Here is a 144,179-nt window from a genome sequence, read left to right on the forward strand (position 1 = left end):
TCCTTGATCGATCAAATGATGAGGTGTGGTGTATTGTGGGTGATCGTCGACGGCTAGTTCTCAAGGTACCCGTGCGCGAGGTTTACCGTGAGTAGAGCCGTCGATCGGCAGCGCGTCGATATATAGAACTTGATGAGCGTCACGATACGAACGCGAGCATATTATTATTGGAAAGTGCCATGGAACATGCAGCTAACAAGACAAAATAAAATAAGTTATCAAACACGAATTTATTACCAACATCTGCTCAGATTCGATATAAAAAAGCAAATAATACTTAGAATTTACTCATGATATGATATAAGAAGAAAAAAAAAATCACAAAAATTTGTTCTTACATCATTATAATCAAGGATATCTTTACCCGTCCGGCGCGCGTCCGGAATCATGATGTAATTTGTCGCGCACGAAAATAATTGTTTTTCGTGGAGGGGTATGCGGCAAGTGCGATGCAAAGAAAATGGTTGGTAAATATAAAATAATTTTATCATATTAATAATTTTCATAATATTTGGAATAGCAAGTGCGAATTTTTCTTGATTGTATTTCCTCTAGTTGTCATTTTTAAAGCACTGAAATAAAGGTGTCCGGCAATAGGATACACTGCCATACTGTTATTGTTTGACATTCTGATTTTTTTTTTCTTTTTTAATTTTGCGGTTTGAAGTTTCGGGAACACTGGGACCGATTGCACGAAAGGGTCTTTCCAAGGACCGTCTTTCGTGTCGCCCATCTTTTATGATACGCCATGTGAAACGCATTTCAAATAAATTATCTGCAAATATATTTTATTTGTCTGTTAAAATAAACAAAATATTTGTTTATAAAATGATGTGATATCTCATGAAATTGTATAAAATTTGATTTAAAAGCAAGCTTACGAATTTTATTTGCTTATCATAAATTTCAGAAACACCCCGCTTATAGCGCATCATAAAAGATGGGCGACACGAAAGACGGTCCTTGGAAAGACCCTTTCGTGCAATCGGCCCCTGTATAATAATCACCTGCGATCGGAATCAAGAAAATGGCATCACTCACTTGCGGATTCAGGTTGGGAATTCATTTATCGAGAGCTGTAACGAATTTATCCAATACCTTTCGGTGTATCGATTTGGGCTCATTTAGCTGGAAATTCAGGAGGCTCGGCCAGGAGACTAGATATTCACCGTGTTTTCCATTGTGAGTAGAATTCTTTAATAACTTTTTCACGGCTGGCGTTAGGTTCAGTCCCATTCGAAGGTATCGGGGTTTGTACGTTCACAAGGCATGCTAATTGCTAGGCTTAAATTAGAATGCATTGTTTTGTTTGTTCACTAAATTAGAAAAAAAAATAGAATGTGGTCTGCAGTCGCCGCACGCAGCTGCTGAGGCGCAGGCCGCAGAGGCATTAGTATTTTTGTACATTGTTGCATGTTGTTCTTTGACTTCTTTCACATTATTTTGATTTTTGAGAGAGTGCATTCAGCATCACTCCTACCAGTAGAGGCGCACGGCCAATATTGGAGACTGTCTCCAATGTGGGAGATTATCTCCAATATCAGAGACTTTTGTAAAGAATTTGGGTATCCAATTTCAGAGACAGTCTCCAGTTTTGGAGATCAATTTCCTTTGTTTACATTTGCTGCAAAAGGATTACCTTGGCGGCAAATAAAAATGTGATAAGCAGATTCCTCATGAAAAATTATCCCTTTTCACCGTCTACTTTAAAAATTCACCGTCTACTTTTGTTTTGATAAGGATTTTTTTTGTCAATCACACACATAACAAATGGGCTTCTGACCTCAGTGAGACAAAATTTTGGGTGGAAAAAATCATGTTTTTGTTGGTGTTGTTTCTTTTGTCCTTTTGCAAAGCAAGTCTCCAATGTGGGAGATTGTCTCCCCTATTGGAGAGAGTCTCCCATATTGGCCGTGCGCCTCTACTGCCTACTCCTAGTCTACTAGTACCAATGAGGTCCAAACATTAGCATGTATGGACCTCATAGGCGACAATGCGTTAAAAACAGGTTAGAACTTCTAACCGTACTGTTTCCTGCACCCAAGTATGATATTACTCCCAAAATATGAGTTTTGTCCTCGTTTGTTTATCATTTATTAAAAGATTGCCCATTAAATATATTCCTATTCCTAATTTGAATTTAATAAAATAAAGGGAAACTTACATTTGAGTCATTTTTCGATCTTTTTTTGGCAGTCAGTCCGGTCACCGTCGAGTGCGATCAAAGCGGTATGAAGCTGATTTTCAGATCACGTGATACGTGTGGTCATCACCTGATCAATCGACTATCCTTTTTTAAAGACCGCAACAATTATAAATTTTATTATAAAATATATATAGAATAAAATATTGCATAATATTATGTATATTTCTACAATTAAAAAATATTTTGTGATATAAATTTAATATTTGACGTAAAAATCGCTATTGAACAAAATATTTATTAAAAAATAAAAAATCAAACAAAATAAAAAAAGCCTTGGACACAGTGCAAAAAACCTAACGATTTGGCCGCGTTGTTAACTATCGTAAGGGGCGCTTTATTTATAAATAAAAAAGAATATGCAGCTGTCTATGGCGACGTGGTTTGTCGCGAGATTTGAGACAAATCCGTGGGAATTCTTGAGAAAATACATCAAAAGAACCGGTGAGTACCGATTAAACATTATTAAAGTTGTAAATAGATTATACATACCTTGTAGATTTAGTTTTTAAGGTGATATTAGTGCTTAGTTCTAAGCTAGGGAGGCCCAAACGCGCGTGAGCGGAGTCCCACTTTATTAACACGGGTAAGTATTGCGGTGTCGCCTAGAGTGTTCAGCATTGGCTTCTAAAATTTTGAAAATATAAGTGGTGTTCAATCACTCTAAGCACCAAGGCTATTAATTCCTGTGTTAAAATAAAAAAGTGAGTGCACGCAAATTAAATGTTGGACTTAAATTACTAGATCTTACCATGGAGCTCCATGACGAAATCTATTCTTAAATTAGACTCTAGATAGGGGGCCTATTACTCAATTGAAAAAAAATGTATAAATAGTACTCGCCTGGTCTTTTCTTGGGGTATTGAAGCCTTTTTGTCCAGAACTTGCTCAACTTTTGCGGCAAATTTTGTCGCCATAGGGTTGTGCACATTCTCGTTTAATACTGGTTGTCACGTGACACGGCAATGTCGTTAGGCTGTTTGGCCTGTATTCAAGGCGTTCTATCCGTTATGATTTTATATTGAATGAAGCAAATTCCATCAGGTATAGGCCCCTATCAAGTCAAAATCGATACAGGGATCGAGAGGGGGGGGGGGGGTGGAGCCAAAAATTTCCCAGTCACATGGTATGAAAATGATATTTTTTATGATTGTCCACGATCATTAGGGCAAACCCGTGTGTAGACAGGAATAACCGTCGTTTCTGGGGATTTATTCAACAATTTCTGACATTTTACTGTAATCCCCATTTACCGACGGTAGGGTGTACGTGTGGGCTCGCATGTGTTCTCATTCCCTCCCTTTTGTCAATTCACAGTCCAAAGTTTGATGTAATTTTACACATCGAATTTACAATCTAAGGATGTATAAACAACAAACTTTTAAAACTTGATATTTTAATGTTTAAATACTTTAAACGATATAGATGAAAAAGGCATGAAAAATATACTTTACCGATGTTTAATTGGGTTGAACACGATAAAAATGGTCAAAATGGCAGCCAAACTATAAAATATTTACAAACGAACGTCAACAATCACGAATGTGATATCGATATTGCTTTCGATATTATACGATCTGCTCCATATGCGAACGAAACCGAAGATAAACGATACTAGTTATACTAGTACTAGTACTAGTTATAATCGCGATATATCGATTCGAGACATTAAGTTAATAACGATAATGACGTCATTCAAGATGGCAACTTGCAAGAAAAACCGTCAGGTCAGGTGAAAATGTCTTAGATGACAGATTTCTCAATCATCCAGAGGATTTTTTTTCAATAACTCCGGTCCAAGGTATGCAATTACTTAAGTTATTTATATTTCCCTGATAATGGAAACCATGAAACTTTCAATTTTGCTTAAAAAACAGTTTTAAATCGCGATCTATAAAACGCTAGTTCACTATACGTTGGCTGTAGGTACGGGGCCCCATCCCCTTCAGTCTATGTATGGTGAGTGGAGCCAACGTAGTTCAGCGGAACAACCAAAATACAGAGACTGAAGCTTTTGGTCTAACCCGTGTGTGGCAGTACGGTAGCGTGATGAGTAAAAAAAAATAAAATAAAAGAAAGAAAGAGGGCCAATGTAGGCATACATGGCGCGTGGGAATAAAGTTGCTTTATATGTTCCAAGCGAGTGAAGCAAGCGAGAAAAAAACTTTTCGTGCAAATCTAAATTTGAGATAGATATCTTAACTTACACTTTTCCTTTTCTTTTCATTAATTCACTTCATTTCTTTTTTATCTTGGTTGTAGAACTTTCGGGGGCCCCTAGGCCTAACCCTTCCATCGTGTACCCCCAGTGCAATATCAGCAGGTGGGTCTCGATAACTCTGGATATTTAGCAATTAGACCTATTTATAGAAAAACATAACGTTAATGTTTTGACCCCTTCCCCCCAAAAAAAGGAAAAACAATTATAAACTAAGTTATATACATCCCCCTTTTCTCATTTCGCTTTTTATTTTCTCTATTCCCTCCTTATTTTTTTTTGGGGGGAGGGACCTTTTCGGGGAGCACCGCCCCTAGCTACGCGCCTACCAGATGAAGAGGCGAGCGAGCAAAACCTTTGTCACTTTTATTACAAATATCAATTTTGCAATAGATTTTGACATAACATTCAGAATTATTCTCGCATGCATTTTTCTTTCCTTTTGCTTTTTTATGGCCTTTTATTTCTCTTCCCTTTCTCTTTCTGTCTTTCTTTCTTTCTTTCTTTTCCTTCCTTCATTCCTTTTCTCTTATCCCGTTTTTTTTTTGGTGAAATCCACTGGACCGGGGATCAAGGGCCAGCCTGCATGCCCCCGGCGGTTTACGCCTCTGCCGTGGATGTAAGCTATATATACGCATGCTTAATCTTCATTATGATTCAAACTATATAGAGGCGCATCCAAGATTTTCCAAATTACATGTAAGTAGGGGGGGGGGCGGGGTGAATTTTCTCAAGTAAAATTTGACAACTCCCAAAAAAGGTTCTTACTAAAAAAAAAAAAACGGTCATTGTCTCGCGTAAAGTTTGACAAGTTAAAAAAAAATGGTCACTCAAAATGAAAGTCATTTTGTCCGCGTAATATTCGGCAAGCCCCCCCCCCCCACAAAAATAAGAAAAGGGAAAGTCATTTTGTCCACGTGATATTTGGCAACCCCCCCCCCCAAAAAAAAAAAAAAAAAAAAAAAAAAAAGGTTTTAACTATAGCAATGATCGAAGGTCATTTTGTCTCGCGTAAAATTTGACAATTTTTTTATAAAGTTGTCACTAAAAAGAAGGTCATTTTTTCCACCATTGATTATATTTGGCAAGCCCCCAACCCCCACCCCCATAAAAAGTTTGTCCCTAAAAGTGATGTATAGAAAGTCATATTGTTAATTTGTTCCCAGTAAAATTTTGAATTTGGCAACAAAAAAAAAAGGCCAAAAAGAGAAAAGAATATGAACAAAATATCCCCATTACAAATAATGCTGTACGTGATTCTCATGAGGGGGGGGGGCACATAACTAGTATTAACAACATATTTAATTCCAAAATGTTTACTATAAATCTCAAAAGGGGGAACGGGCAGAAATGCTCACCCCAACCCCCCCCCCTCCCCCCCCCCCCCGCCACTGATTCCAATCAATAATGACTTTTCTCTGCAATACTAATGCTTTGAAATCAAGATACTGAAGATTGATACGCTTAACATAAATTATGAACGTCTGACAAAAAGATAACCAACCGATCACCTGACCGATCAGCTGACCAGTACGCGTATCACTTCGGAGTTGATCACTCGTCGCAGGTGTGTGGAACGCTCACCGAAAATCAACAAAAAGGGCCTGAAATGTAAGTTTAACAATAATCCATTTTAATTTCAACTATTTTTAGAACTTACTCAATTAAATGCGACCAAATAAAAGTTATATCTTAACACTGCAACTTGTATTAATGCGTACATTTACCAAAGTCTTGGGTTGGAAATCAGAACAGCATTGTCCAACCCATAATTTGGGTAATGTCGCCTATGAGGTCCATACATGTTAATGTTTGGACCTCATTGGTACTAGGAGTGTGTTCAATGTATGGCTAGCCAGGCGGCTTCTTGAGAGTAAAAATCATTTACTAACGTAGGCTTACTCTCAATGAAGCCAAGGAGTCCTTCGTATTCATTCATTCACGCTCGCGTCCGTAACGTTGGGGAAGTACAATAGGAAACAAGATGGCGGCGTAAACATCGGGCAAGTCTCTTCCGTCTTTTCACAATATTTTTTCATTTTTTAAAATGAATTCTTGTTTAAAAATAACAACGAGAGTGGAGAAATGTCGGAAATGAAGTTTTATCCCATGTACATGATTAAGAGCTAGATCTTTTAGAAGGAAAGTAAAAATCTCGGGGGCGAAAGTTTCAGGGTTTTTTGCGGTACACGCAGATGAATAGGAAGGACTCCCTGGCTTCGTTTAGAGTAAGCCTACGTTATTAAAAATATTAAATGATTTTTACTCTCAAGAAGCCGCCTGGCTAACGGCACTTGCAATAAGTTTGTCTATTTTGTTAAAATTAGAAATAGATACCTATTTAAAATGAGATAAGCTTTGGATATGAAACTTACCAAACGATATGATCAGCGACCGATCGCATGCGATGTTTTGAAATCGGCCGTGAATAATACGTGTGAGGAAAAAGATACTGGCCCAAAATCACCAATTTTGAGGATAACCGGAGGATGGACACGGAGTGAAATACGGGTGTAGAGTAAGATATTATGTCATTCATATCCCTTGTCATATTTTTTTTCTTTAATTTTTACGATAACCATGATTGCCATCCCACCTTTGTGACTCGGTATATCCGAAATGATTCACGGTCCCGATGTTCGGGTAGGTGGAGCGTAGTGTAGCGGTAGTGAAGTGGAGTGGAGCCTGCACGAACATCGCCTGAGGTAGGCCAGGCATAATACTTAAAGTATACATCCGAAGAATCAAAAGTATTTTATAATGACTTTATGTGGTCATCATTGTAAAGGGGAAGTATTACTAATCAGATATATAACTTCACTTTTCAAAATAGTGATCAGAGATTGCAGAAATCAGCTCTCAAAAATGATTTATTTTCATGCCATATTTCTGCCTTCCACCGGTCCTCTTGCGAGCTCCAGCTGAGTGACGTCACACAATGAGCAGTGAGCAGCTGAGCTGACAGCAGCCCATTGGAGACGATCTTTCCAATCAGCGTTTTTTGCTCTTAGAATTGTTTATTCCTCTTAAGATTGGTCTTGTTATATAGATAAAAGTTTGAATTTACTGAACGGTGATAAAAAGTGCACATTTAACGTATTTTGGTAACCGATATTTAGCTTAAAATTTTTGTTTTTTTCAAGAAATATATGTGGATAAACAAAGCATATTTTCACGTAGAAATCACACTTGCGTCACATTAATGTTATAATCAATATAAAGCATAGACATTCTTCTTTATGACTGAACAAAAATTATGAAATTTCATTAAGTAGCAAAGTCAGGAACCACACAAAAAACACGGCAATATCCATCGCGAAATGACTGAAATTGCAGTTGAATTGCCGAAGCATTATTAGGAAACAGCGGCGAGCGGACTTTTTTTCATATACATGTATCTTAAAAATGCCTTCCCGATAGGGCGATGGTCTGTGGCTAAATGCGTTGGCTTTTGTTTTGTCATGTGCGAGGACCCTGGTTCGAAACTCAGATTTTTTTTCTGGGTATTTTTTTTTATTCCTTCCCCGTCCCTACCCATCTTTTTTTCTCTTTTTATTTTCTTGTGAAATTCTATTCAGACCTGTATTTATCAAATCTTGCTTCTTAATTGCTGCTTTTGATTTTCAAGTTCTTGATTAGATTATTTCTACTCTTATTTGGGATGGGAGGGGTAGAGTTAAAAGTCAAGTCCACATCAACTAAAAATTATTTGAATAGAGTAATTTCCCTTGTTGTTTTTACTCAAAACAGTCATATACACAAAACAATGATATGCAAATTAGAGTTGTCACTCACATCACATTCGTTTCTATTTTTTGTGGCATTTTGTTTTTTATTCTTTGCAGATTTGACGATAGGAAACTCTTCATCTGATCACAATAGGTTATATTTACGGAACTGTTAAAATAGTAATTATATAAATTTGAATCAAAGTTTTTATGAAATTTCCTGCAATATCTTGTTATTTTTCTTTAAATTCAAATTAATTTTTGATTGCGTGGACTTCTCCTTTACTCTTAATGTATGGAATGCATAGCAAAATTTATCCAGAAACAAATTTGTCTTAGAATATGCAAATCAGTAATTGGACACATGTTCACTTTTCTTTCATCCAGGCCACTTCCTCACATCCACCAGGCTTTCAGTCTTATAACAAAAATGATGAACCATCACACAACAGCACACAACATTCACAGTGCTTCACAATAAATATTTCACTTCTGTTCATACATGCAATAAATATTGTGGAAAACAAATAAAAGGCGTACCCATATTCAAATACCGTTTAAAAGGACAAATATATTATACCTTTCGAGAAAAATCAGCACGTTAAATATCTGATAACAAAACATAATTATGGGGCGCTGCAAGAAACTTATGTTCAATTGCAAATCAAGCGTAAGTCTTAAATTCAAATTCAAGCGTAATAAGGTCGAGTTGCAATCGCAATTCAACTACATGTTTAATCAAAGGACTTACCCTTGATTTGGGACGCGTGATTGAGTATAACATTTCTCGCAAAATGCCCTAGTAACATTAAAATTGTTCTTTCGTTTAAATTGTGTGTTATTATTTTTTACAAGCTGTATTCCTGTCCAAGTCAAATTTCTTAGTTCTCTCCAAAACTGTGCTCAAAATTGTTTCCAAGATTGATGAAGAAAAATTTTCTTTTGTATCATTATCAGTCCACAACTTGCAAACCGTAGGTCCTGGAAAGAGTGAAGAAAAAAATGGCTATATCCAAATCATAGTAAAAGGACATGATGGAATCTCCCAGATTGAGGTAGCAAGCAGAGACCAGAAGTCACCAGAGTCAGCAAGTGTGCAGATCTGTGTGTAGAAGAGAGAAAAAAAGAAATAGTTTAAATAATCAAATCAAAGTATGAATTTAATTATCGTGATGATTGATGACGTGCGGTGGCATGTAATTCCCGGTCAACAACAAATGATAGTAGGTTTAGACACCTAAAAAGTTCCACTCAGAACACTGGTGCTCTACCTCAAGTGATGTTTGTGTAGGCCCCACTCCACTTCACTACCGCTACACTACCGTACATGTATGCCACACCTACCCGGGTAGGTGTGTAGCGTAGTGTAGGCTGTAGCAGTAGTGAAGTGGAGACTACACGAACATCACTTGAGTTACGGTGCTCTCTGAGTCTCTGTGTCATTACAAATATTGCATTTATCTTCATTGTTGAAGGCATTACGCATACATATATGCAGCAACACTCTAATCAGAAAGAAACACCAGACTCTAATTTTGGCCCACCCAAGGGTTCATTACATGCCGCCGCGCACAGAAAATTCAAGCCATAGAAGTCGTGGACCCAAGAAGTGAGATCCCAGCACGCGCGACCCACTAGTTAGAAATCCACTGCCAAACGCGGTTCGTGGTGCGAGGTTAGTATACTAATACTAACCTCGCAATACGTGTGAGTGATTTTGGCCAGGAATCAGGGTAATCACTGCTGAAAATTTGTCTGGCTTCATGACATCGGCATGCATCATGGTGATATAATTCTGTGTATAATAAAAACTAAAACATTCCTCTGAAACAGCAGATTTTCAGCCATGGTCCATACCAGTGCTCCTAAATAATTTAATCGCCTGCCTGAGTCCTGACCAGTTTTAGAAATCTGAAGAAAAAATCTGCTGGAATTGTGCAAAAACATTATTTCTAAAATAAAAACTTTTTAATTTTAATAGTAGTTATGCCAAAATGCATGATTCTAAACTTATATCAGATCTGTATCTGTCATCTGACCTGAATGCATCGTCAGAACAAGTACAGTTTCCAAACATGCTTACCTTGACTTTTGACTGGATCAAACAGCGTAGCCTGCAACATGCATCGGGAGCAAGTGAATGGGACCATGCAGCTTGGAGTTTTTCAATAGTTAGTAGAGCAACACAACGAAGACTGTCGAGTGGACAAAATCGATCTTTCCAGTTCACAATTCAATAAAAAAACGGGCAAAATAACACAGTTCTGGTTCCCTTATAGTCTGAAGTTGTCGAAAACAGAATTCAGATATCACAATACATGAAGAAAACGGTAAATTCGAAGAAAAATAGAGACCAGGAAGGTGAATCAGCTATCAGTGTACTGCTGGCTTGCACAGAGTGAGTCGATCATGTGACGTCATTATTCTCGACTGTTTTTGATCGCGTGACTGTCTGTCTGGGGGCGGCTGGGGGGCTGAGAAGGGTCTCTAATAATTTCATTTCTTGCATTTCCACGACATCAAAAAGACTTTTTAGTGACATATTTGTGTATAAAAAGACAAGACCTTTCCATTCATATATAATTTGTCTATAATCATCACTTTCGTGAATTTTCTTTGGATGTATACTTTAAGAAAGTTTAGGCTAGAATTTATGGTTTATGATAAAAACATCACGGTAACAAAAAAAGAGGGGAAAAATAGGTGAAGAAAGGGGATTCTAAATCTACTGGCAGGCCACCCATGGGTTCATTTCATCTTGCGTGCGAAGGAATATCATGCATATATATGCACGCGACACATGCAAATATATCTGGGCTTTTGCACTTGTTCACTGCAACCATCCTGCCTGTGGGGAATCTACAGGTAGGACTATGGTATGCCAATGCTGTACACAGCACACACTTTAACAAATCATTAAAATGTCACTTTTGTGACCAAAATTACTAATTTCCATACAGTTGCAATTTATTTGTAATTAGTAACCAGGGAAAAAATTTTGTATTCACCAGAGCGCTTAAAAACTTAAAACTTAAAAAAAGCAAAATCGCTTACCTCGGCCTGGAAAGTGGCTTCGCATATCTCTTCCACGGAAATAAAGGAAGCTAGATGGAGGCGCTAATACAATTCACATCCTTAATTCAGCTGGTCAGTATTTTATCTAAATTCATTGTATACGCAATTTCTATGATTGTTTGATAAAATATGGACACCAATAAATGCAATAACTTAACGGACAAGTCCACCCCAACAAAAAGTTGATTTGAATAAAAAGAGAAAAATCCTGCAAACATAACACTGAAAATTTCATCTAAATAGGATGTAAAAAAAGAAGAAAGTTATGACATTTTAAAGTTTTGCTTAATTTCACAAAACAGTTATATACACATCCTGGTGGGTAAGCAAATGAGGAGACTGATGACGTCATCCACTCACTATTTCTTTTGTATTCTATTATATGAAATAGGGAATATTTCTTTTTTTCTCAAGTTGTCAAGTGAGACAACGATTAATTCCTCCCTGAACATATGGAATGAGCATTGTTTTATACTACATGTATATGATTCAGTCAAGTTGGTCCTTATTGTCAAATCTATAAAAAATGATATTGTATAATTCAAACAATAAAAAACAAAAGAAATAGTGAGTGAGGGACATTATCGACTTTCTCATCATAAGTTGTGCATATCACTGTTTTGTGAACTTTAAAGTGTCAACTTTCTTATTTTACATCCGATTTTGATGAAATTTTTAGCGTTTTGCCAGTTTGATTTTTCTCAATTTATTCAAATTAACAATTTTCTGGGGTGGACTTGACCTTTAATAAAAAAACATTTAGATTTTTATTGTTGACGATAAAATTTTGTTGGTAAACATTCAAAGTGATGACACATGAAACAAAAAAATAGAAAATTCTACGTGCCTCGAAGCCAGCAGTGCGAGCTACCGTTCATTTGTCAACAAATTATATTCTTTCTAATACTCAATATGGCTTCCGAGAAAAGAGTAGCACTACTCATGCAATACTTTCTTTAGTTCAAAAGGTAGCTAAAGAAAGTGACCAGTCTTCTAATACGGTTGGTTTGTTCATAGATTTTTCTAAAGCATTTGATACTGTTGATCACGACATCCTTCTTTTCAAACTTTCTCATTACGGCATTCGGGGAAAACCATTGATATGGTTTAGGAATTATCTTAAAGGGCGCTCCCAGTTCGTTTCACTTAATGACAATTTCTCTGAACACAAGCCTGTCCTTTGCGGAGTTCCGCAGGGCAGTATTCTGGGTCCACTTTTGTTTATAATTTATATAAATGACATTGAAAAGTCGTCTAGGTTACTTCAATTCATTCTTTTTGCTGATGATTCAAATATATTTTTCTCACATCATGATCCAAAACAATTGACGCAAATGTTAAATAAAGAACTTAAAAACGTTGCAAATTGGATAAAAGCAAACAAATTATCACTAAACCTTGATAAAACTAGTTATATGCTGTTTAGTAATAAATTTGAAGCTTTACCAAATGATGTAATTTTTGATGGTACTGTCATCCAAAGGGTCCGATCAACTAGATTCCTTGGGCTAATCATAGATGACAAGCTTTCCTGGAAACCGCACGTTGACAATGTCTGCAAAATCATTGCTCGAAATACTGGGATCCTTGGTAAATTAAAACAATTCTTACCACACACTATTATGTTATCCTTGTATTCTACATTAATCCTCCCTTACTTAAATTATGGACTTATTGCTTGGGGTAATGCAACAATTTGGCTGATCGATAGACTATTTATATTGCAAAAAAGAGCTATTCGTGTAATAAATAATGCAGATTTCCGGGCACATACAAATAATCTATTCTTGAAAAATAAAATTCTGAAAATTAAAGAACTGTACACTTTTCAACTTGGACAGTTTATGTTCAAGCTTAATACTAAACAACTACCTATGCCTCTAATTGATATGTTTTTTAAAAATAGTTCGATTCATAGTCACTTCACACGCCAAGCAAACTCTTTTCATTTACCACTGAACAGAACATCATTTGCTCAAAAAACGTTTATTTTTATGGGTCCTAAGCTATGGAATTCTTTTACAATTGATATAAAACAAAGCAATTCTATACAAATGTTCAAAAAACGACTTAAATCATTTCTCCTGAATTATTACTAAATATTTAATTCATCAATTACAAATTAAGCCTTCAGTGCTAAGAAGGAAACCTTTAATAATTTGTATACACTATGAGTGATTCATATATTTTTTAATATGATGCATATGATTTGTATAATAATGTATATATTACATAATGTAAATATTGTTATTTGTTTGTTTGTTTGTTTTTACAAAAGAGCAATTCAGTTGCTATAAACACGTAATTACAACATTAGGGGGGCCTACATTATACAAGCTCTGCTTATCAGTTGGCCCTCCCTCCCTTTTAATTATTTATATTTCGATTTGATAATTGTCTATTGTAATTTTATAATGTTATCAATTTTTTTGTATGTACTTCAAATGTGATTATATGTTACTATGTCAATTGTATCAAAAATTGTAAATATGAAATTGAAAGTGGAAAATAAAATGATTGAATTGAATTGAAAAAAAAAAAAAAACGTTCCACCAAAGTCTATACAATAAAAAGATTGGACACTTTGCCGACTTCGGGTAACGCTTTGCATCGATTTACGTGTAAAAAAAATTTTAGTGCCTAGTCTTTCCCTTGTAGTGTCTTTGATATGAATATGAATTGCGTGCCCTCTTTAGACGAAATTTTGGAAATGCGAGTAAACTCCATAGTTGTTCAACAAGAAGAGAAATCAGCGCTTAAATGGAGTATTTTAGGAATATTAGCGGAAATTTTATTCATATCGTTCGGTAAGTTTCGTAGAATAATGTTATTCTAGTCAAAATCTAAGAAATCTATATTCTTAAATTCACGCAATCCCATGTAAGTGTTGCATGCGCCGTGCCTGCGATTTTCCTGTGAATGGCGGCATGTAATACACCCATGGGTGATATTTAATATTAACGCAAAAGAGATAATCAAGACGTAAAATATAAGATAATTGCGACGCCATATTTTTAAACAGACCAATCCCAAACCAGCTCTTCCTTAAATGGTGAAAATGTTATGAAATTGAAGAAAATAATCAACTCTTGGATTTTCTCCAATGCTATGTTTGAGGAAATACACAATTATTATTCATTACACAATATCATACATGTAGTTGTCAAACTTGTCATAAGCTGCCATCCCTTCTCTCGATAGTGTAGTTCTTGACTCTATTACCAAATTTTTCACTTGCCTTATTATGAACAGAGAGAGTCAATTTTTCGGCAGCTAGTACATGTAAGACCGAAAAATAGGTCTATTTCTGCCAGGGATATGCTCCGCTGAGACCTCGTCTGGCTTTGTGGTATCACCTCCGTCAATAGACCGATGACGGCCATTGGGCTCGTAATGGTGGAGATTGGACTGACGCTTAACTACAGTATCTATGGAGAAAACATAGTAAGAGGAACGTGATTGGCTGGCACGTTCTGAAAATGGTACCACGAACGGGAGTGGCTGGTGCCTTTGTACGCTCAGCTGTGTTACAAACATGACGCCGAGTGGTCCAAGAAGAACCTGATCCTGAATGTTTGTCATAAAAATTCAGTATTTTCAAGCATATATTTGGGAAAGGTAGTATTAAAGCTGAATATTTTCACTATTCTTTTCTTATTAATAATTGCGCCTCTTTTCGCCCATCAAAAGGAGGAATTATGAAGTAATCGAGCTGTAGTTAAACGTCGGTCGAACCTCCACCATTACAAGCCCAATGACAGACATCCGTGTGTGTAGGAGGACCAAAAAAAAATCAGAAAATGTTATGTTTTAAAAACTCCTCTGAAACAGCGGATATATCAGTTTAGTAAAGGGAATATAAAATGATAATCAGTTACCTATTTTAGTAAAGAAGGATGGATATCTATCTTTCTTCATGATGAAGCAAAAAATGAAGCAAAAGAAAAGCAATTTGTGATTTCAGTCTACATTTAACTGTTTCCTTTAAAGCCAACAGATCTTGTCGTCTCGGAAGAATCACCCGCAGCACTCGTTTCTTGCAGCCCAACCGTTCCTGGTTGCATCCTTCCATTCAACCACCGCAATCAGAGGACTTGAGGAGTTCTTTGATGACCCAAAGAATTGGGGACAACCTGCTGTCAAGGCTGGTAAGTTGGATTAATGGAGCAGTTCTGTACTGCTAAATGCAGGCCTCTCAACCATTCTGAATTCGGAGGAAAGAATATGAATTTTTGACCATTCTAAGCTCTTGTTTCGATATATTTGTCCTATTTTTCTTGATAACTTCACTGCTAAATCCTCTGGGAAATACCTGCTTTTTCCTATTTTTGAGCAAATCATCCCAATTTTTCAGTTACATGGGTTGGAAGGTCTGTGAATGCATTGAAGGCCAGGACCTCCTTTTTAGTCTGCAGGCATAAAACCTTGGGCTTTTGCGTAGTTAGTGGATAAAGCGTCTAAAGAGTCTGAAGTAGTGAGACTAGATTCAGTCATGTGACTGCTTCTTTTTTGACACAAACATCAGGTTTATAGTATAGTCTTCATCCTAGACATCATATTATTTGTCAAATCTCATTCTGATCCTGCAGACTAGCTTTAGTTTCTCTTCGTCCACCGTACAGTATCACTGAGTCACAATTCTTTGAATCACTAAATACCTGTTTCAACCAGAGAACTATAGAATCAGTCCACTGAATCTATTACACTTTGGGGTTGTCCGTTCGTCTGTGCTGTTCGTCACAGTAACTGAACAACTTTTTGAACTGGGAAATCCTTGGAACCAGTTGACAAGTATATCTATTGGTACCACAGAAATCTGGGCTCCCATCTTACAGTGAGTTGTGATTGATGTGATCAACCACAACTATATAAAGCCAGCAATGTTGACATCTAAAATGCAGGTTTATAAAAATTCAAAATTCTAGATATGATGTATACCCATAAATTCACCATTGACTTGACAATTCAGCCTGCTCTTATTTGTTTACAATAAACATTGTGCAAAATTCCCATGGGAAAATTATGACAATGATGGATAATAGTTGCAGTTGATCAGATTGGTTTACTGAAGATAAATTAGACTTGGAAGAGGTACTTGTATATAACACGCAATCTAGTCTAGACAGTTGCTTTGCCTTGGGCGAATATTTGACTCATAAAAAGTTGACTTATGCATGTTTTGTTACACTTTGAATTGCAGGTAGAGCATGGAGTAAAGATGAGTTGAGACTGAAGGACTATGTCACATTACATAAGCTCTGGTATGTCTTGTTGAAAGAGAAGAACATGCTCTTGACCATGCTGACTGAGGCTGACAGGCAAGAAAAATTCCTTCCAAGTCCTGAGAGGATTAACAAGGTCTGTTTTGAGTGGTTACACTTGGCCTACAATCAGTTGTTTTACTTCTAGGGTAGTGGCTGTGCCTATATGATCTACTATCACTTTGATTGGTCATTGGTCTTCCAAGCTTCAACAGGACTCAAAACTCTATGTCGAATCTCATTGATGTTCTGAATTAGTTCTTTGCAAAATTCTTTGACAGTTTTCAAGACATGTCCTCATATATAGGATTATATTCACTAGGTCTACCAGCAGTTGGTCTACTTTGCAGGTAGTCTAAACCCATTAGATATACTATCAATTCAATCTACTCTAAATCATGTTTTGGTTCCCAGTGTATTCATTCTAATGTAATTTTCATTTAATCTAATGCCCACTTTGTCTAAATATTACTTTTTACCTTGAATATAAAATGTATATGTGGTTCATCTAGCCTTGTAGGCCTGTATTCTGAAGTCAGGTTTAAATTAGACCATGGTCAACTCTGTGCTAAAGTAATGGGAAGCCAAAAGTGTCAAAAATTTTATCAAGTTGTATGTTTCTTATGTTTACTGTGCTCATTCCTGATTCATCGATGGTTAAGACAATCAGCTATTTCTACTTCCTAGACAATTATGAATGATTTGAGAGCAAAATGAGCTGAAATATGATATCTCTACTGTTAGTGATTTATGTAACAATTGGCTATCCATACTTAAACCACAACTTTAAACCTGAGTTTAAGTTAAACCCGACTTCAGAATACGGGCTGTAGACTACAAAGTGGTATTAGACCTAGTGGGTTATGGACAAAATGGGTATAGCCAGTGATATAGCTTCAGTGGTTATCAGTGGTTGGTCTAACCAGCACAGAAGACTTTTGACCACCACTCATTATTTCATAAAGTAGACTATTTCCGACCACCAGTAATTTCAAATGAAAAGTGTTTCAAACATGCCTTCTTGCAAAGAAGAATTTTATTTCCATCTTTAATCTTGTTTTATTTACATATTTTACAATAATCAGTATTATATTTGATAAATATTAGCTTATTTTCAGAGACTTGTTAATGTTAGGATGTCATTACATGATATTCATTCGCTTTCTGCTTTAAGACCACCAACTCTGCCTAAAAAAACTTTGTATTGCTGTGATATTGCAACCACCATTAAAAGGCTCTAGCTAGAACAGTGGGTATAGCCTATTATAGTTGAAATTAATAAAGTGATAAATGGGCTAAATGGTAATTAGACCAAAGTGTTAGTAGACAAAATAGTTGTAGATGAAGTAGGATTAGACCATATGGGATGAAACAGAACATAATTTAGATGAAGCTATCCCCTGGATGCCCTGCCCAAATGACATTCATTCTATTTGTTGTTGATTTAGGTGGAAGTCTCTATGAAAAACCTCAAGGTTATTCTGAAGGAGAGACAAGAAGCTTTGACGGAACTAAAGACGGGCCACAAAGAAGAGCACCCAGGGGAATGGCAGTATACTCCTTTTGGCTACAAGAGATACATCAAACCAAAGGAGTACAAGGTGCCAAAGTACATGAACAAAATGGTAAGTTCCTAATAAAAATATAACTGTCAAAAAAAGCAAACAATAAATTTTATGGTGATACTTTTCAAGCTCTGCCCCACGTCATTGGAATTCTCTTCGAGCTTCCCATTGTTCTATGAATCTCATGAAAAGCGCTATTTAAGACTAAGGTATAACTATTATTATTATTACATTGTAGGTCAGGGGGGTCCTCAGTTAGTGGTGTGCATGCCACATTTGGCACAGCATTCCTTGCGAAGTGATACATGCAAGCTGCTTTTCAAAGAAAATTAAATGAATACAATTTCACCTTTCTTTGAACTGTGTTGAATTTTTACTCCCTTTTTATGTTGTTTACATGGACCTAATAAAATGCTTCATATTAAAAAACTTCCAACCTCCTAAGGGGCTCCTTGACCCCATGCTGTGTAATTTCACTCGCTTCTCTCGCTATGCATGTCGGATAGTAGCGCAGCACAGATCTCCGAGAGCTCATGTGGCACTTTAACAAAACTAATCTAAAACCCCTGGTCTAGGACAATGCTCAATCAAACACAAAATGGAAATATTCAGAATAGATTTATATTCTGTAATTGTTAGGTTTAAATATTATTTGATACCTCCAAGTATTGTACACAGAAAGCCTGCTTGAGATTACAGGATTCTTTCTAAAAGAATTTCCATACTAAGCTTACCAAAAACATAATCAAATTGTAAGTATTTCATTTGTGTATTGAAATACCGGTAGAGTTTTTAAATTAAGTTTCCACGTTGATCAATCATTTTGGTTGAAATATATTGCTAACAATGATCCATACTTTTTCTCTTGTCGTTATCCGCAGTGGTCAACGAAAAGAAAGTGGTACGATCCTTTCTTCGGGCGTTATCTATCCCGCTTCTATGAACAGGAGATAAAGCGTGGCGGTAGGGAGAGGAGAAAGAGGAGGAGTCACATTTTAAAACTAAAGCAGAGATTCCCTGATTCCGAAGTCTGGGAGAATAAGTGAACAGTTTGAATTTGTTGCTATGGAAACCTGCTGGCACCCAGCCATATTGGACGATCCAGCTATTGACAAGTTATGATGCTGTGGACCATTGCCTGGGTGTCTACAAGCAGCTGGTATAAGACTTCTCAGATAGTCTCAACCCAATTCATCAATTTTGGTCTAATTATTATTTGATCTAGAGCCCCCGTTGTGTCATGATTTTTATTTGGGTCAGGAAGAGATGATTAAAAAGAATATTTATACCTTCTGGCCCGTATTCTGAACCCAGGTTTAATTTAAACTCTGGATTTAAAATGTGGTTTAACTATGGAAAGCCAGTTGTTACATAAATCTCTAACAGTAGAGGTTCAATGTATCAGCTCATTTGGCTCCCAAAACATTAACTGCCTGGGAAGGACAAGTATGACAGCTCTCTTCACCATTAAATGATTAGTATAGAGCACAGTAAAAATGAGAAGCACTCACTGTAAACAAAATTTTGAAACGTTTGGCTTCCCATAATTTTAGCACAGAGTTAGACCATGGTCTAAGTTAAACCCGACTTCAGAATACGGGCCTCTGAGTCTCAGTTCTCATTTAGTCTAACACCCAGATGGTCTTAGTAGAATTTTTGCTTTTTGTCAAATTGGAATTTGATTCATAATCAGATTAGACTGAGTGGTGCTAGACCAAGTTATATCACAAGCTATATCACAAAATGGATATAGCTTGACTGGAAGTTTAACAAAATGGTAAATGGGTTAAATTGCAATTAGACTAAACATTAAATAGATGAACTGGTTGTTGACGCAATATTATTAGACCATAATGGATGAGACAGATTGCCAATGGAAACTAGATGAAGCGGGTGAAGACCAATTGACAATTGATACATTGCCTTTTCCTTCGGTGAAGTTGATGACATCTTATTTTTGTAATAGTGATGGGCTGAAATCTATCACATGACTTGTCCATGGCCATACGCAACAGGGTAGGGGGGGGGGTAGGGACTGTCCCCCCCCCCCCACAAAAGTTTTTGAAAACTTGCAAATTTTTACTGAAAATTTTGACACAATTTACCAAAAGTGTGAACAAAATCTTTCGATTTCATTTTAGAAAATGAAAAAGCACCCAAATGAATGAAAAGCTTGGTCACTTTGCTCCCTTACTTTCGAATTTCTACAATTTTTTTTGTATGTCTTGCCCCCAAGGAAAAAAATTCTGTGTACGGCTATGGACCAGTTATATTATTTTTGCTAACATAAAAAAAAAATGCTTATGAGCGTCACTAATGACTACATGTGCATGTAGTTCTATTGACATGGTTTTAAGATGAGAATTGTTTATCAAATAACAAGGATCTACATCGCTATTGGATAACATATGATACCCATCATTTTGAATGGGAATTTTAATAATTATATGTATATGCAATTGTTACCTTTGAAACAGTCTTCACCCTTGGATGTAAGAACTTTTCCAATGATACATTGTGGGAGTAATATATTATTTATATATTAAGGCTCTGTAACCCAAACCCTATGGGAGTTTTAGTATCAAAATAAATATTGCTTAAATTATTGACTCTCAATGAATTTTTGTAGCAATCATTCTTTCTTTGGCAGAAATCTTATTCCCAAACCATGTACATGACTGTGTAGGAGAGAACAGAGATTCAAATATTCATACATAGAAAGGCACAAGACAAGAAATATTTCTATTCCAGATCAATTTCATTTTAATTTTGATATATTATCTCTCAGTTCCCATATCAAACATAATTACAACAAATAAATGACATGATTATGCACACACAAAAAAGTAAACATCCATACAAGGACAAGTACATACATGTATATCAGAACAAGTAGGCTCTGTCACATTGTTCCGTGCATGCCTTGCCTGTGACTTGTGGGTGAATATTTTTGAAACCTGCAGGTAAGGATTGACAGTATCTCACATGCAGTTGCCCGCAGATGCGCACGCAAGTCTGATTTGCATGCACAAAAGTTTTGAACATGGTCAAAGCTTTGTTGCAGGTGAGTTGCAGGCTTGCACAGAATGATGTGAAAGGGCCTTAACAGAGAGAGAAAGGCATGGGGGTGGGGAGGGAGAGAGAGTTATGAAGAGAGAAGGTGGGAATGTAGAGACTGGAGAGAGAGAGAATGAGTGTGCAAGAGAGGGAGAGTCAGGTGGAAAGAGTAGGGGGGGGGGAGAGAGGGGAAAGGGTGTAGAAAGAAGGGGGTGTGGAGACAATAAAGGCTATCGGTGTGAAGGGAAAGAGGAAGAATGAGAGAAGGTGCGGACACTTATAGGAAAGGAAGAGGGAGAGAAAGTGGAGAAAGAAGGGGTATAGAAAAGAGCCTATTGAGAGAGAACGTGAGTGAAAGAAAGAACGGGGAGAAGGTTGGTAAGGGGAGGATGGATAAGAGAACAAGGAGGAGTTGGGTAAAATCAAAGGGATATGTGAGAAAGGGCAGTAAAGAAGAATAGTTTAATGGGAAGTGTTGGTGATGAGACTAAGCATCAAGAAAATATCAAAGGAAATATAAAAGGAAAGGATATTACAAATAGGAAGTAAAGTATATATACTATTCAAGAACAAATGCTATGTACATGTGCACCTTTAAATGTAAAAAAATAATCAAATTTCATGACTATCATAGCACTTTACCTAACCAGTAACTTCTTCAAGTATACAATTATATTCAACACTGTTGAAATATAAATTTTGAGCATAATACCAACTGGTGAGACTTTAAAAGCAAAAGGCATGTTGAAAATACACTTATATAGAAGAAAATAAAATGTGAAAAACACAAAAAGAGTAACAAAAAAGGTCCTTAACTCCACTATTACAGAAACATGTGACAAACATGTACATGTATTACATTTCACATTCAAGAGAAAATATCAGTACATCTAAATGTACATATATAACATGTACATTTACAATTGTACCATCCATTCTTTTTCTTTTATTGTATATGTTATGTAGTTTCCACATCAACATAAAAAAACACAGTATTTGATGGTACTACTATTAAAACAATGTATACCTGTGTGTAGGATACACACTTGAGCAAGTCATACCCATAATTATCTATTAGAGCAAAAAAGTAATAACATTCTTGACTATGAATACTACATAAGTGCTATTTGTGTACCCGTAGGAAACAACTGTCATTGTGGTTGGTTTAGTAGCAAGTGAGCACCTAACAGGCTGCTAGAAAAGCTATGAATCCAGCGACCAAGTAATAATAATTTTGAACCACTTTGAGCAGTCGTAGATTGATATTGTGCTATGTAAATAGTCAATTATTATTATCATAAAGAATTGATCTTTCATACATGTATGAATATGAAGCATTATGTCCATGAATGTGCATGTTACCCACCCTCTAAACAAAATTAACCTACACTTACATGTATACCTTACTTGTACTTTTCTTTCCAAGATTCAAACGAAAGGTATTTAAGCAGCATACATCTGTTTTGAAAATGGAAGCCCTGCTTTGTAAACATTACAACAAACCATTAAAAAACATGCATTAACCTAATGCACATGTGCATAAAAATATACATTTGTTCTTGTGCACTGCTAAAGCAAGAGTAATTACATGTATGCTACATGTGCATTATTGTCGGGTATTTGAAAATGTAACACTGATTTTTTATTTGTGTGCACTCCATTTAGCAATTCATTTTAAACCAAACATATACACTTGTTGAGATGCATGAAAAAAATAATAAATACATGTATAATCGGTAAGATAACCCGCGATACTATCAAGCATCAATAAATTTTATATGAAACCTATTCACTTTAATACTCCCACAAAGTTTCTCATGATAAGTACTGTAATACTACACATAGTTTTAAAGTGACCCTGTCGGTCCACATTTTAAGTATCTAGTGGAATCATCTTGGTAACAATTTTTTTAAGGTCAGAAAGATATTTTAAAATTGTTGTGGAAAAACGGTAAAAATGTATATTTCTATGGATGTTTGGAAAAAATAAGATCACTACAAAGTCTGCAAGTATCTCAAACTGACATTTTCAATGATGGCACTTATAATCATTAACCCTAAACTGACCGGGGGGGTTGAATCAACCCCCCCCTCAACATTTTCTGCGATCATTTCGCCGCGCGAAATTTTTTTACCGCACCACTCACAGAGTTTATACTTTTAAGTCTCACGCATCTTTTCAGACCAAATTTGCGACGCCCGGGTACGCGGTTCCGAAATTACGCAACATTTTGTAAGTGCATGTCTGACCAAAAATTGTTCCAAAACGTGATTTTGTGTACAAAGTCAATGCAAATTGAGTTTTCTCATCTTCTTCATAAAGATATGATTATTTTTGCTTTTAATAGCTGAAATCAATTGATTTTAGCATAATTATGCTTCAAAAAGGTTGTGCAATAAATCTAGTGAAAAAAAAACAAAGAAAAACAAAAGGTTGAAAAACAATGAAATACATAAGAAATTCATAAAACAATAAAATACATAGGAAATTGATTTCCAAACCAAGTTTTTTCGATTGCGATTGTTAAGAATGCTACAAAGAATATTGTTACCAAAAATTAGCATTCTAGGAGCTTTATTTAGTGAATTAGAGCAAAAAGTATGATTTATGCATAAATTAGCATAATTAATTCACATAAAATAAAATCTCATTATTTTGGAAAATTTTACCATACAGCCTTTTAGATCACATCGCACACTACCAGCGTGAAAATTTTTTGCGGCGCTCGCGCGATCGGCGGCCGAGATCTCAGGGGGGGGTTGAATCAACCCCCCCCCCCCCCCCCAGCCACAGAACAGCCAAAAAAGCCCGGCCTAGTTAGGGTTAAAAAGTAGAGAAATAATCTAAAATGGACCTTATTGTGTCTCCACAGTGTTCTTTGGCCTATGGTAAAAAAAAAAAATTACTATCAGAAAAGAGACACCCTGATTATTTTCTCTATTTGGATATCTAGAGGGGTTCTGCATCTTATGTCAAATGGTATGCGGCCAAGTTTAAAACCTAAAACAACACTTTGTGTGATATGTTTGCAACACAAAAATCTCACACCAGGGTGCTTTATCAATTTCCTGGTTTCGAAAAAACATAATTTCATAGATCTATAGTACATGTTATCATGTAAAAATCCAATTCAAATTAATGTATTTTAAAGCTAACATCTGTAAATGTATGATTGTTTGGATTTTACCAGTACTTCTAAGAATCTTGTTTTCTTCATGATCAGAGAAGTGTCACCAACAAATTTCATTTTTATAGAAACTGAAAAAAGGTATAAATAGAATTTTAACTGAGGGTGATTGATACCCCTCCCATATACCATTACCATGGCAACCGTTTCCAACACATGGACAAAATATGTCTTGCATAGTTTTACCCGAAGACCAATTTGTGAGCTAAAAATCATGAGATTCGGTTAAAACAGATGGAGTACAATGTAGTTCAAACTGCAAGATTTTTGCCTAATTTTTGACATATACATTGTAACCATGGTAACATGATTTCTGACACACAACATTATATCTTGCACATCTTTACCTCAAGACCAATGTGTGCCAAATTTTATGAGAATTGGTTAAAAACTGAGGAAGTATAGTTTGAATTTCAAGATTTTTACCTTATTTTTGCCATAATTACCATGGCAAGACAATTTCCAACCCATATAAAAAATGTGTCTTGCACATCCTTACCCCAACACCGATATGTGTGCCACGTTTCATGAGAATTGGTTAAAAACCTGAGGAAGTAGTTCGAAGCGGACCGACCGCCCTGTCGTACACTGATTTCTAAACATGCCCTTCAAACTTTGTTTGGCAGGGGAAAAAAAAAACATTGTAAGGAACATTTAAAAAATATATGTCAAATATCAATTTTTAATGCTTATTTGTCAGGGATACTACAAAACAATTGAGACAAACTTTAAGAGTACTCTAAGCTCCCCCCAATGATTTATTGCAAAAAAAAAAAAAAAAAATTAAACATAAATGAGCATAATTTAACACCCAATAATATAAAAATAATTTTGGAAAAATTAACAATGCAGTTTTTAATATAGAAAACATTACAAGCGACATGCATATTGTACTGCTCTTTGCAGTATAGAAGGTTAATATTGGACATTATCAAATAATCAAAAGCAATAAAAATAATGATAATTGCACCAAAGCTTTCTTGTACATGTACAACATATGTACATGTAGCTGGAAAAGGATTGGCAAGATAAAAAAATTATAACATTAACTCATGAATATCATCACACTTCCATTTACAGGTAGAGTAATACTGTCAACTATACAATGCATGCTTTAAAGATTATTCCAAGAGCATGCACAAGTCATTTCAGGTCAATGATCATTCTCGATTCGATGCTAGATACCAACAACATTAATTAAGCAATGGTATATATACTGTATATTATACAGTGTATGAAATACATGTACATGACCAATAAAGGCTCTACTGGATTTCCATAGTCAAAATTAAATACAAATGAATGTAGATGCAGTACCGTAAACAATGAGAAAGTATGTAAACCCAAGTTTAATTGTCACTATTTCATCCTAGATCTAGATCAGGGTCACGTAATAAACACAAAAAAAAGATTAGTGATTAATTGTACGCTTGATTTTCACGATTGATAGTACACTGTAGTCAATGCAATCAATCATAGAAAAATGTTCTGCTAAGCTTTGTGTTACGGGACCCTGGCAGAGTTAACTAAACGGAACTTTGTGAAATCTTGAAATCAAAGCTGAAAAACAATGACAATGAAGATTGCCAACACAGATGTTGGAGAGTGTATTATTATTGCTTGGACAAGGACACAGCATCTAGCAGGGATGCCATGCTTATTTTTCAGCAATTAAACATTTCTTCCAGAATAATTTTTTATTTATTTATGCATACTGTTACAGACATTTGGGTGGTCATTGTTTTGGATAGTCATTTTAAAATCATTACCAAAACTGGCATTGATCTTTAATTTGTTATCTATACATACATGTATCTCTCAATAGTCAATGAAATTATGTTAGAGATATTACAAATCAAGACTTAATCAGTTATTTGGACTGAATCAATCGCATTCTTGATTGTACATTGACTCTCAAATTACTAAGGAATAAAGAGTATGCTACAGATGACCAATCAAGGCTTCATTGGCTTTCCATAGTTATGATTAATCAAAATCAACGGCACCCTTGATTACACATCGTCTCGCAAGAGCTATGGAATACAGTTTACTGTATGCTATAGATGACCAATCAAGGCTTCATTGGCTTTCCATAGTTGTACATCGACTGTCAAGAGCTAAGGAATAATGGGTATGCTATAGATGACCAATCAAGGCTTCATTGTCTTTCCATACTTATGATTAATCCCAATCAATCACATCCTTGATTACACATCGTCTCTCGAGAGCTAAGGAATACAGTGTACTGTATGCTATAGATGACCCATCAATTACGCTTCATTGGCTTTCCATAGCTGAAATTCATCTGAATCAATCACTCTTCCTGAAGGCAATGTAAAATTCTCCAAAACGTGCATGCAGTGGAGACGATCGACCCAATAGCGCAATAGTTGATTAGAACCACCAGTTAAGTGTTGGAATTGATGACCTTACACAGTCTGCATGGATGCAATCATAGCATTCACAGCAATGTCGCCAATCATGGATCAACCTTTTGAAGGATGTTCCATGTTCTGAAAAGGAAAAAATTGTAAGATTCTCCAATTCAATTCATAAGTCATGTCATATGATATACCAGCTGAGGAAACGATAAGAATTCAAAGGTTTATTAAAAGGTATTTTCCGAGTGTAATTAAGTTAAGTGTTAACTATTAACAAATAATACCAAGTGATAAAAGTACTAAATCATAAATCAAGTTGATGAACATATTGATGAATGTAATATTAATAGAGTGAAACCTGTCGATGTCTATAATGACCACTGAACATAGATGAAAAAAGTTGTTTTTTAGAGCAGGTGTTTTGCTATACTAAACAAGTTCATGTAGAACATCTTTCAATGGGGACATCTATTAAAGGGAAACCAAATTTGTAGCCTACTGTACATAGACACTCCTTCTATACATGGGGTAACTAAACAACCGTGAAATAATAATTACATAAAATTCACAAATTATTGCAATCAAATCACCTACATGTTGTACATGTAAATGTCTTTTCTACAACATTTGTCACACTTCTCACAAATTCTGCTAAAAACTTAATGCATTATTACAGGCTTGTTTCTCTTGATATGGATTGTTACCATTTGATATACATGCAAATTTCCATTTACAGACATATAAATAAATGCTTATATTGATAAATAAATGTTTACCTGAGGTAAATGGATGCACTTGAGGATATTGCTCCAGTCACTTTGAAACACTGAATTCATTATTGAGCAGATCTAGATCGTGTCTGTCGGCAGCATCGTATAACTGTACCTTGCCCATGAGTGATACAGCCATACGTAGTGTACTCCAGATATTCTCTGACATCTGGGACTTTTGGCCCTGTGGTCCGTGGCCGCTGCGCTGAAGGTTCAACGCTTGGAGGAAGTGCTCAACAGCTTGTCTGGAAGAAAATAATAAAGATTGGTTGTTTGTCATGCTCCTCGGAAAATTGTAAGTACCCCTATACCGTTTTGGATGTCTGTATCTTACAGCTTAAAGAGACAACGATTATAACAATTTTACAAGTTTTTATTAAAGCCAAGTACAGGTGACGAAATTATTAATAGTGCATCCCTTAGTTCTTCTAAGAAAAAAAATCGTTATCTCAAATCACACGCTTCATATCTCCTAAAATTGAATATTTATGATAATGTACCCCCTTAAAATTACCATTATAGGCCTAATTACTTTCTCTTTTGGCCTTTGGTGGCTTGCTCTTTATCTTCTCTTTCTTATACTCAGTTTGTTTCCTCTTGTGCTGTTGTATATTCTGCTCCATTATTATTTTGAGCATTCCTAATCTGGCAAATATTAGTTCAATTTCATTTGTTGAAGGGGCCACAAACTAAAAGCATTTACTTTTTATTTGATCTGTCTATTACCACAGACATTTATATTGTATGATAATTACTATTAAATATTTTGCTATGTTTACTCGTGAAGAAAACTATTATTATGTGTGTGTATACATATATAAGTATATACATACAGACATTCATACAACACTAATTATGTTATCAAGTAGCAAAAAAAGTACTCTCCTCTCAAAAACAGTTTAGTTTCTCAGTATGAATGAAATTGCAGGCTAATTCATTCTCTGTATTATTAATGGTCATCTCAAAATATAATTTTTTTAGACTATTTACTTATAACTCACAGTCAACGAGAAACCAAACAAAATGTCCCTCTTTAATTACAAACATTTTTGCGACACCCTACCCAGTCCTCAACTGTCCACTCACTTGTGTGCACCGAGGTTGACACAGCTGATACCGAGATTATATCTTGATCGGACAAACCCAGGGGCAATTTCCAGAGCTCTATGGTAGGCATCTACAGCCTCCTCGCTCCGCCCACTGTTGGCGAGCGTTGCTCCGAGACGATTCCATAGCAAGGCATCCTGAATACGGAGGGAAGCACATAAGGAGGATCATGATGTAAACGTGGGTAGTCAAATTAATTTTGAGTAAATGTTTTATCAAGGCAAATTAATTATTTCTTTATGTTTTTAATCTAGTTGAGATAAACATAGACGACAGATGGGAGATGGAAGATGAATGATAGATCATATGTATACAAGCAAAAAGGTGTTTTAATAATAAACAGAGAAAAAAAATAAAAAGCAGGTCTATGTAGCCTATTGGTGATTTCAATACATGTAGGTACAATGTACTCATACATGCTTTATTGTTTGTTCAATTTCCAAACTTAGACCTTTCTGCTTCACTCATTTTAATTCTTCTTAAAAAAATTCCATCTGGGTTGACTTAGAACCCCTACAAGTAAACTTTTAACATTGTTTTATGGGGTTTCCTTTTTCTACAAGCATTGGCTAATACATGCATATCAATTCTTGCAACATGTCCACACATACAAGAATTATTAGATGGCGACAATTTTGTAAATTAAGTACCACTGTCCTATCTATTGACTTTACGGTACATGATTTGAGGAAGTGGGCAGTATCCACCTCCCTTTTATCCCAAAATTACGACCATATTTGAATTCAGAAGAAAATAATGCAACAACTTGAACATTTATTTACCAAAAGCTCACAAATAGTGTATATGGGACTATATATATGGCACGTGAAGGCATGTACAATTCCCTACATGTGTAAGACCATCTAGAAGTGACATTTCTTTGTTTTGTAGTTAATATTACGCATACGTTTTATGCTCTCAAATAAAAATGGCTTTGGAAAATTATGAAGTGAAGTAAGAATTAAACAAGAGTGTTGCTAAGGCGAGCGCATAATACGCCCGCCTGTAACACAGAAAATGGAGTTATTGGTCAAGGAAGAAAAATGGAAGGTGGCCACTTCACCTCTGATCTTCGGACCTCAAAATCAATAGAATTCCTGGGATCTACTGTATGCTAGTATCATACATACCAAATTATATGACCCTCGGTTAAGTTAAACTGAAGTTATCACGTTTACAAGGACTTCAGAAGGGTAAGATGAAAACATGTCAGTGTGACCTTGACCTTTGGACCTAAAAATTAATAGGCTTCCTTGGATCCATGCTAGTATCATACACACTAAATTATATGAGCCTAGGTTACTGAAGTTATTGCGTGTACAAGGACTGCAGAAGGGTAAGATGAAAACATGTCACTGTGAACTTGACCTTTGAACCTCAAAATCAATAAGCTTCCTGGGATCCATGCTAGTATTCATTAAACACACCAAAAAGAAAAGTGGACGGACACCGAGCATGATACCATCATACCCCCCGTCTAGGACGGGCGTATAAAAATGGGGAATTTAATATATAATGGAATTCTCCTGGTGAATGCGGACCTACCTCAGGTCTGGCAGAGAGAGCAGATTTAAAGCAGTCAACGGCTTTGTCATACTCCTGAGAAAGATTGAAGAGTACCCCTAAACCATTCTGGATGTCTGCATCTACAGCTTCCGGTGACTTCCTAGCAGCCTCTATATACATATCTTGAACACTTTTATGTAGTGACCTACATGAGGAATTATGATAATAATAATTACAATAACAATAATAGTAATAATAATAAAAATGGAGAAGTCTCACCTGCATTACGCGATTCAATATAGCAGCAGCGCTGACTTTCAAAATGACTATAAAATAATTATTAAAAAACACCATTTATACAATACTATGCTACTACGCTCATTGACCCTAAATGACATTTGACCTTGATCAAGTGACCTACGACTTGTGCAAGATGAGCAATGATACTGGATTACCCCTATGTCCACATTTCATTAACTACATCCATAAACTTTCAATTATGATGGTAATACAACAAATACCCCCGATATGACCAAAGTTCATTGACCCTAAATGACCTTTGACCATGGTCATATGACATGAAACTCGCACAGGATGTTCAGCGATACTTGATTACTCTTATGTCCTAGTTTTATGAACGAGATCCATAAACATTCAAAGTTATAATAGTAATCCAACAAATACCCCAACATGCCCAAAGTTTGATACTACGATTGCTTATTTCTTCTACTCAATTTTTCACCACCATGAAACTCTTACACATCATGCCCAAAGTTCATTGACTCAAAATGACCTTTGACCTTGGTCATGTGACCTGGAACTTAGATGTTTATCAATACTTTATTAACCTTATGTGTAAGTTTCATGAACTAGGTCCATATACTTTCTAAGTTATGATGACATTTCAAAACTTAACCTTAGGTAAAGATTTCGATATTGAGTCCCCCAACATGGTCTAAGTTCATTGACCCTAAATGACCTTTGAGCTTGGTCATGTGACCTGGAACCAAGGCAGGATGTTCAGTAATACTTGATTTCCCTTATGTCCATGTTTCATGAACTAGGTTCATATCCTTTTCTAAGTCATTTCAAAAACTTAACCTTAATAGGTTAAGTTGAGTCAACTCACAAGGACATCATTGGTGATGTCAACTCATGTCGAGCAGCTGTTGCACCATCTGGATCACCTCCCTCCGGTTTGACAAGACCTGAATACTTGGAATTTGAAGAGATCCACTGTTTTAAAATGTCTAATGCTTTATTGTGCATAGCCTCATTGGTGTAGCTCACTGCTAGGGCCATCAGTGCTGAAGGATTGGCTGGACTCAATTCTAAGCATCTGTAAAAATCAAAAGGAATCCATATGTTGTCAACGTGTTTCATCATCAAAACCTGTGTACAGTTTGGTAGAAAGAATATCAATAATGTGAATTATACTGGAGTAAGGTTCCTTCAGTCATGTGGATCCCTTGATGGCTTTGCACACAGTCCAAGGATAACCCTATGGTCTAACCACCTTGAGTCTGTGATGCACGAGCACTCCTGTGGACCTAGTGAATCACTCTCCCCAGGTTCAAGTGAGGAATAACCAACCAGGGGGGTGTTTCACAAAGATTTAAGTATGACATAGAGTCGCAATTAAATGTCTAGTTGCGTGCGGTATAAAAGTCATGACCGCATTGGTCAGATCATGCCAAGAGGACGTGCACTACTGCGTATTGATCAATAAGATTTCATATCGTGTATGCGTAGGCATTTAAGTGTGGCACTAATTAGCCATACTCTTTGTGAAACAACCCCCTGGTCATGTCTTAATCGCCTACGGTCTAGAACATGACGGCACAAAGTCCTTACATGGAAATTGGGCTGCAGTAGGAATGGAGACACTACATATGGGGAGGATCTGACGATGCATCACCTTTTGGTCTGCCCCCGACTACAAGCAATGTACTTCCAGATATCTAGAGTCTTTCAACCGCAATGCCAGATCTTGCATCAACATAGGACAGGAAGGACTTGTGTAGTGACCCAAAGACCTTCCAATCTAACAACAGTGAGGTAGACTTTGAATCTTTGTCTGCTTTTCATTCTTTGTGAAAATTGTAATTTTTTTTAGGTTTCTCCTACCTCTATGTACCACCCTGTCTCAGTAATAACTTCATTTTTCCTTGAAAATGATATGACATTTTCAGCTAATTCTGTTTGTGAACTGGTTTTATAAAAAAACAGAAAATCAAAACATAGATATTTTATTTGATAGGGAACCCAATCAAAATACAAAGTATACATGCAATATCTTAGTCATTTTTTATCCGCCAAAAAGTTTTATTTTCACTTTTTTTACTACTTTAATTCAATACCCCTTGAAAGGTAGGGAGCTAGACCTCAGGAAATGTTTCATAAATTACATTGTTAGAGAAATCACTATTTTTTTTTGGAGCGAATTGGAAGCAAGGATTACACTAGCTTATAACAGTGAAAATCACTGACTACCAGTACTTATTTTGTGAAATGCTTCCCTGAATTCTGAACTAAAGCTTAACTATAGTCTAAACTAGTTTATCTATGGTAAGCTAAATGTGGCATGATGAGTATCAGTTCTTTACAACAATACATCTTGCACTGAAACCATGAATTGCTGAATTGGAATGACAAAGGATATAATTTTCTTTACCGACATAAAGAAAGACTACTGTTAACATTTATAAGAAACATACAGTGAAAACAAAGTTTGTATATTGTTAGCCTCTTGTTATTTTAGGAGAGACCTAAAGCATGGCTCAACTCAAGTCAGACTTCAGAATAAGCGATTCATGTCTTACTTTCTTAAGGCCGATATTGCTGCTTGTTCCTGCTCATTTTCTGCTTGAGTTGTTCCGAGATACTGCCATGCCTGAAGAGAAATAGGTAAATAAATAAATAAATATATATATAAATTAATAAATCAATAAATAAATTAATTAATTACACAAAAATAAATGAAAAAAAAAATCAATAAATAAATTGATTCATTAATTGATTCATTTAATTTAACATATGCGCAGCTTCCCACATCAAATATGTTCAGTTAGTCCGGGTTATAATTGAGCAAGGTGCCACACGGCAAAGGAGAAATTTTCATATAGTGCCTCTAGACCAATTTTTTACGCTGAATATGAATATATGAGGTAACCAGGCTGTATCCTGAAAATTAACCTGTGAGGGTGCTTTTTTCAAAATGGCCGCCAAATTTTCAGAACATTTGAATTTTCGTTCATAGATTTTGACATAAACATTCCATTGTCACAAAATTAGTGTCATATGAAAGACAAATAAATTTCCTACAATTTGGTACCATTTATAGGGGATAAGTAAGTCATTTGGCTGAGATTTTAAGTAGAAAACTGCATTTTTTGTCATCTTTTTCCAAAAATTGAAAATTTTGCAAATACATGATTTTATATAATTCTAAGAAAAATGAATCAATTATCTTGAAATGTTCCAAAAAACTTTATTGATATACTATTATCATGTGGATGAAATTCCAACTCTATATCATTCTTCTTATCAAATTTATAAGGTATCAAACTTGAATACTTCAATTTCAGATATGTCGCTTTTTGTATGCATTTCCATAGACTAATACGTATAACATGTATAATATGTATAATGTATAGTTACAAATTAAATGCAATTATCTCTGCTCGTTAATCACTTAGATAGTTAAAAGTAGGCTTTTCTCTATCAGCTACATAAAACAAAATGTTGGCACATCAAGGCCTAACACTCTCATGGGGTGGGGGTGTCGAAGCCCCCCCCCCCCCCCTTGGCTATATCATGTTGTTGTATATTGCCTATTTGTTGAAAAAAATCACTGTTTTTTGGAGCACCCATTGAAGCAAAAACAGACATTTCTACTATACAGTACAGCCACTTTGATTGCTTTGAAACCACTTGGATAGGAAAGAGTAGGCTTTGTTCTACCAGCTACATCCAAAGAAGTGGAACATCGAAGCCTACCCCTCTCGGGGGGGGGGGGGGGGGCTTTTGCTTAATATTGCATATTTATTTGAAAATTCACAAATTTTGACCCAACATTGAGGCCAAAGAGCATTTGTGCTTTGTTGTACACCCCATTTTATTGATTTGAAACCACTTAGGAAAGAGTATAGTTTGTTCTACCAGCTACATATAAATAAGCACTGGCACATCGAACCCTAGCCCTCTCAGGGGCTGTCTAAGTCACCCCCCCCCCCCTCTATATCAAGTATATTGCCGATTTATTGGATATTTCACCATTTTAGATCACCCATTGAGGCAAAAGCGCGTTCCTACTATATAGTACAGCCAATTTTATTTTCTTGCAATGACTTTGAGAAGAAAGAGTAGGCTTTGCTCTATCAGCTACATAAGTGTTGGCAAATCGAAGCCTAAATCCTTCAGGCGGCTTTAAGAAGTTACCCCACTAATTTTCGGTATTTGGCTATTTGTTGAAAAGTCACCATTTTGGAGCCCCCATTGAAGCAAAAAGGTGTCTCTGATATATAGTTCTGCCACTTTTATTGCCTTGAAACCATTTAGAGAGGAAAGAATAGGCTTTGCTCTATCAGCTGCATAATTTTGTGCTGGCAAATAAAAGCCTACCCCTTCCGGGGGCTGTCGAAATCAGCCCCCTCACCCCTTTGCGTTATTGCCTATTTATTGGAAATTCACAATTTTTGAGCCCCCATTGAGGTAAAGAGGCATCACCATTTTGGATCACTTTCACCATTTTGGATCACCCAGGGTGATCCAAAATGGTGAAATTTTATATAAGTAGGCAATATACATGATATAGAGGAGGGGGTGACTTTGACAGCCCCTGAGAGGGCTAGGGTTCGATGTGCTAGCGCTTATTTATGTAGTTGGTAGAACTAATTCTACTCTCACAAAGCAATAAAATACTATAAAGCACAAACACTTTTTTACCTCAATGTTGGGTCCAAAATGGTGAATTTCCAAATAAATTGGCAATTAGCAAAAGGGGGAGGGGTGACAAAAAGCGACATATCTGACATTGAAGTATTCAAGTTTGATACCTTATAAATTTGCTAAGAAGAATGATACAGAGTTGGAATTTCATCCATATGATAATAGTATATCAATAAAGTTTTCTGGAACATTTCAAGGTAATTGATTCATTTTTCTTAGAAATATGTAAAATCATGTATGACAATGACAAAAAATGCAGTTTTCTACTTAAAATCTCAGCCAAATAACCTACTTATCCCCTATAAATGGTACCAAATTGTAGGAAATTTATTTGTCTTTCATATGAAACTAATTTTGTGGCAATGGAATGTTTATGTCGAAATCTATGTACGAAAATTCAAATGTTCTGAAAATTTGGCGGCCATTTTGAAAAAAGCGCCCTCATGGGTTAATTTTCAGGATACAGCCTGGTTACCTCATATATTCATATTCAGCGTGAAAAACTGGTCTAGAAGCACTATATGAAAATTTCTCCTTTTCCATGTGGCACCTTGCTCAATTATAACCCGGACTAAGTGTTTCGTAAAATCTAACTAAGCTAATCATGTTTCAAAACATACATGTACATGTACCGGTACCTTTTTCGGCGTTCGAATTTCCCTCTGTCTCGAGACCTGAATGACATTTATATTTACGACCGGAAATAGGGGCATTGAACACACCCTTTGTTTGTCATTGAATCTGCACTTTGATATTGCCATTTGATTAATTGTTAATGTTGCTGTTTGAAGGTGAAAATCTGCATTGAGCAGGTCCTTAGCATCTCAAAGGTAGTTTTGTTTCTATAAACAAGGCAAGAACAGGCTAACAAAATAAAACTTTGTGAGGCTTCATTTAAATTTTTAGGCTAAAAATGTAATCATATATGTTGTTTTTCTTTAACTTTACCAAGGTAAGAACAGGTTAACAAAAAAAAAACTTTGTGAGGCTTCATTTAAACTTTTAGGCTAAAAATGTAATCATATATGTTGTTTTTCTTTAAATGGTGGCAAACAACTTTCTATGGCTTCATTTAATTAATTAACACTGATAATGAGCCCTTTTATAGTTTTGATTAATATCCCCAAAGTTCATACGAATGGATATGCCATAAAGAAGTGGTGAGGCGAAAGATATGAAATAAATAAAAAAATAAATTCAATTATTAAAACCCCCAAAAGACTGGGGGTGGGGCTTATCAACCCCTATCCACATTTTTGTAATGCATGTATTAATGTAGAAAATTTGCACCGCATTTTTCCTTTCCCTTCTCAAACAAACTTTTACACCAAAAATTGTGATGCCCGGGCACGCAAGCCCAAAACTATGCAACATTAAGTTGTATGTTAGACCCAAAATTGCTGAAAAGTTCATGTACAAATAAAATTAAATTCTATTTCTTGCCAAAATTAATAACAATATCATTACTTTTACCTTTTCTAATAAAAATCCAATGATTTCATGTTGTTTATGATAAATGAAAAGGAGCCTCCAAAATACCCTACTCTTATTACAGATAGCATGAAAATTTATTTTGATAGGGTGCTTGACAAAAGCATCTGGGTATTTTTTTCTTCATAATATCGATAGTATTAATCTGTATTGATTGTGTATACAGCGGGAGACTTGCAATATTTGCTTATACATGTATACAGTGCGTCCCAGAAAAAACGAAACCGAGATTAAGCGATGATTTATCATAACTTAATCACAAACACAATAGACAAATGACCTACCAATGTAAAGCTTAGAATCTCCTCTTTCATCTGATATTACTTAGATTATTCCTCGTTCACCCATGAGTGAGCAAAAACAATTTTAAGAAAGGATACCAAAAACTCATTTGGCGGGGGGTATCTGAATTTCAAAAGGAAAACCACATTTTTAAAAAGTTCAATATCTGCTCTTTAATTTGATACCTCAATTACAGAAAATGGTCAAGAAATAACAAAGTTCTGGTTAATATTTGAAATAAGGCTTGAATTTCAATAATTTCATAAAATGAAGAGGCTAGCGTTCAAACTCAGTCGACACTCCTTTTTGTCTACGATCAGCCATGCATCAAGTCTTTTGTTAACGATGCGATAGCTTCTGTGGGAAACCGGTGAAAACAGTTTATTTAATTAAATTATGGAAATTCAAGCCTTATTTCAAATAACCAGAACTTTGTTATTTCTTGACCATTTTCTGTAATTGAGGTATCAAATTGAAGAGCAGATATTGAACTTTTAAGACATGTGATTTTCTTGTTGAAATTCAGATACCCCCCGCCAAATGAGTTTTTGGTATCCTTTCTTCAAATTGTTTTTGCTCACTCATGCATGAAGGAGAAATAATATAAGTAATACCAGATGAAAGAGGAGATTCTAAGCTTTACATTGGTAGGTCATTTGTCTATTTTATTTGTGATTAAGTTATGATAAATCATCGCTAAATCTCGGTTTCGTTTTTTCTGGGACGCACTGTATAGTATTTCTCAAACAAACAGAAGAGACTTACTTCAACATGAGAAGGATTTTTCTGGACTTCTGCTTCGAAGAGAAGGACAGCATTCGCAAGATCTCCTTCTTTTAATTTCTTGAGACCTTCTTCAAAAGGTGAAGGATGATCAAAAAGATGGTTTTCACTCTCAAATGAATATGGCTAAAGGAAATCACAAAAATATAAATAGCAATTAATTAATATCGTGTAAAGAATAAAATGCTAACTGGAGGTTAGAAACCTCTCACGCAGTAACCGATTATTGTGCCTTAATTAAACCTATAATTACTTCGATCTATTTTTACAAGACACATGTACATGCGCATGCATATCCCTCATGCCGCTGGCAGTAGACTTTCATCCCTCAGGAAGCCGAGAAGTGAGAAAAGTTGGGAGGATGTTTGTTCTTCTCTCCGCTTGCTTGACAGGAACTGTTCAGGTTTTTGGGTGGCTTGAATAAAAAACAAACACTAGCCTAGAATGCAGCTTCGTACTACATGTAGACCAGGGCCCCGTCTTACAAAGAGTTACGATTGATCCAATCAATTGTAGCTCTATGGAAATCCATCAGTGTCATATTTTTTTTATGCAGGAAAATTTGCACAATGTCTTTTGTAAACAAAGAGAAGCACAGCAAATTTTCAAGAAAACAATGAATGCATAAATATACATCATAGTAAGAAAATATATTGAATAAACATGCATAATAGATGTTGATGTTCCTGGCTTTCCATAGTTGCGATTGATTGGATCAATCGCAACTCTTTGTAAGACGGGCCCCTGGTAGGTGTTTCTAAAACTGTGTAAAGTACAGTACCAGTAATTTCAAAGAAAGGATCACCAGTCGTTCATTACTTATGAAAAGCTTTACGAAACACCCTCCCAACCTTCCAAGTTTGGGGTGAGAAAAGCAGGTATTTTCTTAGCCTAGTTAATGCAGAGAATTTGAGACATGATAAAAGGTGATTTAGTACGAGGTTTAGAAATCTTTCATGAAAAAAAAATCTTAAAGCTAATATGGATTACCAAAGGGTGACATCGTAATTTTTTTTTAAATATGCATTTCAACATTTCCATGACGATATCTCTATCGAGCAGGATGAAAAATCTTCATCCAACAAATTTGACAAGGATCAATATATGGTGGCAAAAGATGTGGCTAATTGAATTCCTTATAGGCCCCACTGATATAAATGCAATTTGGCCTATCTCAACTCAACACAGATTAGGACAGGGCCAATTTTCACTGATTTCAATTGGGCTTGCTAGGTATTGGGCCAAGATGAACCGATTCCCTGCAAATTTGGGTTGTGAAGAATGTTCATCGTGGTCCACTGAGATATGGTATCAAAAACGCTGAAATACATGAAAAGTTTTTGGAGATGTCATCGCTTTGGCGCTCTTTAAACTCTTGTACCTGGTCACCAGTTTGATCAGCATGAAACTCATCCAGCCACGGGTGTTCTTCCCTTGATTCTTTCATACCCATATCCTCCCATTCCTTCTGCAATCTATCCCAGAATTCCTGGTCCGCGGGTACCGTCTTCTCCTGGTCAAAGTCCCGAGCCCACTCCTCGGCTGTGTACTCCTGATATAATAGAAATATTATACATGTACCTTGTAAAACAAACTTCTCAGTTAATCAACGCGCTGCTACACATTTGTAAAATAATTTGCGTAGGAGCAACATCCTTAACCCATTGCCTACTGGAGCTGGTGGTCCATGTACAAAACGTGTGTGGATCATAGAATTCAATAGCAAATGGGTTAAATAAATGAATGATAACTAATATAGTAATCATGTTGATACATGTAGGGCAATGAGATACATGTGCAACTATTATTAGTAAATAGACCTGAGCTGGTGGGTGTTTCATAAAGCTGTTCGTAAAGTTACGAACGACTTTACGCAAGACTGGAACATGTTCTTAGGTCATAACTCAATAGGGATATCACATACATGTAGCACAAGAAAGGATCACCAATCGTGCGTAAAGTCATTCGTATCTTACGAACAGCTTTATGAAACACCCACCTGAACTGGTAGGTCTATCGGTGCCTGAACAATACTGTCAGTCACTGGCCTTTACAGCACATCAATAAGGAAATTATATAGGGGTAAAAAATTCAGAGTCACAGACTCTGACATATGAAGCATGTTTATGAGCACAAGTGGGGAATACAAAAGCGTAAAGCACATGGAGAAAGCCTTTATGACATTGGGAAATTTCTTTCCTAGTACTAGTATAGTTTGATACCCTTCATCGCACATGACCAGACATATTAATAGTACGTTAAATATTGTGCAACAATTGAGCCGAAAGTACGCCCAATTAGGGCATGGGTTCAAATCCCTGGCATGGTGTAATTTATTTCAAGAAAGTGATCCACATTTTGTATCCGACCACGATGAGTTAAATGGGTACCCGGTACGATTTGATTCCTTGAATGAACCAAGCGATGTTGATAAAGTTGTAGCTGAGCTCAAGCAGTTGAGCTGAAGCTGGGGTTAGTTGCGAATTGTATTCTTTGGCAAAAATTGCATTTATAAATCCAGCTATTATTATTATTATTATGAGAGAGTACTGAACACACCTGCTGATTTGCAAATTCAGAAGACCACGATTCCGCGGTAGCATCGGTGGATGACCCGTCTTTATTCCGAACCTCATTCCCTTCTACCGTTATGTCACCATCACTCAACTTCTTGATAAATTTCATAAACTGAAAAGAGGATTTAGAAGTATAAAATGGGGTTGTACAGTACTGTTTATTTTCCATTTTTGGAATGCTCATTAAAACACTTTTGGGTACTAGTACTTTGTGCGGTAGAACTACAGTGTAATTAATAATTCAAGCAAACCTAATATCCTTTTATATCTTTCATTAGACTTATAAATCGAAAATAAAACTGAGGTCATTGAAGCATTTTTAATTTTTATCAATTGAACACAGACGGCCCTTTCAAAAAGGCAGTATTAGTGTGGAGTGGTGGAATAAACAAAATCCAGGAAGGGGGCGGGGGATATGCTACTATTCCAAAAAATCCCTTGTCTCCAAGCTGAACAGGGCCCTCCTAACTTGCTAGTTATTTTTTTTTTTCAATGAATGAGAACAGCCCCCAAATACAATGTCTTCATTATCATGTTGTACTATTAAGTACAACATGATAATGAATATTATTAAATAGATGAATAACTGATGTGCAGATGTAGAAATAATGATAAGAGAGCATGAAGCTGCAAGTCAAGACAAGTGAATTTGCAATTTAATTGAAAAGATGGATTACAAATGAAGGATAATGGAGCAATGTTTCACAAAGTTATTCGAAAGTTACATACACTGTACATGTACAACCTTAAGATTTAATTATGGCAGGCCAAATAGGGCAAAGTATTTTCCTGCTTTTGTTCAAATAAAATATTTGAAAGACAGTGACAGTTTTGTTTTTATAACCAATACATTTTAGCACCTCATATGCAAATCTTTTAGTATATGGAGAGCTCAGAAAAGACATTTCTGGTCTTAATGGCAAGATGATATGGATTGGAATAGAAATACATGTACGAATGGAAAGCAACTACTTCATGCGTGATATCATTCAAATTTTTGCCAAAAAATAGCATATTTACATGACGCATGTAATAAAACAATGTATGGGAATAGCATGGATTTATCAAGCTACATGTATTAAAAGAACTGTAGTTGCAGCAAAGAAAGAGTTCATGATCAAATCTTCAAATTCAAGATTAGTTGCTACAATATACTGTACTTATAGGTCTAGATTCGGTACAGTACACTAGCATGAACCTGACTTTGCAAAATCATGAAAATCTCAGCTGGAAACGATCAAAATAAAGATCAGCATATCAGATAAGATAAACACTTGTGGGACAGTGTCTTGCTTGCAAAAAGACCCAGGACCTGGCTGGAATGTCAGGTATATTTCTCAAAAATTCATACCAGAATCATTTCACACTTATTTTCATTCAAAGAAACACTTTGGTGGTCATTTTATTGGATTCTGCTCAAATTCTTTTTTAGATTGTTACCACAACAGGGGGGTGTTTCATCAACATTTTTGTCCAACATGTTGTCAGATCTGACAACTTTTCTGGATTTTGATTGGCTAAGAAACACTGTTACTATGTTAACTGTTGGATTAAATGGGACTTGTCGGATAAAATGTCCTTTCATGAAACGCTCTCCAGGTATTTGACACTTTCTTTCATTCATAGAAATACTTTGGTGGTCATTTTATTGGATTCTATTCAAGCTCTTTTTTTAGATTGTCTTTAGATTGTTACCACAACAGCACAAGTCCCATTTTATGCAACGGTTACCATAGTAACAGTGCTTCTTAGCCAATCAAAAACACCACCCTACATCTTTCTTTTATCTTTCGTTTGAAGGGCTTTATTGGGGGGAGGGCGGGATACAGATTACATGGAATCTCACCTCTGAACTCTGGAACTTGGGATCATCCATGGAGCCGAGGAGCTGAGTAGCTGTTTGTGCAAGTTCATCTTGTGATTGTTGCTCTCCTTTGAACTCGTCAATCCTATTTTTACAAAAACATACATGTGAGAATATCACTGTTGGAAATCTACAATGTAGACAAGCAATGTCATGCACAATGGTAGCAGTCAAACTAGCAGTGTACTAGAAATACATGTATGATGGAACGGAGAGGAGGAGGAATACATCTTCAAAGAACTCTGTCACAACTTCCAGCTTCCTGTACCAAGATTTGTGAAGCACACAATCACATCCGCGATCCAGTTGGCTAAGACAAACTTTATTACTTGCAGGTGTTGGCCATCCCCTTGCTTAACATTTGTAATAATATAATGCATTCATACATTTATTTCTTTTTACCAAAGTTTCTAAAAAGCATTGAAATAATTCAAAACCAAAAAAGAGAAAGGAAAAGCTTACCACCTAGCATCTTCAGTCTGGCTATTGAATTCATCAGTCCTGTTGAATAAAATCAATATTATAATAGCTTAATAAAGGCATCAGTAGACATCTATAAATAACATTGCAATTTTTTTACTAACATGTCTCCCTCTAAGCCATCACCCTTCTTCCATTGGTATGACGTCACATGGGTTTCACCCGTCATTGGATCCCGGCTTTGCCCATGATAGTGTATGCACTTTCTAAACTCCCTGGGGAGCATTGAATAAAGAGTTTCCAGACTCACTTGCTCACCACGGAGGACACTTTGAAAGGTGCCATGACATTTGCTCCGCCGACAATTGCTCCGATGGAATATCTGCACACAAAGCCAAACGTAAAATCTAACCTACAAAACTACATGTTAATAAACCCAAATCCTTATCTTTACATAATTCTGAACCAAAAACTCTACTACGATCCTACCTATGCCCTCTGAGATATTAAGACCAAAACAAATGTCACAGGAGCAATAGCCATGTCACACTCTGCAAAAGTCTAAACGTGCAAGTTCCACCACAATTGATTAAACAGATATCGCTTGTGCCTGCTATAGCAAAAAACATGCCTTGTGACATAAAACTAGCACATCAATGATGTGGAGCTCATCCGGCATCTCGCAACGAAATTTAACACAATTTTAATTTCAGCCCAGTTGACACTGTAGAGAATGATATTGGTGATATAAATTGAGGATATAGAATTGAAATTGATGAAGAAATGACATAGAAGCATTTTTTGTGATCTATTAATAAATTTCATATAAATCAGCATAAATAATTTTCTAGTCAAAATTTCTTAACTCTTGTGTAGAACCTTGATGAACCTCATGTAGCTCTGATATGGAACAAAAATAATCAAAATCAATCAACAAATAAAGAAGTATTTTTTGTGAGTTTTGAAAATATATGAATAAATTAGCATATTAATGAGTTTCAAAATTCTGTGTTGAAATTTTGTATCACCACCTAGAGCTATCATATAAAGCAAACAAAATTGAAACTGATCAACAAATGAAGGAGAAAAATCATTTTTTGTGATTTATGAATAAATTTTGCATAAATTAGCATTAATAATTTTCTAGACAAAATTTCAAAATTTTGTGTACAAGTTTGGTGTTCCCCATGCAGCTCTACCAGATGGAAGAAAAAAAATCAAAATTGGTCAACAAATAAAGAAGCATTTTATATGAATTTTTAAATAATACATGGGCAGGTCCAAGCTATTGTCCCCTCTGAAGCCAAAATTAAATCTTTGCCTAAATCTAACATATTGTATGTCATTTTAAAGCTTATACTCAGAAGTTTTTTGCCCTATATTTTTTTTCTTCAGAAAACGTAAAGTTAATGAATGCCAAGGTCACGATTCCAAGAAAATCGTTAATTAGCGTGACGTATGGGACATCACATTTTTTGATCTGTAGATAATGCAAATTATATATTTGAAATATTTCTGTAGGGACTTGTTGTGCTAAGTTCATGCAAACATTTGAGAAAAAAAACGATTTTGAAAATTAATTACTTAAGTTAATTATCTGGTGTCCAACAGGCAGTGTCCCGTACGTCACAATTTAGCATATGTTTTTTTAGATTCTAATTAAGAAAAAGTTGAACAGTTTTCTTCACACTTTGGAGAGTTCTAATTTATATTACTATACATCCAAAAGTTAAATTGAATTTACTAAATTAATTTCATGTTTAATTATATCAGTTTTGTGACGTACGGGACAAATGTGTGACGTACGGGACACACCATAGGATTTCTATGTAATTCTAATTAGGGTTATTTTTCAATAAGGAGCAAAGATATTGTAAATTGGGATAAATAATATTATATCAGTGGTTGAATATTGGTAAAAGGCTGATAATAAAGTTATCATTTGTAATAAATAACATTAATTATTATTAATTAATTAAGTTATTAATAAATCTTTCATAATTATAAGGTCATAAAGTTTTTTTATGTTTTGTTTAATCATATACTATAATAGAAATATATATCAATCATAATAATCCATGTAAAATTTACTTACTTTGGTTTACATCCAGTTAATTATAAATTTTAATGAAATTTCATTTTCCCCATTCGTTTAACACATGGAATTATTTGCAAGACATCTTTCATAATATTTAGAAGGTCGTAAAGTGTTTGCTAACATGTTTTGTTTCAGTGTATGATATTAAAGAAATATATATCAATCATGATAATCCATGTAAAACTTAACTTACTTTGGTTTACATGAAGTTAATTTATAATTTTGATGAAATTTCATTTTCCCCATTCGTTTTACTCATGGACAAATGTCCCGTACGTCACAGCGCGGATGTTTATATTTTGAGCTATTACATAATAACATCAATGAGTTCTATCATTTCATTCAAATAATGAAACTTGATAAGATACAAGATGAAAACATGAAAATGAGAGATTTCCAGCTTATTCCAATTCACAGAGTTTTAATGAAAACTTTTTTTCAAAAAAATCAGCTTTTGTCTGGTCCCGTACGTCACAGCGCATATTAATTAAAATACATGTATTACATCATTAATGGAATTGTAGATCACTAATTTTTTTAATGAATAAAGAGGGCACGACTGGCCTTCCAAAATTCATAAAAGATTCTCTGTTATGCATTCATTTTTTATGTTACACAACTTTAAAGCCTCTAAATGTCCCGTACGTCACAAGTCAAATAGCTTGGACCTGCCCACATATAAATTAGCATAAAAAATTTTCTAGTCAAAAGTTCAAAATTCTGTGTAGAAGCTTGGTGAACCTCATGACGCTCTTCCGGATGGAAGAAAAAAATCAAAATCGGTCAACAAATTCAGAAGAAGCATTTTATGTGAATTTTTAAAAATATGCATAAATTAATTTCACATAAATTAGCATAACAATTGGTCTACTCAAAATTTCGAAATTCTGTGTAGAATTTTGGTGAACCTCATGAAGCTCTACCAGATGGAAGCAAAACATTCAAAATCGGTCAACAAATAAAGAAGCATTTTTTGTGAATTTTGAAAAATGCGCATAAATTAGCATATTTAATGAGTTCCAAAATTCTGTGTAGAAGTTTTGAATCCCCCACCTAATGCTATCAGAAAAAGCAAACAGAATTGAAAACAGACTTAAAATGACGAAGAAGAAGCATTTTGAAATTCAGTCAACAAGTAAAGAGGCATTTTCTGTGATTTATGAATTTTGCATAAATTAGCATAAATAATTTTCTACTCAAAATTTTAAAATTCTGTGTAGAAGTTTGGTGAACCTCATGAAGCTCTACCAGATGGAAGCAAAAAAATCAAAATCGGTCAACAAATAAAGAAGAAGAAGCATTTTTTGTGAATTTTGAAAAATGCGCATAAATTAGCATATTTAATGAGTTTCAAAATTCTGTGTAGAAGTTTTGAATCCCCCACCTAGTGCTATCATATAAAGCAAACAGAATTGAAATCGGACTTGAAATGGCGAGGAAGAAGCATTTTGAAATTATGGACAGACGACGGACGCCACGCCACGGCATAAGCTCATCTTGACCTTCGGGCCGGATGAGCTAAAAATGACAGGAAGACATTCAAGACACAGACAAAACCTTAATGCAATTTCATCGATGTAGGGTAGAAAGCTAATTAAATGATTTTACCAAATATCAGAAGACTGTAATGCTCTCTGTGAAACTCAGTTTTCGATCATCGAGCAAGCTAGGATACTGTGTATAGTGGACATGTACACATACATGTAGATCTTGTGTCTACTGGTTATTCATTTTGCCAATTATGTAATAATAATAGTGAATCGTGTTTATAAAGATCACACAAGGGAAACAAGAATAGTGGTCTAATGAGCAGGTGGTCTTTACAGACAAGTACTTCAGTCATGTCAGTAGGTGATCTGATGAACAAAAGGACAAGTCCACCTCAATAAAAAGTTGATTTGGGTAAAAAGAAAAAAATCCAACAAGCATAACACTGCAAATTTCATGGATGTAAAATATTAAAGAAAGATATTACATTTTGAAGTTTTGCTAAATTTCACAGAAACAGTTACATGCTCATCCTGGTCGGTATGCAAATGAGGAGACTGATGACATCATCCAATATTTCTTTTGTATTTTGTTATATGAAATATGAAATATTCTTATTTTCTCCTCATTGTCAAGTGAAAAAAAAACAGATTAATTCCGCTCTGAACATGTGGAATTAGCATTTTCAATACAGTTCAGTCAAGTTGGTCCTTATTGTCAAATCTGTAAAGAATAAAATATTGTACATATAATTCAAACAATAAAAAAAACGAAAGAAATAGTGAGGGACATTATCGACTGTCTAATTTGCACTTCACTGAGTTGTGCATATCACTCTTTTGTGAAATACAAGCGAAACTTTAAAATGTCATATATTTCTCATTTTACATCAGATTTTGATGAAATTTTCAGCATTATGCTAGATTGATATTTCTCTATAAATTCAGACCAACATTTTTCTTGGGTGGACTTGACCTTTAAGGAAAACATTGAGTGTGTTCTTTATAGGCAGGTGGTCGCTAAAGCATGTCCGACTGTAATTTCATGATACCGTTGATGATCATGTGACCCTACCTACTATCATGTCAGTTTTAATAGTAATGTAGGGACAGTGATTTTCCGTTTTACCGGTAAATAAAACAGAAATTCTGTTTGTTATACTTTTCATGTAAAAATTCATGGAATTCAGGTTTTTGCTGTGTACATTTTCAGTGACCAAATAGAATTTCCATTTTCAGATCAAGTTGAAACAGAATTGCATACTTTCAGAAACGGCAAAGACCATTTTTTGAAATGGAAAATCACATTATTAATGTGTCCTTTTTTTATGCATACAGCCTGTGCTAGTGCCTAGGTCAAATATAAAGCCTTCATGTACATACTGTACAATGTAGATTGCATTCCTGCCATCCTTGACAACAAAGAAATGTAGGGAAAAATTACTGAGAAATTTCCAGAAATATGAACATTAAGAATTTCTATTGAATACTACAGAAAATGTTTCACAAAAATAGGACCAAATGGTTTTAAAAATTTGACAATTTTATTTTCTCAAAGGAGTATACATGTATCAAATAATATGGACACTCAACATATACATGTACATGTAGATACCATTTGTCATGCCTTGTTAACCGTGAATAGATTATGGTATCATAACAGACTTTCAGAACAATAGGCCTGGAAGGATAATTAATATCCAGAAAATGTGTATGATTGGCATCATGCTACAGGGAAATTTTCAGCCATGCTACCATAGCTATTCTCACCATGGTTTTCAATACACAAACTGACAATTGTGACATCCAATGATCAGTTGAGAAAGTTAGGTCTCGGGGCTGTGTCTACATGTGGCTTCAATGGCTGTGTATGGTTTCAATGGGAGTGTATGGCATCAGTAGTTTGAATGGCACGTAGACTTTCACATCCCTAGGCCTACGACATTCTTAGATTTGTCTCTGTAGATATTACCACCCCCATTCAAAAAGAGGTTAAACTCTGGATCTACTTTAACTATCCATGTATAATGACACTTATCTTTCATCAACACTGTTCAATTATTTCTCCATGTTTTGAAGTACCGTATTTTCCGGTATATAAACCGCGGCCTTGTATAAACCGCACCCCCAATTTTTGACTCTTGGAAAAAAAAGAAAAAAAAAAATTGAGGAAATCGGAAATAGTGAAATCTGTGTAATATTCTATATATTTGAAGGAATATCTTCATGCATTCTCCGTGATACTGAAGCAATAAAATATACGAAAAGATATTATTGTTCGATGCAAAGTGTTTTCACTTCGACAATTTTGACGCAATTATCTCGCTCATGCAATACACAGCGATAATGCCTGTACCGTACCGGTACGTGGTGCTGAGTCTAAGGGCAGCTGCCGGCTGCCCCGAGCTCTGCCTCTGGTACGTCCAAAGTGATACGTCCTGACGTATGAATTTTGCATAAATACTCATAAAACAGACTTATTACCTGTTGACGACGAATTGGGATTGTGTTTACTTAAGCAACTCAACACCATCACATGACCAAATAATTTGAGAACGGACTGTTGGCCGAGCGAGACGAGCAGTCACGTCGGCTTTTAACTTTTTTTTCTGTGCATACATGGAGGGAGCGCATGCGCGTTGCTCGTGAGTCGCCGCAGCCAGGGGGGGGGGGATGGGAGGGACGATCGGGCATTGCATCTTGCATTGATATTAAGTATTTTTAAAAAATGAGAAAAATGATGTGATGTGATGTGGATGTGGATGAAATACTTTTTTTTTTAAATTGTTTTGTTGTCTTCTTGATATAGTTTTGTTAATGATATCGTATATTATTATTTTGTAATGATATCGTATATCATATTAAGGGAACATTGAATATTTATTTCATATGGGGTATTAAGATTATTCTTTCTTGCACGAAGAAAATATAAATCTTATCAACTGCAGATAAGGCCTAAAATCATTGCTTCCTTGACTTAATTGGCGACGTTCTCCATTGCTGCAAAAGCAATCAATACCGGTAGATGGCGCTTCAACACGTACAGTCTTCAAGTTTAGTTAGCTGCACATTAGAAAGGCCTCGAGCAAGATTTCTGTTTCTTTCTGGGATTTTTCTTATTTTTGGTTTGGAAAAGCGATAGTAGGCAGCTTGAAAATTTAGTGCCCTACTGTTCAGTATTAGAGGTATGACATTAGCTGTCAATTACACTAGCAGATCGGTCAAACAGAAGAGGGTAAAATCTTAACTACGTCTACGGTACTGCGCGACGCTCCGCCTTCAGTTTCCCTGTCGCTAGGCTGCGACGCGCCCAGCGCCGGCCAGCCATGCCAGCAGGCACTGGCAGGCGCTACCGAGGAGCGCTCACCGAACATGGATTGGCCGTCCCGCGAACGCCACGACAAAAATCATTAAATTATGAAAAGAGAAAGACAGAGATGATGTAAAGTGAGTTTTATTTCATTCTTTTTACAAATCCACGTTTCAAACATGTCACACATTCATTATATATGCTAAATTTTCGTCAAGTCAATCAAGTTTCTGAGGTCGGATTTCTCTGTGTTCGTGTATAAACCGCACCCCCCATTTTCGAGGTTTTCCCCGACGGAAAAAGGTGCGGTTAATACACCGGAAAATACGGTAGTTTCCTTCCTTCAATGTGCCATTAAATATGGGAAAAATGTCAACCATAACTCTATTAACTGGTAATCCCCAAAACAAAAGAAATAGGGGGAGGAATAAAAAAAGAAGAAACAACGACAGAAAAAGAGAAAGAGCAAGCATATATGAAGAGTACAACATAACAAAGAAAGAAGACGCCAGAGAAGACCTAGCCTATAATCTAGACCGGAGGCTACAGTTATTGTCTTTACTGTTATGCTGAATGCAAGCGATACTTCTGATCTGGCAAAGACCACGCATTGTGGCTGCGTTAGCAGCCACCGCCTATACACTCCCGTCTGCCTAATCAATATTCATGTATTCATCTCGTCATTTGACATGTTGTGGTACCGGGACCGTACCGGTACCTGTATTGCTGTCTTGTGCCAACAATTTGAGATCATAAAAGCAAAGACATTATTGTTACACAGAGGGATTGCCTGGTAGATTTCGCTTTTTCCACATCCCTCCCGTCGTCAATAATGATATGAATGGCAGATTCTTAGAGGTCTCGGAATTTTCCACTAGGAATGCCAAGTTTATTGGCAGAATAATCCAAACTCTCGCAGAAGTTTCTCGCGTGTACTCGTACTCGCCATTTTGGATGAAGAAAGTGATGTCATGTCACGTGACTTATATGCATTACCTTCTTCTTTCCAACGTATTTGTGATTGGTCCGATTTATTTCTTCTTCATACATATGCATGAGAATTTTTCGTACAAAAAACTGGTGTCCTTTCATAGTCGATAATAAAAAAACAACATCCAAAGCAAGACGGGAGTGTATAGGCGGTGGCTGCTAACGCAGCCACAATGCGTAGTCTTCGCCAGATCAGACGTATTACTTACGTTTAACAAACAGCAAAGACAATTATATAGCTGCAACCTCCGCCTAGATTATAGGCTAGAGAAGACCATGAAGGTGGCAAAGAATCAGAAAGTCAAAAAAGAGAAGTGGAGTGGAAGAGTAAGAGGACAGGAAAGAAAGGAGGAACAATACAAAGGGAAGGGAGGAAGAAGAAGGTGGGCAGGAGGGAGAGAGAGAAAAAAAATAAAGAGATGTGGAAGCAGAGACAGAAGGAAGGAGAAAAATAGAAGAGAGAAAGAGGAGGAGAAAGAAGAGAAATGGGGAGGGTGAGACATAGGAGGAAGAGAATGGGAAAGAGGAAGAGAAGAAGAAAGGGAGGAGGGGGAAAAGAGGAAGGAGGGAGAGAATGAAGGAGACAAACAAGAAAGGCAAATCTTTGAGGAAGAGGGGTGACAACAAGAAGAGATGGTAGAGAAAAGAAAGAGGAGGAAAAGGAGGAGGAAAAAGAGAAAGAGGAAATAGAAGAGGGTGAAGAAGAGGGAGACGATGAAGACAACGTAGAAAACGAAGAAGAAGACGACAACAGCAGCAACAACGATGACGAAGAAGAAAACCACAAAAAAAAAATACCTTGCATAAGGAAAAAAAAAAACAGAAGGCAGGATCTTGATAGAATGGATAAAACAATAAGCTGAGAACTTGTATGATATGCTGAAGAAAGAAAAAATAAAGAAACATTAATATTTACCATAGTTTATCCTCTGTCTGTTCCAGATATTCTTCTGCCCATTTTGTATCAGTTGTGGGTATGATATCTGGTCCCACTATAATAAAAACAAAATGAGCAGTTATTTGTATAAATTAAGACTAGAAACTTGTATTGATTATATTGTTAAACTTACTAGTATAACAAGTCCAATACAACTTTCATTTTATCTCGTATGAAATCTTTTAGAATATATTTCAAACAAAAATACATACCATGTACATATACTGTACATATACATTTATGGAACCCAGGACACACCAATACATTTGTGACCTGCCATCACAAATCCAACAATAAGTTGAGCAATATGAATTTAGATTTTTTTTTAACTTGAAAAAGCACATCCTAAGCTTTAAACTTTATAAATTGATCACCAATAACTATTAAAGTCGCATAGTAGATCAATGTATGCAGGGGAAATTCAATGACAGCTTCAAAGAATGAGAAAACAAGGTTTGAAGTTCAGGGTTCATTCAAGCATGACATGTGCACACTATGCTATCTCAAGGCAATATCAGTGAAGCAGAGCACAAAAAATGGTAGCAAAGAAACTCATTCCTTTCGGTTTATTTCCAATTGGTCTAATGCCAATTCGTCCAATGACAAACCTGTCTACTATCATTTGGTCTAACATCAGTTCGTCCACTATTCACATGATCTAATTGCCATTTCGTCCACTTACCATTTTGTCTTATAACCAGTTGGTCCAATAGCCATTTTGTCTTATAACCAGTTGGTCCAATAGCCATTTTGTCATTATACCATTTAGTCTAATTGGAGTATGTGTTAATTGGGTGAAATGAATGAAAATAAAATGGATATTAGACCAACTGGTTATGAGACGAAATGGTCAGAGACAAACTTTTGATTAGATGAAGTGATGATTGGACCAATTGTTGATTGGACCAAATGGTTGTTAGATGAAATGTTGGATGGAATGGCATTAGACTAAATGAAGGTAGACCATATGGTGAGTGGAGGAGTTGGCAGTAGAAGAATTGGCAATTTATCCTCTTCAAATCTTGTCTTTTATCTAATTTTATAACTTAAAATTTGACTGTATGAAGAGGAATTCCACTTTCAAATTGTCTGATTTTTACTTTTTTGAGGACCAACTTTTTTTTTGCTATTTCAAAAGAACCTTCCCTGGCAAGATATTACATTTTGAGATGACTGGTCACATTTATTTTTTCACTTTATGTATCCAAGGTTGAAAGTTATTTTTTATTGAATATTTTTTTTTGCTAAACTGTAACTTTTATGATCACACACCATGGCATTCTGGAGCCTGCGTGAAATCAGATGGAAGAGCATTTTTTTATAGTGGAGCGTTGTGGCCCAGTGGATTAGTCTTCGGACTTTGAAACAGAGGGTCGTGGGTTCGAATCCCAGCCATGGCGTAATTTCCTTCGGCAAGAAACTTATCCACATTGTGCTGCACTCGACCCAGGTGAGGTAAATGGGTACCCGGCAGGATTAATTCCTTGAATGCTTGAGCGCCTAGGCAGCCCAGCTAAAGCCGGGGTAATAATAGCAGGGCCCGCTGGGAGAACAGTTTTCGGAACTGAAGCGGCTACCCTGGGTAAATATACCGCTATTATTATTATTATTATTATACCAAAGTTATTAATTAGCAACACAATTAATTCTTTTTAATTTATTTTATGATACATTCTTTGAGATTTGTATTTAATTATTATCTGTTTTTGTACCATGTTTACTTTTAGAAATATAATCTAGATGTATACATTGGGTCTGGAAAGGGAACATTTTGTGCAGTATCACCAAATATTTTAGATGATTTGCATAATATCAAAATTCTCTCTAGAAAAATTGGCTATGAATAATGAAGTTGAAAGTTTACCACTGACCTCAACTTTCTTTTGATTCTGATTTTTTAATGGCGGTTAGAATATGAGTACAGTTAGTAAAATATTGAATGACTGCATGATTATTATTTTAGGCGATAACAGCAATATCTACATGTTATCCATACAGAGATTCATTTGAATGGCAGAACTCAAAAGAACAAATTTTCATCTTTCCACAATCAATTTTGTTTTTACATTGTGAGCTTTCGCCTACTGATTCTGCAGGCTTCTTCAGACCAGTGCTGACTCGCTGTAGCTGGAGGATTAAATCTATAATCCCATGGATTATGAAGTACGGCAGCGAGAGGCAGCGCGCACAGGGGGAACTGCGAGAGTGGATGTGAGTTCAACTGTCCTTTAATTATCGCAGCTAGCTGCCGCTGGCTGATGCTATTATCCCGTCTTGAGTGTGCAGGCGTAAGGTCGCGGCAGATGGATGCTAGTGATAATATGGATGTGCTGCTTAAAACTTGACCTATACTTACACCTGTATGTGTGACTATTTTAGGCACTACTATATTAAAGGAAAAACATTGACCTTCAATGTACGTGATTGCATTGAGGTTGACGAAAGAATACATACAAAGAACACCCCCATTCATTAACGGAAGCCGAAAGTGATTCAGCTCACAAACAAAAAACCACAAAAATATATTTCCTTATTCTGCGAATTTTTTGCCAATCAATATTTCTGAATTGTCAGTATTCTGAGATATTTATAGCATGTTTGCCAATTATTTCTTTCCTTCTAATATAAATGATAATAAGCTTTTCAAAGTATTATTGTTACAAATAATCTATTCCGACCTGCAGTTTTATTAATAGCCACGGCTTTAACTTGAGCTTCCGTTTTCCAGAGCTAAACATTCAAGGAATTCATTTAAGCCGGGTTAACCATTCACCTCACCTGGGTTGAGTGCAGCACAGTGTGGATAATTTTTTTTGCTGAAGAAAATTAAGCCATGGCTGGGATTTGAAGTTATTAACCCTTTTTTCAAAGTCTAAAGACTAATCACATTGCCCATGACTTGAAAAATAACTTCCATCAATTGTTTTTAATACTGCCTTCTATCAAGAAAAGCAGCAGTCACTAACATCATCCACAGTATGAATCATCATACAGTGCTTCCTATGAAAAAAAAATGCTTGGCGTTTGTACCAAGTTTGTCTCTTAGCATGCACGCTGTATGGTCTAATACTCAATTATCTACAGAGGCGGCTCAATGTATGTCCCAGTATCCAGCATTGTCCCATCTTGATTGACATTATGACATACATTGTTGTATGCGTATCTCTTTCTACACGTCCTGAGATGCCCAAATGTGAGACCAGGGAAAATACAAAGACATATTTTGCGTCATCTCTGCATGCAAACTCAGTACGCACAGAGAGACCAAGGAAAATACAAATAATATACCTATCCCTTCCTGATGTTCATGAAATCTCGGACAATACGATTGTCTAAATTACCAGCTTAAGACTGAGCTCAAAGGCCGGTCAATAAATTTCCAATTGTTTATCTACTGACCCAAATTATTGCCTGCTCAGGAAAGTCAATGAGAAAATGCGTGGAAATGTAGCGGGCAATATAAAGGCAGAGTTGACATCCCGGTATTCTATGCGTCCTATTGAACCAGCAGTAACGAAATACATCATAACGTTAATCAAGATGAGACAACGCTGAATACTGCATCCCCAGGCCAGGGACGCAACATTTCAATTACGTCACAATGGTGAAGTTCAGAGGCCCAGTCTGCTCAACATGACAAAATAGATTCCCATTCTTTAAGGGTAAAATATCTAAATTTTCATGATATTTGCTCTAGATTTCTGATCTGGATAATAATAAAAAATATTGACTGGCTTTTCTTTCAGGCAACGTAAAATATATTGTCCTCGTCTTAAGACTCGGGCCAATGTGATTCTGTTGCGGGCAATATACTTGATGTTCCCCAAAAGGCCAGTCAGTAGTATTATATAATTATTGACCAAATGGCCCATATTCTGAAGTCAGGTTTAACTTAGACCATGGTCTAAACCTGTGCTAAAATTATGGGAAGCCAAAAGTGTCAAAATTTTTATTAAGTTGTATGTTTCTTATGTTTACTGTGCTCTTTCCTGATTCATCGATGGTGAAGACAGTCATCTATTTATACTTCCTAGACAATTATGAATGGTTTGAAAGCCAAATGAGCTGAAATAAGATATCTCTACAGTTACAGATTTACCGTAAGTGACGGACTAAACCGCACCCGTGGATTAACCGCACCCCCAACTTTGGACTAAAAAAAAAAAAAAAAAAAATCCTCACATTATATTTGAGGTACGAAAGAAACAAAAACTAAGTTAAAGATTTCAAAGAATCCAAAGAGATTACCGGTATGCGGAAATCTGCTGTTCTTGATCAATTCATCTACAAATGTTTGCAAGAAAGAAATGTCCCGACAATATTGGCCACTTACACAATCACAGTGTACACACACACAGCACTGCCGTTCTTGTACATTGCAAACTACGATACGGTACCAGTACATCTAATCAAATAATGATCTGTGTCTTTCCCGCCATAGGAGGAAGAAACATTCACATTTCTTGCATCACAAACTCACAATTACTTTCAGAATTTGTCTAGCATTCGATGTCTTAGCATGAATTTTGGATACGGGATTACAGGAAGGTTCAAGAAACAAAGAAATTTGCATTTTTTACAGATGTTTTGACGGCTTCGTTCAGTCTCTCTCGTTGCGTGGTGTACATGGTATCTTATGAAAAGCAAACGGGGAAGAAAAAATAAGCTGGCGCGAAACGGGACTTTGGAGGGGATCGAGGGTTAAAATGAATAGCGCCAGCTTAAGTCGCACTATAACCACAATACCGTATATACAACGCAAGCTAGCTCAGCCAACTCAACTCTCGCGCTCGCTCAGCTGTGACAAAATATTACCGAGTATGCTTGGCTTCTCTTTGAACTTAGCCAGGGAACTTCGCTGCTTTGAACCGAGAATAAAGTCGAAATTAGTGTCATGAAGGTGCGTGCGTTTGTTATAATCGCTTATCATTACCCGCAGCTCATACCCCTCTAAACGACATTGCCCTGGGCGGCTACGCCCGGCCACTCGATGTGTTGTGAACTGGCAGAGGGGTTACGACGGGTTGGCTCAGCCTCAGACCCGTCACCGTGGATAAACTGCACCCCCGACTTTTGCTTCTATCCCGCCGAGAAAAAGGTGCGGTTAATAGACCGTTACTTACGGTATGTAACAATTGGCTTTCCATACTTAAACCACAACTTTAAACCTGAGTTTAAGTTAAACCCGACTTCAGAATACAGGCCATGGGTTTAGCCGATATAGTATTTGACTATCTGAGAAGTAGACATGTAGAGTGAATATAATCCAAGGGGTCTGCTATGTTGTTTGCAAACTTGAACAGGAGGACCTCACCTGGGTCCCGTAACACAAAGGTTAGCAATTGATCGTACGCTTGATTTTTACGATTGATTGTACATTATAGTCAATGGAATCAATCATAGAAATCAATAGAAAAATGTTCTACGATCATTGCTAAGTTTTGTGTTACGGGCCCCAGACCTGCCAACCTCTGGGAATGAAATATTGTATTCTGTGATAAAAAAAACTGTATTTCATAATAAAAGGCGTGGCGCGCACGCTCATCGCGGTGCTCAAGATGCATGCAAGCTAAAATGCGCACTGCTCTTGCAGATGAAAAAAAAAACCATTGAAATATGTGTATACATGTATCTCACCCTGGTTTTAACAAAATGATTGAAAAGAAAAAACAAGTTACATGAAATTACACTGATCCAATAACCATATTTGTGTACTAAGTTTTATGAAAGAGACATATAGAGATGATTTTTTTCTCAATAAATTACGATTTATTTTGTAATTAGTATGATTTTGTACTGTCATATTTTGTACTGTTGTATTTTGGTTGCAAAAACGTACTAAATACGCCAAAAACGTACTGGTTGGCAGCTCTGCCTCACCTGATTCTCTTTGCGAGTCCAAGAAATCTTTTGTCCAGTTGAGATCAGTGTCATCAACAATTTCCTCTGCCCTCTTCTGTTCTGCCTCAAGAAATTCTGCAGCCCAGTCTGCCCTGGAGGCAAGGTCTGCTACCCCTGGGGCTGAGATGAAAATGAGATAGATTTTTTTTTTCTTGACCTGTCCCAATAATTTTTTTTTTCTGTTTTCACCATACAGAAACATATGCATACATGTTAATTGTACTTGTATTCTTTATTCGACTTGTTATTGATCTCCTATTTTCATTCCTTTCCGTACTTCTTATTCCCTTTCTTGCAATAAAGGCATTTAATCTCTAATATTTGTATTTCTTGCAATTGAAGCTTTTAATCTAGATTTATTCTCAAATGCTCGCTGTCAAAATCTACATCAAGGATATACTATATACACACCCAATATTATATATATGTAATCATCTCTGTGACCTCTGACCATATCTGCACACGCTCAGTAAAGTACGCGAGGTGACTTATTCACACAAATACTCAGACTATATTTACGAGCTACATTGTAAGAGAGAATTTTCTTTATTTTCATGTTTTGTTTAAACTATCTCTATTAAATATAGTATATATCTACGCATGCTCAGATTAAACATGTCATTCAGACAGGAGACAATTGTCTTTATTTTCAAGAACTTTGTTCAAACTTTGTTTCTACAAAGGCTCAGATTTTATCCATAAACTGGCTCATTCAGACAGGATAAGTTTTCCTTATATTCAAGTTAGTCTTAAAATGACCCATATTTCCACATGCTCAGATGTCATCTATGAACTGGCCATTCAGACAGGACAAGTTTTCTTATTTTCAAGTTATTGTTAAATAAATGTAACCCTGATCTGCACATACTCAGATTATATCTATTACCCTTTTTACACAGGATTTTCTTAACCCCGGACTATCGCTAACCCCGTACTATCCTTAACCCCGTACTATTTTTTTTCCTTTTTACACATGCCAAATTGTTATTGCTAACCCCGGATAAGGAATGCTTGCTTTTCACACACGAAACTCGCTAACCCCGGACTAGTGGTTTTTGTCGATCATTCGTAGTACAAGTACTTCACTCGTACCATTTTACACACGCTACAATTTCCTTAACCCCGTACTATAGGTGGGGCCAAATTGCCATTTAGCCCCACCTATAGTACGGGGTTAAGCTTAGCCCACTTTCGTTTTACACTAGCGATCTTAACCCCGTACTATCGCTCTTAGCACCGCAATTGCTGGGATAACCCTGCTTTTTTGCAGGGCCAAATAATCCCGTACTAAAGGTGGGGTTAGCCCACTTTGCAAAAATGCTGTGTAAAAAGAAAGTGGGCTAAGCTTAACCCCGTACTATAGGTGGGGCTAAATGGCAATTTAGCCCCACCTATAGTACGGGGTTAAGGAAATTTTAGCGTGTGTAAAAAGGGTATATGACATGATTCATTCAGACAGGACATATTTTCTTAATTTTCAATTCATTGTTCAAATGAACCTTATGCCCAGATTAGAACTACATGTATCAACAAAATGGATCATTCAGACAAGAAAAGTCTTGCATGATCAACTATCAGGTCACCCATTCATACCTTGGGCTAGGGCTTGGCGGTGATGCAAGCCTTCAATCTCCTGCATTTCTTGAAGAAGGGCATCCATACGGAACGTCTGAGGTGGACCGGCATGGCGATGCTGATCAGACAGGAACTCATTGACCAACTGAACATCAAATATGAAGATTTTATATTAGAATTAGTGTTTGACAGAAGGACCATTAGCATTGGTTTTCTGGAGGGGGGGGGGGGGGGTTGTAGTCGATGTTTTTTTCTCTCTCCTTTTTTCACACTTCTTTAAAGCCCTTATGCAAAATAGAGGAAAGGTTAGACAAAGTTCATCCACAGTGGATGTACATGTAAAACAGGTGAGGGCTATGAAATAATTTTTAGAAATACAATTTGCAAAACCATTTCAATGCACATGTGTGCACTCAAAATTAAAAAATACAACTTATACCTATCAATTTTAATACCTAGGAAGGTTGACATAAAATACATGTAGATAATGGTATTGTACTGTATAAATACATCAGCATGCACTGCTTTTTAAGTCCACGGCCGTTTCATAAAGTTGTTATAAATTTCGGAACAACCAAAATCATTCAATTTGATTGGCTGATATTAGTTTTCATTATTACAAAAAGTATTTATGGAACATGATCCAGTGCCAGCAAAATAATTAAATCTTTATTTTCTGGGGCTACTTTTCACAACTTATCCCCTAAATCTGTAACATTGGCTAATAAGCTTTAACATTGCAATAAATGGGGAATTTCCAGGGTGCTTTTTGAGCATTTCAGGGCAAAATCACCCCCTGCCTGTGTATTTTTTCCCCCTGGGACCCAGGTGTGAATAGCCACTTACCTCTTGGTCAGGAGCTTCAAGGAAGGGTCTTGCCTCCTGCACAAACCCACCTGGCCCTGGGAGATGCTGGAGACCCTCCTGATGCAGAGACTTGTCTTGGGTGAAGTGAGACGTTAAACGCATCAAGGGGTTGGCCGTACCACATTCCCCGTCAACAAGATCTCTCATTGCCATGTTGACAGATGAGTTTCTTACTGTGGAGGAAAGTACAATGAATTACTATTCATCACTGGTGTATAGATGGAGGATTTTGAGGTCCGCCCCCCCCCAAAAAAAAAAAGCTCCACAAACAAGAAAATGAAGAATAGAAAGAAAATGAAAGGGGATATGGCAATTTTTTTTTCTAAAATTATATAAAAATCCATTCAAAATAATAGATTTTGATTCTAAAAAGTTCAGGTTTTGAAATCGGCAGCAAATTATTTATACGTGTGAGGAACTTCATGTTGGCTCTAAATCACCAATTTTGAGACTGATAGAAGCATGGAAAAGAAGTGAAACTTTGTGTAAAGTACGAATATTAGTTTTATTTGTTTTTAAAGATCGTGATGTTGCATGAATTTTATATTTCCCCCCATAAAATCCCACCTTTGTCACTCGGAATATCAGATCGAGTTCACGGTCTCGAAGTTCGGGTAGGTGAAGCGTAGACCGTAGTGTAGCGGTAGTGAAGTGGAGCCTGCACGAACTTCGCTCGAGGTAGCCTACGTACAGTTGATACTTTTTTACTCTCCAGAAGCCTCCAGGCCCTAGGCTACCTACATACCACTACCAGGTATGATGGGGTGACCATAATTTGCGCACATTTTAACAATTATCATTTGATTTTCAATCAAAAATTTCTCACACTGTCACACAAAATTAATCCAAATCCAAATACCAAATGGAAGGCATGATCCCAAAGTCAAATTCACTTGACGGAATTATAATGTAAGTCCATGGTTTCGCTCATATAGTGTTCTCAAAATTCCATGGCGATCGACTAGTGCGCGCTCGGCTGAAAAGTGTCATAAAAAGGTGTGACCTTAATTTGCACACGATCGTTTTGCAAAGCTTTAGAAAAGAAATAAAGCAGACAAAGATAAGATAATTAAATTATATCAGATGGAGGTTAAAATGCCATAAATTCGGTTGGTATCACATTTTACTTACTTATTTGGAGACCTCTGCTTGCAAACTGGCGATTTCTTGATGCTTGTCGAGAATATCAGATTTTCTCGGAACGGACGCAAAAGGTAACAATAAACAAAATTTGCTGATGTTTTGCCAATATTTTCACAATTTGAGACCTTACCTTAAAAAAAATTACCATACTAAGTAATTTTGGGTCGCTCTTTCTGTTGGTGATATCAGTTTTTCAAGATACTAATTAGATAATGAGATATTTGACCGTGCGCAAAATTAGGTTACGCGCGAATTAGGTCACACTCACATCACCATACCACTCACACAACTAACTTACATTACAGACACCGATATATTCGTGTGGGACAATAGTGCAGCTACATAGATAGGCCTAGATTGAAGATTCTACGGCTACGCCATAATACGCAAAAATCCGTCTTGCATCAATGATCAACATGATCAAGCCAGGTCGGTCAGACAAAAAAGTCGACGTCAAAAACCTCGAAATTGTTAATCCACGTTAAAAAAAAGCTACGGATTGCTTACCGATAAATGATAGGAATAATGTGACGAAGCCGAAGGCTGTCCTCTGAGTTTCATCAAAAGTTAATCCAAGTCTCCGTTACGCAATTGCCGAATGGATGTCGGATCCGGATCGGATCGGGCGCCGCGGCCATACATTGTAGATCGAGAAGGGAGGTGCCGTGGCCGTGGCCGAGTGGTCTAAGGAGCCTGGCTGTACATGGAAAGTCCGGGGTTCGATCCCCGGCCGCGGCACCTATGCCCGTGAGCAAGGCATTTAATATACAATGCTCTTTTATCCTGCTTTCAAATAAATGGAAATGCTACCGTATATGCAATATTGGTAACTCGGTGTGCACTAATTGTTTTAAAAATAAAACAAAAATAGATCGAGAAGGGGTGTACGTCGCTGCGGCCCGAAGGGTTCAGGGCCGATCAGGGCCCTGTCTAGAATATTTATCCCGATGCGTGGCCCATAATATACAGTGGCGTAGCTAGCTTTTTTTTTCCTGGGGGGACATTGCTTTTTAATGAGGGGGGGGGGGGGCTGGGATGGCGACAACCACAGGGGCAGATCCAGTTTTCGCGCCAGTAGGGGATTAGGCCCGAAATTATTTTCACCCAATATTTTCCGATCAGCCGCTCGAAATTGATTTTTTTTTGCAGGTGCAGTCCACTTCTTTATTATAAAACAACATAAATATAAAATAATCAGGCACTATAAAATTTTCGATCTCTCGATCGCACTGCATGATGTTTGATGAAATAATAACATTCTTGCTGATAGGCTGATATGGAGCTTAAAATATCAAGTTTTGAAGTATTTCAGCTCCGACATTGAGCTTTCATTATTTTGTTTGATTTTCAGTATCTACCATATGTATCAACATTTTGAGCTCACGCGCAGCGCTTGCATTATTTGATTTGTAAAGTACCTTATCTCTTCGTGTTTTCCATAAAGTTCTCAAAAATATATTTTCAGGTTTGATTGTCAAAACCTATCAGCCAGCGTTGCGCGCTCACATTTTGATTGGTAAGTAATGTATAACTCTACTTCAGAGGCGTCGATCCTGGGGGGGGGGGGGGTAGGGGGGCGATCGCCCCACCAATGAAAATATTGGGGGGCAAACATATATTGTTTTGCCCCCCCCCCCCAATAATTCCTCATGTGCAAAAATAAAATAAGAGTGTAATGTTACACAGAAATCAGCAAGCAAGATTGAAATACACAACTCGTTCCTTATTTAAAATCGTGCTCAAAATGTCTGCTTTTCAGCTCGCGCTTCGCGCTCGCATCATTTCTGTAGCAAAAACCCATACTTTTCATGATTAAATAGGTGAACAGAATGTCCCGTTTTCAGTTCTAAACCTCAAAAGAACCCCCGCTTCGATTTGCAATAATCTTTTGTTGGGTATATATATCTTGTTTTTTTTATCAAAAACGTCCATTAAACTGTCAATTTTTTCAGATCGAAATATCAAATTTTTCAGCTTGCGTTTCGCGCTCGTATCTATTGTTATTTGAGACACCAATCTTAATCGTACCAAAATGCTTAGAATATCAAGCTTTCAGGTCAGAATATAAAAAAAAATTCAGCTCGCTCTCGGCACGCGCATTATCTGTGTAGTAAGATCCTCCTCATGATTTACTACAAACAATCCTAAACGGGTACCTTTTTCCTGTTTTCAGTTCAGTATACTAAAAAAATTCAGCTCGCGCTTCGCGCTCGCATTAATTTGTTGGTGAGATATGTGTCTCTTTCTCACGAGTCATATATATGTATGTATATATATATATATAAACATATATATATATATATATGTATATATATATACATGCCTATGTGTGTGTGTTTGTGTGTAGGTGAGTTTGTTTGTTTTGTGTGATCGAGCGCCTTTGAAAAGTTGAGTCATGATTTTGCCACCCCAATCTGAAAAATGGATCGACGCCCCTGCTCTACATGCACCCTATTCATAATTAAAAAGTGCTTGAAATGTCCAGTTTTTAGGCCTTAATATCAACAAATATCGAGCTGTCATTAGGCTTATTAGATTAATAAACAAAATAAAAAATTTCATGAATTCCTAATAATCAAATTGTCCTTCTTTCAGAATGGAATATCTTGCGCTAAGGTAGAGAAAAGGGAAGACAGTCATCATTTTCATATGATGACAATATGTCCTCAGAATGTTCCGGTCCTAGGTCAAAATGATAATGAAAATATAGCTTACGCTCAGCGCTCGCATCATTTATTTAGTGCGATCCATAATTATCCACTTCACAGTTTTCTTACTGTGCTTGAATTAGTGCTTAAAGACCATTTTCAGATCGGAATATCAAATATTTTCAGCTCGCGCTTCGCGCTTCGCGCTCGCATTATTGATTTTGATGATAAAAAATATATTTAGAATGCCCAGATACTAGGTATAAATCTTAAACACACGCACGCATGTTTATTGAGATACGCAGCTTGTTCTTTATTTAAAACATGCTTGAATTATCCAGTTTCATGTTAGAATAGACCTTATCAAAAAACTTCTGCTCACATTATTAGTGTATGATACCCAATTACCCATCCTTTTCATGATTTACAAAACATCATGAATAGAGTGACCCGTTTGAAGGTCTAAACTTTTTCCGCTCGCATTGTTTAGTTATATACCTATCCTGTTCATGATTACAAAAACTGCTTAGAATGTTCATTTTTTAGGTCGAAATGTCAAAGATTTTCAGCTCGCGCTTCGCACTCGCTTTATTTCACAGTTGAAATATGTATTGTCTTTATGGCTAACTACAAACAGTCCTTAACAGGTCATTTTTTCGATCAGTTACATACGCATCTTGTTCGGGATTACAAAAATTTCCAAGAATGTTCAATTTTCAGGACAAAATACATTAAATTTCCCCAAAACAAATTGTTTTATAAGAAGTGACTGTTACGAATACCACTTCAAAGAAACAAACAAAAGTCGATTTTGAGCGGCAGATCGAGGAAAATATGGGTGATTTTTTTAGCCCTCCCCCAGTGGCGTACCTAGGATTTTCCAAAGGGGGGGGGGGCAAATTCGTCCGCCAAAAAATTTGACAAGCAAAAAAAAAAAGTCTTCACCCGCAAGTAAAGGACATTTCGCACCAGAAAAAAAATTGACAAGCAAAAAAAAAAGGTCTTCAACCACAAGTAAAGGACATTTATTTAGCACCAGTCAGGGACTAACTCATCAGGGGGGCAGGGATACGTTCCTTGCAAGTGTTGTGACTCGTCAGGGGGGCAGTCTGCCGCCCCCCCCCCTTAGGTACGCTAATGCCTCCCCCTATTGGCAAAAGCTGGATCCGCCCCTGAATTTAGGCTTACTTCAGCACCCCCAGCCAAAAAAATCTTTCCCAGGGCACTCTCCTGCAACCTCTTTCTTACTCTCCCTTTCCAGACCTATCCATCTCTCTAGATCGTCAGAATCCGGCTGACCCATTTTTCGAAAAACATCTTCACAAACAAACAGTCCACAAAACTGATTTACTGCTGAATAACACCGTTGAGTGATAAACCTTGATGAACTCCTATAATTCTCCTCCCTCGTGTAATTATTATTGTTGTTGCAGTGATTCAACGATTATCATGTCGGTCGTGTGAGCTTTTTAACGCTACAATCACACCAATAAAACCGACTCCAAACCGACCAATAGTAATAACGTTTATCGATCAGGATTCCGTTTCATCTGTGTGACTGTAGCATAACACACGAACCAATTAAAACTTTTGTATCATTCTAAAAGAAAGGACCAGCATCCCCCCCAAAAAAAACCGATCTGGATAAAAAGGAGAAAGATCTAACAAGTAAAAGGGTGACAAGTGCATGTTAAAGGTAGGAAATAAAGATAAGCATCTGTACGTGCAAACCATCCGGGAACGCTTTGCATGTCATAAATCTGTGAATATTTGTCCCAATGATGAAAAAGCTATTTTCTTTTGTTTTAAAACGTTAGTAACTTTATGATGTGGCATGTGCCTTAATCCCAGGTATGACTGTGGGGAAGTGCAGTCGACTGTTCGAGGTTCGAATCCTGGGTCCCGTAACACAAAGGTTAGCGATTAATCGTACACTCAATTTTTACAATTGATTGTACATTGTAGTCAATGGAATTAATCGTAGAAAATGTTCTACGATCATTGCTAAGTTTTGTGTTACGGGCCCATGTTCACATCTTTTGGAAAGGCAATTAATCATATCTTTTTGGAATTGGATCTAATTTATCTAAACTATCTAACCAAAGTCTACCTACCAAATATGTAATGACCCAATCACTCAATTCAGACAAATTCATTGCAAATTTTATAAGTAATTATATTGATGTGACATTAAACATTAAACATTAAATATATATATATATACGGTATATTTCATATACTATAGAATAAATCAAATAAAATGCAAATATGTCGGTTCGGTGTAAAACTGGCAGAGGTAAAAATAGCAGGAGTAGTAATGGTAGAGGTATAAATGGCAGAGGAAACAATGGCCGGTCTTAAACCCCCATGCAATATAAATGTAAAAGTGAATACCCCACATGTATATAGCTTAGATAAGAAAGGTACTTAAAAGAGATTTGAAATTATAATATTATGGAAAGCGTTATTTTTGTAATTTGTATCGTATTTTCCCCCTGGACTTACGGATTTCTCACGTCGGCTCGCTCTACCTGGTTTGAATCACACTTTAGATCCCAAGTATATTCAGGGGCGGCAGAGCGAAGTTGAAAGTGTGGGGGGGGGGGCATAATGAAAAAGGGCACCTTTTCTTTCGAAAGGGCACTATCTCAAAACAAAGGGGGACAATGACTTATCTACAGTGGCGCAATGAGCCGAAAATTTTGAGGGGGCTAGATATGTCGCATCACATAGTATCTATAAGTTGCGAGCGAGCGAAACGAGCAAGAAATTTTTCTCTTTACATTTTTATAACAATCCAATTTTGTGATAGATTTTGACATAATAAGGGGGGGGGGCAAAGTCCCAAGCCCACTTCCATTTGTGCGCTACTGCTTATCTACCCCCACTCACATGACTCATGAAATTTAAGGCACGTAGGATTATCCTTACTAGTGTTATTCTTCAAATAACATATGGAAATGAGAATATTGTTTTCTTATTTCATAGGGGCACTCGTTTACCATGAAACTGGCCCTTCTCAGGCAAAAGGGACACAGAACACGTTCATAAGCGGCACTTTTCTTGGGTAAAAAGGGGCACTGATACGAGAAAGGGCACCAATAAGAAGGCAACAGGGCACTTGCTAACGGCATAAAATGGGTCCTCAGGTATGAAAGGGGCACAGAACACATTAGGGAGGGGCATTTTCTGGGTAAAGAGGGGCACTGATTAGAAAAGGGCACTTACAACTTTACAAGAGAGCAAGGGGCACTTTCTCACACTTAAAACGGGTCCTCAGGTGAAAGGGGCATAGAAACTGTACGCGGTGGGCACTTTTCATGGGTAAAAAGGGGCACTGATACAAGAAAGGCACCTATAAGAAGGCAAATGGGGTACTTGCTAACGACATAACGGGTCATTCTCATACGACATAATTATAACTGGTCATTCTCAAAGGGGCACAAAACACGTTTGTGAGGAGGCATTTTGTTTATAAAAATTGGCACTGATACGAGAAATGGCACTCCATAACACCTCTTCCTCAGGTTAAAGGGGCACAAGTTCGTGAGGGGCATTTTTCTTGCGCAAAAAGTGTGTGCGGGGGGGGGGCGGCTGTGCCCCCGGCCCCAAGGATTGCCGCCCCTGCCAATTAAGTATTGCACTTAATTTATTAAAGGGGAAATTCACCCTGGCATAAAGTTTATTGTAAAAAATAGCAGAAAAAAATAATTAAACAAATAATGGTGAAGGTTTGAGGAAATCCATAAAAGATTAACAAAAGTTCTTAGAGTTTTATTTTTAATGGTGACGTCGTATGCAAACAGCTTTCCCATACATCGCGTATTAGAAAATAATAATGGAATGTCATTTTCTTCATTAAAAAGATAGAAAATGGTTTTTATTATACCGTCAGTATATCAACAGATAAATCATTTCACATCCGCTCACTCCTGAAAGAATAAATTTGTTCAGCCATCATGAACCATCAAAAAAATTGAAAAGTATACATTTTATCTTATAGTGCATACAATATGGGCCAGCTGCTCGTACATGTATATGAAATTACAGATCAAAAACTTAAAATTTCAATAATTTTCTCTATCTTTGATGGATTTTCCTCAAAACTTCACCAATATATATTTTTTCTGTTATTTTCTCTTTTTACAATATTTGTCAGGGTGAACTTCCCCTTCAGAACAGGTTGATTGAATGGTACCTAGGAAAGAAGCACTCGTAAATTAAAATCCCTAATTCGCTACACATTTCCAAATTCATGCGGCAACCATAGAAACTAGTTTGGGAACCTGACATTCACTTGAACTTTTTAGCTGCAACGAGGGTTTGCTATAAAAAGCTAAACAATGATTGCTATAATAGCATCATTTAAAACTATACGTGTCAAATCAATATCTATTCGGATCCATTATGTTGTGAAAATAAAGAAAATTCGTTTTATTACAAAATGTTTTCTTATTTTTTTGTTATCCATGATCATGCATACTTAAAAAAATACAACCTCTGCCCTTTTGGGTTACATTCGTAATTCCGAAGGTTCATTATTCCGAAGGTTCGTTATTCCGAAGGTTCGAATGTTCCGAAGGTTCGTTATTCCGAAGGTTCGTAATTCCGAAGTTTCTTTAATCCGAAAACGAAATAAGGTTCATTATTCCGAAGGTTCGTTAGTCCGAAAACGCAATAAGATTCGTAATTGGACGAGATGGTAATTGGACCTATTGTTGATTGAACCAAGGTGATTGGACCCATGGCAACGATATCAAATGATTGTTAGCCGAAATGGATTTAGACAAACTGAAAGTGGATCAACTGCAGCTAGACCAAATGGAACATGGACGAAATGAAAGTAGACCAAGTGGTTATTAGACCAGTTTGCTATTAGACCAAAAGGTAATAGACCTACTGATATTGGACAAAGTGGCTATTGGACCAATTGGCAAAAATGCTATTAGACCAAATTATAATAAAATTGCTATAATACCAACTGGCTATAAGACGAAATGGTGATTGGACGAAATGGTAATTGGACTATGTTTATATTTGACTAACTGATGGTAGACGAAATGATATTAGACCATGTGATAGTGGACGAAAATGGCAGTAGACGAAATGGAAAATAAACCGATAAATATCAATATAAAGTGTTATCCTGATTTCCAAATCTCTTAATTCTCTTTCTCGTGTCTCAACCGAAAGAGTGAGAGAAAGAGAGTGGTAAGGTAAACAAATGTGAAAACTAAATACATAAGGGACAGGGAAGAAATATATGATAAAGAAATAAGAGGAAGAAGAAAATAAACAAATGAAACGCCTCTGGCAGTCTCGCCTGCATTACGCAATTCGATATAGCAGCAGTGCTGCTTTTGAAAACAGCTAATGAATAATTATTGACAGAAGAAAACACTATTAAAATATACTGATTTATGTTTTGATTCATCCAGGAAAAGTCAAATTACGATGGAAAAAATAAATCTATTTATCTGGACTTACTTGTTGAAGCAGAGGACAGTTTCACGTCCGATCCGGGACGCTTCTTCAGCTCTTCTAAACTGGCGGGAAATCGTCGTTGCCGATTGGCGCCGAAGCACCGTCGATGTTATTGTCTTGGAGACGTCGAGGAATTTTTCGGATTACAGGATTGTAAATCCGAGAGAGGTTATGTCGTAATCCTCCTCCTTTGTTGAGAGATGGGTTTTCTGCGTTGACGTAGACCGCCTCACGGACCCCCCTCTCAAACCACCTAGGTTCCTTGTCTAGACGGTGCTTCGGCGCCAATCGGCAACGACGATTCCCCGCCAGTTTAGAAGAGCTGAAGAAGCGTCCCGGATCGGACGTGAAACTGTCCTCTGCTTCAACAAGTAAGTCCAGATGAATAGATTTATTTTTTCCATCGTAACTATTAAAATATGATAATAAAATATTATGTCCATTGACCCAAAATGACCTTTGACCATGATCATGTGACCTAAGACATGTGCAAAACAATCATTCATACTTGATTACCCTTATATCGATGTTTTATGAGCTACATCCATAAACTTTCTAAGTTATGATGCCAACTCAACACATACTCCCAACACAGCCAGAGTTCATTGACCTTTAAATGACCTTTGATCTTGACCATGCTCCTGAAACACACTCAGCGTATTCAGGGATACATTGCTGCTCTTCTGTTCAAGTTTCATGAACGAGATCCATAAACTTTTGAATTTATGATGACAATTCCACAAATATCCCCAACATTACCAAAGTTGGTTGACCCTAAATGACCTTTGACCTAGGTCATGTGACATGAAACTCGCACATGATGTTTAAGGATACTTGATTGCTTTTATGTCCAAGTTTCATGAACTAGATCTATGAACTTTCAAAGTTATGATGATATTTCCTCAAATACCGCCATAATGGCCAAAGTTTGTTGACCCTAAGTGACCTTTGACCTTGGTCATGTGACCTGAAACTCGCACATGATATTTATTGATTCATGGTTGCTCTTATGTCCAAGTTTCATGAACTAGATTAATAAACTTTCAAAGTTATGATGATATTTCCTCAAATACCGCCATAATGGCCAAAGTTCGTTGACCCTAAGTGACCTTTGACCTTGGTCATGTGACCTGAAACTCGCACATGATATTTATTGATACATGGTTGCTCTTATGTCCAAGTTTCATGAACTAGATCCATAAACTTTTAAAGTTATGATGATATTTCCTCTAATACCGCCATAATGGCCAAAGTTTGTTGACCCTAAGTGACCTTTGACCTTGATCATGTGACCTAAAACTCGCACATTATATTTATTGATACATGGTTGCTCTTATGTTCAAGTTTCATGAACTAGATCTATAAACTTTCAAAGTTATGATGATATTTCCTCAAATACCGCTATTCATTCCCTCAACATGGTCTAAGTTCATAGACCTTAAATGACATTTGACCTTGGTCATGTGACCTGAAACTCGAGCAGGATGTTTAGTAATACTTGATTACCCTTATGTCTAAGTTTCATGAACTAGGTTTATATGCTTTCTAAATTATGATGACATTTAAAAAAACTTAACTTGGTTAATATTTCAATAATGACGACGCCGCCGCCGCCGCCGTTGGAAAAGCGGCGCCTATAGTCTCACTCTGCTATGCAGGCGAGACAAAAAGGTCGAAAGTGCATTGACTCACAAAAAGCTAGACCTGTTTCTTCTAGCATTAAAACAGGGGTCGTGAATTACCCCGCAAAGCTTTAAATCTGGGAGCCGAAAGACCATCGATGCACCCCCCCCCCCTCACACACAAATGAATATAGTTGGAAGGGAAATGGAAAGAAGAGAGAACGAAAATTATATTGAGAGAGAAAGAAAAGTGAAGGGTTTCGATGAACGCTATATATTAAAGAGGAGAGTGGGTGAAAGGCCAGTGCCCCTAAGAAGGATAGATTAAAAAAGAAGATGTTCAGGGAAATCTGGAAATATGCCAGATCTTTGGATACTTTGGATAGTTTTTGAAAACATCAAGCATTAGCATTAGCATTAGCAATAGCATTAGCTTGACCGATGAATTTCATGCACATTGTTCAGTAATATCCTATTGTCAGACAGGAATTGCCATTGTAACCCCCCCCCCCAACAGCTAAGTAGAGCCATTCAATTTTTTTACGTGCTTCCCAACCCCCGGGAAATTTGCGGTTTAAAAATGATTGTTCCTACGATACAAATTCCGATTAACAATATGAAATACAATTTTTTTATTAAAACGTCGTTAACAACGATAAAAATAGTTAAATTTGTATTTGAAATCGTCTTTAAAACACCATCAATAGGTACTTCACTCTCTCGCAAAATAAGTAAAAAATACATATTATCCCCTCCCCCTCCTCCTAATGATAAATTCGATACTGAGCCCACTCCCCTGTACCCGCGCCTGCCCCAACACACAAAATAAGAAAACTTTAACAAAATACTGAGTGAAAACACATTTTCTTATCTGTAACTCGAGTCCTGAAGCATATACCGCTGTGACATTATGCGTTGCGACGTGTGACGTTATGTGTTAGAAATATGCTGCGACATTATGCGTTGCGACATGTGACGTTATGCGTTAGAAAAACTACGACATTATGCGTTGACTGCGACATTTACGTCAGCTCCGAAACTTAGTACGAAACTGCTGTTCCGGTACCGATTTTAGACAAAGCCCTCGCAGCTGCTCTTTATCACTTTACATGTATTTTCAATACATTTGCTGTATTCTTAAATCCGTCCCTGCTGCAGTTACGAACACTTTTTATTTTCACCCACAACTGGCTGGCCCAGGTCCGTGAAACAGAACAGTTTCACATTAGGTATTCACAGTTTATTCACACAACTGGCTGGCCCAGGTCCATGAAACAGAACAGTTTCACATAAGGTATTCACAGTTTGTTCACACAACTGGCTGGCCCAGGTCCATGAAACAGAACAGTTTCACATAAGACGTTCACAGTGTGTTCACACAACTGGCTGGCCCAGGTCCGTGAAACATCACAGTTTCACAAAAGATGTTCACAGTGTGTTCACACAACTGGCTGGCCCAGGTCCGTGAAACAGAACAGTGTGTTCACATAGATGACTACGTGAAATGTGGTCCGCATTGAAATAACAGTGTAAAGATAATTTCACACTGTGGACACATCTACAGTGCGAATGTTCGCAGAGGATTCGCACTGTTTACACGCCAAAATCTAACATTGTGATTCTACATGGTGTTTCACACTGTGAACACGCTATCGACACCTCTTCATTGTGAATATTCACATTAGTGCTTTTCAACTAGTGGATTCACACTGTTAATACGCCCAATATTTAACATTGTGAAGATAATTTCACACAGTGCACACATCTTCTGTGTGACTGTTCGCAGTGTTTTTTTCAACAAGTGGATTCGCACTGTTAATACGCCAGAATTTAACATTGTGAAGATGATTCTACATTATGTTCTAAATTGTAAACACACTCTGGACACCTCTACATTGTGAATGTTCATAGCGTTTGTCAAATTATAGTGGATTCACACTGTTAATACGCCCAAATTTAACAGTGTAAACATTACTCTACATTGTGTTTCACACTGCAAACACCATGTGAGACACTGTGTCTTCTGCAACATGCAGGGCTGCTCGGAAGTTTTTGATCAGTGATATAGGTACGGAGGGTTCAAGAAAAAATAAACAATTGCCATGTCATATGCGTGGTAAGTTTTACTTAACCAATTGCGATGATTTCATATATATATATACAGTGCGTCTCAGAAAAAACGAAACCGAGATTAAGCGATGATTTATCATAACTTAATCTCAAATACAATAGACAAATTACCTACCAATGTAAAGCTTAGAATCTCCTCTTTCATCTGATATTACTTAGATTATTCCTTATTCACGCATGAGTGAACAAAACAAATTGAAGAAAGGATGCCAAAAACTAATTTGGCGGGGGGTATCTGAATTTCAAAAAGAAAATCACATGCCTAAAAAGTTCAATATCTGCTCTTTTATTTGATACCTTAATCACACAAAATGGTCAAGAAGTAAAAAAGTTAGGTTCCCTCGAAACAATGCTTGTATTTCCATAATTTCATTAAATAAACGTGTTTTCACCGATTTCCCACAGAAGCTATCACATGGTTAAAGGACAAGTCCACCCCGACAAAATGTTGATTTGAATAAAAAGAGAAAAATCCAACAATCATAACACTGAAAATTTCATCAAAATCGGATGTAAAATAAGAAAGTTATGACATTTTAAAATTTCGCTTAATTTCACACAACAGTTATATGCACATCCTGGCCAGTATGCAAATGAGGGGACTGATGACATCACACACTCACTATTTCTTTTGTATTTTATTATCTGAAATATGAAATATTATGATTTTCTCATCCATGTCATTTGAAATCGAGCTTTATTCCTCCCTGAACTTGTGGAATTAACATTGTTTAACATTATGTAGTTCAGTCAAGTTTTATATTATTGTCAATTCTGTATGAATTGAAATATTGTATAATTCAAACAATAAAAAACAAAAGAAATAGTGAGTGATGGACATCATAGACTCTCGCATTTGCATATCAATGAGTTGTGCATATAACTGTTTTGAGAAAAATATGCAAAACTTTAAAATGTCATAACTTTCTTATTTTACATCCGATTTTGATGAAGTTTTCAGTGTTTTGCTTGTTAGATTTTTCTCTATTTATTCAAATCAACATTTTTCTGGGGTGAACTTGACCTTTAACAAAAGACTTAATGCATGGCTGATCGTCAACAAAACGGAGTGTCAAGTGAGTTTGAACGCTAGCCTGTAGAACCTCTTTATTTTATGAAATTATTTAAATTCGAGCCTTATTTCAAATAACCAGAACTTTGTTATTTCTTGACCATTTTGTGTAATTGAGGTATCAAATTAAAGAGCAGACATTGAACGTTTTAAAAATTGAAGAGCTCACTTGCAAAAGGGGTTAGGTCCATTTTTCATCAAATTTGATTTTTGTTTTTGTCTCAATGTATATATTTCTAGTAGCTTTATAAGATGATACCAAAGAAAAGTTGAAATTCCCATTAAAAAGTGATCTAAAATGGCAAAGAAAAATCACTTTTTTTTTCAAAAGGGGTTAGGTCCATTTCAGTTTAGTTGCAAAAGGGGTTAGGTCCACACATATTTTTTTGGAAAAGAATATTTTAAAAAATATGAAGACAGGTGGATTTCTTTTATACCCAATTTTATGTTCTCATGGTAGGGTATCATGAAAATTTAGTTTCGCATAAGAATATTGCAATATAGGAGAATAAAAAAATGATTTTCTTGGAGTGGACCTATAACCCCTTTTGCAAACAAACTCTTCTGAAGAGCCCATTTGTCAAAAGGGGTTAGGTCCATTGTTCATAAATTTTATTGTTTTCTGTCTCAAAACCTCTAAATTTTTAGTCGCTCCGATGAAAACAAAGACAATTCGAAATTCACATGAAAACGTGAACTAGCACATCAATGATGTGGAGCTCATCCGGCATCTCGCAACGAAATTTAACACAATTTTTATTTCAGCCCAGTTGACACTGTAGTGAATTATATTGGTGACATAAATTGATAATATAGAATTGAAATTGATGAAGAAAGGACATAGAAGCATTTTTTGTGATCTATGAATAAATTTCATATAAATTAAGCATAAATAACTTTCTAGTCAAATTTCTTAAATCTGTGTAGAACCTTGGTGAACCTCATGTAGCTCTCAGATGGAACAAAAAAAAATCAAAATCAATCAACAAATAAATAAGTAATTTTTGTGAGTTTTGAAAATATATGAATAAATTAGCATATTTAATGAATTTCAAAATTCTGTGTTGAAATTTTGTATCACCACCTCGAGCTATCATATAAAGCAAACAAAATTGAAATTGATCAACAAATGAAGAAAAAACATTTTTTGTGATTTATGAATAAATTTTGCATAAATTAGCATAAATAATTTTCCAGACAAAATTTCAAAAATTTTGGGTACAGGTTTGGTGAACCTCATGCAGCTCTCCCAGATGGAAGAAAAAATCAAAATCGGTTAACAAATAAAGGAGAAGAAGCATTTTATGTGAATTTTAAAAAATGTGCATAAATCAATTTCGCATAAATTGGTATAAAACTTGTTCTGGTCAAAATTTCAAAATTCTGTGTAGAAGTTTGGTTAACCTCATGAAGCTCTAACAGATGGAAGCAAAAAATTCAAAATCGGTCAACAAATAAAGAAGAAGAAGCATTTTTGGTGAATTTTAAAAAATGCGCATAAATTAGTTTCTCATAAGAATATTGCAGTCAGTGAGAATAAAAAACATGTTTTTTCTCGGAATAGTCCAAACCCCTTTTGCAACTAAACTCTTCATAATATATAAATTTATATCACTACGATGAACTTGAATATATTTTGGACCGATTTTCAAGAAACCTCAATATGTTTCCTTTACCTATTTTATTTATATCAATTTTATGGCAATATGTTGAGCGTGAACATTGTTTCATTAACAACCATTTCAGAACTTATCTATAGAGAGAAATATAAAATCAAATTAATTGTGTTCACTTAAGGACGTTCCACAGTTATGTTTGTGCACATTATGATCTGAGCATATTTTACACTCTGCGCACTGACGTCACAATGGATGAACAGGTGATTAATTAGCTGTTGGTATGAGTTGATTTTTCTCATCATCTGCACTCTAACTGCAGATCCGATGCGTTTAAAAAATTGAATTATTCCATGGACCATTTTTAAAATATCTCTACAATTTCAAAATACTTTACTCTGCAGTGCTGCCAAGAATCACGAATATGACCCCGAGTTTGAATAAATGGTAGAGAGGTTTTGATTTTTTCTTCACATATAGATACAAAGCATTTGGCGCATTTTTGGTGTTTTTAAAAACACATTTGCTCTAATAAAAATGCTGATAGTTTGAAAACAAGCACATGAACACCTATTTTTTAATGTTTGCACCTCTTAGGTATACTTTCCTCTACAACTTTGCAAATTTTGGTGAAAATGACATGGATTTTGAATAAAGTGCAGCATTTATTGTACTTTTGTAGTTTGTTATTGAAATGTAACATTTTTGATATTGGGTTTTTGTTATCTTTTACGCCATTTTTAAGAACTGACAGTGCTGTTAGACTTAAAATTGCTAAACAATAGCACTGTAAAGAGATTCTCCATTCTAACGATACAATTACTAACTCTTTTGCGAAATTTGATGTCTTTTTCATGTATTTTGACTGAGAAATTGAGGTTTAAACTCATTGTAGTGATCTTGCGAGGTCTAAAAATGCCAAATTCTTTTGGATGCGCAATTCTTAAGAACATCCAGTTGGGTGAACTTTGAAGCTCTATAGCAAAAAATCAAGCACATGGACCTATGTTATTTCTTACATATTTCGAATATTCAGGTTCTAAAATATCTATGTGCAAAGTTTGGTGAAAATGACATAGATTTTACTTTAACTGTGGAACGTCCTTAATATAACTGGGCTTACTCATAATGGTCTCTAAGAGTATAAAGAGAGTGTTGGCAAATATCTTTTAATTTTCAATTAACATTCTAATTCAAGCATTGTTGTTATGAACATTTTCTTTAAAACTTAAACTATACCTGCTCAGCTGATTGAGTAAATAATGTTTTATTAAGGGTTTTTACTTTGTGTAACAAGAAAATATTCATCGGATAATATGGTAAGAAAACTGTGGTTCTGTATTTTATATGAAAGATTCTATTTAGAAACGTTACTTGAGACGTGGGTTAATTTGGAAATACACCTTTTTAGTTCGGGTATACAAGATTCAGAAGACCTCTATCTAAGATATTGATCTTTTAATGTACGTTCATATTTTATGACTTCTTTCCTATGGCGCGTGATTACTGATATGTTCGTTTATTTTAGCATACAAAGAATTCAAACTTTTAAAACTAAATGCAGGCTTCACGCTCGATATTATTGGTTCGCTCTATAATTATCTATTCGTGGTACATGGCAGACTTTAAGATTTGATGATTATGATAAAAACGTGGAAAAGATTATCGCCTTATAAAGCACGATCTTCACATCACTGGGGGAAACGGCATCAGGAGGAATAGGATCGGACATGGTAAAATACTATCTTGTCACTTATAGTGAGTGATTGTGAAGACGAAGTGCTACCGTTTACGTCATAATCAACAAATCTGACATTCTTAACATTCAAAGTGAAAGGTTTAGCAAAAAAACTTGTAATATCAAGATTTTGCTTTTGCCGATTGTTAAAATTTCTCTAAAAGAAAACAATTGTCAGAAATAATAAAAAGTTATGTGCCCTTTAATCTTTTACAGGTCGTGAGGTATATTAAAGGATACGATTACCGTCGTAATCAAAACTCGTAAAAGATTGCACCTCGCGAAAGTTGACTAACACTCGCCCAATCAATGAGCAGAGTTGATTCAAGGGGAAATCGTTAACAAACTTTGTTAACGATTTCCCCTTGAATCAACTCTGAGGAGGAAAATTATCAAAATCTATAAGATTAAGAAATTATAGCATTAATGTCAAAATTGTATTTAACAAAACATGACTCTTGCACAAGATCCCCGGAGGAGGGGGGGGGGTGGCAATCAAATCAATCTCCAAAAAGTGGGAGAACGCATCCCCCCCCCCCCCATTCCCACGAAAAAAGAGAAAAGGATAGCAAATAGACAGAAACAAAATAATGAACACAAAATGAAAATGAAAATAAAACCCCCATTACATTAAAATTTGTGACGAGTGACATATCTTACCGACTTTTCGTCGCGTGCTTAGACATACTGAACATCCTAATTTACATACAACATGTTGCATTCAATATTAATGATTATTGCTTTCTGAAGTAGGTGCAGGAAACTTTACTGTGAAAAGGCCGAAGTCATAGTTAAGCGAGTAAGACCGCATCATATTCGCTTGGCGTGATCTTAATTGCCTCAGGAATTAAACATATTTTGCAGGGGCCGCAGGACCGAGGGGGGAGAGGTAGGGGTTGGGGGTTGTTTGTGCTTCAGCCCCCCCAACTTTCAAAAACGTTCCGCGGCCCCTGATTTAAGCGCGTGCGCGGGCACGCGCGAGGGTGTGCGTTGGTGTGTGTGTGTGGGGAGTTTACAGGAAACTTATACAAGTATTATGTTTTTTTTTAAATGGATGATACTTTATTTTATGCAAGTTATTCGCACATTTTGAGTAACCTGCACGGGCCGAACCCAGCGTTGTGTTTGGGTGAGGGGTTGCTACCGCCCACCCCACAAACAAAAATGCAGTGCCCTGGCGATAACCTCGGCCGCTTCATAGACTCAGTTTGAAATTTCTTCGGGGCCAATGGTCCATGCAAAAATTGAATAAACTATCATAAAATTGAAGCATGCTCTATGATAATTATGAGGAAAAGGGAAAATGATACTTCGTAAGATTTTTATCCATGTCAACATGTCTCTCGATATCGCAATTCAATCTCTTCTCCCGCTCCCTGTCATCCATTATCTCTCCATCTCGTCTCTCCTTTTGGCCCCCCTCCCCTCTCTCTCCCACTCTTCCTATTTCCCCTCTTTAATTTGGCAGTTCGCATAATTCATCAAGTAACAAGATTCCACTTCTCAAAACCACTCCTTGACTCATTAAACTGGCTTTGTTTTCAGCAGACACCTCAATATTTTGTTTGATATATCCCTTGCAGGTGTGTATGAGCCTCCAATGACCCACTCCGTCTTATCATGGACCTATTGTTGTAATATGTCCATGGTCTTATCATTACATGGAAACTGGCTGGAGATCTGCACCATAACCGCTTCCAACAGGTTGGAAGTGGTTACCCCCGACTCTCAAGCAAACAGCACCTGTCTCTTCATTTCTATTCTCCACACCAGGTTCCCGTTTCATAAAGACTTGTTATAATCATGATAATAACAAAATAAGATTTCTATAACAAATTTACTATCGGTCAATCAGATTGAATGATTTCAGTGGCTTGTAACTGTTATGTAAACTTATTATTGTAACAAGATTTATGAAACGGACCCCAGATCGAAGGATTGTAAGGCTTCAGTTTTATTTTTGTAACATTTTCCATATCTTGTTGTAGGCCTTGTCCATTCTGGAAAAGCGCAGTACATGAGTAATAATAACAATTTTTCAAGTCTCCATAAGGGAGTATAGGAGCGCGCGCTCTGCCCCCCCCCCCATCTCCCTCTTCCCCTCTCTCTCTTCCTCACTCTCTTCTCTTACTATATTTATCCCAATACCGATCCTATCCAGAGTAAATGCCTTTTCATTGTTATTGTTCACTTAGCAAGTGCCGCACACACACCCTCACGCACACATCCCCCAAACATGCACACATCCTCACACGTGCTTGGGCCATTTAGAACAGAAGTTAATCACTTCTCTACCAATAATTCATCCTAATAGCCCATTGGCTAATAAAACCCTCCAATAACACCAAAGCCATACCATCGTCCTCAAATATAAAGTATCACTCGATTTCAGGAAGTGCACACTTTGAAAGACATAAAAGCGGATATACAAAGCGATTAGTATTCTAACACAAAAGTTGTAGACCTATATTATATCTTTGCATCTTCCTCTCTAACCAACCCTCCTCCGCCTCTCCTACAGTTTTCTCGATCCACTCTTCCTGTTTATCGTGAGACGTGGGAATTTATTACAAGAATTCTTATAAGAAGGTGCGAGCAGTAGAAGAAGTTCACTTGATGACTCTCCTATGAGAAGCAACACTTAAATCCTCGCGATTTTGGGGTTAACTACTTCTTTTTTGGAAAAAAAAAAGAATAAAAGAATAAAGAAAGTAAAACACTAAACGCTACTATCAAGTGTTAGCGACGAGAAAATAGAGACAAAATATAGTACAGCAAGATAACTTGAGTAGTCATCCGCTCGAAGAATCTATCATTCGAGGGCTTTTTTTCGACAAGCGGGCTTGGGGAAAACACGGTGAAGAGATGGCGCCTTTTTGGTTAAACGCAGCCGTGTTCGTTGTTTGCTATTGTGCCATCGTAGTTTCAGCATCCAGACCGCTTCCATTTGATAGATTCCACAGCTCAGAAGAAGAATTATTAGAAATTCAGGATCCGGTAAGTACATGTACCAATTACAATCAGCATAACTTGACTTTGGTGAACGTAAGGAGTTTAGGAAAGAAGCTCCAATTATCTGGTGGAAATATTTAACAGGATATTGCATTCAATTGAATTATATGTGAGAGCGAAGCTCGAGCTGAGATTATCTTGATATTCTGACCTGAAAACTTGACATTCTAAGCACTGTGTGATGAACAGAGTGTGCGTTTGATGTAAAAAGCGCGAGGTGTAAACTTTATAACATTCCGACCCCGAAACTGGACAGTTTTAGCACATTTTCAATAATAAAGTATACGAGCGGAAAGCTTGAGTTGAAATGTTTTCGCGATTCAGACTAAAAAAACCCCGGAAAATGCTAAACACTTTTGGTAATTTTCTTTAAGAGGATAGCGGTATCTTATTAATATGTGAAAGTACAATGTGGTGCAAAGCGCGAGGTGAAGAAATTACATTCCGATCCGAAAAATGATCAGTTTAAACACCATCTTAATAAAGACCTTGCTGTGTTCAATAAGCAACTACTGCGAGCGAACGTACACACCCACACAAGTATATATATACAAGTGTGTGTGTGTATTAAGATTTCGACCTAAGAATGGGACATTCTCTCCATTTTGATGTAATGAAAAGGATTGGCATCTTGCTGAAATGATGCGAGCACGAAAGCCGGCTAGCTACATTTTTTTTGTCCAGTTCTGAAATTTCGACATTTTAAGCACGTTTTTCAATAAAGAAAGAGCTGTGTATCTTAAATCTTCAAATCAATGCGAGCGTGAAGAACAGCTTGAACATGTTAATCACCGTTTACCATATAAGTCCATTATGGAGAGGACGATTGTCGTTATTACAAATTATGCGAGCGCGAAGCGCGAGCTAAGCTAATTTTGCGGGGAATTTAGATCTAAACAGGACGTTCCAAGCACCCTCTGACATCATGAACACGATGAGTATCTAACCAAACTGCGAATGCACAGCGCTGAAAATGTTGGATATACAATAAGGATACTTGACAGAAAAGTTTACAGATCAAAGACTGTTGTGGGAATCCAGAAATGGGATATATCACTAATCAAGTAATCCCAGCTGAATTTTTTTTTACATTCAGCAATTTTTGTAATCATAGGCATGATGCGTATCTCACAGAAACAAAGTGATAAAACTAGAATTGTGGGCTGAATAATAATATGCATAATTTGATTAACTTAAGTCAAGGCCGAGCATTTTTTTTTCAATAAAGACTTGCAATTTTAGGGGATTTTCCAATATTTTGTTACATTCCATTTCTTATCATTTCCTTATTTTTTCCATTTCCTTCACTTTTCCTTGTTTTTAAACTTATTTTGTCATCCCTTCCTTTTTTCTCCCCCTTTCTTGTTGTTGACAAGCGGCGGGGCTCCGCGGAACCCAGGGTCCGGGGACAACCCCCCCCCCCCTGGTTACAGGCCTTGAATCCCATGATTGACAGTAAGATACAGTCTATATCTGCATATTAACAAGGTTAATCTCGGATGATATTCCAAGGCGTATAATTTTTAATAATGTCTTTAAATTGTGGAACTGAACAATAATAATGTCATACTACTGGTGCTCTGTACTCTGCAGGCTTTCTAGGGAGCGTTTCATGAAAGGACTTGTCGGAGGTTTTATCCGAAAAATCCCATTATATCCGACAGTTACCAAAGCAACAGTGCTTTTCAGCCAATCAAAATCAAGACAAGTCAGATCCCACAACTTGTTGGACAAACATGTTGATAAAACACTCCCCTTGTCGTTAGAATGAGGTGGGATCGCATAATGTGCGGTGGGCTTTACGGTATCTACGATTTTGCTTTAGTTAGAATTTTTTTTTTAAAGTTTCATAAACCTATAGCCCGCAGCCTGTGACCTGTCGAAAATTGCGTTGCAACATCACGGTACGTATAGGCCTACCAGCGTAGGGGGCTGCGACAATCGTAGAGTGATCGAACGATTTCGAGTACACAATGGGTCAAGAACGAATCGTATGGATTTCGCCTCATCACCGCACAATCTCCTCGCAGCCTTTGTGCGGTGATCGTGCGATCCCATTACGGTATCGTTGATAACTGAGATCTTTGTGTATTGACCGAGAAGACATCATGGTAATGTCATTAAGATAACATGGCTCCCGTACGCATGTACACACTCCGATTCTTACCGAATCAAAAGAAAACAAATCATTTTTATTAAAACAAATCTTACAACATGTGAGGAAAATGTGAACAGTAATGGCGAAGACCGTAGCCATTCGCGATACCACTAAATCGGAAGTCAAATCGCAACTAAATTGCGGCATTCACATTATATTACATTACATTATTACAGTCAAAGTTTTTTAGTGTCGAGTTTGAGACCAACTAAGCGTCGTGGTTCTAGGGAGAGGGGTCGACGACGCCAGTAAACGGAAAACAAGGCCAAAAAAAAAGGAGAAAAGAAAGTTAAAAAGTTTACTAAACCACCAAAAAAGCAGCATGTCGCAACAATATTTTGCGCAGGGTTAAATGTTTGAAGGGGCACAATTGCATCGGGTACCGATATTTCTAGATACACCAGTCGTGTGGCGCAAGGGTAATTGATGAATGTGATGAAAAAATAAATGATCAAAACCCGGTCCTAACAAGGGGCCTTTTTATTTTATTTCATTTTATTAATCTTAATCTTATTTGTGCCCTCCAAAGGCTTCCACTGATGTCCATTATTACTTGAACATGCCCATGTTAAACCGAATACACACAATACATATTTCAAACGTATAGTCGTTTAAAACGAGTATAACGAAACCGTGGCTGAAATGTATCCGCAGTGCTATAATCTGATATAGGGGGATTCGAATACTGTAGTGAATGTGATTGGATGATGCGCTGCCTGACATGCACGACGAAGCGTGATTTGCATTACAGCGAAACGTGATACGTTAATTGCACGAGGAACTGGGGTTGATGTTTTCGGACTACCTAACACATTTGCGAGGGCACGCAACATAATTGTATCGAAACTTCATTGTGAAATGACTGGGATGGAATAACACTTGTCATAAGAGCCTTGCACGTAAACTTTAATAATGTTGACCTGAAAATGACCTTTGACCTTACCATGTAACCTCCGACTTTAGCATAACATGCAGGTCCCCCAAGTCCATCTACCATTCAAATTTGGTTGAAAAGTGACTGACGGTTGCGGAGTTAGGTGTCATAAGAGAGTCTTGCATGTAAACTTTAACGTTGACCTGAAAATGACCTTTGACCTTACCATGTGACCTCCGACTGCAGCATAACATGCAAGTCCCCCAAGTCCATCTACCATTCAAATTTGGTTGAAAAGTGACTGACGGTTGCGGAGTTAGGTGTCATAAGAGAGTCTTGCATGTAAACTTTAACGTTGACCTGAAAATGACCTTTGACCTTACCATGTGACCTCCGACTGCAGCATAACATGCAAGTCCCCCAAGTCCATCTACCATTCAAATTTGGTTGAAAAGTGACTGACGGTTGCGGAGTTAGGTGTCATAAGAGAGTCTTGCATGTAAACTTTAACGTTGACCTGAAAATGACCTTTGACCTTACCATGTGACCTCCGACTGCAGCATAACATGCAAGTCCCCAAAGTCCATCTACCATCCAAGTTTGGTTGAAAAGCGACTTACGGTTGTGGAGTTATGTGTCATAAGGTTTGTGACGGACGGACGACGGACGGACGACATTTGGATCCCTAAATCTCGCCTTCACCTCTGGTGGGCGAGACAAAAAGACAAGACAACAATAGAACATTCGAAGGCGATGGAAATCGAACTGATGGGGGGGGGGGGGGAACTATGATTAGATGGCAACATCAAGGAACATGAAGGACAGTGCATTGTTATTTATGTTTTTTATATTAACAATTTATACGATAATATTAACAAAATAGTGGGTTTATGAATATTAAAGGTACAAGATCTTAAAGGGAACTTTAAATATTGTTTCACATTCATTATAAGCCGGATCAGCAGTGCAGATAGGCCACAACACTAAGAACAAAATAATTGTATTGCCTATTGTTCGTCACAACAAAGAACAACAACGAATTCTTTATCGAAAATTAGTGAACCGGAACACAATTTAGTCTTTGATTCGGGACAAACAAATATTTTTGCATTTTTTCATCAGCTCTGAAAATAGGACGAAATTGCTGTTCCGTATCACCCGTTTTCGACGATTTTGATTTACATTCAAATTGCAAACATGTCTCAGATCGGCGACACGACATTTGCTCCTGCGACAATTGCTCCGGTCTTAAAACCTCAGAAAAACCTCAAAGCATAAAATTAGAGTTAGGATTGTAATGGAGTTTTTGGTTCAGAATGGTGTAAAGATTAAGATTAGTGTTTATTTAATTTTGGAGGTTAGGTTTTATGATTTGCTTGATGTGCAGATTTTCCATCGGAGCAATTGTCGCCGGAGCAAATGTCATGGAACCCTCATGTCATCGTAGCTTACAGACAAATGGAAAAATCCTAATGAAGTTCTCAAATTTATTTTCATGCATACCATTTGTTAAAGATTCTTATTGACATTCAAATTCTAAATATGTTACAGATCATTAAATTTCCCACAATTACACGCAGTACGCAAAGTCATGTTTTAATTCAACAAACTTCACTTTTACTGAATATACATGTATCTTGGTACTCAGATGAATAATACGACTTTAAAAGTGCTAAGATCCAACAAAACTATTTTCAATTGATGTTTATTTCTTTCTTCCTATTTCTACAGACCGCTCAAGAATTAGTACTTCTAAAACTCCTTTCTGGAAGTAATCTTAGTTTGGATGGGATCGCTTCGAGAGTGTCGAACATTCAAGCGGATAAACGGGGATCACCGAGTGGTAGGTTATGATTATCACACCTATCAAGGTCGGAATAGCCGCCGTGATCATTATTAACATTATCACCATCATCATCGTTGTCTTGAACACAATTACAATGATCAACATCACAATAATTTCTTCGTCAACATTGCCATCATCATTGTCGTCATCATTACAATCACTCTATCTTTATTACCCTTTCTCTTTCCTCATCATCACGGAGCGTTGAGCGTTGTGGCCCAGTGGATTAGTCTCCGGACTTTGAAAGAGGGTTGTGGGTTCAAATCCCAGCCATGGCGTCGTTTCCTTCAGCAAGAAATTAATCCACATTGTGCTGCACTCAACCCAGGTGAGGTGAATGGGCGCGTGAAAGCTGCTTGAGCTACAGCCGGGGTAATAATATCCAAGTCCTTTGGAAGCGCATAGAGACGTTATTCATAATGTGTTATGCGCTATACAAGAACTGACTATTATTACTATTATTATTATCATTGTCATCATCATTATCTTTAGGAACAACACAAACCTAATCATTGGTATTATCTTAATCGTCAACCTGATCGACTCAAAAGCACAAATGGGCGAAATAAAAATGACACGGGTAAAATGGGCAGAATAGTGAGATCCTTGCCTTTTTTACCTCTGCAATTTTACCCCTACATTTTTCCATGAATTTTTTTACCTCTGCTGTTGTTCACCTCTTTCACCCCCATGCAATTCTTGCTCCGAACACTATCATCAAGTAATCAGCACGAGTATGCATGGTAACATCATCACAGTCAACATCATTACCATCTCTCTTATCCGAGCTCCCTCTACATACCCAGAAGGAAAAACCAGTAAGACCAGTAAGAATTTTTACTGGTTTTCAGTAGAATTTTACTGGTTTCCAGTATATTTTTACTGGGCCAGTTGATTTTTAACTGGACCAGTAAAAGTAAACTGGAGACCAGTTCCAACAATTGCATTCCAGTTGAGGCAATTAGTAATACCAGTTAAATTGTTTTTCATCAAACTGGTGTTACTGGTCCAATAAATAATGACTTTATTTCAAGTCAGATTATTTGACGAATTATGGAAAATGAATCTTGCAATTCAGAGAAAGTTATTATCGTTATCATTGTTATCATCATTCTTCTTATAATTATCATAACTATTATTATGATTATTATGATCATTGTTGTTATCATTCTTAGTACTGTTATCATTGTTATCGATATTGTAAATATTATTATTAACATTATCATAATTATCAAGTATTAACATTTATCATTAAAATAATTATTTCCTTTAATCATGATTAAGATCAAAGCAAGATATATTCCTCTATAGTCAACTGGTCTAAAGTAATTCATTGTTTGAAATTGAACTGGTCAAGACCAGTAATACCAGTAATTCTGATGATGCTGATCACGTGGTTTACCTCATTTGCATATTTCCTATTTTAAAAAGAAAAATCGGGATTTACAATGGAATATCCTTGCAATGGCACTCATTGTTGTTTAAAAACTTTCCAAATAAGTGTGCGAACTAATTCACAATGAAAATGTGTAATTTCATATATCACATTTAAAATAACAGCAGAAAGATTAATTTACTAACTATCTTTTCCATCACATTTCACTGACCATGGTATATAACAAACCAAATGCATGTAATAAATTGATCCAGTAAGACCAGTACGAGGACCAGTTCGAGGACCAGTCAGACCAGTATAAAATTCCAGTAATTCAAGACCAGTTTAATTTTTAACTGGACCAGTAAAATTTTAACTGGACCAGTATGACCAGTTAGACCAGTAAACCGATGTTCCAATATCCAGAGTTACCAGTTAAAATTCTACTGGTCTAACTGGTCCAGTGGAACTGGATTTTCCTTCTGGGTAGGCCCTACTGGTAACATAATTGTTAGCAGCAGAATCGTCGTTACCAACATTATCATTTTCGACATCTACGTCATTGTCACCGGCATCGTCATCCTCCTCCTCCTCCTCATCACCATTACCATCATCACCACCACCACGTTCCTCATCACAGGTGCTGTCATCTTCACCATCCCATGCAGTAGGCACCTTTCCGCGATTTGCATGTCAACTAGTTGTCGAGATGTATACGTCATAATCGAATGCTGTGTGGTCACGGTATACAACGATGCCTGTCTTGCTTGAGTCATGAAGTTGGAGGGGTTCACGTCATCGTTTCGAGCAGTGGATTTGTTCAATGAGGTATCAGGCACAAATAGTCAACTTATGGGCATGGTCAGTGCCCCACTCCGTCGATTTTGTATACCGTGAACATGCCGATTATGTACCGAGTGGGCGTGTGAATCGAAACGTCCCTCATGTAACAGATATCATCTACGACATAATCATTATCACGTCTAATTTCACCATCAATTATTATCACAGGCAGAGACATCACCAACATCATTATAATTATCATCGCTGTCGTCAATAACAGCAACGTCATCAAAGTCCCCCTATTCATCATCAACATTATCATTATTACAATAAAAATCGTTGCTGACTCCGTTACCATCAAGAGCTCTCGCAACACTCAGCACTCATCCCTCATCCACTCTAAAAACCACGCCGCAACCCACTTCTGTTGAACTATCTTATAATAAATACACAACATTCCATTAAAAAAAAGCTTTGATGATAAATAACATCTGCATCACATCATCACATTCTAAATGGTGATAAAAACTATTTGCACATCCCAATAGAATCAAAACGTGTTTTACATTATGGCAAGGAAAGGTGTAAATTAAAGTAAAAAAACAAATTGGTGTGCGACACCTTCGGTTCCGTCAGTTGCATTTTATAAAGTGCATGTTGCTGTTTTGTGCAAATAAGCACAACTTTAACGTTTCTCCTGTTGGAATTAACTATTTCTATTCAAATCAACGCTTTGTTAGAGTGGAATCTTTTTTTTAAGTTTCTGCAAAGAGAAGCCTTAATTTTTCTTTCGCTCTCTTTTACAGTATAGGGGATGCCTTAATAAGCCTATGAACATGAGGGATATATTGTCTGTTGAGTTTGTTCTTACTTATGACTGTATTTATCTCCATCTCATAAAAAACATAAAAAAATGTTCTTTCTTTCTTTTTTTCCAGCCAATAGATACTGTCGATTTTGGAAGATACTCTGTTGAGAATTGGAAAGGACAACGTTGATGTCAGAGGTCATGTGACAATCTCTTGGCAACGATCTGATCAAGAAATTGAGATGACTCCACAAAAGAAAAGACTCTTCCGATCGCTGGAAAATCCGATTTGCCAGATGCAATGCTTAAAATCTTACGATATTTTCCTGAAAATTTATGCTTTCGTGAAATAGAAATACATTTATGGCAACATTTTTCAGGATTGGTTAACAGACTCCTGTACAAAAGATTGATATTTTCTCGTTTTTACATTTGGCATACTACGCGTGCTGGGTAAGATTAAATTGTTGTATAGAAACGATGTTCACACTTGGTACCCGATAGATTTTTCATTCAGATCGTAACTAGAATTTCCACCTTCACAGAATTTAATTACAGATATCAATATATGCACGTCTTCTATTCTACGTTTGTTCTTGGTAAACTTGTCAAGTAGGCCTATCTTAAACGTCATATCAAACCCGTCGCTAGCATGAAGGTTAATCAGTCCGGTTTAGAACTTTCAAAATTACACTGTGTTAGAAAGACTAAAAACTCAGTAGAAATGGTATCATACTGAGCACTGGAACAATAATAGATGGGAGGGCTTGGGGGGGGGGGGGCTGCACGAAAAAAAAATCGACGACCAAAAAGAAGAAGGATTAAAAAACCGAAATGGAACGGAAGAATGGTGAGGTATGATTTTTTTCATTATACAAAAGCCAAAATTATTGCTCGCTCGCTGGCTCGAGACTTTTTGAAGATAAATGTTGCCCCATGTGCCATATGGCGCCCCTAAAGGAATTGGTGAGTTGTAGAAAGCGTCTTTGTAGTGGTTGCAAAAATACACTATTAGGTCATATTTCGCCTACGTACTCATAATTACCCTATGTAGCCCACCATCGTATTTTTATTTCGGGAGAGCGTTTCATGAAAGGACTTGTCAGACATTTATCCGACAAGTACTGTTTTATCTGACAGTTACTATGGTAACATTGCCTCTCAGACATTCATAATCAAGGAAAGTTGTCAGACCTGAGAACTTGTTGGACGAAAATGTTGATGAAACGCTCACCAGGATTATACGGCTTCAGTCATGTCAGTGTATGTTAGAGTGCAATTATTGAACGGGCTCCCCGATGTCATCACATGTAATTCTGTTAAGCATGTCACCGGAGTACAGAATCGGGGGGGGGGCGGCTTTGGGAGACTGAATTTTAGGTAAAATGTGTAAAAAGATTAATTAATGATTTATTAATGATTTAAAAGATCGAGAAGGAAATATTATATCTTTAACTGAATGTGAATCTAAGTTTGGTTTAAAAGTCAATGTTTTGGAATATATTTCAATTTCTCAGGCTCTAAGATGTGTGTTTAATCGAAAATTTCAAAACCTAGACCATAGAATATGTGAACCATTTGTTATGCCTTATATTTCTCCTATAATGAGTGATAAAAAGGGGTGTAAAAGTATATACAAACTTTTGATAGGAAATAAAGATTCAGCCAAAATTATTGCAGCAAAATGGGGAAAAAATTCAAATATTCTTTTGGATCACACTAAAATACCGGAATTTAATAGGATGATTTTCAGATTTACAACTGACATTCGGATAAAATATTTCCAATTCAAAGTTTTCAATAGAATTGTGTTTTTAAATGATATTTTATTCAAACTAAAGATCACCAATACTGAGTGCTGTACATTTTGTTATACTGTAAAGGAAACAATTGAACACTTCTTTTACTTCTGTAATTTTAGTACAAATAGTTGGAGTAAACGTGGATATCATCTCCTATGTTTATTCTTAAATTTACTCCACAGAATATTTTGTTTGGATATAAAGAAAAACGAAATGATGCCCTGAATTGTATTATCATTTTAGTAAAACAACAATAATATTTCTCGAGGTTGAACAAGACTGTACCTGATTTTAAGAAGATTAAGAAGGTAATACAAACTTATTATTTAGATGAATGTTACATTTATGATTTGAATGGAAAAAGGAAAGATTCTAATTTGAAATGGAGTATGTTGAAACATTTGTTTGAATAATGTATATGATTTGACTTCTGTAAACGTGTTCATTTTTTGTAAATAAACTTGCCCATTGGGGCAAAAGTATGAAAAAAAAAATGTGTAAAAACTAAAAGTTCAAAGTTTTGCTCTAAACGCCAGGGGAGCGTTTCACGAAAGGTTTTTGTAGTTTCATCTGACAAGTCCCTTTTCTGACAGTTACCATAGTAACACTGCTTCTCTGTCAATCAAAATCAAGAAAAGATCTTTGATGGAACGCTCTGCAGGTCTGACCCCCTTAAATATTTGGGCTCATTACGGTATTGTAGAGAATCGAAAAAGCGAGAGGTTCCTAAATAACACACTCTGCTTTAAAAGAAGTGGTGAGGGGAAGACCGGCTAATACCGGCTCATGCCTGGCATACCGCTATGTCCTAACAGAAGCGAAATTCGTCACTGATGTATGCCTATGTTTCTTTGTATTTCTCTCCGTGAATACAAACACAAAAATATGTTAATCTGCTACTATTAAAAAGAAAAGGTCAGAAAAATTGGTCGACTCAGTAGAGCAAAATGAACTGAATCATCACTGAAAATATCAATAAGACTAGAACAAGGTCACTAACTCTAGAGAGACTCATTTTTGTACAAAGTATAACTTATTGCTAATTGTGGCCTGTTTTGTTCTAATATGTATTTATCTTGTTTTGCTATTTGAGAATATAGTATAGCTGCTATTTATATTTATTTTTCTGCTTTATGTATATTTATAGATTGCATGATTACAGTTAACCTCACTTTTTAAATGTTCTTGTGTGGCTTCTTTACTTTGTCATATTTGTTGTAAACAGATGCATAGGCCTTACGGTCCCCATGCATGAGATAAAGGAGAGGGGGGGGAGGTGGAGAAAGAAAGGGAGAGAGTCAAAAGAGAGAGAGAGAGAAGGAGGGAGACAGTGACACGAGAGGGAGAGAGAGAGGCAGGCAGAGGGGGGAGGAGGGAGTGGGGAGGGAAAGTGCGTGAGAGAGACAGTGAAGGTCAACAAAAACACTGCAAAGATTTCTATCAACGGAATAAGAAGACGTCTGAACAAAGTATGAGATAAAAATAGCCAAGTGGCCTACAGAGGGCGTCTGACAGACAGGGGGGGGGTGTTTATTAGTAAGTTTTTTCTAGAATGCATGGGGATTGCAGGGGCTGATCCAGCCTTCGCCAATGGGGGGGGGGGGGGTCGGAAATCTTTTCAGCCATATTTTTCCCCGATTGGCCGCTCGAACATGATTTTTGTTTGTTTCTTTGAAGGGGTAGTCCTAATTGTTACTTCTTAGCTTTATTCTTATAAATCAACATAAATTATATAATATCATAATCCTTAATTATATAATGCGAGCGCGAAGCGCGAGCAAATGTTTTTTTTTAATGTATTTTTCCAAAAAATTTGAACATTCTAGGCAATGTTTGATATCCTGAAAAAGATGTGTATGCAACTAAATAATTACTACGAACGCGCAGCGCGAGCAGAAATTTTTTATACACGTTTTGAACTGATCGAAAAGGTAGGCCTACCTACTGCTTGCAGTTAGCCATGAAGACGTTACATATTTCAACAATCAAATAATGCGAGCGCCAGGTGCAAGCTAAAATTCTTTTAAATGTTTTACCTAAAGAATAGAAATTCTAAGCACTTTTTGTAACTTAAACAGAATAGGTATATAACTTAACAATAGATTCGAGCGCGAAGCGCGAGCGGAAAATTTCAAGATTTAGACCTAGAAACGAGACACTCTCTATTCATGTTTTGTAAATCATGAAAAGGATGAGTAATTGGGGATCTTCCTTAAATTAATAATACGAGCGCAAAGCGCAAGCAGAAAATATTTATATACGTTTTGGACTGATCGAAAAGCCTTACATGTTAAGGACTGCTTGCACTTAACCATGAAGACGTAAATATTTCAACAATCAAATAATGCGAGCGCGAAGCGCGAGCTGAAATTTTTTGACATTTCTACATAAAGAATGGGAAACATTAATCAATATTTGTAATCATAAACATGATAGCTATATTAATATAACTAAACAATTGATGTGAGCGCGAAGCGCGAGAGGAAAAAATCGAGATTTAGACCAAAAAACGGGACAGTCTTCATGTTTTGTAAATCATGAAAAGGATGAGTAATATGGAATCTTCCAACATTAATAATGCGAGCACAAATCGCGAGCAGATGCGCGCGCGTGTTTCAGATTTAATCCTAGAATCTATGCATTCTAAAGACATCTCTTATCATGAAAATCGAAGCGAGTGCGAAGCGCGAGCTTAAAATATTTGATATTTCGATCTAAAATAAGGGTCAATTTCAGCTCTATATTTCAAGCACATTATGAGGTGGATATGGATCGCACTTAATAAAGAGCTAAGTATTACTTTGAGTTTTGACATAGGACCGGGACATCCTGAGGACATGCCATCATATGAAAATGATGACTATCTTTCTATTCCTCTATGGAATACACGAAAATAATAAGCAGCTGATAAATCAACATTTTCGAGCGCGCAGTGGGAGCAGAAAATGTTAATATTCAGGACCATAAAACTGACATTTTTACAGAGCACTTTATAAAAATCAATTTGTAAATCACACAAAATAATGAAAATTCGATTTCCGAGGTGAAATATGTTTTGTATATTGGCTTCCAAACTTGATATTTAAGCTCCATATTGAACAAGTTATGTAAATCATCTAACAGGCAATTTGAGCGCGAAGCGCGAGCGAAAATTTTATATAGTGACATGAAAGATTCTTTATATTTTCCAAGCCTTCCCCTCATTTTTATATTTTTTATTCACTCGTCTTCCTCCTCTTCTTTTTCTCCTCTCTTTTCCCTTTTTTACTTTCTTTCCTTTTTTTTTGCTCCGCCAATAGGGGGGCCCGGGCCCCTCGGCCCCCCTGGATCCACCTATGGGATTGATAAGTAGATGCCCTGGACTACAAGTGAGGGTAAAAATCGATGTGTGTGATTTTAGAAGGCGTAATCTTCCGCTGATGTGAACTTGTCAAGGAGTCACTGTTGCCAACTGTTCTACAGAGGGCGTCAAGCCGTTCAAAGACTATACAATATGGAGGTGCCGTGGCTGAGTGGTCTAAGGCGCCTAGCTATACATGGAAAGTCTGGGGTCGATCCCGGCCGCGGCACCTATGCCCGTGGACAAGGCATTTAATTTACAATGCTCTTTTTTCCTGCTTTCAAATAAATGGAAATGTTATATGCATTAATAGTAACTAGGTGCGCACTAGTTAAGAAAAAAAAAACATGAAGTGAGCCTATACGCTCGACCCAGTTTTGCGTCTTCCCCATGATCACCAAGCAAACCCGTAAAGGGGGGGGGGGGGGTTAAATTTTTCAAAACAAGAAAAAATAGGGGAGCTAAGAACCTCATTGGATACACAAACTACTAGATAATTTTGTCTGATGACTTTTTTGTTTGTTTTTACTTATCAAACCTTGAAGAGAAGGTATCGAACCTCCTGATTGAGACCCCTAGCTTCGGGGATGATCACTGTTTTTTTTAAATCTCATGAACTCATTCCTTGACAAGCGGACAAAGGAGACCATCAAGTAAGATTTAGTGAAATGTCTTTTTTATTAATTGCTTAGTAATAAAGACATTGCGTTGAATTAATAATTCACTAAAATAGCATTTCATATTCAAACATTTAGTAACGTATGGCTAACATTGAAATAAATATCGTCATCAATTTCAAGTGTTTCCTGATGAAAGAAATAATGATTTATAACAAACTTTGAATAAACATCAACAAAGCCCGTGTTCCCCCTTCCAGTTTGTTTAAGTGAAATAATCATTTAAATAGACATATTATGTTTGAAATAATCCGATATTTCATACCCTCTTTCATCAGACAAGTTGAATTCATTCAGTACTTTCATTTTGGATCAAACCAGAATATTTGTGATTTCTAATGAACCTGTTAGCCATTCACCCTAGGCGGCGATTTCATGATTTTTCTTTAAATATCTTATTTCATTTATTTATTATTATTATTTTCTTCGGGGGGCGACGTTTTCGTAAAGGATCCTATAGAAAAAAGTTAGTTCAAGACTTCACTGAACACTGACAAACACATATCTATACACCCCAATATGTATATACATACACACATACACATCCAATATTATATGTAACCATGTATAGCTTTGTCATTTGGCGGTACAGGATCAGCACCCCCTCCCCTTTCTTGTATGAAGACTTGTCTACGCCTCTGGTTACTGAACATTGATTCAATCTACAAATGGCTGCATTTTACTCCAAGGATTTTGCCTTAAAAAAATATTTCTTGATTTGACTTTAGTATATTAAATACTTAAGTTTTAAACGCAAGACCAAGTATAAATATCAAGGCCGTGTCCAGAAATTTGGATGGAAATTGCATTGAAAAAAAAGCTTCAATACTGTGGAAACAACCTGTTCGATTTGACAATAATTCGGTCGGAATTTCTGACATACTCCCGATTTCGAGCAGAAATATGTGAATTGTGATCATGTTATATGTCACATTTGTGGCTACGCACAAAAATCTAAATCATTTCAAGAAATAATACATCGTTTTTCTTTTCGCTTGCACCTGTAAAAGTGGTTAATATGTACGGTTCATATTATCCGATCTGAGGTAACGAAAGGAGGCTTACCCGTTGCCTCCTGAAACCGCATACTCCATGTACAAAGCTTACTGGAATCACAGACTTCCGCAAAAAAAGGTTTATCATACAGTTGCTGCAGCAATTGTCAATTGAAGCTATACGAATGGCATGGAAACCGTGACAACTGGCCTCTACCCCCATTTTTGTCTTTGACATGTTCAAGCGATTTTGCTTTTACAAATATTTCGTGTAGGCTTATTTATTTTGATTAAAAATTTCTCCGAGTTGATCGTGTTGTATAACTCTTAATGTTGGTTTCAATTATTTGCTTGTCTCAATACATGCATAAACTCCCGCTCAAAGCCATACTTGCCTTAGTATGTACTGCATCCAAGGGCGAAATAACATTCTGCATGAAAAATAAATTGAGCATAATATTACCATCTTGCCTGACATATTTCATTATTGTGGAATAAAATAATTGCAAGGGGAAAGGTTTGAATCGACTCAAGCTCACTTAAATTTCCTTGTTATTCTGAAAAGTCTTTTGTCGCTTAATTAGCGACATTATAATTTTTTATAGTTATATAACTGAGTGGTATTGGACGCATTTTCAGTGGATATTTCGTTCTTCCACTGTAAACAAAAGTGAGTGAAAGAAAGAGAAGGGAGAAAACGGGAGTTAGGAGAAGAAAATGCAATAGATGCAACACTAGAACTCCTGCTTCTATAAAACAAACACCCTGAATGATGCTGGCAATCTCCGTCTCACGTAGCTCGCACATTAATCGGTGATAAAATGTGTCGGCTTCAGAATATTGCTAAGATTTACATTTTACACCGTAATACACAGTGTCCATCAGTAACTTTATTCAGAAAGGCATTGAAATATCAATCGATCTCGTCACCAGTTTGAAAAAAAATTAAGTTACTGAAAGTGTTTTGGTCCTAATGGGAGAAAGTGCAATAGAGCCTTACTCGTTATAATGACGATAACATCGAAAATAATAGTAGAAAAGTGACAGTATTAATCATCATCATCTTTATCATCATATCATCATCATCATAATTATCATCATCATCATCATCACCATTCTCACCATCATCACCATTATTATTACAATCATCATCATCATCATCACAATCAACATAATCATCATCATCATAATCATCACCATCACATCATCATCATCACCACCACCATCATCATCATTATTACCCTCATTATTAGCATCGTCGACACCATCATCATCATCATCAGGTTTAAGGGCATGGCTCAAATTCACTGAAATAATATATTCGTAATTACAGAAGGAGTTTACACAACAGATTGGATTTTCACAGAACATGTCTTCTTTATTAAAACCTGTGCCCCGTCTTACAAAGAGTTGCGATTGATCTGATCGATCACAACGTCAAAATCTAAATGTATGTTTGTTCAAAATATTTTAAAGATTTGATGTAGAAATTCATCATTCTCTTGAAAATTCAGTAAGATTCTTTTTGCTTATTAAGGAAATTTGTGCAAGTTTCCTGTTGAAAAAAAAATGGTATGGATGGATTTCCATAGATTTGAGATTGATCATGTTGATTGCATCAGTCGTAACTCTTTTCGAGAAAGGGCCCCGGGCTAAACTTGCCAACTAGTTTCCACACAAGAATATACTATATGCATACTTTGGCGTGATTACTCTTCTTTCTCCTTTCAATCTTTCCAAATAAAACGGTGACATAAAGTTTCATCAACAAATACATTACAAACCAGTAAACTCTAAACAAGGGATCTATCGTTAAAGGTCAAGTCCACCTATAGAAGAATGTTGCTTTGAATCAATATACGTAGAACACTCAAACAAGCATCACGCTGAAAATTTCATCAAAATCGGATGTAAATTTTTCGCGTTTTATTAATATTAACTTTTTGTTGGGGTGGACTTGTCCTTTAACTTGTCAGATTATCAGTTGAAATTCTCAGCAGGCCAAAACGAAATGGCCTCAAATGAATAAGATCTCAAGTATATTCTTCATAGTTCAGTCGGGAATAAAAATATTTTGGTATTTTACAACTTTTCAAATTTTACATTGTGAAAGAAGAGTAATTACTTTTTCAGGTATTCTCAACATTAACATTTGTTTCTAAATCTTGATTTTAAAGGTCCGAATCGCTGTTTATGAGCTTATATCCATAATTACAGATAACCTTGCCTGGTGAACTTATTTTAGGTTTTGAGATTGAGGATCTTCAGGATACGCACATTTTAATGACTTGTTACAAGTCAGGCATTTGCACGACAGTTACAGATTTTATCCAGGATATTTCAACACGGTAATCTAAGAAGAATTTTAATGACATGGAAAATGGGGATCCACAGTCACTGTGATGATATATGTTTTACGTCGTTATTTGACATTCAGGTTTCCAGTAAGTCTGTTAAAGACCTTTTTTAATGGGTTGATTGAATCATCCTGAAACGATATGTTTACAGGGAGAAAAACATTCATTTGGAGGTGGACTTTTGAACAAAATATGTGCATCAATACAACGAAACATATCCTTTCTTTATTCAATATTTCATATTTTTATGTAATGTTCATGGACATAGGAAGCGGGGGTGCTGCTTGTATTATTTTCCATAGGCAGCACCCCCACGAAATCAGGTTCCCCCTGTATTTTTAAAAATATGTCATAATACACTTCATTGTCACATTTGACAATCACAAATCATTTACTGCTGTCTTTCAAATATTCCAATAACAGATATCCCTCCTAACGCGACTCAATCAAGCTCCGGCACTCCGATACTATGGGTGGCCAAAAGTGCCAAAATTAACAGTTTGAGAAATATATATACACTGTTAAAAATAAACTTGAATGCAGAAATATATCTAAAAATAAAGAAATTTTAGAAATAAAGATAACACAAAATATAGAAATTCACAGAATCAAACATTAGTGCAGAAATAAGGACAAACACAAAAACAAGACAATCGCCAAAAAATAATAAATGATAAAAAATGCATAGATAACCATATACTTGAACACAATCACAGAAATATAGGTTCATACAGAAATAGAGAAAGTTTGAGGAAAATAGACCCCAAAGAAATAAAGACATTTTCAGAAATATAGACAGCCAGAGAAATAAAGACAACCTCATAAATATAGACAACCTCAGAATTAAAGAAAACTTCAGAAACATAAACAAGAACAGAAATAAAGGCAACTTCAGAAATACAGACAACCGCAAAATTAAACAAAACGACTGAATTATGGTCCATCGCGAATAGCGCTAGCTCGTCAAAAATAGAGAACACATAAATTCAGTAGAGCGCAGAAATTCTTCTTGATATCAAGAATTCACTTCTTGATATCAAGAATTCACTTCTTGATATCAAGAATTCACTTCTTGATATCAAGAATTCTTTTCCTGATATCAAGAATTCATTTCCTGATATCAAGAATTCATTTCCTGATATCAAGAATTCACTTCTTGATATCAAGAATTCACTTCTTGATATCAAAAATTCACTTCTTGATTTCACTTCTTGATTTCTTGATATAAAGAATTCATTTTTGGTATCAAGAATTTACTTCTTGATATCAAGAATTAATTTCTTGATATCAAGAATTCAATTTCATTACTTGATATCAAGAATTTCCCTTACTTAAAAAATAAACAAAGCAATGCCTTTATTAACCACATAAAATCATTTTTTGATATCAAGAATTTAATTCTAGATATCAAGAATTGATTTCTATCAAGAATTGATTTCTATCAAGAATTGATTTCTTGACATCAATAATGAATTCCTGATATAAAAAAATGATTTCTTGATATCAAGAATGAATTCTTGAAATAAAGAAATAATTCTTGATATTACGAAACATTTTTTTTTTTTTTTTTTAGAAAAGTGCTTAAGATGTCCCGTTTTTAGGTCTGAAATCTCAATTTTGTTTCCGCTCGCATCAATTATATAGTTATATACTTATCCTGTTCATGATTAGGCTGCAAACAGTCCTTATACTGTTATAACAGGTCCCTTTCGATCACAGAGCGTATATTAAAAATATCTGCTTGCGCTGATCGCGCTCGCAGTTATTATTTGCTACATACGCATCTTGTTCAGGACCACAAACATTGCTCAAAATGTTCAATTTTCAGGACAAAATACATGAAATTTCCGAAAAAGTTGACTGTCATATATATATATATATATATGTGTGTATGTGTGTGAGGGTGAGGTTGGGTGTGTGCATGTGGGGGTGTGGGTGTGTGAGGGTGTGTAAGGGTGTGTGTGTGTGTGTGGTGCCCATAGAGGTGTGTGTGTATTAAGAACAATGGAAAACTCAATTGTGTCCCCGCCCCCACCTTTGAGGAGAGATTTCAGCACCCCCACTGAAAAAAATCGTTCCCAGGGCCCTGTTAATGTTATTCCAACACATCCACCAAATAAAATCTTTATGAGGAAAATGTAATTCCACAAAGGTTACATGAGCCAAAATATACACATTGTTTTCCTCTAACAAAACTCATCATTATAGATTTGTTTGAAGAAAAAATTGGCCCACGTTATGACAATATTATCGTCTAAAATTTTATATATTAACGTGTTCTCTTAAAGAGTCATATCAATAAATAAAAATCGTTGTTATTTTCCTCGACACCCTAAGACTGATTTATCCACCCACACAATCTTCCATATAAATATTCTAATATAAGTGAATTAGTGCAGGTACTTGAATATTCAACAAATACAAATATCATCATTTCATGTTTAGTATCCCGTAATTAGTAACCAACTGGAATAAAATTATTGGAAATGGTTTTTTGACTGATTTGAGTAGGTATGGGTGTCAACATTTACCAAAAAAAAGTTAGGAGGAATACGGGTTGGGGAAAGTGCTTTTTTTTCAAGGTCAAAGGTCAATGACCTTTTCGTACATACTGTATAATGGTATCTCCCAGATAAAATATTACAGGTTGGTGATCATGGTGTCAAAATGCACAGATTCTTACAAGAAGATCAAATAAAATCAAATTAAGTATCTACAATGCTCATTCACCCATGAAATTCAAGGTCAAAGCCTTTCAAAGTTCAATGACCTTTATTACATTATATACCATATACGGTATAATGGTATCTCTGAGATGAAAAGGTGCAGGTTGGTGATCTAGGTGTCAAAATGCAGAGGTTCTTACAGGAAGATCAAACAAAATCAAATTAATTACCCAGAATGCACATTAAACAATAAAATTCAAGGTCAAAGCCTTCCAAAGGTCAATGACCATTTTCTACATTATATATCATATACGGTATAATGCTATCTCTGAGATGAAAAGGCGCAGGTTGGTGATCTTGGTGTCATAATGCACAGATTCTTACAAGAAGATCAAATGAAATCAAATCAAGTACCTACAATGCTCATTCACCAAATGAATGAAATTCAAGGTCAAAGCCATTCAAAGCTCAATGACCTTTTTTTACATTGTATACCATATACGGTATAATGGTATCTCTGAGATGAAACGGCACAGGTTGGTGATCGTTGTATCAAAATTCACAGATTCTTACAGGAAGGTCAAATAAGATAAAGTTAATCACCTAGAATGCATACTAATCCATAACGTTCAATGTCAAAGGTCAGTGACCTTTTTACATAGGCTATATATCGTATAAAGGTATCTCTAAGATAAAACGCTGCATGTTGGTGATTTTGATGTCAAAAAGCAATTTTTGCAAGAAGATAAAAAAGACTCAAAATAATCATACAGAATAATCCAATATCCAAAGTCAAAGTCAAAAGTTGATAAATATTTATATGTCCATGCATGATTCCCCCAAAAAAGAAATTCATCCATTATATTCACATTTTATTTGTGAATAATAGAAAGAAAGATAACTATTTGTAATGAAAACTTGGAAGTCTAATAATTTCACTCTGAAATAAGGATGAAAAATGGTCATGGAAAATATATTTAGGAGTTAAAGGTCAATCAACTATATGTCAATAACGTCAGGGAATTTAAGTAAATAGGTCGATATAACATGATTGTGGCATGTAGGTATAGTGATTCTGATGGGGAAAAGACTGACCTGCGTGGAAAAAGAACACAAATTTGATAGTTGAATCCTTGACCAATGGTGATGTCAAAATACAAGTTCGAGGTAAAATTGAATCAAGATTCATCAAATAGCACTTTTTCTTATAATATACTGTAATGCATTGACAAAAGTGTAAAAAAAAATCATGTGTGATATAATTTGAAATGGTGACAGTGGTGAAGTTACCTAAAGTAGCAGCATTTAGATATGCATTTTATAAATCTAAATCAAGGTACTAATTTCTCTTTAGCAATAGGTCACTAACCCCAAATGCTACAATCAATACTATAACACTATAACTTAATCTGTAAATGGAAAGGATAGGCCTAACTCTTATGGCAAGCATCATCCGAGAACATTTTCATATAGCCAGGGACAATGACGAAGAATTAAAATAAGGCAATCATTAGAGCTGCAGCTTTTGTCATAGATGAAGTTAAGTGTCTCAACTTCAGCAAAGAGTAATTGAACTCTTGAAAACCTTCTGACATTTTCAAGACTTTGATCTGGCCCATTCAATGAAAGCCTAACGTTCTGTCAAGGGATGTCAGACCAGGATCTATATTATTACTGATAATTGCACAGCTTGATTCTCAAGGACTGGAAGTGGTGCTGTAGTTTTGTTAGGTCGATGGATGTGTACTTGTAAGCTATTATCTCCTTTTGAATTTCATTGTTATATGCCTAATTTGTGCATGATAACAATCAGTTATTCTGGACCAAAAACATGATCCTTGTACAAACTGATACCTAGTAGAAATAGCATCATGGGTGACGTACGACAGAGAGCAGATATGAAGTTTTGTCTTGCAGCATTATCATCACAAGAGATTCTGGCAGCTCGCAATGAACTGATGAAAGGTAATTAATAATAATACGGGAATTCACTTTTGTTGAAGTTGATATATATGTAATTTACTACATGTATGACAGAAGCTGCAGCTCTAATGATGGCCTTCATTTCATCATCATCATCATCCCTCTGCTGTTTGAAATGCTCTCAGATGATGCTAGCTGTGACATGAGAGTTAGACCTGTCCTATCCATTTTCAGAAGATTAAGTTTATAGTTTATAATATTTATTATAGCATTGAGGTGAGTGGCCTATCGCTGGAGAGAAAAGACACGACAACCTTGATTTAGATATAATGATGCAATAAATGCTGCTACTTAAGATAAAAATCATTTCAAATTATATACTTGATTTCATTTATTTTTTCAGTGCTTTTGGCAATGCATCGCAGTATATGAAAAAGTGTTATTTGGTTATCAACTTTTTTTTACTTATTTACTCATTGACCTCTGACCCCTAAATACATTCTCCATGGCCTTCATTAATTCAGACCGATATTATGAAACCTCCATGTTTTCATTACAAATTAGACATGGTTATTTACATTATTCAGATATAAAATATGAACACAAAAGATATTGTTTTTGGTTATTTTTATGTCATATAGATTATACATGTATATTTCCTCTGATCTAGGATTTAAAGGGTGAAAGTTTATTCTTTATACTTATTTTAGTGTTTGGATTTTGGCACCAAGATCACCAACCTGCGGTGTTTTATCTCAAAGATACCATTATTATTATCTAATGTTAAAAAGGACATTGACCTTTGTCCTTGAATTTTATGGGTGAATGTGCATTCTCGATGCTTAATTTTATTCTATCTTCCTGTAAGAATATGCGTGTTTTGACACCAAGAACACCAACCTGCACCGTTTTATCTTAGAGATACAATTATATAATATGGTATATATAGTATAAAAGGTCATTGACCTTTGGCCTTAAATTTTATGCGTGAATGTGCATTCTAGGTACTTAAGTTTATTTTATTTGATCTTCTTGTAAGAATCTGTACATTTTGACACCATGATCACCAGCATGTACCTTATCATCTCAGAGATACCATTATACGGTATGTACGAAAAGGTCATTGACCTTTGACCTTGAAAAAAGCACTTTCCCCAACCCGTATTCCTCCTAACTTTTTTTTTGGTAAATGTTGACACCCATACCTACTCAAATCAGCCAAAAAACCATTTCCAATAATTTTATTCCAGATTGGCTCTTTTGTGGTCTAATTTAGGGATACTAGTTATAAAGATTTCGCAATGAAAATGTGCCTTTTGTCCCATAGTAGGCCCTCTTAGTACATGTAGATAACTGCCGATGCCACACCGTGAGGCGATGATCACTTCCCGCGCGGTCATCAAACTGCTTGTTAGTCCTTATGGACCTGGACACAGCCTTGGACCGTATATAGAGGCAATGTTTCATCCTGCTTGTTCTTTTTAGCAATTATATATGATTTGTAAAAGAAATATATAAAAAAAACATGATAAAATTGTATCATACTATGTGGTCCATTCCCATATTAAAACCCTGTTTAGCAGTAGCTAATAATAACGCACTCAAAGTACACGTATTAAAACAGTTGAATAACTGTTTAAAAGTACTCATATATTTGCCAACTTTTAAAATAAAATCTTGCAAATTTTGTTCGCTTTTATTTGTGGTTTATTAGTTCATAATTCTGGTCAATTTCAAAATTAAGATGCAAGTAGGTAAGATGGTTATTGCCAATTCCAAGAATATACAAGAACATCAATTCAACCTAGAGTAGGACCTTATATCGTCGTGCACTCGTCCTACAACACTTTTCTTTGGATTCAATCCTGCATCATCTGCGATTTTTTTTCAATTGTAAAAAATATCCCCTCCCCCGTCATAGAATACTGTTCACTTTATTAACGAATACAAAATCAAGGAAATCTAGATCGCACGAAACATACTCCAACTCAATGCTGGAGAAGAGATCATAAGCCCCACAAATTCTCCTCCGTTTATGTTGGCCTCTATACAAAAAACCGTAACAAAAATCACTTGTTATTTCTCTTTATTTTTAATAATTTCTTGTTTTGCTTATTTTTTGGCAGGGGAATATTTAATACTAAACGGGCCTCTGCTTTATTGCGTCAAAAAATAAAAATAATCGGGTTCCATGTCTACACCAATATAATTATAGTTGAGTGCTCAGCAACCACCACGGTACACCGGTGTCAATGGTGTGCGTTGTGCATTCGCCATACTTAACAAAAAAAATTGTCAACTTTAATAAAAATTGTCGTCAAACTCGAAAATTATGAGGAAAAATACTCTGGGGGCATCAAAGTGATATTTTCTTATTCTTGTAAGCTCACGGTTACGTTATATGAAATTGGGATTGTCAGAAGACATGTTGTTAACTGGCACGTTGGCTGATACGGCTGCAAGGTTGGTTGTGCCCGTTCCATCTCGCCTGCAGAGCTTGAGCGTATTCCTAAACTCCGTCAATCTGGACCACACGATGATCGGATTCAAGACTTGGTTTATGCATAGAATACCGAAGAAGAACCGGTCGAGGGTGAAGTACCAGGCTTTTTCATTGACTCCCGGTAGCCCCTTTAAGATCTCCGTCACTGTTAGCGGGAACCAACACAACCCAGTCGTTCCGACGACAAGGCTGAATGTCACAGTGATCTTCTGGTGCATCTTGAACCTCCGCTGGAGGAAGGTGTCCGATGATCCCAGGCCTTTAGACGCAGAAGTTACTTTCTTATAGATGATCTTATATAGAGATACAGTAACAGTGACGACAATAAAAATTGAAGATGAGAAAATCACCTTGCCCACCAAATAGGCATTCACACTTTTTCTAAAGAGGTTACCTAGTAAGTAAAACAATCCGCCTACACAGGCCCAGGTCACCAGTAATGCTAGGATCGCTCGAAATGGGGTGATGATTTTGCGATTTCCAAAAGGATCAAGATAAAAGAGGATGAATCTTTCTACGGCGATGGCAAGAGTAGTGACAAGTGACATCACCAAGGCCACTGCGAATGTAAATTGCAGGTATTCCGTTGAAAGCTCCTGTATTGATATTACAACAAAAATAGAAGATTTGTTACCAATGATAGCCTACAATCCTATATATTGTCCACACCATTAACAGAAAGAGGATTAATCATCTTTATATATACTTTAAAAACAAATCAGTCAAATTGACTAGATCAGTAGTCAGCTGAGTGCAACTGATATGTCTAGTCACAGTTATGTATGTTGCCAAACATTTTTTAGAGTGTGAAGATGACAATATCTTGTTTGGCAGATTAAATAACAAGCACAGTGCAGGAATCATCAACTGGGCATATCGTTTACACGCCTTAGCTGTGTAAGGGGAAACAGGCCAAAATGCACGATTTCTATGTACGCATTTGAAAAGGGGGCGAAAACCGTAGCCTATAATGTCATTTCAAATTACTAAAATATGTTTTTTTTTTTTGTAGAGATATATAGAAAAGGAAAATGATATTATTCTTGACAGGAAATATATCATAGAAAGTACATTAAAAAGAAAATAAAATTCTTAATCGATTTTATACAATTTTGAAGCAAGAAATCTCGAAAACATTACCTAATTTTCATATGTGAACGATAATTTCTGAAATTTCGCATGCCTATTAAGCATTAAATCAACAATATACAATGGAAGTTTCATTAAAACGAAGCATAGTTTAGGTGAGATATCCTCTTTTGACTTCATGCTATGTGTAGAATTTCTAACAAATGGTGAAATAGGGCAATGTTGTAGTAACGTCAGATACTATGTCATTTCTATGGGAGGACCACGGATAAAACCAACCAGCATTACATTTCGGTTGAATAAATCTTATGGGATGCTGGACTAAAAGTATGAATTGATCTTGATAACATCGTCTAATTTTCCACAAGCTAGCATTAAGATTTCAGACATATCGGTTAATTTCGAAAATTTATCAATTTTAATTTACTTAAAAACAGACACTCCAGCTTTAATTATTGTATTTTGTTAGTTTAGGAAGGGGAGAGGGTAAGTGGCTTAAAGAGTTTAAAATTTTAGGGGTCCAGACATGGTGTTGATTGGGGGGGGGGTGATGTATGATAAACTGCAAGCAAGCGAATCATACGAGTAAAAAATGACTTATGATACAAAACTCTACCATGGCTGGTATTCGAACCCACGTCCCTCGAATTGAGAGACGAGAGTTGTAACCACAATATGAAATATCTATATTGACTTCCTACAAACAATCCTAAGTTTGTCTCTCTTCAGGTCTCAATATCAAATATTTTCAGCCCGCTTCGCGCTCGCATCATTTGGAATGAGCATAATCATATAATTAGCATACTTTATATACGCAATATGCTACACTCTAAAAAACGAAGTGCTAATTCAGCTCTTAAAGAGCGTGTATAGTGACTGCACTTCGGAGTGCTGATTTTTTTAGTTCAAATTTGAACGAGAAAATCAGCACTCCGAAGTGCAGTCACTATACACGCTCCTTAAGAGCTAAATTAGCACTCCAGTTTTTAGAGTGTAACAATCTTAGACCAGAAAGACTGAAAATATATTGCGAGTCCCTGTGACGAAGATTTCATACACTACTTTCTTTTTTACTTTTAAGTAAACCAGAGCATACATGTGCAATACATTTTCTTTTTCACTCTTATCTAGAAAAACCCGAGAGCATGGAGATTACAACTTTTTAAAGATTTAATATGGAGAGGAATTCATTTATGGCAATGTTTTATTTTTAACCAACGTTTTTGCCGTAATTTGCATAATTAGCATAATTAACTAATAAGAATAAGCGTGTAATATGCACGGATTTTCTTATCAATTTATATCTAGACAGCCTAAAGAACATGAGCAATACCATTCTTCTGTGGTTTTCTATCATGTCATGACGAGATATTCATATGACAATGATTTTTATTTTTAGGTAATGCTTTTGTCATAATTTGCATAATTAGCATACAGTGTACTTCAACCATACACGGATTTCGTTGTCAATTTATATCCAGAAAGCCTAAAACATGACTTGTACAGCTATTCTATAGTTTTCTATGACGAGGAAGTCATTTATTGGAACGATTTTCCTTTTCTTGCAGTGCATGAAAGTTACTATTTACGAATAGTTCGCGCACTGTCACCAGGTGCTTATCCAGAATCAGATAATAGAGAGCATTTCATGGGTCCATAAAAGTTGATGCTGGATACGCTATTGGACACGTCATTCAATTCATCATCGTTCATTGGAGCCAGGGGCATCGCTAGGCCTTTTCCAGAAGGGGGTATGGAGGCCCAGATTACCGACAAATATCGGTAGCGATTACTGACGTCCGACGACCATGAGTCATGGTAGAGTTCCCCATTCTCCTCTGTCACATTTTCTTTCCTCATACCCATATCTAGCTGCTATTAATAGGAGGCGGCAAATTATTTTCATTCACATTTTCCCCGTCGCGGCCGCCAAAATAATTTTTTTCTTATTAAATGGTAAGTCCTAACAAAATTTTAATTCTTAGAAACAATATAAGGTATTTCTTTTGGTCTAAATATAAATTACCATGCGAGCGCGAAGCGCTAGCTCGATTTTTTTATATTAATATATTTAGATCTAAAAAGTAAAAATTTTGAGCAGCTTTTCATTAACTGGTTGCAAATTTAACTAAACAATCCATGCGAGCGCAAACCGCAAGCTTATATATTTCATATTATGGCCTGCAAAAAAGACAAGCAATGTGAAAGACTGTTTGTAGTGATCCATGAGTAATATCTCTCCTTTCCAAAAATGCGAGCGCGAAGCGTGATCTAAAAAATATTAATATTTCGACCTGAAAACTCGATTTTAACTATGGAGAGGATGGAAATATTAAGTAAACAACTGATAACAGCGCGAAGCAGGAGCTGAAATACCTGATTTCCAACCAGAAAACTGGACTTATCTAAGCACTTTATGAATAATGCGTATATTACTAAGCAATTCATGCGAGCTGATTCATTTAATAAACTAATCTGAAAAAGGACATGATAATAATGACTGTTTGCAGTGGCTCATGAATAGAAAAAATTCTCAGCAATCAAACAGAGCTATAGCGAAGCGCGAACTGAAAAACTCTGAGATATTCGACCTGAAAACTGGACTGGTTAAGCACGTTTTTAATAGTGATAAGAAATTAAGCAAGCGCGAGCTGAATTCTACAGATTTTGAGCTAAAAAAAAAGGACATTCGAAACAAAATAACCATGAAGAGGGTGAACACAGAACTAAGGAATTAATGCGAGCGCGAAGTGCGAACTGATTTTTTTTACGACCAGAAAATAAACAACTTTTTGTAATTATAAATAATGCGCGTAAATAACTATGCAATTCATGAGAATGAGCTGAAAGTTGTATTCAACTGGTCGGAAAAGGACCTGTTTATGACCGTTTGCAGTGACTCATGCATAATTATGATACATTTTTTATTAACCAAATAGAGAGAGCGCGAAGCGCGAGCAGCGGCGTAACAGGAGTCGGAGGCCGGGGGGGGGGGGGGCAAGAGCCAAAAATTTCCCGGTCATATCATGGTATGAACGGGCGTAACGAGGCGACTATTTTGAGAAGGCCAGATATTGAGTATCGGGCATATAATTTATCTTTTTTTTTTAAGTTTCGAGCGAGCGAAGCGAGCGATCAAAAATTTGGACCTTTTTTATACAAATATCCAATTTTGTGATAGATTTTGACATGATATCCAGAAAATAATATATTTCACTCCTCTCTCTTTTGATTCCATTTTTGTGGTCTGTACGCCACTGTGAACAGGATTATTTGCGGCAGTATAGCGTGAAGAGTAAAAAAAAATAAAAAAACACGATGGGCGCAGTATAGTACATGTGCTAAAAAGCTGCTTTATATAATTCCCGAGCGAGCGAAGCGAGCGAGAAAAAAAATCACCTTTTCATGAGAATCTAACTTTGAGCTATATTTTGACATCATATTCAGTAAATAAATAACTTTTCCTTTGCTTTTCTTTCCTCCATTTTTTGTTCTTGTTTGTAGAACTTTTTGGGGCCATGGCCCAACCCTCCCATACGCAGTGCTGTGTGGTTGGGGTCCGGGGCGGAGCCCCCGGAACTTCTTGATATCAAAGCCATTTAAACCTCGCAGAATGCCACTATTTTAATCAAATCGCGGGCATATACAGAATATAGCTTTTACACAACACATTTATTCAACCCAGTTGCGTAATGAACCAAATATTTTGAGGGGGCAAAACATATCAATGTGGGAAAAATTTGTAAAAAGTCGCCAGCGTGCAAAGCGAGCTGAGGAAAAAAAATGCCTATTGAAATTAAATTCTAATTATGTGATAGATTTTTCCATTATATTCAGCAAATAACACATTTCATTGTTTCCATTCATTTCATTATACGTTGTCTCCTATAATTTCTTTTATTTCCTCTTGGGTGTGGAACCAAGACCCCCCACCGCGCCTGTATGCCAGTGATTGAACGGGGGGCGTTATAGAGCCATTTGAAGGTTATAAATGAAGAGTCCCTACTGCGTGGGGTCTGGGGCAAAGCACCGGTAGCTTATTTGCATAAAATTTAGCAAGCTTATAGCACAATGTTGTATGCAGTCCATCTTTCTTCCCGCTCTTTAATTTCAATCATCGGCAGCCCGGTCCTGTTATTTTTTTTCTTGTCCCTTTTCTTTGTTTTCAAATTTAGCTTTTGGTTAATGACATTCTACCTTCGTTTCCCGCTATTGTTTGCCATTTTGTCATCTTTTAATTTATTTCTCACCGTGCTATTTCATTACAAAGCCTATTTCGGAATGATTTGTTCTTTCTCAAATGTCCTTCTTTCGTACATTTTGCCGCTTTCCTTCCTTTTCCATTTAAAAAAAGATTTTTTTTTTTCGTTTTCTTTTCACTTTTCCCTTTCTTTTCCTTTTCCTCCTTTCCTTTATAGTCCGGGTTATAACTGAGCAAGGTGCCACTTGGAGAAGGAGAAATTTTCATATAGTGCCTCTAGACCAGTTTCTTACGCTGAATACGAATATATGAGGTAAACAGGCTGTATCCTGAAAATTAACCTGTGAGGGCGCTTTTTTTCAAAATGGCCGCCATATTTTACGAGAATTTGAATTTTCGTACATAGATTTTGACATAAGTATTCAGTTGCCAAAGAATTAGTGTCATATGAAAGCCAAATAAATTTTCTACAATTTGGTACTATTTATAGGGGATAAGTAGGTCATTTGGCTGAGATTTTAAGTAGAAAACTGCATTTTTTGTAATTCTATGAAAAAATATTAATTTACCTTGAAATGTTCCTGAAAACTTTATTGACATATTATTATCATTTGGATGAAATTCCAAATCTGTATCATTCTTTTTAGCAAATTTGTAAGGTGTCAAACTTGAATACTTCAATTTCAGAAATGTCGCTTTTTGTATGCATTTCCATTGATTAATACGTATAACATGTATAATACATGCATGTATAATACATGTATGTATAATGTTTAGTTAAAACTTAAATGCAATTATCTCCGCTAGTTAATCACTTGCAGAGTTAAGAGTTGGCTTTTCTCTATCAGCTACATAAAACAAAATGTTGGCACATCGAAGCCTAACATTTTCAGGGGGTGGGGGTGTCGAAGTCCTCCCCCCCCCCCCCCGTCGCTATATCATGTTGTTGTATATTGCCTATTTGTTAGTATAATAACTGTTTTTTGGAGCACCCATGGAGGCAAAAACAGGCATTTCTGCTATACAGTACAGCCACTTTGATTGCTTCGAAACCACTTGGAGAGGAAAGAGTAGGCTTTTTTCTACCAGCTACATCTAAAGAAGTGGCACATCGAAGCCTACCCCTCTTGGGGAGGGGGAGCTTTTGCTTAATATTGCCAATTTATTTGAAAATTCACAACATTGAGGCCAAAAAGCGTTTGTGCTTTGTTGTAAACCCCATTTTATTGATTTGAAACCACTTAGAGAGGAAAGAGTAGGGTAGAGTAGAGTTTACCAGCTACATATAAATAAGCGCTGGCACGTCGAACCCTAGCCCTCAGGGGCTGTCTAAGTCAACCCCCCCCCCCTATATCATGTATATTGCCTATTTTATTGGACATTTCACCATTTTGGATCACCCATTGAGGCAAAAGCGCGTTTCTACTATATAGTACAGCCAATTTTATTTTCTTGCAATGACTTGGAGAAGAAAGAGTAGGCTTTGCTCTATCAGCTGTAAAGAAGTGTTGGCAAATCGAAGCCTATCCCCTTCAGAATGTTCGGGGGCTGTAGAATTTACCTCACCAATTTTCGGTATTTGACTATTTATTGGACATTCACAATTTTGGATCACTCATTAAGGCAAAAGGGCGTTTCTACTATATAGTACAGCAAATTCTATTTTCTTGCAATGACCTGGGGAGGAAAGAGTAGGCTTTGCTCTATTAGCTCCATATAAAGAAGTGTTGGCAAATCGAAGCCCATCTCCTTCAGGCAGCTGTAAAAGTTACCCCACTAATTTTCGGTATTTGGCTACTTGTTGAAAATTCACCATTTTGGAGCCCCCATTGAAGCAAAAAGGCATCTCTGATATAATTATAGTTCTGCCACTTTTATTGCCTTGAAACCGCTTAGAGAGGAAAGAGTGGGCTTTGCTTTATCAGCTATAAAGATGTGCTGGCAAATAAAAGCCTACCCCCTTCTGGGGTCTGTCGAAATCACCCCCTCCCCCCTTTGCATTATTGCCTATTTATTGGAAAATTCACAATTTTTGAGCCCCCATTGAGATAAAAAGGCATCTCTGATATTTAGTTCTGCCACTTTTACTGCCTTGAAACCAATTAAGGAGGACAGAATATGCTTTGCTCTATCAGCTACCTATAAAGAAGTGCTGGCACATTGAAGCTTACCCATCTGGGCGGCTGTCAAACCATCCCACCCCTTTTGCATTATTGCCTAATTATTTGAAAATTCACAATTTGTGAGCCCCCATTGAGGCAATATGCACTTCTGCTGTATAAACACCCGATTTCATTTTCTTGAAACCATTTGGAGAGGAAGAGTTTGGAGAGTAGATTCCCCTGTTTCAGCTATTATATGTCGAATTGCTGCCATATCGAAGCCTGACCCACTTCAGGGCACTATAGATGTTACCCCACCTTTTTTATGATTTTTGCTAATTCATTGGAAAACTCGCCATTTTGGAGCCCCCATTGAGGCGAAAAAGGTGTTTCTGGTATATAGTAGAGCCGAGGAAAGCCTACTCTTTCCTGTCCAAGTAGTGTCAAGGCGGTAATAGTGGCAGAACTATATATCAGAACCGCCTTTTTGCCTCAATGGGGGCTCCAAAATTGTGAATTTTCAAATAACAAAGTAATAATGAAAAAGGGGTGGGGTGATTTCAACAGCCCTCTCATGGGGATATGCTTTTATTTTCGAGCATGTCTTTATATACACTACTCAAAAAAAGTTAAGGACCACTTTTTAAAACGTACATAAAGATTTTATACAAGGTGTTTTATTTCTGGAAATACCTCAGTACAACTGTCCTAAATGTCCTTAAACACGCTGTAATCAATTTCACGCATGGGTGGTTTCAGTTGTTGCACAATGTCTCTCGCATCACTGCACATCCTGAAAAGTGGGCCCCGAGGGGTATCAGCTACCGACATGAAGTGGTAAAAACGAATGTCTGAGTGTCTTTCAGGCAGTTCAGTAACGAGTGTGACCACCTCCTGCAGCAATAACGGCTTCACAGCGCTGTCTCATGGAGCTGATGAGGCGATTGATGTCTCTGACGTCCAGTGCATCCCATGCAGCCTCCAGAGCCACACCCAGCTGCTGCAGTCCAAGTGGATGGGCTTCGAGCTGGTCGAGACTCCTCCCCATCATGTCCCAGACGTGCTCTATCGGGTTTAAGTCCGGGGACCTCGCTGGCCACTCCATACGCTCAATCCCCTGGCCCTCAAGGAACTCGGTCACCACCCTAGCTCGGTGGGCACGGGCATTGTCATCCATGAAAATGATGTTTTGTCCTACATTTTCTGCAAATGGCACCACTATAGGTTCAAGGACCTCATCCCTGTACCTCACTCCTGTCATTGCTCCCCCTGGGACCACGTAGAGACGAGTACGGTTGGCGTAGGTGATGCCTCCCCACACCATGACGCTGCCTCCCCCATAACGGTCATGTTCTGCAATACAGGGGTCTGCAAATCTCTCTCCTGGTCGCCTCCAGACTCTCGAACGTCCATCATTGTGGTCAAGGGAAAATCTGCTCTCATCTGTGAACAGAACTCTACGCCATTGCTGTCTGGTCCATCTGACATGCTCCCGGGCCCAGTTGAGACGAATTCTTCTGTGAGCAGGGGTGAGTGGGACACACTGAGCTGGCCGTCTGGCATGCATATTGGCTCTGTGAAGTCGGTTACGGATTGTTTGAGTGGAAACAATCACTCCAGTTGCTGCAGCGAAGTCATTGTTGAGGCGGCGTGCACTGTGAAAGCGGTTGCGGAGGCTGAGATTCGTCAAGTAGCGATCATCTCTAGGGGTTGTCGAAACTGGTCGGCCACTGCGGGGTCTCTCGGAGTATAGCCCTGTCTCTCGGTGTCTTTGATTTGCTCTGCTAATGACACTGTGTGACACGCCCATCATTCTGGCTACTCTTCGCTGACTGAGGCCAGCTTCCAGCATCCCTAGGGCTCTGGCTACATCTGTTTCACTTAGGTGGTGTCTTGGCATTGCTGTTGTAGGCAAGTTGTTGATTGTACAGACTAAAGACGGAAAATGCTTTGGAAGACACTTGTCTTATGGCCCACTGCAATGATGCCAGATACATCATGAAAGAACTGCATGTGTGAAATTGATGTCATTGTGTTTGATGGCATTCTGGACAGCTGTATCTTGGCATTGCTATTGTCAGCAAGTTGTTGATTGTAGAGACTAAAGACAGAAAATGCTTTGGAAGCCACTTTTGTACGGGCACATTGCAATGATGCAAGAGACATGAAAGAACTGCATGTGTGAAATTGATTTCATTGTGTTTGATGGCATCCTGGACAGCTGTATCTTGGCATTGCTGTTGTCAGCAATTTGTTGATTGTAGAGAGTCTGGAGGCGACCAGGAGAGAGATTTGCAGACCCCTGTATTGCAGAACATGACCGTTATGGGGGAGGCAGCGTCATGGTGTGGGGAGGCATCACCTACGCCAACCGTACTCGTCTCTACGTGGTCCCAGGGGGAGCAATGACAGGAGTGAGGTACAGGGATGAGGTCCTTGAACCTATAGTGGTGCCATTTGCAGAAAATGTGGGACAAAACATCATTTTCATGGATGACAATGCCCGTGCCCACCGAGCTAGGGTGGTGACCGAGTTCCTTGAGGGCCAGGGGATTGAGCGTATGGAGTGGCCAGCGAGGTCCCCGGACTTAAACCCGATAGAGCACGTCTGGGACATGATGGGGAGGAGTCTCGACCAGCTCGAAGCCCATCCACTTGGACTGCAGCAGCTGGGTGTGGCTCTGGAGGCTGCATGGGATGCACTGGACGTCAGAGACATCAATCGCCTCATCAGCTCCATGAGACAGCGCTGTGAAGCCGTTATTGCTGCAGGAGGTGGTCACACTCGTTACTGAACTGCCTGAAAGACACTCAGACATTCGTTTTTACCACTTCATGTCGGTAGCTGATACCCCTCGGGGCCCACTTTTCAGGATGTGCAGTGATGCGAGAGACATTGTGCAACAACTGAAACCACCCATGCGTGAAATTGATTACAGCGTGTTTAAGGACATTTAGGACAGTTGTACTGAGGTATTTCCAGAAATAAAACACCTTGTATAAAATCTTTATGTACGTTTTAAAAAGTGGTCCTTAACTTTTTTTGAGTAGTGTATGTAGCTGTTTAAAGCAAAGCCTTTATTCTTTTCTCTCCAAGTGGTTTAAAGGGTGAAAAAGGCAGAACTTTATATCAGAAATAATTTTTGCCTCAATGGGGCTCCAAAATGGTGAATTTCAAGAAGGGGGGGGGGTAATTTCGACAGTCCCTGAAGGGAGCAGGCTTTTATTTGCCGGCACTTCTTTATATGTGCCTGATAAGGCAAAACCTATTATTTCCTCCCTAAGTGGTTTTAAAGGCAGTAAAAGTGGTAGAACTATATATCAGAACGCTTTTTTTGCATTAATGGGGGCTCCAAAATGGTGATTTTTTCAATAAATAGGCGATAATGAAAAAGGGATAGGGTGATTTCAACAGCCTCCCGGAGGGGGTGGGCTTTTATTTGCCAGCACTTCTTTATATTTGGCTGATAAAGCAAAACCTATTCTTTCCTATCCAAGTCATTGCAAGAAAATAAAATTGGCTGTACAATATTGTAGAAATGCCCTATTGCCTCAATGGGTGATTTAAAATGGTGTAATTTCCGATACACAGGCAATAAACATAATATAGAGGGGGATAGATTGACTAAGACAGCCCCTGAGAGGGCTAGCGTTCGATGTGCTGCGCTTATTTATGTAGCTGGTAGAATGAACTCTACTCTTTCAAATCAATAAAATTTGGTGTACAAACTCTTTTTTGCCTCGATGTTGGGTCCAAAATGGTGAATTTCAAAATAAATTAGCAATAAGCAAAAGGGGAGGGGTGACTTCCACAGCCCCCCCCCCCCCCCGAGAGGGGTAGGCTTCGATGTGCTACTTCTTTTGACGTAGCTGGTAGAACAAAGCCTACTCTTTTCCTCTCCAAGTGGTTTTAAAGTAATTAAAGTGGATGTACTGTATAACAGAAATGCCTTTTGCCTCAATGGGTGCTTCAAAAAATAGTGATTTTCCAATAAATAGGCAATATACAACAACATGATATAGCAACGGGGGGGGGGGGGGGACCCCACCCCCTGAAAATGTTAGGCTTCGATGTGCCAACATTTTGTTTTATTAAGCTTATAGAGAAAAGCCTACTCTTAACTCTGCAAGTGATTAACTAGCGGAGATAATTGCATTTAAGTTTTAACTAAACATTATACATACATGTATTATACATGTTATACGTATTATACATGTTATACGTATTAATCTATGGAAATGCATATAAAAAGCGACATTTCTGAAATTGAAGTATTCAAGTTTGACACCTTATACATTTGCTAAAAAGAATGATCCAGAATTGGAATTTCATCCAAATGATAATAGTATGTCAATAAAGTTTTCAGGAACATTTCAAGGTAAATTAATATTTTTTCATAGAATTATGTAAAATCATGTATTTGTAACATTTTTAATATTTGGGAAAAAATTACAAAAAATGCAGTTTTCTACTTAAAATCTCAGCCAAATGACCTACTTATCCCCTATAAATAGTACCAAATTGTAGAAAATTTATTTGGCTTTCATATGACACTAATTCTATGGCAATTGAATGCTTATGTCAAAATCTATGTACGAAAATTCAAATTCTCGGAAAATATGGCGGCCATTTTGAAAAAAGCGCCCTCACAGGTTAATTTTCAGGATACAGCCTGTTTACCTCATATATTCATATTCAGCGTAAAAAAACTGGTCTAGAGGCACTATATGAAAATTTCTCCTTCTCCAAGTGGCACCTTGCTCAGTTATAACCCGGACTATTACCCCTTTCCTTCCCCTTTCCCTTTCTTTTTATCTTTTTCCCGTTTTTCTTTTATTTTCCCGGTGAAGTCCGCCAGGGGGGCAGCTTGCCCCCCCTGCCCCCCCCCCCCCGCCTGTTACGCCACTGAGCGCGAGCTAAAACATTTCGAGATATTCAACCTGAAAATTGGACTGGTTAAGCACGTTTTAAATACAGAATACAGGAAACAAGCAAGAAGGGCCAATTTTTTACTTTCAGTGCGCAAACTAAGCGTAAAAACTGCGTGAACATGTTGTGCCAATACGTAAACTTGTCGTGAACTAGTCGGGAATATGGCAAGCAACATTGGCGCATTTCGTGCCCCACATTGTCACGATCTAGCACGATAAAATCGTGGCAATGCGGGAACCCAAAATCGTGCAGGTGTAATAGCAGCAAAATAGTAGCATTAGACAAATAAACTCTATATTAAAGGAAAACTAGTGTCATAAATGAATTCCTTATCATAGAAAACTGCAGAAGCGATATATATTTTATATTCTCAGGTTTTCTAGATAATTCTTGACAATTCAATATCTTTTATCTGTTAAATTAGCTAATCATGCTTATCATGCTAATAATGATAACTAAATTCGTTTAAAATGAAAGTTAGTTTCATAATTTTATTATTCGTCATGGAAAACATTAGCACATCTGTATTTGTTCTCAGACTTTTTAGACTTTCTTTAAAGTGGCAAACAAATCTATAATTTGCACGTATAGGCCTATATGTTAATTACTACAAATACAATCACTGGAAGATATGGGCCGGTTGTGCCCCCCCCCCCCTTGAGAGGCACAATTACAATTTTGAATGTAAAAATTAATGCCGTTAAAACAGAAGTGTACTCCCCCTTTGAAAGTGAAGACTTTTTTTTGCTTGTCAAATATTTTCGTGAACGAAAATACCCTGAAGTTTTGGTTAAAAACCTTCCTCTTTTTTTTTTGCTTGGGAAATTCCTGGGGAAAATTATTATTATCATTATTTTATTCGGCACTTAATCAAAAACAATACAGCATGTACAATGCAAAATTAAGAAATAGTAAAAAAATACCTTTCTCATCCAACCAGGTAGCCTGGGTAGGGAATAGGTCAACTTAATGGCCATGGCCCACAGGCCTTCCCTCCCACACCTGATTGGGTGAACAAAGATCTTTACATATAATAGAGTTACAAAATGGAATAACATGATAGTATAAAACAGGTAGGTTGCACAAAAAAGGAATCAACTTACGTTTGACATAACCATAGAAAACAATAATTGAGCCAGAATTAGGGAACAGTTGAAATAAATAACTTTACAACGCATAAGATTAAATAATATAACAAAATCAGAATATTGGACACCGTTTAGAAAATAAAAATGAAGCTTGAAAATGGTTGTGGATTTTTTGAAATATTTTGATTTATATTTTAATCTAACAGGAACTTAAGGATAGCTCTCTTGAGGACACCCAGAACATGTTCAATGTTTCCTGATACTATTTCGACTCTGCATTCTGAGGTCAGGGCTTCTCATACTGTGGGATATCTGTGAATTGCAGTCTGATGGAGTCTCCCTGTTCTTGCCTTTAGGAGTACAAATCTAACATGTACGTCCGAACGCCTTACACGTATTACAATATTATCCTTTGCGACTTCGCAAACGATCAAGCCATACAACAATTTAACATAAAAGGACACCATCAAGATAATCCTTTGAGATTTTAACGTGTGCCATTTTAATAATCGCAAACGTTGGTCATATGGCATCTCTTGACGTCGCTGTCTGAGTATCATTCGTGTTGCCCTTCTCTGAATGTGCTCGAGCATATCAATGTGATTCTGAGTATAGACCATCCAATCTGGCACTCCGTAATCAAGGATGGGCAGCACAAGTGACTTGTATAATGTCAGAAGCGCTCGTGAAGAGAGGCCAGCCGACATATGGGTTAGAACCCGAGCATACGGTTACAACACTTCCCTGGTTACACCTTGAAACAACATGATTTACATGGTCATCCCAGTTCAACTGGGAATTGAGAAATACCCCTAAGTACTTGATACAACTGACCTGTTCAATTACCTCGTCATCTATCATGTAACTAGTGTTACCAACATTCTTTTTACGAAAAGCAATTCTCATTGCTTTGGTTTTACGGGGTTTTACTGGCATTCAACTGCATCTTGTTAAGACTACACCATGATACAACCCTATCTAGATCTTCCTGAAGGAATCTGGTCTCAGCTGGGTCTCTAATCAATCTTATATCAATGTGTCATCTGCAAAAAGGATATGCCATCCTTGTCATAGAAAACCTTATAATAGAAGAGCTATATTATTCATGTTTCTAGGTTTTCTAGATATTAGAGTGACAAATAAATAAATATGAGGCTGACAGTTAAATTACATATTATATTAAGTTGTTAATTAAGTTTAATTCATATTCTACCATTCACCACATCAACCTGTTCCGCATCCAATGATAGAATATATATATATATATATATATATATATGGTCGCATTTCATAAATTGGGTATGCAAAAAGGGTGGCGGAAATACAATTTTTGACATGGTGCCATGGATAAATTGTTGCTACATCAAAGCATCTTGACCAAATTTATTGAGTAAGATCTCATTTTGATGCTAGAAATGTAGGCTAAATACATTACTGTAAACGAGATCAATACAATATCATTCTGTAACAAAAACTAGCACATTAAGTTTGAAGTAACAGGGGTGGCGGAGCCGGTGGATGCGGTGAATGATAGAATATTAATTTAACTTAATTAACAACTTAATATAATATGTAATATAACTGTCAGCCTCATATTTCTAGGCAGTCTAAAAGCAAGGAACAACTACACGTTATAAAAATGTGACAATTTTGAAAATATGCAGGAATGAAATACATGCATATGTCAGCTCTATTCTGCAACCTAATCAATTAGTATACTGGAGGAATTTGGTTAATTATCTAATTTGTCTTCTTAATTTTTAGTAAACATGTTGTGTATCATTGCAACAAATATATTTCTACCCATGATGTAGTCAGTTTGCCAAGCATATAAACAGTGACAAGCATTGTGGGGCGAAACTGTGAAATTAAATATGTTAATTAACTAGTGTAATTAATATGCATACGAAAAAAAGATAGTATTCGATTTTTGTTACAGATTAAATAATTGATGTTACAAGATTAAAAGTGCAAAATACAAGGGTGATCCAATGGTGCATTAATTTTTGACATAATTTTATGTGCAGCAGGTCCAATTTGAGAAAACACATTTCAAAATTATAATTTACAATAATAGTTAGTTTTTGACTAGTCATTTAAAGGAAAGGTAAAGGTATTTGAGACTTAAAACTTTTTTCATTATTTACAGAATGGTAATACCTATAATATATAACAAAAATATATTTTTAACCTTTTTTACCCTCTTCGCGAAATTGGACCACCTTATGACATGTGACTATATTAATTTTATTATTACAGATTATACTAATTATACTAATACGTATAGGCCTATATATTAATTACCTCATTTTACCTATATGTTTAGTTGTTTTCTGTATTTATACTTTCACAGAAGGGTTATTACATTTGTGCTAATAAGCTCATTATGCTCGTTACGCTGATAACAATGATTGCTTTACTTAAAAACAAGAACTAAGGTCATAAATGGATTCCTCGTCATAGAAACCATGAGAAAAATTGTATTGTTTATGTTTTCAGTCTTTCTTGTTTAAGATGAGCAACATATTACACAATAAAATATGCCAATTACATGATTATGCTAATAAAAAAAAGAAATGCCCAAGCCAAGCTGAATTTACTTAAACCCATCTAGAACATAAATCGACCAAAAAACTAGTACTTAACAACTTTTCTAGGTCATGTGTCTACTGGACTACTAACCTTATGGCTTTGAGTATAATGAATTTATAATTAATTGTCTCATACATCGGTTATTCACACATCTCATATTGATCATGGAAGAGCGGTTTTCATTATCAAAATGCGCTCTTTCTAGATGTAATGTATCCTTTCTAACTGATATACAAAGGTATTTGTACTTACCAATGGAGTAAGATATATAACATACGTAATCATAATAGAAAGAGATGCAACGAAATCACAGAAGAACAGGTGAAAGATGAACATATTTTTGATTTTGCGTAAGGCTCTGAAGCTCAATATGGCACCCACTGACAGCAGATTCAAAATCACACCCAAAACGCCCATTACAAATGGAATTACCAACGCTAATGTACCCACAATGGCCATGGGTATAGACTTCTAAAGTATCTTTGTATCCAAAGATTTTCGAGAAATTTTATTCCATGCACTAAAAGTTGAGCGCGAAGAAACTGGTCATACATGTAGCTCATCAAGAGTACTGAATCAATTTGGAGAACAGCCGAACTATTCAAAATATATCGTCCAACTATTTGGTGACGACAAGCGGAAATACGCGACGACTGGTAAGGTTAAATAAATCATTATGGCCAGTAATCATGGTAATATCTGGTGATAATTACAATAATGCACATGCGTACGCTGGCTTGGCAATCGTCAAATATAATATGGAGAAAAGACAATATGTGTAATTTTCACTCTCTTGAAAAAATATACGTTTCTTTTAGATAACATTAAAGTCATTCATCTCAGTAGATTCCGCTCTATCATTCACAAAGTAATTTGCTCCTTTTTAGACTTTGTAGGTCCATTGGCCATACTATTGAAAAACTGTTTTTGAAAGATATAGTGTATACAAAAGGCAGTCCGTGACGCAATTTCAGGTTGAATAAGAAATTATGGTCATTGCGATTTGGAGCTTTTTTCGCTTATCATAACGGTTATTCCGCCGGACTTTCTTCAAATATATTGAATTGAAGGGTTTATTATCATTTCATCGCAGCCAGTGGCTGAATTGAGAAAGATTTACAGAGTAAAAACATAATATATAAACATAAACAGTGAAATATTTGATGTAAATCATAACCGCAACAACAGTGAAAGTAAACAAATAGTTTTTGAAAGAAATGTTCAATAACCAATTAATATTCTAGTAAACTTTGGAGACATGATAAACCAATGCGTATAAACTTACTATTATAGAGTTTTACTTGAAGTTGAATTTGTTGGTATAAAGAATAGTGTTTTAAGAAATAAATTGCAAAAATTTGAATATCGTGTAGAAAGTTATGGAAAAATTGCAGAAATAAAGGATTCACGGAGTGCATAATTGAGTAGCCTAGTATTCTCGGAAAATTCTAGTAATTTAACATAATTAGATGAATTCAAACAAATATGAAAATAATGCATCAACAATTTAAAAACTTAAAAAACTGAAATGTACATCCAAATTTATGAAAGTTTATATTAAGAAAAATTTAGGCTTGATGGGGTTACATGGTGAAGATTCATTATAAACTCGAAATTACCTCATTAAATAAAATTAAAGCGGATGGATATAAATTTAGAAATCGGTTGTACATTTGATTTCCATATCAAAACAAGAGTATTTACATGCAAATTGAAATGAGACTGGATATCAATTAGAATTGAAAGTTGGATTAAAACTGGATATATACAGAAAATTGATTTATTATATATAATAATTTACAAAAATTATATCTACAAATTAATAAATGATTAAATTCAACGAAAATGTTTTATTTCCATTTATATTGCACATACACTTTATACTTTACATACAGTACCAGTCACACCTCCCCGACACCTGTCTACCTCCCCCAACCAGAGAACAACAGCTAACACTATTGCTCTCTGGCTGAAACAGGCAAACAGGCCCCAAAGAAGTGCGACTGGTAGTGTAGTTTAAAAGAAACTGAAACAATGAAAAAAATAAAAGACGGCTGTACATTTGATTTCCAAGAGCATTTGAATGTAAATTGAATTGAGAATGGGTATTATCATCTAGAATAGGATATTGGATTGGAAATGGGTATACAGAAAAGTGATAAATAATAAATATTTAACAAAAATACAAACATAATTTCTACAACTTATTAAATTATCAAATTCATTGAAACATGTGTCATATCCATTTATATTGCACATTAATACGACTCATCCGGTGACTAATTACTATGAATTATTGTTCATTAGTCTCTCAATATTACTCAATACGTCTTTTTCAGACATTATTAAAATCATTACAATCGTCTAAATAGATTTTCTTCCATCATTATCCGAACAAAACAGTCACCTTGTAGGACCTCTGGCCACAGTATTCACAGTCTGTTGTTTAACGATTTTGTGATCACAAGTGAAAATACGTGACGCGATGTCAGGTTGAATATGAAATTATGGTAATTTAATATCTGGTGATAAGTATGTTCACGCCATTTTAGTCCAGTCATTTTAACTTTTCACTTGGTACAAATTGCAACAGAATTTAATCCAACGCATAACATTTCTTTGAGGTCCATAGAAGACCATACTAAAATTCCCCAAATATACAAATAGGGGAAAGTTTTCTAATTTGCATAAACATAACTGTTAGTTTTGGTCATATTCGTTCATTTAGTTTACGTAGCAGACGACGCTAGTGTATACTATGTACTCGGTCCTGATTGCAAATCAAATCAATTCCGGGTTAATATTGGCTTTCTCAAACTATAGCTATATCATAAATATCAGTAAGCAAAGATTTATACTACAAGTACATTGCTGTTAACATTAAATGCATACATTCGATTCTGTTTCGAGTGTATTGTTTAAAAAGAAAGGGTCAAGGCACGGACACTATCATAATTGTGCTAGTCACGTGACGTTGTACACCAAAATAATAACATTTTCTGCCTGCTCAAACTCAGAGTTCAAGAGAAAAAATGAAATGGAACTTCCACATCCTATTATACTATTATTATACTACCGAAGTCACCCACCCATTTTCCGTATTTTGCCAATTTATGGGAAAATCTGTCAATTTGGAGCAAGGCGTCGATGTGCTAACAATTAGCTGATAGAAAACAAGCCTTCACTTTCATCTCCAAGTGGTTGAAAATATAAAAGTGACTTTACTTTATAGCAGAAATGGTGGCCTAAAATTGACTAATTTTCTAACAATTAGGCAAAATCGGCAAAAACGTGGGGGTGACTACAGCAGCCCCTGAATTAGTAACGTAGATGTGCCAGCATTTTTCTTACATATATCTGATAGACGAAACCTATTGTTTCATTTTTTTTATTAAAAGTCTTTTCACTCGCTAAATCTCTATAAATACTAACATCCTCTAAAAGGAAGAGGACAGTCATGGAAATTTGCTACTTTCTGCCTGCATATCGATGGCTTTTAAGGTTTGTTTGTATTTTATATACATTACCAGAAGAATTACCATGGCTCAACTTGCCCCATGTTGGCTGGCACAACTTACCCCAGTCCGAACTTAATGCGATAATTTCGCATCCACACATTTCTTATGCATCCATCATGTAAAAGACTATGACAAGAATGAGGATCCGTATACCTATAGGCTAACAATGTTGTTCTTATGTCTTTATCATATTTAAAGACGTGTGTGTGTAAAAAGCACTTATATATTTCACAACCTTTTTTACTTTTTTTGCTAAAATTTGCATTTTTCCCTCTAAAACAGTATTTTTTTAGTAAATTAAGAGGCTTTTATAGGAGGAAATCATAATTTGTTAACAAATTTCGGCATTACTCATATTTGTTTAAGATCAGTATGCTCGATCTGTAATGAAAATCATACGATCAGTATGCTCGATCTGTAATGAAAATCATAAGATCATAAGTCAGAAAAAATTGGAACCAGTGGGATTCGAACCCGCCATCCACTGCCTACCGGGCAGCGACTCAACCACCAGGCCACCCAGGTTCACGGCTAAGCCACGATGAACTGGAATTCAAATACCCTTGATCCTCTTCTTTCTGACTCATTAATATTCAAATGCCGTCCGCCGTGGACAACAGATAGTAAATTAAGAGGCTTTCATAGGAGGAAATCATAATTTGTTAACAAATTTCGGCATTACTCCTATTTGTTTAAGATCAGTATGCTCGATCTGTAATGCTTAGCCGTGAACCAGGGTGGCCTGGTGGTTGAGTCGCTGCCCGGAAGGCAGTGGATGGCGGGTTCGAATCCCACTGGTTCCAATTTTTTCTGACTTATGATCTTATGATTTTCATTACAGATCGAGCATACTGATCTTATGATTTATATTACAGATCGAGCATACTGATCTTAAACAAATAGGAGTAATGCCGAAATTTGTTAACAAATCAGTATTTTTTTGTTTCAAAGTTGAAAACAATGTGGTGGGGTTAGGGGTTATGCAATGGGTCATCAACAGGGGCCGCGGAACGGTTTTCAAAGTGGGGGGCTGAGCCAAAAGCGGGGGGCTGACCATGTACAAAATCACAATCGTATGGTCATTTTTGTGTTTTTGTACACGGTTTTGGAAAAAAGTGGGGGGGGGGGGCTGAAGCCCCCCCCCCAGCCCCCCCCCAGCCCCCCCCCCCCCGCTTCCGCGGCCCCTGATCAATACATGACACCAACACAATGTCTGACTCATTCATTATTGGCCTGGGGGTGGTGGCTCAACTTGCCCCTATGCTCAACTTACCCCGCCTTCCCCTACTGTATAATTCATTCATTGATTTAAAAAAAAAACTGAAATTAAAGTAGTAAAATAAATCAGGTAAATAGGGGCGCTACCAGGGGCGAATCTAGGAATTTCCAAAATGGTGGGCACATTTTACCGAAGTAAATTTGACAGGCAAAAAAAAAATCACCCAAAATTCAAGTGCAATTTCGTCAAAAAAAATTGTCAAGCCAAAAAAAAAAAAAAAAGGTCCCTGCTTTCAAAAGAAGGATGGGCACATTTGCGTTAGAACGGCATATTTACATTACAAATTTTGATTATGCCTCTCAAGGGGCGGGGGTAGGGCTGGATGTGCCCCCCCCCCCTCCTGGATGCACCTTACGCTCGGTCTAATTAATTTGTGAGAAATGTATTATATTCATGTGTCACTGCAAACAGTTGATAAATATGTCCTATTTTAGAAAGCTTAATTAAAAGTATTAGCTCGAGCTCACATGAATTGCTATACAGTGCGTCCCACAAAACAACGAAACCGAGATTTATCGATGATTTATCATGACTTAATCACAAATTAAATATACAAATGACCTACCATTGTAAAGCTTAGAATCGGTTCCATGACAATTGCTCCGCCGACATTTGCTCCGCCGACAATTGCTACGCAAAATACGACAACTGCTCCGCCGACAATTGCTCCGGACAGTTGCTCCGCCGACAGTTGCTCCGTCGACACTTGCTCCGCCGATATTTGCTCCGTCGACACTTGCTCCGCCGATATTTGCTCCGCCGATAATTGATCCGCCGATATTTGCTCCGCCGACATCTGCTCCGCCGAAAATTGCTCCGCCGACAATTGCTCCGCCGATAGTTGCTCCGCCGACATCTGCTCCGATTATACGACAATTGCTCCGCGACAATTGCTCCGCTGATATTTGCTCCGCCGACATCTGCTCCGATTATACGACATTTGCTCCGCCGAAAATTGCTCCGCCGACATCTGCTCCGCCGAAAATTGCTCCGCGACAATTTCTCCGCCGATTTCTGCTCCGTCGACATCTACTCCGTCAATATTTGCTCCGCCAAAATCTGCTCCGCCGAAAATGGCTCCGCCGTAAACTGCTCCGATAATGCTTGCATGATATTACATGGCATACACAAGGGCCGCGGAACGGTTTTCAAAGTGGGGGGCTGCATGAGTCTAAAGTGGGGTGCTGACCCTGCTAAAAATCGCAATCATATGGTCATTTTTACGTTTTTGTACACGGTTTTGGAAAAAAGTGGGGGGCTGAAGCCCCACGGTTCCGCGGCTCCTGAATTCTGATACATGCATATAGAAAGAAATAGAAAAAAAGGGGTAAGCACAAAGGAGGGATATATATTATCAATTCTTATTCATGGTAGGGGGAGCATTTGTGTAAGTTTTATTACGTGCCTGTTGATTAGAATGAAAAAAAAAAATACGCGTTTTCATGTAATTATTATAACAGTACAAAAAACTTAGATATACCCCATTCTTAGCGTCAAAATCGCTCTGGCGAAATATGCTCCGAAGTGGAGATATTTGCTCCAGGTGAACTTCAACGGTACCCCACCTTTTTTGTCGAAAACCTGTACTGTAGTCACGCAAAATGTTTACTGTCGGCAAATTTTGTTCCTCACAAACATGACCAAGACATTCAGTAATTAAAAATTAATATTCACGAAAATACCAACTTGTGAAAGGCTACATGTCGTGTCACCTTCTCGCCACACCCCTCCAATCTGGTTTCCATATCCTCTCGTATACACAGTGCTCTGGTCTCCACATCCACATTTAATTTCATTTATTTAATTTTCAACAAAATATAAATCAAATAAATACAATCATAACAAGTCAACATCATAAAAAAATATACCAAGGTCATAAAATCAACTTGAAAAAGACATGTTATAAGAAAGTTACATACAAAGTAATCATGTGTAAAGGATTTGTGATTTATAATTTGTGAAAATGGAGGATCCCACTTAAAAGCAAAGCTTGTATATTGTGGGCTCCTCAAAATATGACAAGCGAGAAATAAATTGATATATACAAATCAAAATATAAACCATGATTACCAACAGGAGACATCATTAAAAGAAAATATTAAATAACCAAAATATACGAAAATTACGCAAAAAACTCAGGAATGAGAAACAGTATAGAAAGAAAGCGGATAAAGCGGATGAATGAGAGAGAGAGAGAGAGAAAAAGAGAGAGGGTGTGGGGAATGAATGTGAGAACTGCATAATGAACTACAGGGAGAGGAGTGTAGACAAACAGAAGCAACGTAGCGCATGAGTGAAAAGGAACGGTGATTAAAGATAAAAATATGTGATGATGTATTTTTTAGACGTGATTATAGGATTTCAGTAAGAAAGATTTTAACTTTCTTTTAAAAGTGTACAGAGAGGGGGAATTCTTTAAGTCGTTATGAAGGGAATTCCAAAATGTTGGGCCTTCATAAATGAAAGTATTTTTGGCTTTGAACGTCCTGAAAAGCGGTAAATGGAATTCATCTGATTGCCTAGTTGGGTATTTATGAATGCTCTCATTTTTATGAAACATGTCATAAAAACAATACGTAAATCATTGCTATTATATTGATACATAAACTGACCTAGTTGAAATTAATATAAATCCTTAATTTTAAAAAATCTTGTTTTCGAAAGAAAAAGAAAGAATTAGTATGAGAGCGTATTGGAGCATTGCAAATAATCCGGATAACCTTCTTTTGCAGTATAAAAATCTTTTCTATCAACGTTTGATGGGTATTACCCCAAATCAAGAGACCGTAATTCAGGTATGGCAAAATCAATGACGAATAAAGCATAAATAATGAGGATTGTGGTAAAAGAAATTTCATTCTATTGATAACATCATGTCATATACACCGTAGGTTTTTAGATTATGATAATATATAATAGTGAGTTGCTTTTTTTGTTTTATGTTGATCATGATTGTTTTCTTCACTGATAGAAAAAGGATACTTAAATTTTTGTTAAATTCAAAAATAAAATCCATATGGTCCGCCAATAGTCGAATTATATTCATTCTGATGTTATAATGTAAGTAACAATTTGTTGTTGATGGAGGAAATATATAATTTTACACGTAGTTTCAAAATGAAACAAATCAACCAAACAAGATTTTCTTCTATAAATGATATACCTTCATCTGTATATGGCCGCCTAAGAAGAAAATGAACAAGAAAGAAAATGAAACGGAAAGGGTGAAATGGTATATTACATGTATTTTCTGAATATTAAGTCAAACTCTTTTTTAAAAAAAAATCGATTTCTGTATTAAAAATGTCAAAAAATTTGCTCGCTCGCTTCGCTCGCTTGCATCTTTTTAGAACTATTGTTCCATCAGCAATTTTTGGCTCATTATGCCACTGTGAGCGTCAGACCAGTAGGCCTATAAATAATCCCAGCTTGCATATCGCGCTATTTAGTAAGATACGGAACATGATTGTGTGTGTTTTTTTATATTCCGTTTTCATAACCTATGAAAAAAAAGTTTCAGCTTAGCTCCTCCATAATTTAATTGGCGAGATTCGTATCCTTTTGATTAATTTCTGGAACGGATATCAAAATATTTTGAAATATTAAAAAAAAATTAAAGGAAGGAGAATGAAATATAATACAAATAATACAACTACTACTAATAACAATGATAATAATAATAATAATGAAAATAGTAATAGTAATAATAATAATAATAATGATTATAATAATAATAATAACAATAATAATAATAACAATCATCTGGTTATCTAAAATGCGCTTAAGACATGGTATGTATCTAAGCGCTTATATATTTATCACCCCGGTCATCATTTTAATCAGCTATTCCCGCACACAACGTATGCACATCCTCCACTCCCTGGGAAGTAATCCAGCCTGTCACCGATTAGGCGCACATAATGCAGGACAAGCTCCAATGACTTTCACATCTTACAATTTAGCACCTTTTATGAGAATGGCAAAGTGTGGATTAACGACTTGCCAAAGGATGCTACCAAGGTGGGATTCGAAAACACGACCGTTTAAGTGCAAGCCAAGAGTCAGAACCGCTACACCATATCACGACGGTTCCACTTTAAACTTTAGTCTTTAGTTAGGACTAACCCTTTAAAAAAAAATCTGCTTTTAGCGGCTGATCGGCGAAAATGTGGATGAAAAGGTTTCTCCACCCGGCCCCCAACCCTAGTGGCGAAAGCTTGGTCCACTCCTTAAATATGTCTCAAGTTCACGATCACAAAATGTCCCTTTTCTGAAATATATCAAAAATATTCAATTAGCGCATTGCGCTCTCACTATGAGATATCTCCCCCCCCCCGAGATATGCTTCATTGTTTACAATTTTCCAGGTCAATAACAGCTCGCGCTTTGTGCTCGCATTATAAATTCAGTTTAATGCGTATCGGGTTTCATGAATTTGTAACTATATTATTACTGGTATATATATTATTGTCTTTTAAAAATAACATTATTTGTTTAGACGTAGTGAGAGAGATACATATATTCATTTATTAAAACATATTTATATTGTCGCTATTGCACAGAATAGAACAAAAATACAACCGAAGTCTAGTTTTATAGTAACTCACCAGTAGCGTAATGAGCCAACAACAACAATTGGAGGGGGCCAGACAAGGATTACATTTATTTTCCTTTCCTTTATTTTTATTTTTTTCATTGGTAGGGAGAATGGGGGGGGGGGGGATCCGTGACCCCTAGCACGCCCCTCCCCCATCTGTACGCCAGTGATGATCATACTTTCGTTTGGAACAAATTGAAAGAAAAAAGGTGCAAGGGTAGATAAGGCCCAAGATGTAAATAAAAATTATTGATAAGAATATTAATAATTATAATGCTGCTAAATATACAATAAATCAAGCGGTCATCAATGAAAATAAACAGCGTGAAAGAACAAAACGAGAAAGAGAGAGAGCCCGTGCGAATGTATGGTGTATAAGTTGCTGGAAAGCAGAAGAGATATTGTGTCCAGCACCCCCCCCCCCCCCCAATTTCTATCCCCGCTCAAGACCGGAGTGAAACCAATGATAATAATATATGAACAAAAATCCAGATTCACAATTTCAATGGGGAGTGTGTCATTCCCCTTCTCCGTTACAATTTGTCAAGTGGCAGCGGCAGGGAGAACGATTTTTTTTTTAAGCAGAAAGCTGTGATGATAGGGGGAGAATAAAATAAATAAAACATTAACGAATAACAAGAAAAAAAACCAACAAAACAATTTGTATCAGGATGAATTTCTTATCATTCCAAACATAGACCAACTTGGAGAAATAAGATGTTCATGCAATTGTCGTATAATCGGAGCAGATGTCGGCGGAGCAAATATCGGCGGAGCAATTGTCGGCGGAGCAGATGTCGACGGAGCAATTATCGCGGAGCAATTGTCGTATAATCGGAGCAGAAGTCGGCGGAGCAATTATCGGCGGAGCAATTGTCGGCGGAGCAATTTTCGGCGGAGCAGATGTCGACGGAGCAAATGTCGGCGGAGCAAATATCGGTGGAGCAGATATCGGCGGAGCAGATGTCGGCGGAGCAGATATCGGCGGAGCAAGTGTCGACGGAGCAACTGTCGGCGGAGCAACTGTCCGGAGCAATTGTCGGCGGAGCAGTTGTCGTATTTTGCGTAGCAATTGTCGGCGGAGCAGATGTCGGCGGAGCAATTGTCGGGTCACCTTAGAATCTCCCCTTTTGAAGAGGGGATACCAAAAAGTCATTTGGCGGGCTGTATCTGGGTTTCAAAAAGAAAACCACATTTTGAAGAAGTCCGATATCTGCTCTTTAATAATTATGATACCTCAATTACAGAAAATAGTCAAGAAATAACAAAGCTCTGGTTATTTGAAATAAGGCTTGAATTTCAATGATTTCATAAATGAAGAGGTTTTATAGGCTAGCGTTCAGACTCACTCGACACTCCGTTTTGTTGACGATCAGCCATGCATTAAAGACTTTTTTTAACCGTGCAATAGCTTCTGTGGGAAACCGGTGTTTATTTAATGTTATTATGGAAATACAAGCATGGTTTCGACAAAACATAACTTTTTGACTTCTTTACCATTTTCTGTGATTAAGGTATTGAATAAAAGAACAGATATTGAACTTTTAAGGCATGTGGTTTTCTTTTTGAAATTCAGACACCTCCCGCCAAATGAGTATTTGATATCCTTTCTTCAAATTGTTTTTGCTCACTCATGCGTGAATGAGGAATAATCTAAGTAATTTCAGATGAAAGTGGAGATTGTAAACTTTAGATTGGTAAGTCATTTGTCTATTGTATTTATGATTATAAAGTTAATATAAATCATCGCTAAATCTCTGTTTCGTTTTTTTTGTATGGGACGCACTATATATGCGTTTTATTCATTGAAAAGGTGCTTGCAATGTCCAGTTTTCTGGTCGGAAATCAAAATGTCAGCTCGCGCTTCGCGCTCGCATAAATTGTTTAGTTAATATATCCTCCCTATTCGTGGTTACAATCGAGTTTTCAGGTCGAAATATAAATTATTTAGCCAGCGCTTCGCGCTCGCATTTCGGGATTGGAGCGAAATGTATTCATTTATGGATCACTGCATAGCAGGTCTTTTGCTGGCCAGTACATTAAAATTTTCAGCTTGCGCTTTGCGCTCGCATGGATCGTTTAGATAGATACCCCATGATGATTACAAAAGCTGCTCACAATATTCAATTTTCAGGGCTAAATATATAAAATATCCAAACATTTGAGCTCGCGCTTCGCGCTCGTGTGGTAATTTATATTCAGGTCACATGAAATACCTTATGTTGCTTCTAAAAATGAAATTTTAGTTAGGACTGACCCCTCAAAAGAAGAGAAAAAAAATCAGATTTCGGCGGCCGCGATGGGAAAATGTTGGTGAAAATACCCCCCCCCCCCCACCCATCGATAAAAGCTGAAACTGATTCTGGGTATAACGAAAGAAAATGTGACTAAGGAGAATGTAGAACACTTCCATGGTTCATGTTTTTTTTGTAGCAATCTTTATTATTCGTACATACATACTAAAGAAAATTTCATACAAAATTATAATTACAAATCAAATTACACTCTAGTAAACATAGCAGATAAATTGTATCGGAACAGAGACATAATCGAAAATCATGCAAAATATGGATAGAAATCCCAGGGGGGAACAGGGAAACGCGTCCCCCTACCCAAAATAGTAGGGGGACACAATATCAAATGTCCCCCTACTATTTTTGGTATTTTGTGATGGAAATCTTTTAAAATCGAAATAAAACATTATTTTAGACGAGATGACCTTACTTTTCGGGTGATCACCCTTTTTTTTTTTTTTTTTTTTTGCTTGCCGAATCTATTTTGGTATAAATGACCTTACTTTTTGAGTGATTACCCTTTTTTTTGCTTGTCAAATCAATTTTGATCGAAATTACCCTACATCTGGGGTGATCACCTTTTTTCCCCTGTTTTTTTTTTTTTTTTTGCTTGTCAAATTTTCCAGCCCCTGGTCCCCCTACCTTTGTGGAGACATTTCCACCCTTGGCTACAAGGATGAACATGGATGATTATCCGTCCGTGTACTCCGGGATGAAAAATTGAACATGGTTAGTTTTTCTCCCGGCTATGCCGGTACATCAAGGATGGCGCCGAATGAGTAGCTAGTGCGTTCACGGGGATCTGGAACTGTACACTGATGACCCCAGATTGACAATCCGGGATGATCCCTGCTGGATCAGTGAAGGTGTAAAAGTAGCCTCTTGTCGAGGCCCTGTCGGCTGCTTTCCGAGCGAACATGGCAAAGCAAGGGAGAGAGCGAAGCAGAGCGCCGTGAGACAGGGCCTCTTGACATCTGACCCGAATTTCACCGACTTTAATTCTTTTGTTTTTTATTGTTTTTACCAATTCACCGACCAAAAACTGGTCGGTGAAAATCATCCAATGAGAGCGCGAGCTGCTATGACGTCATATTAAATATTCATGAGCTCATCTTGAATGGCGACCCTTTGTTTCTTGGCGAAGAGTGACGACGAAATATCAAAGAGCGCTGAATATGACTCTAAAATGCTGAATATTGACCGATTTAAGGATTTGCAAGTCGATGAAATTAACTCTGCACTGAAAGGACGAGATGTCTTTGTAAATCTACCCACAGGATATGGAAAAATGTAATATTTCATGCGATTCCACCGGTCGAACCGGGGCGTCGATTATCGATCTCTGCTGTGCAGTGCAGTGAGGGAAGCTGGGGCGGAGTTGCTGGGAGTTGACTCGAGTCTGACCAGCGGCTGAGCAGTATCTCCCGGAAAGTTTCGGGGCGGTGATGGGTCTGTTACGGCCAGTAGTAGTAGTAGTAGTAGTAGTACCACTACTTGTAGCATTTTGCTGGTTATATACCCTTTAGTGTCCCGCAATCAAATGAATCCCCTGCAGAATAATGGACTACTATTAGTATACTATATAGTATTCCGAACCCAAAACGAAACAGCTCTGACATTTCATTGGTTTACTCGGTGACCGGTAATATCATGACTCATGTATATTCATTAGGAAGACGTTCCTCATGAATATATAATTCAGTTCAGATGTCAAGAGGCCCTGGCTCGCGCCAGGCCTAATTCGCTTCGCGAATTAGGGAATCCCTCGCTTCGCTCGGGAAGCAGCCGCCAGGGCCTCGACAAGAGGCTCAGGGCCGTAGCTAGAGGGGGGGTATGGGGGGGTGTGACACCCCCCCCAACATTCATGGCAGTCGGCAAAATCATGTACCAGTTGGCAAAATGGAGGATAGGGGAGAAAGAGAAAGAGGGAAAGAAAGGAAGAGAAAAAAGAAAGAAGGAGAGAAAGAAAGAAAGAAAGAAAGAAAGAAAGAAAGAAAGAAAGAAAGAAAGAAAGAAAGAAAGAAAGAAAGAAAGAAAGAAAGAAAGAAAGAAAGAAAGAAAGAAAGAAAGAAAGAAAGAAAGAAAGAAAGAAAGAGAAAAAAGGAAAGAAAAATAGGGGTACTAACTTCGAAGAAGGTTACGACTTTTAGAGTAAAGACAACCAGTTGGCAAATCCAAGTCCATGTAGCCAAGCTTAGAGCCCTACTAGTCAGCAAAATACAAAGGACAAAACAGATGGAGCTATAATAACACACAAAGTAAGCCCCCGGTCCTCCCCCAATATAAACAAGCTTGTGAGTTTGCAAATTATACCACAATTATTGACGATTTAACAAACACTTTAGTTTTGTAAAATTAGAGGCAAGACTAGGTAAATAAATATGGGGTGGGATGAATTTCCAAGGTTTAAGTTGAATAATCAATGCCAAAGTATAGTTGGCAAATTATAAAGTGGGTCTATTAAAGTGGCAGAACACTATACGCTCTACCAGTCAGCAAAGTGATGTACAAGTACCGCCCCGTTTCAGATCTGAAAAAAACAGAACACAAGACTTAAAAAACTGGCAACTCTGCAGTTGGCAAATTTATGAAGACAAGTCTACAACTTGTAGACTTGTCTACAAGTTTGCAGTTGGTTAAAAACACAAAAATGTTCTAAGTTATTTTTTTACTAAATTCTGTCGCCGAAGATTTTTTTTTATTTATGGTGTCAGAATGTGCTTGGGGTGGGGATGGGTGGGAGTGGGGGCAGGTTGGGGTTGCATCATTCCTGGTGCTCGCATTGTCTGACTAATGAGATAACAGGACTGTATACGTCCATAAAGATTATGCACTAAATTATCTCCTCGCACTTCAAGTTATTATTGTTTTATTTAGTGACATATGCTTTTTTCATGACTATATACTTAAAGTGATTGCCCCCTTAATAAAACATTTCCAGTCTGTGCTTACGTTCGCATTGGTGTAGACCGATATAGATACCGGGCTGGTGTTAAATCAACACCGGCGTTTTTGCAGTGCACGAATTCCTTAAGACAGTCCTTAAAATGTCCCTTTTTCTGATCTAATTATAACAAATTTTCAGCTCGCGCTTGCATCACTTAATTAGTGAAATGGTAAATTCCTACAAACAAGCCATAGAATACCCCTCTTCAGGTCTGAATTTCAAAAATTGTCAGCTCGCGCTTCTCGCCCGCAATATTTCATTAGTGAAATACGTATCATGTTCATGATTACAATGACCACAAAAAGTGCTTAATGTACCAGTGTAATTCTAACAAAATCAGCAAGCGCTTGGCGCTCGCATTAGATGACTATGATGAGATACGTACGCACTTCATAAATTCCAAAAGATAGTCCTTAAAATGTCCCTTTGTAGGGTTAAGTTATACAAAAAATTTCAGCTCGCGCTTCGCGCTCGCATTGTTTGTTTTGTGAGACAGGTACATATCATGATTACAAAACTTTGCTTATAATGTCCCTTTTTAGGACTAAATATCTAACATTTTCAGCTCGCGCTTCGCGCTCGCATTATTTGATCACTAAGATACATATCCGTTTAATGGCACAGTCCTTAAAATGTTTTTTATTAGGTCAGTATACCTGGCAATTGAGCGCGCTTCGCACGCCCACTTAATGACTCAAATCGTTTGCTGGTGACCCATGGTACGCCACTGTTAGCAGTATCACTCTTGAAATTTTAGTTGAGACATCTTACACAGAAGGTCAATTAAAAATTAACAAATCTTTGATTTTGATATTATTAATGCATATAGGGTATATCATTATACTGCAATTTAGTAACTACGGCACACTAGCCTTTCTATTTTGATCCAAAATGTTTATTTTTACAGTGCAAATATCTTTGTATATCTTTGTATAATTTACCTTAAAGTATTCACCAAATGCCACTAATTCAATTCTAAAAATTCAAAATCTTTTAGCATGTGATTATTGTAGGGGGGGGCACCTCCCCCATCAGACTCCCCCTGTGCTCACGTTGGCGCTATCACGCCAAATTTAGTTGGCAAATTTAGCTGGTACACCCCCCCCCAACAAAATGCTTCTGGCTACGGCCCTGAAGAGGCTAGTGTAAAGGAGGCTTTAAACATTAATGCAATTTCTATCTTAAATGGTGTTGTGATTAGTTATGCATATTTATAAATTCCTTATTACAATTCATTTCATGAATTTAAGTTACATTTGCAGAATATGAACATTCATCTTTATAATTCCCTTGTAAAATCATACAGGATTTATATTGTTATACACACGGTATTACTATATATTTGCTAATCACTCAAATTTCAGTTCCCATAAAAAAGTAGTAGCGCCAATTGTCGGATCCAGGAGGGGGAGGGGCAAATCCGCCCCCCCCCCCTTGAGAGGCATAACAAACATTTGTAATGTTAATGTTCTAATACAAATGTGCCCCTCCCCCTTTTGAAAGCGAGGACCTTTTTTATTTTCTTATTTTTTAATTTTTTTTTGCTTGTCATTTTTTGTGGACGAAATTACCTTAAATTTTGAGCGAAAACGTTTTTTTTCCTGTCAAATCAGTGAATGAATTATACAATATGTAGTTTATATTTTCCGTTGCGATAACTTGAACATATTAATTTTCATGCTATTATTTATTTGTTTATTTATGTTAATAAGCATTGCCTATAATTTCTTTAACAAACTCTGGATAAAAACAACATTTTGCTGATCATTTTCAGTACCTTAATAAATTATATTCTAATAAATAAATGAATGAATAAATACATAGGGATTTTGAAAAGGTTGGCAAATATAGAAATATTAGGCTTACACGGACAATGATCAATGATAAACTATTCAGAAGAGAAAAAAATTGTTACAATGTATCTAAGAAAGATGTGTGTTGTAACATTATTGAAAGCAGTGATAATTACACTTGTTTATTCTCCGAATGACAATTATCTTTAAGCTGACAAACGTCAAGCCAGTGGAAACACGTAAATGGCACGAACATACTTATCACCAGATATTAATTACCTTAATTTCATATTCAACCTGACATCGCGTCACGTATTTCCACTTGTGATCACTAAATCGTTAAACAACATACTGTGAATACTGTGACTAGTGGTCCTACAATGTTAAAAAAGAGGGAGATTGTTTGGATAATGATAGCACAAAGCCTATTGAGATGATGGTAATGATTTCAATAATGTCTAACAAAAGATGTATTGCGTAATATATTTGAAGAAAGTCTGAATAATGTCCGGCGGAATAGCCGTATATATATAATAAGCGTAATTACCACCAAATCTTAATGACCATAATTTCTTATTCAACCTGAAATCGCGTCACGGACTGCCTCTTGTAATCACTATATCTTTCAAAAACAGTTTGTCAATAGTTTGGCCAATGGACCTACAAAGTCTAAAATGAAGCAAGTTGCTTCTAGAATGATAGAGCGGAATCTACTGAGATGAATGACTTTAACGTTACCTACAGGAAATGTATATTCTTCAAGAGAGTGAAAATTACATATATTTTCTTTTCTCCATATTATCTTTGACAAACGCCAGACCACCGTAGGCATGTGCATTATTGTACTTATCACCAGATATTAATGGCCATAATGATTTATTTAACCTTACCAGTCGTCACGTATTTCCACTTGTCATCAGCAAATAGTTGGACGATATATTTTGAATAGTTCGACTCATGGACCAACAAAATTAACAAGATCTAAAGCAGTGGCATACCTGGCATATTTCATCGGGGGGGGGGGGGGGGGGGCAAGCGACAAGGATGTGTAAGGTGGGGGGAGGTAGTAGGCATGGAGGCATAGGCACATTTTTTTTCAGGGGGGGCTGATTATCATTGCCCAAATATCAACTTCACCGTTTTTAATTTTCGAGCGAGCGAAGCGAGATAACATTTTTTTTTCAATTATTATTTAGCCTTTTTACATGATGTGAAACGTGCGGAAATTATACATTCGGTCATAAAATTACCAATACATGAGTATATTTGGGCACCTCGCAGTCCTCGTTGCCCTGCATTTTGCAGCCCACCCCCATACACGTTTGGATGTGTAGGTCTAGAAGTGCAGGTGGGAAAGGTTACCCAGGGGGTGCCCATAAAACAGATGGGATCTTGCTACTACTGATATTTGCTATCGGGCGATTGCACTTTATTGTCGAAATTAATTCATTTTTTGTATATCATCTCAGAAATGAAATGTATTGGATTTCTAATCAAGTGGTAATTGCAATGTTTATATTAAAATACTTCTTTTATTCCTTTTTGAAGGTGTTTACATTATGTTCCAAATTCTGCTCATTTGGAGACGTTATAAAAGAGGTATTTGACATTGAAATCAGTTGTATTCATGTATTGATTTGCATTTGTTTTATTTCCATATACACAGTTAAAACAAAAATAAATGCATCCATTCACTCATAAAAAAATAAATATGAACGTGAAAATATATGCGACAGTAACATGATATATCACTAGATAATGGGGGAAAATCACTCAACTGGCAGGAATGTCAGAAGGTTTAGGGAATTGAAATTGGAGAAAGATAGATAGGCGGACGAAGGGATCGGGTACATAGGATAGAAAGGGGGACGGTAATAACCAGAGGAATGTGTAAGCAGGGGTATAGCTAGGCCTTTTCCAGGTGGGGGGGGGGGGTGGAGGCCCTTGATTACCGAAATATATCAGTACCGATTACCAATACTCATCTATATCCGACCCAGGGGCATATCCAGGATTTTCAAGGGGGACAATTTTGTTTACAACAATTTTGACAAGCCCCACCCCCAAAAAGTCTTCTCTTTCACTTGCACGTGCCTAACAATTTACACTAAAATAATATAAAAAATAATTGAGAGCGCGAAGCTCGAGCTGATTTTTTTCTAAAAATTTAGACCTAAAATGATACATTTTGTGCACTTAATTATGAATAGGATGGATATCTTCCTTAATAAATTATGCGAGCGCGAAGCGCGAGCTTAAGATTTTGATATTCCTAACTGGACACTAGACATTCTAAGCAGTATTACAGAATGAGTATCTAAACAGTCGTGCGGGCGCGAAGCGCGAGCTAAAACTTTTAATATTCCAACTTAAGAACTGGACATTCTAAACACTTTATGTAACCATGAACAAATTGGTTTCTAACTGAATAATTAATTGATGCGAGCGCGAAGAGCGAGCTAAAAATTTGAGATATTCCCCCCTGAAAGGTGGAAATTCTAAGCACCTTTTTTTGTAACTATGAACAAGATGGTAGTTAAAAACAATAGGTGTGAGCGCGAAGCGCGAGCTGAATTTTTTTTGATATTTTGACCTGAAAACTTTACATTCTAAGCACTTCACTTAATTATGAACAAAATGGAATTTTATGCAAGTGCGAAGCTCGAGCTGAAAGTTTTGATATTCCGACCTAATATTCTAAGCAATTTTTGTAACCGTGAACAAATTGGTTTCTAATGATATATTTTTGATATTTTTTATATTCCAACCTGAAAACCGGACATTCTAAGCACTTCATTTAACTATGAACAGGATGGATATACCTAAGCAGTTATATGTGAGCACGAAGCGCGAGCTGAAATTCTTTATATTCCGGCCTATAAGAACTGGATATTATACGCACTTTTTGTAACCGTAAACAAATTGGTTTCTAACTAATCGCGAGCGCGAAGTGCGAGCTGAAAATTGTTGATATTTCAACCTGAAAACTAGACATTTATCTTAGGTATCGAACTAAAAGATTGATGCGAGCGCGTAGCGCGAGCGAAATTTTTATAGTTATAATTATATTACCTAAAAGCTGTTCTCTACCTTTTTTTCTGTCCCTGGTCAGTCCAGTCTGTCCTCACTATCGGTACAGAGACCTCTAAAAGTCGCATTGCGTAAAAATCACAATGTACCAATAAAAGTGAACACTTTAATTGACGTTTACCGACAAAGATGGTGGAACTAAACAAAAAACGAATTAGTTGGAACAGCCCCGTGTGCCCGACAGTTTATCATTTTTTTTCCGACAGTCTGCAGTTCAGTTTTTGTTTTCCCCTTTCTCTTTAACTCTTTCTTCTATTTCCCCTTCCCCCTTTTTCTCTCTTTCCTTTTTCTTCTTTTCTTTTTTCTTTCCCTTTTTTCGCTTCCTTGTTTTGTGACTCGTCGGGGGGGGGGGGGCAGTCTGCCCCCTGTCCCCCGCCTTAGGTACGCTAGTGATCTATAGGGAAATTCACTCGACGGAGTGTTGTACAGTAAAGTGTAATAAGATGAGAAAGAAGTATTTTTCCATATTCTTGAATACAGTGTCATACATCATCCCTGTTTAAACTAACGAATCCTGAGACCTTCCTTTACTTTGATTTTTTTTCGTAGTTTCGCTTCGAATTGATTCAGTACTCTTGATGAGCTACACGTATGACCAGTTTCTTCGCGCTTAACCTTTAAGTACATGAAATATAATTTCTCGAACATCTTTGAATACGAAGATACTTTAGAAGTCTGTATACCCATGGCCATTGTGGGTACTTTAGCGTTGGTAATTCCATTTTTAGGCGCGATTTTGAATCTGCTGTCAATGGGTGTCATATTGAGCTTCAGAACCTTACGCAAAATCAAAAATATGTTCATCTTTCACCTGTCCTTCTGGGATTTCGTTGCATCTCTTTGTATAATGATTACCAATATTATATATCTTATTCCATTGGTAAGAACAAACACGTCTGGTTATCAGTAAGAAAGGATACATTACTTATCTCGAAATAGCGCATTTTAATAATGAAAACCGCTATTTCATGATATGTGTGAATTACCGATGCATGGGACACTTACCATCATTATAATTCATTATACTCAAGTAGTCCAGTAGATACATGACCTAGAAAAGTTGTTAAGTATACTAGGTTTTCGGTCGATTTGTGTTCTAGATGGGTTTTAAGTAAATTTAGATTGGCTTGGGCATTTTTCTTTTAATTAGCATAATCATGTAGTTAGCATACTTTATATATGTAATATGTTACTCATCTTAAACCAGAAAGACTGAAAACATAACCAATACAAATTTTCTAATGGTTTCTATGACGAGGAATTCATTCATGACATTAGTTCTTGTTTTTAAGTAAAGCAATCATCGTAATCAACGTAATTAGCATAATGACCTAATTAGCATAAATGTAATATATAGACCCTTCTGTGAATGTATAAATACAGACAAAAACTAAACACAAAGGTAAAATGAGGTAATTAACATATAGGCCTATACGTACAATATAATTCTATTTCTTTGCCACTGTAAGTCTAAAAAGTCTGACAACAAAAAGTTTACAGCCCTGCTCATGTTTTCCATGACGAAAAATTCAATTATTAAATATGAAACTAACTTTTATTTTGAATGAATTTATTTATCATAATTAGCATAATAAGCATGATTAGCTATACAATTAACAAATATAAAATATATAATTTTTGTCAAGAATTATATAGAACACCTGAGAAAATAAATAATATATCGCTTCTACAGTTTTCTATGATGAGGAATTCATTTATGACACTAGTTTTTCCTTTAATAGAGAGTTTATTTGTCTTATGCTACTATTACGCTACTATTACCATTGCACATTTTTTAGGCCCGAATAGTTCACGACTAGTTCACTAGTTCTAGGGAACAGATTTGTAAAGAAATAATGGGCATCATAAAAATATGAGTGAAATTCCCCCTTTAAAGCAAATTGAAATTTATTCTCAGACTGGCCTCATCTCATTTTTATGCAATATAATATTGAAATAGTTTGCGAAAGACACAATACACTAAAAGTTGTTCTACCGAAACCCAATGCTTAGATAAATCCTTTATGTTTTTAGCTACGCACGCGTCCAGTCATAAGATTGGGTTATTTTTCACACTAATCCATTAAAATAATTATGAGTGAATGCGTTAAAGTCCCTTTTACACCTTCAGGGATGCAACACTGATCATCAATGATCTCAGTCCGTGGTGATCCGGGGTGTCAAATTGATATTTTTCTGCCATTGTCGGAGTGAATACGGATTTAACTGGGTATTTACAGGGACATGTACGGAAACGTGCAGTGCCTACAAAGCAGGGGCGCCGCTAAGCCTTTTTCCAGTAGGGGGTGTGGAGGCCCAGATTACCGACAAATATCGGCATCGATTACCGATGTCCGGTAACCATTTTGAATGAAATCCGAAAGTTTTATTCATCATTAGACGCTAAGTCTGAGGCAGGATTATGCGACGATGTTTTTTCCTCCAATAGCTTACCCAAACTAACAAACAATGGAGGAAAAATAAAGTTATAAACCAAGGTGATTGTATTGAAATTTTTAAAGAAATGCAACTTAATAAATCCCCGGGGAATGATGGACTGAGTGTCGAGTCTTACATGACATTTTGGCAGCTATAGGTGATTTACTTATTAATGGGCTTAATGATAGTTTAATATATAAAGAATTATCGCCCTCTCAGACGCAAGCAGTAATTACACTAATACACCAGGGAGATAAACACCCTACAGTCGTTAGCAATTACAGACCCATTTCACTTCTCTATGTAGATTATACAATTCTCACTAAGATACTTTCTAAAAGAATAAAGGCGATTCTGATTAACACTGTTTCCGTTGACCAGGTAGGGTATTTAAGGACAGAAATATTGGTGAAGCAGTAAGATAAATATTATTAATGACATGATATTTCATGCCTCAAATATTAATAAATCAGGTTATTTATTAGCAATCGATTTTGAAAAAAGCTTTAATTTGATTCTATTTCACACGCTTTTCTTCAAAAAGCACTTTGTTCATTCGGTTTTGGAACGATGTTTAGGGATTGGGTCAAAGTAATTTACACTAGCACACTATGCTGGGTTTTCAATGGAGGGAGATATACTGGTTATTTCAATGTTGAGCGTGGGCTAAGGCAGGGGAACCCCCTGTCCCCATATCTTTTTATATTGTGTATAGAGTGTTTAACTCACTCTAATCGAAACGATAATTTGGTATTAAGGGGTATTTGCTTTGGCAATGCAGAAATTAAGAAGATTCTTTATGCTGACGACATGACAATAATTTGTGCAAGATTTAGACTCTACACTGTAAAAAATGAAGTGCTAATTTAGCACTTACAGTGCTTGTATAGTGATTGATTGCTACGAGTGCTGATTTTCTAGTTTAGATTTGAACTAGAAAATCAGCACTCGTAGTGCAGCCACTATACAAGCACAGTAAGTGCTAAATTAGCACTTCATTTTTACAGTGTATATGTGACTCATGAGAAAGAGACACATATCTCACCAACAAATTAATGCGAGCGCAAAGGGCAAGGTAAATTTTTTTAGTATACTGACCTGAAAACAGGAAAATGTAGTGACTCATGAGGATACACATCTCACTAAACAGATAATGCGAGTGCAGAGAGCAAGCTGAAATTTCTTCATATTCTGACCTGAGAGCTTGATATTCTAAGCATATTTGGTACCAATGATTAAGATGGGTATATAAAAGAACAATTGATGCGAGCGCGAAGCGCGCGAGCTGAAATTTTTGATATTTCGATCTGAAACAAATTGACAGTTTAATGGACGTTTTTTTTCAATAAAGAACAAGATCCAATAAACGATTATTGAAAATCGAAGCGGGAATTCTTTTTAGGTTTAGAACTAAGAACGGGACATTCTATTCTTCTATTTAATCATGAAAAGTATGGGTTTTTGCAAAAGAAATTATGCGAGCGCGAAGCGCGACCTGCAAATTTTTATATTCCAATCTGAAAAGCGGATATTTTGATCACGATTTTTAAGAACAATTTGTCTATCTTAATCTCGCGCGCCGATTTCTGTGTAACATTACAATCTTATTTTATTTTTGCACATCCGGAATTATTGGGGGCAAAACGTTATTCCCCCCCCCCCCAATATTTTAATTGGTGGTTGAAACATCGAGATCTCACTTTGATAGGAAAAAATCATTTGCTTATCAAAAACGTATGCGTTTTCAAAATTGATTTATGTGAGCTCCCTATCTCCAGTTCCAGACTGGGTCTTCAAAGAAATTGGTGATATACATGTTTTGACTTTTCATGGCGGGGAAAAGACAAATTGAAAAGAAATACTTTATATCTAGATTACAGGCTAGGGGGGCTAAAATGCTCAATTTCAAACTATTTATAATGGTACAAAGGGTGATGTTGATCAAAAGGTTAGTAACTGGTGACGAGAAAGCGGAATGGAAAAGATATTCTTAATTTCTCCTTAGAACATTTGGTGGTAATTTAATATTTTACTGCAATTTTTTATGGTGGATGT

The 144,179-nt window shown here is 36.6% G+C and overlaps 3 protein-coding genes and 1 long non-coding RNA gene across 5 annotated transcripts; 2 read left to right on the top strand and 2 right to left on the bottom strand.

Moving 5' to 3' along the window:
* The first annotated feature begins 930 nt into the window (after positions 1 to 930).
* On the top strand, positions 931 to 20,666 carry LOC129276731 (large ribosomal subunit protein uL29m-like). The gene is made up of 5 exons (XM_054913132.2): positions 931 to 1,182; positions 15,215 to 15,372; positions 16,425 to 16,582; positions 17,934 to 18,110; positions 18,932 to 20,666. Exons 1-5 carry the CDS (start codon positions 1,028 to 1,030, stop codon positions 19,094 to 19,096), a joined length of 813 nt encoding a protein of 270 aa, XP_054769107.2. The 5' UTR covers positions 931 to 1,027; the 3' UTR covers positions 19,097 to 20,666.
* Positions 20,667 to 20,789: 123 nt separating this feature from the next.
* On the bottom strand, positions 20,790 to 61,333 carry LOC129276728 (peroxisomal targeting signal 1 receptor-like). Of its 2 annotated transcripts, none has more exons than XM_064109211.1 (16): positions 61,241 to 61,333; positions 59,570 to 59,763; positions 58,742 to 58,868; positions 57,128 to 57,268; positions 51,227 to 51,302; positions 42,468 to 42,506; positions 41,988 to 42,090; positions 40,125 to 40,253; positions 38,947 to 39,117; positions 37,548 to 37,691; positions 32,882 to 32,952; positions 31,189 to 31,398; positions 30,099 to 30,264; positions 28,533 to 28,690; positions 27,453 to 27,691; positions 20,790 to 26,808 (listed from the first exon to the last, which is right to left on the bottom strand). In XM_064109211.1, exons 2-15 carry the CDS (start codon positions 59,741 to 59,743, stop codon positions 27,490 to 27,492), a joined length of 1,911 nt encoding a protein of 636 aa, XP_063965281.1. In that variant the 5' UTR covers positions 59,744 to 59,763; positions 61,241 to 61,333; the 3' UTR covers positions 20,790 to 26,808; positions 27,453 to 27,489. The 2 variants fall into 2 exon arrangements, with proteins under 2 accessions (XP_063965281.1, XP_063965282.1); XM_064109212.1 differs by lacking the exon at positions 61,241 to 61,333 and adding an exon at positions 60,722 to 61,024.
* An 18,109-nt stretch (positions 61,334 to 79,442) lies between these two features.
* On the top strand, positions 79,443 to 90,881 carry LOC135156622 (uncharacterized). Its single transcript, XR_010295672.1, has 3 exons — positions 79,443 to 80,040; positions 84,819 to 84,930; positions 88,030 to 90,881. It is a non-coding gene; the product is annotated as an uncharacterized LOC135156622 (long non-coding RNA).
* A 13,098-nt stretch (positions 90,882 to 103,979) lies between these two features.
* On the bottom strand, positions 103,980 to 107,117 carry LOC135156713 (uncharacterized). The gene is made up of 2 exons (XM_064109726.1): positions 106,929 to 107,117; positions 103,980 to 104,758 (listed from the first exon to the last, which is right to left on the bottom strand). The coding sequence occupies exons 1-2, from the start codon at positions 107,115 to 107,117 to the stop codon at positions 104,057 to 104,059; spliced, it is 891 nt and encodes a 296-aa protein (XP_063965796.1). The 3' UTR covers positions 103,980 to 104,056.
* Between the last annotated feature and the right edge of the window lie 37,062 nt (positions 107,118 to 144,179).

This window comes from Lytechinus pictus, chromosome 14, assembly GCF_037042905.1.
Source record: "Lytechinus pictus isolate F3 Inbred chromosome 14, Lp3.0, whole genome shotgun sequence".
NCBI lineage: Eukaryota > Metazoa > Echinodermata > Echinoidea > Temnopleuroida > Toxopneustidae > Lytechinus > Lytechinus pictus.

Bases quoted from the DNA above. Each gene is read 5' to 3' on its own strand.
- LOC129276728 (XM_064109211.1), bottom strand. From the start codon at position 59,743: ATGGCAATGAGAGATCTTGTTGACGGGGAATGTGGTACGGCCAACCCC. The intron at 58,869-59,569 runs GTAAGTGGCTAT...TTTGATGTTCAG, and splicing joins TTGAAGCTCCTGACCAAGAG to TTGGTCAATGAGTTCCTGTC. The intron at 42,091-42,467 runs GTAAGCTTTTCC...TTGTAAAAATAG, and splicing joins CAGACTGAAGATGCTAGGTG to GATTGACGAGTTCAAAGGAG.
- LOC135156713 (XM_064109726.1), bottom strand. From the start codon at position 107,117: ATGGGTATGAGGAAAGAAAATGTGACAGAGGAGAATGGGGAACTCTAC. The intron at 104,759-106,928 runs GTATCCAGCATC...ATATCAATACAG, and splicing joins TGAATGACGTGTCCAATAGC to GAGCTTTCAACGGAATACCT.
- LOC129276731 (XM_054913132.2), top strand. From the start codon at position 1,028: ATGGCATCACTCACTTGCGGATTCAGGTTGGGAATTCATTTATCGAGA. The intron at 1,183-15,214 runs GTGAGTAGAATT...TTTCCTTTAAAG, and splicing joins TATTCACCGTGTTTTCCATT to CCAACAGATCTTGTCGTCTC. The intron at 15,373-16,424 runs GTAAGTTGGATT...TTTGAATTGCAG, and splicing joins ACAACCTGCTGTCAAGGCTG to GTAGAGCATGGAGTAAAGAT.